The 128,504-nt window shown below is 51.7% G+C and overlaps 2 protein-coding genes across 2 annotated transcripts; both read right to left on the bottom strand.

The window, feature by feature from the left end:
* Positions 1–9,527: 9,527 nt before the first annotated feature.
* SLC6A12 (solute carrier family 6 member 12) lies at positions 9,528–38,753 on the bottom strand. Its single transcript, XM_056117838.1, has 16 exons — positions 38,511–38,753; positions 36,537–36,649; positions 34,626–34,899; positions 25,611–25,745; positions 21,773–21,913; positions 20,572–20,659; positions 19,454–19,586; positions 16,978–17,112; positions 15,843–15,946; positions 15,111–15,235; positions 14,624–14,736; positions 14,091–14,228; positions 13,464–13,566; positions 11,517–11,617; positions 10,961–11,131; positions 9,528–10,697 (listed from the first exon to the last, which is right to left on the bottom strand). Exons 3-16 carry the CDS (start codon positions 34,843–34,845, stop codon positions 10,554–10,556), a joined length of 1,851 nt encoding a protein of 616 aa, XP_055973813.1. The 5' UTR covers positions 34,846–34,899; positions 36,537–36,649; positions 38,511–38,753; the 3' UTR covers positions 9,528–10,553.
* A 6,777-nt stretch (positions 38,754–45,530) lies between these two features.
* SLC6A13 (solute carrier family 6 member 13) lies at positions 45,531–93,737 on the bottom strand. The gene is made up of 14 exons (XM_056117839.1): positions 93,536–93,737; positions 70,768–70,902; positions 66,268–66,408; positions 63,260–63,344; positions 62,306–62,438; positions 60,743–60,877; positions 52,538–52,641; positions 51,340–51,464; positions 49,508–49,620; positions 49,158–49,295; positions 48,535–48,637; positions 47,039–47,139; positions 45,826–45,996; positions 45,531–45,662 (listed from the first exon to the last, which is right to left on the bottom strand). The coding sequence occupies exons 1-14, from the start codon at positions 93,735–93,737 to the stop codon at positions 45,531–45,533; spliced, it is 1,818 nt and encodes a 605-aa protein (XP_055973814.1).
* Positions 93,738–128,504: the final 34,767 nt, after the last annotated feature.

The raw sequence follows: 128,504 nt of genomic DNA, 5'->3' as shown, positions 1-128,504 counted from the left end.
CCACCAGAGCGGCTTCCTCCAGCCCCACGGCTCCTCCCAGCCAACCCCTCTCCCAGTCAGCTCAGTTCCGTAGGAAAAAGTCTCCAGTTCCTAGGCATTTGGCCACTTGTTGTTCCCTTACAATGTTTCTTGATATCCCACATCTTAGAGAGATCTTATATTTGTGTGTGTGTGTGTGTGTGTGTGTGTGTGTGTGTGTTTATGTCTGTGTGTGTGGTGGGGAGAGCGGTGATACCTAACCATATAGAGAGGAATAAGAAAGGGAGTTTTAGAGCAAACATTCCAGAAAAGCAAATTTGAAGAGGTCCAGGTGGGCCCGTGGGCAGGTGAGTAGACAGACTCACAGGAGCGTGGGGTGGATGGTTCGGGAAGGGGTGGGGTTGGGCATAGCTTTGGGAGGCAGAAGCTGGGACGGTGGCCAGCAGGCTGTTTCCAGGTATACAAAATCACTTCCTAGAACTGGGCTGGGCAGACAGGCTAGACAGGAGAGAGCTCTGAGGGCTGCTTGGCGTGCAGAGCCTCGGGTTTGATTCCCAGCACCACTTGGGCCCCTGAGTGCCCCTGAGCACTGCGGGCCTTAAAGCCATCATCCATAGCAAAAAGCCTTAAACCCACAGAAGCCTGTATCACAATTCCAGTTCATTTCTGATAATGTACTCATCAATGAATAATTGTTTGTTGAAGAAATAATAACTTTGGATTCTCTGGGGAAACGTCGTCATGTCTGTGAGAAAGGTTGGGGGTATGGAGTCGGGGGCTCATCTGGAGGCCATGGCAGAGAAGACCCCAGAAGACAGACAACAGCAATACGTAGGTGAGGCCCCTCTCCCCCCAATTCCAGGCAGAGCTCTCCTCTGCCTGATTCCTGGACAGGACAGCCCCAACCCCTCCCCGGCCTGCTCAGCCTGAAGGTATCTCAGCTCTCCTGCTACCCATCACCCCAAACTTAGATCCGGGGTCCAAATGGATCCTTTCTCTTCCTTTCTCTTTGGCGGGGTAGTCACATTCAGCAGTGCTCAGGGGCTACTCCCAGCATGGTGCTTAGAGGGTCTTCCCTGATGGTTGCTTGGGGACATCCACCTGGTGCCAGGGATCAAACCCAGGCCTCTAGCATGCAAAGCATCTGCCCCAGCCTCTTAGTCCATCACCCGAGTGAGATTTGTGGTTTAATGGGACTCCACAGTCCATTACCCTGGTGGTCCCAGGTTGATAACATTCCCCACCTCTGCGTGAACTCCACACATGAGTAAGATTGATTTCTCCTACTGGCAGGGTTAACAGGAAGCTGCCATGGGCCTTGGGGTGCTGCCTCACCCCTGCCTGACCCTGGGTGACATGCTTAATTTATGATCACATTCAGAGAGTTGCCATCCATCAATGGACTCTGGGTGAAATGAACCCGCCACCCCAGCCTCCTGGCATAGTGTGATGCCAACACGAAGGAAGGCATTCCAGATGAACAGTAGGTGGCAGGGGATTCAGAGGAGGGCACAGGCTGGAGCTGGGGCATCAGAGATCTGGGCAGAAGGTTCCCAGAGGGAACAAGCAGCCTTCGCCCATGCTCTTCGTCCTGCCTTGGGAGGGACTCTGCATGTGCCCCCTTTGGCCCTCACCTCATCTACATCCTGCGGCCTTGGGTACTCTTCTGGGCAACTCCAGAGACCTGTCACTTTTATTGTCCCCAACCCCCTGCATCAACTCCCTCAACTCTGAGCCACAGAGAGAGCCATGGTGGTCTTACGGCAGCAGTCCCTGAAGGACAGGTGCACAGAAAAGTTCTCTAGCCTGTGGGGCCAGAGGGATAGGACAGCAGGTAGGAAGTTTGTCTTGCACACAGCCAACCTGGGTTTGATCCCCAAGCATCCCATATGGTCCCCCGCGAGCACCGCAAGGAGTGATTCCTGAGTGCAGAGCCAGGGATAAGCCCTGAGCATAGCTGGTTGTGGTCCAAACACACACACACACACGCATGCGGACACACACACACATGCACGCGCGCGCACGCACACGCACACGCACACACGCGCCCAGTGCCCAACAGGGTGAGAGGGTGAGCAGACACCCAGCCTCAGGTTTGATCCCTGGCACCAGGAGATGGCCTTGGTCAGGCAGGTTGAAGAGTGCCTGGGGTTCCCTCCAGGAGACAGTGAGGCCCAGTCAGAAGCCAGCCCCCTGAAGCCTCAGGCTGAGTCCTTGTCTAGCCCCCTCTCCTTCCCTGGGAAAAGCCCCACACCCCTCTTGGGCTCAGAGCTGCCCCACTGGGAAAATTCCACTCTGGATGAGGCTGGCAGCTGAGAGCACGGGGCTCGCAGATGGGGAGATGAGATGAGAACTTTCTCCCTGCAGGTCTGGGCAGCTTCTTTCCCTGGGGAACCCCCCTAGCCAGCCCCTAGCAAGTCAGTGCTTCCTGCTCCCATGACCCTAAAGAACCTTGAAGCAGGCTCTGGAAAATTTGTGAGAACCAGCATGGGAAGGCAGAGACCAGCCAGGAGTCCCGGCTCTTGTTCCCACATTCCCCAGGCCCTGGACTGACCTGCACCATCCCACCCACCCCCTCTGGAGTCCCCAGGCTTCTTTTCTTCCAGGACAGCTGGACTGAGAATGAGTCTGCTTGTCCCTGTCAGAGGGGGTGCCTGAGTCTCAAAGAGTCAGTTCTGGAAACAGCTGAGTTAGTCCATGGGCTGCCTTTTCTGGATAAGGGTGGGGGGGCTTATCTGTAAAAGGCTACCACCAAAAAAGTTACACAAATGAACAGGAAAGGGGTGCATGTGCCACTGTTGAAGAGGATTGGAAAGGGAGAAAAAGAAGCAAAACAAACAAATGAAGAGGAGTAGAAGGGAACAAGCTTCCTATTATAAAATAAATAGGTCACTATGACAATGATAGTTAGAAATGATCACTCTGGACAAGAACTGAGTGCTGTAAGGAGATAAAGGGACATATATGATGACCTTCCAGTATCTGTACTACAAACCACAATGCCCAAAAGGTGTGTGTGTGTGTGTGTGTGTGTGTGTGAGAGAGAGAGAGAGAGAGAGAGAGAGAGAGAGAGAGAAGTGTCTGTCATAGAGGCAGGTTGTGGGGGAGGGAGGGGGAGGGAAGGAGGGAAACTAGGGACATTGGTGGTGAGAAATGCACATTGGTGAAGGGAGGGGTGTTGGAAAATTGTATGACTGAAACCCAGTCATGAACAATTTTGTAACGATATATCTTATGGTGACTCAATTAGGGACGAAAAGAAAAAAAGGTCCTGGGGACAGATTTTGGCATGGGAACTTAGTGGCATTCACTGCGTTTCGTGCCACTGAATGGTTCATGTGATATGTCTTGTATTATGTCTATCTTACTGCTTTTACTTACTGCTTTTGTCTTTACTGCTGCTTTTACTTATTTTGGGACTTCCAACTTCCAACTGGGCTCTGTTGTGCAGAGCAATCCCAAAAGAAGTAGGAGGGAAGAATAGAGACAAAAGCAGTAAACAATGAAGCAGATGGCGTCTACGTGGGAAATGGGAAGCAGAAGGTAGCTCCAAAAAATGACTAGTAAAATTGACAAACCTGGGCTGAGGCGATAGCTCGAAGGGCTGCGGTGCAAGCCCAACGTTGAAGAGACCCTGCGTTTGACCCCCGACATTGAACGGGCCTCTGAGCCCCTTGACCCCCGACATTGAACGGGCCTCTGAGCCCCCCAGTTATCTCTAGGGCACTACGCAGGAGCCTCCCGCAAAAAATAAAATAAAATAAAATAAAAAGATGACATTGGAAAGAAAAATTACTATAAGCTTGTGAAACAGAAAATTTCTAGATAAAACTGAAACAATTAACTAACACTGGAAAACAAAAACTATGACCCACTGTGACTAAAGTCTTTTCTGGCTATTGAAAGACAGTAAGATGTTTGAGTTTATTCATAGTAGTCACCATAATGTGGATGAAACACAATTGCTTCTAGATGTAGAAAAAGCATCAGTAAAACGAAATACCTACTCTTGCTTTAAAAATAACTATGAGGGACTGGAGCAATAGCACAGCAAGGAGGGCATTTGTCTTGCACGTGGCCGACCTGGGTTCGATCCCTGGCATCCCATATGGTCCCCTGAGCACCGCCAGGAGTCATTCCTGAGTGCAGAGGCAGGAATAACCCCTGAGCATTGCCAGGTGTGATCCAAAAAAGCAAAAAAATAATTAATTAATTAATTAAAAATATAAATAAATAAATAAATGTAAAACACGGGGGCTGGCTTAAGGAGAACCAGTATGAGGCACACCTTAGGCCTGGCTTCAACCCCTCACACCTCCAGCCCCCAACAACAACAACAACAACAGCAACAACTCAGGAACAGGAGAGAAAGGTTTCGCCCGGTAAATAAATGGGAGCGATGAAAAAAATCGACATAGACTAAAGATAAAATTCCTTCCACAACAGGGCAAGCTGAGGCGAGCAGGAGCTGGATAAGGGGCACTGGAGAGACCCGATGGATGGTTTCCAGACCGTCTCGGGGAAAAGCCCGGCAGCCTTGGAAAGGATTGATGCATTGGGAGCCTTGAACTGGCGGGGGAGAGCTTCAATCCTTTCCCACTGACAGGAGGAAAACTTTCGAGTGGTAGCAAGGCCTGTCCCCTGCCCTGCTGGCCACTCTGTCCCCTCCTCTCCTGACCCTCCTCTCGATCACAGACCCTGACTCAGCTGTCCTGGCGGGGGCCTGGGCTGGGCGTGGGCGGTGTCCCGATTCTCCAGATGGCTGGGAGGTCAGAGCACATGTGAGAGCCATGGCACTCACTACAGGACTGACCATGGCTGGTGATAGTGCTGCCACCCCGACTCTGAGACTTCCAGCCCCAAAGCCCAGTCTATGGGGTAGCGGCGAGGGGAAGGGGCTGCCAGGTCCCCGGATCCGGGCCAACAGAACCTCTGGGTGTGGTGGCCTTGGGAGCCTGGCCTGGACTCGCACATAGCAGAAGGGTTGGCAGGAGGCCCCAGGACAGCCAGGCCTCCCCTCTTTGGCCTGAGACAGGCAACCCCCAGAAACTCTGTGTTCAGTTCTCACAGGCCAGCGCACCTCCCCAGAGACACCGGTCGCCTGGCAGTGCTGGTCCTCAGATGAAGCAGTGACAGCGGGAACTTCGAACCCGGCCCCTGCGAGCTGAGCTTTCCCTGCCTGGGCCTTACCCACCCTCTACGTCCTCCCCTGGCCTCTGCTGCTCACGGATGCGCTTCCCACCCCGTCAGTTCCAGTCAGCTCTGTGCTCCCCCAGCAGCTAAGCCCCGCTCGCTGGTTCTCGAGGGAGCAGGAGGCGAGGCCCCGGGTGGAAGGGGCAAGTCAGGCCTTCCCAGAGAGTGGTGAAGGGCACAGGGCCTCGGGAGGGCTGGCAGGCGCCAATGACAGGAGGGTGGGCGTGAAGGGCAAAGGGTCCAGACCCGGGGAATGCCGGAGAGGCCTCCCCTTCCTGGAGTGTGGGGACTCCTGTGACGAGGGGTCACCCCAACTCTCAGAGGGGGTCCATGTGATCTGGTGGCTCCGCCCGGGGCCTATGGTAACATCCATCGCTCTCAAAGTTTCTCCCAAACTAAGCAACTTGACACGAGTCGCTCTACTCTCCCACATGGGGGAGGCCCAGAGTTATGCCAGGTCGGGATCACTGCAAGCCTTGACTCCTGCTATGAGGGTCGTGGGGCGGGGTCTCCCACACCCCGGGAGAGGTCTGGGCCAGAGGTCCAAGTCCCTTCCCTGTGGACCCCTCTCAGGGGCTGCTGAGGTACCCGCCTGGCCTGGCGATCAGTCCCCCCGAGTCAGGGGTCTGAGAGGGCCCGGAGAAGTCCTCTGGGACGTAATGCAAGAGGTCTCTCTGCCTTGTTTCGTGTCCCTGTGGAGTCAGGGCAGGAGTGTGAGATGGCCCCGGGGCATCTTGGCACCTCAGGCCTGGTAGGGGAGGAGTGGGAAGAGGCTGCATGACAGGGTCTGGGAACTCTTGTCCTGTAGCTTAGGACAAGGCGTCAGCATTCCCGGGGATGATAGCTTTTCCTTCCAATCCTCAGCTCCAGACAGAGACTCTGGCCAGAAGTCGAGGTTGGCCTGGCCTGGCCTGGCCCTGGAGGGGGAGGTGAAGAGAGGAGCTGGAGGGGCCCCAGCAGCGCCTAGAGACCCCAAGCCAGAGCCAGGGATGCTGAGGGAGCAGGGCGAGCTCTGAAAGCAGGGGCCAGGCTCACCGGAGAGCGGGGCGGGGGTGCCCTAGTCCCGCGACCTCACAGCCTGACACACAGACCAGCACAGGCCCCTCTTCCGGGCCTGCAACCCCGTTCTCAGGCCCCTCAGCAGCCACAGCTCTCCCTGTGAGGAGCAGGGGCTGGGCACCCCGAAATCCACTCCTCAGCTCCAGTCCAGGGCGACCTCCAGGCGGTGGACAGGGGAGGGGGCTCGCTGGAGTGGGGGGAGCCCACGCTCGGCGGCAGGAGTGTGTCTCTGGGGAAAGGAAGGCGAATGTCGGGAAGGACGGCAAATCCCGCGGGACCAGCCGCCTTGGAGAGCCAGCCCCGCCGGGGTTGGGGAGCGGCTCCGGGGGAGCTGGCGGGAGATTGGGGACCATCCTTATCCCAGAGAGTAGAGGAGCAACAGTCATGTAACAAGGCCTTTGGGGCCCGATGGAGAAGATGCGGACAAGGCACCTGCACGCAACAGCCCCGGGTTTGATCCCCAGCACTGCATGGTTGCCTGGACACCTCCAGGAGTGACCCCTGAGCACAGAAGCAGGAGTAGCCACAGAGTGTGAACAGTCTACCCTCCTCCCTAAAAAAAAAAAAAGAAAAAGAAACAGTGAAAACAAAAAATAGGAAGGCCTTTGCCTAAAATAAAGGGAGAGTGAAGTGGGGTGGGGCTGGAGCGATAGCACAGCGGCAGGGCGTTTGCCTTGCACGCAGCCAACGTGGCCGAGCCGAGTTCCATTCCTCCGCCCCTCTCGGAGAGCCTGGCAAGCTACCAGGAGGATCTCGCCCACACGTAAAGCCTGGCAAGCTACCCGTGACGTACTCGATATGCCAAACACAGTAACAACTGTCACAATGGAGATGTTACTGGGCCCGCTCGAGCAAATCGATGAACAAGGGGAGGACCGTGATACAGTGATATAGAAGTGGGGTGGGGATGATGACTAAGCACAGATTTAGGGGCAGAAGTGGGCCCTAAATCAGACCGCCTGACCTCGTTCTTCGGGGCTTTGGTGTCCACTCTTGCCGTTGCTGGCAGCTGTGGCCTGGCACTACATCTTCCTCTAAAACTAAGCATAGCCAGTGCCTTTCTTAGGAGGGGGACACGCGTGCCTCTGTGTGCGTGTGTGTGTGTGTATGTGTGTGTATGTGTGTGGAGAAGGGGGCCAGAATGATCTGTCAGTGACCCTGCAATGGGAAAATGGAAAAACCCCATAACAAGAACTCTGACCTCTGACCTCCAATTCCAGAGGTCTCCCCAAGTCACTGGCCTTGGGTTTTCCCACCGTGCTGAGCTGGGATCCTGGTTCCTCAGTTCTTCCCCGGAGGGCCCGGGCTGTGAGTTCACCAGGCTTCAAGCAGGACTATGGGAAAGTCAGGGACTTATCAGAGGGAGCCCGTGGCAAGAGGCTGCAGAGAGCCTAAAAGTAGTTGCCTTTAGGGAAACAACCAACCCCCCTGTGGGCCACACGAACCAGACCTGCCAAGGTAGGCCTTTGGCCGCCAGCCGGACACTCCCAGCCTCAGAGATAAGCTGAGAGCACACCTGCTCTCTGTCCCTGGGGCCTGCTCCTCCTTCATAGACACAGGTCACACGTGTGTGCACACGGCTCTACGTGAGAACCATAGTAGTGGCTGTGTGAGTGGGCCTCTTAAGTCCCTGCCTGCCCCAGCCCGCCCTGGCCCACCACTCTGTGTTGTGACCTGGGCAGCCACAGCGGCTGTTCTCGGGGCCTGTCCCCTGGCAGGAACTCAGGTGACCATACGTGGTGCCAGGGATCGAACCCACATGGGTCGTGTGCAAGAAACACTGCAGTGTCACATCTGCATGTTGTCGGACCCCCGCCCAGAGGCCCCGGATGGATGAGGCCACAGAGGGAGGCGCTGCGGCAGACAGCAGTGGCCTGGGCTGGCGGAGAGGCCCGCGAGGCCCGGGAAGTGGGGCAGCAGGGAGTCTGTGCCCGGGGAAGGTGGGAGAGGGCGGAAGGAAGGGACGGTCTGCAGAGACCGGGAGAGTGGCCTTCGTAGTGAGTGGCCTTCGTGGTCGAAAGCGGAGGGGGCTCGTGCCCAAGAGCTGCCAGGAGACAGGCTGCCGTTGCCACGCGGGCCAGCTGTGGGGCTGGCGGGTGGCAGCCGAGAAGCAGAGCTGCCCCAAAGCTAGCCAGCTCCACCGGGTCGTGGGGAGGAGGGTACAGGCAGTATTGGGCTCCCAGAGGGCAAGCCCTTTCCGAGCGCGAGGGCAAAGGAAGGGGCTATGGAGCTAGGGAGGGTGTTTCTTTTGCAGCTGAAGCAAGAAGGGGCTGAGCAGGGCCAAGGGAGGCGGCGCTGCTCCCACTGGACACCAGGGGGCAGCAGAGAGAACCATGCCCCTGGGGAGACACACACACACACACACACACACACACACACACACAGAGAGAGAGAGAGAGAGAGAGAGAGAGAGAGAGAGAGAGTCTCACCAAGGGAAAAATCTAGCGGAAGTATGGTTTCTCTCCATCCCTTTCTCCCAGATCCAATACCAGTCTGTACCTAACAGACTGAAAAGCCCCGCCCCACAGATCTGGGGGTGCCCTGCGTGAGACTCTGTCTTTATTTTTTAGCTCTTGGACCACACCCAGCCTGTGCTCAGGGTTTACTCCTGGCTCTGCACTCAAGGATTACTCCTGGCAGTACTCGGGGTGGGGGGGGGATGGAGTGCCGGGATCAAACCTGGGTTGACCACGTGCAGGGCAAGCACCCGGCATCGCCCTGGCCCAAGACCTGTGGGTTCCAACTCCAGCCCCTGGGCTCTGTGTGCATCTTCCCTTCCCACCCTGTGTGCCCTCCCAGCCCACCCCGTACTTCCTGCTCCCAGCTTCTGCCCCAGGAGAATGCCTAGCCCGAAGAAACTCCAACTCCTCGCTTCCCTCCGGAGCCAAGAACACAGAAGTTGCCCAAGCCCCACCTTACTACCTGGCGGGAAGCCTTTCCCCAGCCAAGGGCAGGATCCCGAGGAATTGGGAAGGGACACAGCAGAGGAAGGTGGACCCAAGGAGCTGAGAAAGGGAGGGAGAGGTGAGAAGGAACAGAGATCGCTCCCTCGCCCCACCTTCCTCTCTGCCATGTCCTTGGTGCTCTCCCAGCCCCCCCCGGGCATCCAGCGGAAAGTCTGATGGAAAGGGCACTTCAGAGGGGTGAGTACGGGCTGGCAGAGAAAACACCAACACGGGGCCCCGATCTGAGGAGAGCTGTCACCTCTTCATCAGAGAGACCTCTTGGCTCTCGGACTCCAGACAGTGGAACTGGACAGAGCGAGACCAGGTGAAGAATGCGAGCACGAGGTGGCCGAGGGTCTACACACGCTTTTAACTAGGCAGAGGGGTGTGGCGGGAAGAACACTGGCCTGACAGGGGGACGGGAGCTGTGGGCAGCTGGGGAAAAAAAGTCACTTCATCTCTTGGGTCCTCCATTTCCTTTTCCGTGAAGCCACGGGGTTAGACAACAGCAGGGTGCAAACGGAGCCTCCTTGGGTCGGGAGCGCCGCGGAGGAACTGTGCATGGGTCAGGGGTCTGTAGTTGATTACCCAGGTCTGCCCTGAGGGTCATTGATTGGCCATGCCTGCCCCGTGTGCCAAAATGGAGAGCCGAGGCAACAGTCATGGATGGGGCACGTCTAGCGGTCATCTCTACGTCTCTTCCGCGCCAGTGACCCCTGGGGAGATGGCTATAGTTCAGAAAGAGGGTGGAAGCAGCACTGAGCTGGGCCCAACTGCAGGAACCGCCGCTGAGAAAGCCCAAGACAAGGAGGCATGGGAAGGCTTAGAAGCCCCCCTTAACCCCACTTCTGTTGTTCCTCTAGTTCCCTCCGTAGGTAATCCAGAGTGTGGGGCCTAGGACGGGACCCCCACACATAGGGAACATCAGATCCAATGGCGGGGGGGCATCCAGTTGTCGCTTCCATCGTGGTGTGTTCCATTCGGGTCTCTTGGTGAGGGCACAGTGTGGGCGCTGGCTGGCACTACCCTCCCAACACACACACCGAGTAAGCTCTTGCAGGAGCCGCCCCTCCTCCCCATTACACAGGGTGCGACTCAACAGTGACTCAAAAGGACACCCTCCTCGAGAAACAGGGCGAGATGTTCCCATTGGAGTCCCTTGACAGCATGGCACGCTCAGCGGGACCTTCTCTGGCCCTCCAGGAGGTGCTGCTCCGGCTGATGGGCGTCTGGCCTCTGTCCGGGCTGCCCAGGTACAGCACGGAGGTGGTCAGCAGTACTGTGGTAGGGGACAGAAGCAAAGGCTGTCCATTGGGGGTAGAGCATGACACTGACTGAGGTCCTGGCCTCAGCCATCACCTGGCTTTTGGCCACATCCTACAGGTGGGTCTCCTTCTCCCCAGTGACCAGTGCCTCCTTGGTGGCGGGGGTTCTGCAGTCTTGGCTGGCGCCACCATCCACACTCAGCTGGGTCTTGGGCTGTGGCAGGCTGGGGTCAGGGGTGATGAGCTGGCGCACGCGCTATGGAGAGAAGAGGAGATAGACAAGACATGACCGCTTCAGCATCTGACCCCACCTTGGTCAGTCGACCCAGAGGATGAGGCTCTGGACTCTGCAACTTCCGGGCATTTCTGAAAATGAAGCCGCTGGTTTGGTCTTCAAAGACCCTGGTGCCTGAGACTCTACTGTGCCAAAGGGCTCTTCCCCTCACCCTGAACTGGGGCCCCTGAAGTCCGGCCCCTCCCGCAGCCTCCCCTAAGGGCTCCCTCCTCCCCAGCTCCTACCTTCTTGAAGGAGCCCCGGGTCCGCAGGAGGCTGATGATGATGAAGAGTGGGACGCAGCCCATGGAGGAGAGAGCCAAGAACCAACCAATGGAGTACCCCCAGGGCGGGTACACGTAGATGTTGTTGTACCGGAGAGGCGTGTACTTGCTCAGGGAGAAGAAGAAAGTGGCCTGGAGAGGGCCAGAGGCAGATCAGAGCATGCCATGGCCCCCCGCCAACCCCTTGGAGACGTGAGTACCCGTCCACGGAGAACAGGGCGTGGATGCAAGGTGATGCGCCAGCTGGGACAGCGTGAGTCACACAGCGTCGCTCCTGTCCTGAGACAGGGAATGGCGCCTGGGAGGGGCGGGGGTGAGGGGGGAGGGGATGACAGAGGAGCCCAGACAGACAGACACACAGACACCCAAGGCCTGGCAACTAGGGTGCTCGATGGAGCAGGAGTCACAACAGATGACAGTGCTGGCCAAGTGAGCAGGATGAGAGGGACCCTGAAGAGAAGGGAAGAGGGACAGGCAGGGGGGATGACAGGAGGAGCCAAGAGCGGGCGGGGGTTACCAGGCAGAGTCCAGGGGTGAGGAAGAGCCAGGAGATCTTCACCAGGGGCCAGGGCCGGTAGCCAATCATGTCCTCGACGTTGTCATAGAAGCGGTTGGCCCCTGCCAGGTACGGGGGGTGCAGGTGAGAATAGAAGGGGTAGTTGGGGCAGGTGGAAGCCTCCCCGGGGCCGTGCTCTCATCGCTGCCCCTTCCCAGGGCCGAGGCCCCCTCTGTGGGGAGGACATGGCCCTCCTGCCTGCCTCACCGAGGGGCTTGTGGGTCTGCCCCGCCAAGCTAGATTCAGGCTCAGGTCGAATCGGCCACACAGCCAAAGAGCTTCAGGTCCTGGCAGCTGTGCCCACCATGCCCCGGGACCAAAGCACAGCAAGGCCCTGGGCACCAGTTGCTCCCAGCGGTGACTGGTCAGGACTGGGTCGTGCTGGGGGGGGGGGCACAGCTAGCATTGACAGCTCTTGTCAGCTCTGTGGACCCCCCACCCCACCCCACCCCATCTGCGCTGGTGCGAGGCAGGCCCCGCTCATCTAGGCACTTCCCCTCCCCCTCCTACCCCCACCCCAGCACTGGGAACCGTCTTCCTGCCAGGAAACACAGTCATTCAAGCCCCTGCTGTGTCTGAGCTGGCTCCCCAGTTCAGAGCCTGACACCCAACCTGCCGGGACCCAGGAAAAGTTGGCGCGACTCGTGCCAACCGTGTCCTCTTCAGCCCTGTTTCCTTCCTGCACCCCCCGTCCTGCCTCTGGTCCCCCAGTCTCATGCTATTGGCCCCCCTCCCCCACCCCACCTAGGCACGATAGCCACCTATAGCCCCCCCTTGGAATATCGGGGGGGGGGACCCAGTTGAAAACTGATATTCTCAGACAAGTGGGACAAGCAGAAGATTCAGTGCTGGAGAGGGACACAAGGAAAGGGTCCCCAGCAGGACATGGGGGCTGCCCACGTGGGGGTGCCGAACCTGCCCGAAGGCCATGGCACTGGCCAGGTCTCCCCCCCTCCCCCGTCCCCGGGCCCTCAGAGCCAGAGCCAGGCAGATGGGACATTCATGTGCTGTGAAATTGGCTTCTCCACTTCCTGCTGTGTGAGCTCAGGCAAGATGCCTCACGTCTCTGGGCCTCACCTTCCCCGAGGAAGGCCAGCAGGTGGACAGTGAGCGTGGGCACAGGCAGCGAACAGCAGGGACACTGCACAACCCTGACGCCACTGTTGTCATCCAGCACAATGACCGTGATCGTGGGCTCTCACGGGCCGGCACCCTGGTGAGTTATCTGGATGCCGAGAGGGTCACGGCTGCTGAGGATGCAGTTCATGGGTGGCAGAACTGGGTTCAGGGCAAGGAAGTGTAGGATGGACTTCAGGAAACCGTGTTTGTTTGGGGGTCACGCCTGGCAGTGCTCAGGGCTTACTCCTGGCTTCGCACTCAGGGATCATTCCGGAGGGGCATCAGGGCCCCATCGGGCTGCGGGGCTCAAACCTGGGGCACATGCAAGGCCAGCGCCCCACGTGCTGTACCCTCGCTCCAGCTCGGGAAGAGGAATGAGGTTCCGACTCATGGGTAGGAGGTTCCTACCAGCAATGCGGTTCCTACCATGCTCCTGCACCTCACTTTCCTCCTTCTCTGCTCCATCCCCCATGACGTAAATGTTCCCAGCAAGGGATCTGTCCCCTTTGGGCAAGCACGCACACACATGCTCACCCTCACATACATATACACTTATACACACTCACACGTGCTCACACATTCATACACTCAAACACACTCATGCACACTCACATGCATACACATTCTCACACTCAACCACGCATACACACACACACACACACACACACACACACACACACACTTCAAAAAGACCCAGCTCAGCAACTCCAAGAGTCCAAGAAGGTGAGAAGCAGCACAGCCCACCTCTGCCCGGGACCACTCCTAGCTGTGGCCTGTCCCCCCACTTACCATACACCCAGCTGATGCAGACCACCTCGAAGACAGCGAGGAACAGCAGGCAGAGGCCGCTGGAGGCGTAATAATCAAACAGCTGGAAGACATACATCCCGCCCTGGAGGGGCAGGGGGCTGGGACCTTGGCTTTGGGGGACACACCCGCTCCCCCCCCACACACACACACAGTGAGAGGAGCACAGCCTTGGGGAGAAGGAGCCTGGCCCTGCCACAGGGCTCCTCCCATGCTGCTCGACACCTGCCAGGACAGGGCCTCCCGTTCTCCAGAAACCCACCCCTCCCTGCTCCCCCCCCGCACCCGCAAGGCGGGATGCTGGCCAACTGGAGACCCTCGGCCCGCTTCCTATCAGGAGGGAGCTCAGGGAGGCAACCAGGGCGGGGAGAGACAGGTGTGTGTGTCCCTGACAGCGTGTTCAGACCACTGAGCTAACTCACCACCACCAGGACACCGCCAGACACTGCCCCCCACCCCCTTTCTGCCGAGACCCGCACGGTGCGCTTCCACTTCTGTGCCATGCCACCTCCTGGCTGCTCCCTGGCACGGGCGGGGCCTGAGCCAGCCCAGCAAGCTTGCTGCCAGGCAGCAAGACAGAAGCATGTGCTCTGGAGGGCGCCCACACACCTCGGTGACCAGCAGGAGTCCGATGAGGTAGCAGATGATGGCGATGGCAAGGATGAGGAGCTCCCGCCGGCCGCTCTGGCGCAGCTGCCTGGGGAACATGTCGGTGGACGCCGTCACCAGACACTCCACACACACAAACTGCGGGCCGGGAGGGCAGGGGTGAGCATCCCACTCACGGGGGCGCAGGGACGGCCAGGGCCACGAGGGGTGTCCCGGGAGGAGGCCAGCCCCGCCCCGGGTCCACCCCCACAGTTCTGGGGCCAGAGCTGAGGTTAGAGAGAGACATTTGGTCTTGGGTTCGGCAGGTGACAGGCTGAAGGGACCATTTTGGGGGGACTTGGGAGCCAGTTAGGGGCCTGGGCAGGTCAAGTCTGGAGAAACAAAACAGGGGCAAGGCCTGAGGTCACCCCCCTCGTAGGACGAGTCCCAGAATGTCGTCAGGGGTCGGGGGAAAGGAAGGAGGGACAGCAAGACAAGCCGCTGGCAAGGCGAGTGACGGGGCAGGCAGGCCAGGCTGGGCCGGGGCGGGTTACCTGACTGTCCAGCCCCAGGAAGATCAGCATGACGAAGAAAAGGCAGGACCACAGCTGCGATAGGGGCATCATTGTCACTGCTTTGGGGAAGGCGATGAAAGCCAGGCCCGGACCTGCCAGTCACATAGCACTATTAGGCCGACTCTGGGCACTCTCTACCCCCACGGAGGAGCCCCACGGCAGGGCACGTGTGTGTGTGTGTGTGTGTGTGTGTGTGTGTGTGTGTGTGTGTGCATGTGCGTGTGTGTGTCTGCAGGGGCAGGTGTAGGGGCTGGGCTCAGGAAAGTGGGGTGCGCCCCTGATCGTCCTGCTTTCCCCAGGCTCTGGGGCACGTGCTGCCCACCCATTCATTCTTCAGACTCTGGCGGGGGGGGGGGGGGGGAGCTCGTCTGTCGACCCGGGTTGACCGGGTTCCCCTCCCCAGCCCTGGAGCTCTGACACTGGACCCTCCCTCCTCCCAGGTCCCGGACAGTCAGGGGGCACCTACCCGACTCGGCCACCTCTGAGATGTGGACCCCCTGCTCGCGGGACATGAAGCCCAGGATGGAGAAGACCACGAAGCCGGCCACAAAGCTGGTGGCGCTGTTCAGGACGCAGAGGGCGATGCAGTCCCTGTGACCAGGCCACGCCCATATGAGAGGGAGAAAAGGGGAGCCAGAAAGCCACCTGGGGGGCCCGAGAGACAGCGTGGGGGGAGGCGCCTGCCTTCCGTGCACCAGCCTGGGTTGTTCCTCTGAGCACCGCCGGGTGCAGCCCTGGACGCCCCCAAACATGGCAGGACCCCCACAGTACCGCCTCTTGGGGCAGTCGCACTGAGCCTCTAGTCCAGTTAACGAACAATCAAGGGGGGGGTCCCCAAGAGCCCCACCCATGCCCTGCCACCTTCCATCCCCAATATATCAGGAAAAGGAATGAAAAGACAAAAAGAGGGCGGAGGAGAGTGGCCGGGAAGGGGAAAGCGGACAGAAGAGACACAGCAGAGGCGGGAGGACGGGCGGGCCCGAGGTCGCACGGCCACCGTGAGGCGAGACAGGAAAGGGAGAGAAGAAAGAAGGGCCACGGGGAGAAGAGCCCCTGGCGCTGACACAGCTCGCCATCCACGTCAGTAAGAACTAAGCCCTGAAGCCCACCTCGAGGGTCCCGGCCTGGGACCCCAGACAGGCAGCAGGGGGTCCCCAAGTCCACCCAAACCCTTCTCCCCCTTCCCCCCAAGGCCTACCTGTAGCAGTTGTTGTGGTACTTGTTATAACTGCCCAGGGCTGTCAGGCAACCCTGGCAGATGGCGAAGGAGAAGAAGATCTGGGTGCCCGCGTCCATCCACACCTTCGGGGACCCCCGAGGAGAGCAGAAGGGGCGTCAGGGGGCGGGGCCCAGGCCTGGTGCAGGGACCACACGGCATCCCGTGTTCCCTCATCACGTCCAGCCCAGCCTCCCCGCCTCTCCCCCCCCCCCCCCCCAGGAGTCAAGTTTCCACCTAGAGACATTTTCTTGCAGGGGAGCTGGGGCTCCCTGCTCCTCACTTCTGTGGGCCCCTGGGAAGCTCCCGGAGTGTGAGATTGGATTCCTCCAAGGAATTTTGAACTCAGCCACGAAGCCTGGTCTGCACTGTGCCCTGCCCTCCCGCAGCCCAACTCTTCGCACTCCCCTCCACCCCCATCTGCTGAGTCAGTCAACAAAAATGTCCCGAGGACCCCTTTGGTGCCAAGTCCTGCTGACTGGTATTTTTTTTGAATGAAGGACTAAATGAACGAACCAATGGATGGTGGGTGGAGGAATATTATGCATGTGTTAAAAATGACACTTACAAATGAATTTAATAACATAGGAAAGTGCTTACAGTATAATTGAAGTAAAAAAGGATATGTCTTTATATAATTATCTCAACTCTGTTAAAACAGACACCCACGCGCCCTCAAGGAGGAAAAAAAAGAGTTGGAATGGAATATCCTGAAATGCTAACGGGTTACAGCTGAGCGGTGGGATGACACAAGCTTTTTTCATTCCGTTTTGGTTATTTTCTCTCCTATCCTCTAATTTTTCTCCTCTGGGCACGGTGGCCACTAAACCAAGAGAAAAGCAGCACGATAGTTTCAAATCTTGTGTCTGGAAGATGTGGTGTGTGGGGGGTGGGCGGGAGGGAAATGGTGGAGGGACCAGGAGATGCCTCCAGGGGCGTGAGCTTCAGCCTTGCATGCTGAAGCCCCGGGTTCGAGCCCTGGTGCCACACAGCCCCCAAAGCATCGCCAGGTATCTCCCTCCCCCTCCCCCAAGCAACCACACCAAAAGAATTACTTTAGTGGCGGGGCTGGGAGTCAGGGAGGGGAGGAGCACACAGCCCCCAGCACAGCCCCTACCTGGGGGTCCTTGAGGCGGAGAAGGTCCGGCTTCAGGTAGTAGATGATGCCCTCGTAGGCGCCGGGCAGCGTGATGCCCCGGATGAGGAGGACTATTAGCATCAGGTAAGGGAAGGTGGCTGTGAAGTACACCACCTGCAGGGGAGCAGGCTGAGGTCAGTCCCGGTGCGGGGGGACACACACGCCAGCCTCTTCGGCGACCCTCTGGCCCCCTCTGGCCCCTCCGGCCCCTTCTGCAGGCGTCTCCTGCACACACAGTCCAGTGTCTGGACCCTCGGAGCCTCCTGGGCGGGGGAGGGCGGGAAGACAGGAAACTTTCCACACCTGCCTCTCACATTCCTGCAGGGCCCGGCTCCCCGTCAGCCCGAGATACACATCAGCAGGCCGGGTGCAGGGAGGCAGCAGGGTACAAGTTTCCAGTCACAACACTGCCAGGCCTATTTTTAAACCTTCTCCCTCCATGCCTGTGCCTGGCTGTTCTCCCCTGCCCCACGGTGAGGGTGGGTCTCCCGGCTGAGCAGGGGAAGGGGCGCAGGCGGAAGCCGGGATCAGGAGGGTCCTGGCCCCTGCTCTCCAGGCTGGAGAAGGGGGCAGCGTGGGGGAGTGGCTGGGGACAACGGGGATGCAGAGAGGGGCCCCCTCTCTGTCCCTGAGCCAGACCCTTGCCCCCACTGCCATGCTCTCTGCATCCCTGTGTTGTCACTGTCATCAGGCTGTTATTCTTATTTTGACCACAATCCAGGAAAGTTGCTTAGGGATAGAGAAGTTGTCCCGGCCGTCTGTCCCAGCGTCCCAGAGCATGACGCAGCCTCGGTCCCAGAGTTTCGAGGGGAGGCGGGGGGAATAATCATCACAGTCAGAACTCTGGCCAGGGGCTGAGAGAGGATTGCCAGTAGGGTGCTTGCCTGGCACACAGCCAGCCTGCATTTGAGCCCTGGCACCACCTGTGACTTCCTGAGCCCCACCAGGAGCGAAGCGCCGAGCACAGCCCAGGGAGGGTCCCCAAGCAGACCGAACCAAAAAGAACTCTCTCTTAGCATTCAAGCTACTACTTCCCATTCTTAGCTTGAACCCCTGTCATGCTGGCAAGCTCACCACTTCAAAGACAGCTCTGTTGGGGAGTTCAGAAACAGTCTTGGCGTATTGTCAAACGCAAAGAGCCCGTCAGAGTAGAGGATCCGAACGTGTCAGACAAACATAGCAGAGACCTTCCAGGGGCAGGGAGATGGAGCCGCAGTGAAGGCTACTGCCAGGCACTGGACCTTGATCTCCAGCACCACATGGTCCTAAGCATTGCCAAGGCAGCCCTGGAGGCCTCCAGCACCTTGGGGGTGACCCGGGAACTGAACAGTGTCACGTCTGTGGGCCCTTGCACTGAAGCCCTGGGCTGGCTGACCAAGAAACACAGGTGTCCACCCCCCCACCCCCCGCTCCCACATACAGACACACACCTGAGCCTCTCAGCACCACTTCAGAGCAGCCCTCCAAATAGAGATACCAAAACACACGGGTATCCTTAAGAAACTAGACTTTCAGACAGCAAAACGTTAACAAGGATCACTGGGCCATGCAGCCCGCCCTATCCTCATGCTGACAACTTAAGCGGTGCTTAGCTTGGACAGGAAGAATTTTTAAATTTTGTTCTGAATTCAGGGCAAAAGGCTCTTAGTTTTCACCTGGCAAAAGCAACAGTGAAATGCCATTGACATTGAAACATTTCATTGGCAGTGAAACATTTCAACAATAACCCCTGTAACCTATTACGATAACCATCCCAAAGTTAATCTTAGCCGGAAATCAGTTGCTTAACCAAATCATGGTGCTTCCAGGCCATTATTTCTCCCTCCTCTCTAAACCTCCCATCTCCTCTAAAGTCCATGTCATCAGCCTTTCACATTCCTGCAGTGCCTGGCTTACACCTTTGCTGCTTTTCAGTTCATCTCAGCCACAAATTTGCAAACTCACGACCCTCCAAGTTTAAGACTTCTGTGTCGATCAAATGGCTCAGTATCTCTTTTCCTCACAACCTCTGCCATAATTCCTAGTGGTTTGAAAATCCACTGAGCAAGCTTTCCACCACTCGTGCCTCTCAATTTCCTGTAAACAAGTCTATCAAAGTCATATGGGAAAGGAAATCCTCTTTCTTTTACTGGAGGGGAGGGAGAAAGGGGGTTGGGTTGGGGGGGCACACCCATAGGCGCTCGGCGCTTCCTCTTGCCTCTGTGCTTGGGAATCATCTCTGGCAGGGCTCTGGGGACCTTATGGGGCTGAGGCACCAAACTCAGGTCGGCCAGAGGCAAAGCAAGTGTCTTGCCCCTGCCCAGCCCCAAGAAATCCTTTCTTTGCAGAAGAGACCCTTGTCTCCAGCTGAACTCTGCCTTCCGTGACTTCTGCTCTAGCTGTGCTGTCGCCTCCAGCCTCTCTTTCCCTCAGTCCCTGTGCACGCTGGGGACCACGGAGAGCCCCAACACCTCACCTTGCCTGTCGTCTTGACCCCCTTCCAGATGCAGAAGTAGCAAAGAATCCAGGCGAGCAAGAGGCACAGCGCCAGCTCCCAGCGCAGGGAGCCCAGATCGTGGATGCCAGAGGTGATGCTCAGAACACGTCTCCTGGGCAGGGGAAGGAAACCACCAGGTGAAAGACTACCGGACACCACTCCCCTGCCAGCCTACCACCACGCACACGCCACCTTCCCTTCCCACCTGGGGGCTGCATGTCCCTGGCTGTTTGCTGATTCCCATTAGTATCTCTGTCTTTCTGTCTTTCTAACTCATACAGACTTCTCCATTCTACAGAGTGAAAGAGGGGAGAGAGAGAGAGAGTGAGCATGTGTGAGAGAGAGAGACTATGAATGAGTCTGTAGGGAGTATATATTTATATATATGAGTATATATTTATATATATGAGTGGCTGAACGTGTGTCAATATATAAAGCTGCTTGCTGCATCTGGGGTCATGAAAATGTGGTGTGTGTATGTGGTGAATGTGTGTTTTGGACAGCTGTGGGCATACATCTCTGTGTGAGAGTGGACAACCGTGGGAGTGAGTTGGGTTTTAGTTAAGTGTGAGGGTGTAAGAGACTTGCATGGGAATGAGGTGGACATATGTGGGCATGGGTGGCTGTGAAGGTGGAAGTAGCCAGGGCAGAGGGTCGATTATGAGAGTGGGTTCCTAGGGCCTAAATCCTTTCCCAAGCTACCCGCACCGAGCATGGCTTTGGGAAGAGAAGTGCACACTGGCATTCCTAAACTGGTCTGGACTATTTCCAGCGCACCTCTGGTGATGTGTGGGGCAGTGAGTCAATGCAAGTTGATGGGGGGTAGGTGTGCAGGTGGGTGTGGGTGTAAGCGTACACGAATAAACAAGCGTGGCTAAGGGGACAGGTGGATCTGGTGTTAAGTGAGCGTGCAGGTGCTAATGTGTTGTTGGATAAGGGTCTGAATGGGTCTGGTAAGTGGGGGGGTCTGAGCGGGGAGTAAGTAATGCTGGGAAGCACGCAGAGAGAGCCTTAAGTGTACACCCCAAGTCCGAGGCTCAGACATCCAAGCCCCCGTGCCGGGGCCCTGGGCTGTGGCAGCAGGGCTCAGCACCTACTCCCAGAATTCTATGACCGGCGAGGTGAAGTTCTCAGCAGAGGCGGCCAAGCTGGCTCCAGACTTGTTCAGAAAGTCCATGCAATGCTCTGTTGGGGACAAGGTTGGGTCCAGACAGTCAAGGACAAGATGACAAGAGGCCCTTCCCCCCCTTTGTCCCCCATCCCCACCCCCAGCCTCCACCTGCAACCTGGGAGGTCTCATTCCCAAGAGCTGCCTTTGGAACACCCCCCCCTCCCCGAGCTGACTTCTCAGAGTGCGTGGGCCAGGCCCCTTCCCGTGTGCCCCACCTTGTTCTTCTTCCAGAGGATCATGTGACTCTCAGCCTCCCCTCAACTTCTGACGCCATCCAGACTCAGTGCACTCTGTCCCCACGTGGATGGCCCACCCCTAAACCATCATCTCTCCCTCCTCTCAACGGACTGAATCTTTGTATGCTCACCTCCCCTTGCTGTCCCCAGGGCCCTTCCTCACCTGTCAGGTCTCAGCTAACACTTCTACCACCCCTCCCTCACACCCCACATATTGTTGCTGTTCTATTTCTTCTACCCATCACAATATGTCACTGTCCCATCAACTTTGTTTCTGGGGCCGGGGAGATCCTACAGGGGCTAGGGTGTGCGTAAGGCATGTTCCCAACCACGTTCAGCCCTCAGCACTACATGGCATCCCAAGAACGACTACATGCGGTCCTGGAGATCCACTAGTATCATCAGGGTGGCCCTTGTGGCCCCCAATATCTCTGTGATGGGCAGGGTGGGGAGCACAGCCTCGTGCCCTAGCACTGAACCACCAAACCCAGTTTACTATGGCCAGAAGCAGCCCTTGGGCCTCCTGAGCACCACTTGAGATACCCCACATACACACATACACACATATACACATTCTGCCACTAGACCCTTGGGAGGGATGGGGCTCACCCTTGGATCTCTTGCACCTGCCATGGTGCTGAGCTCATAGTGGGTGCACAATAAACATTGAACAATAAGCCTGAGTGATGATAACCTCCAGCAGTTTTATGACCCACCCACAGTTCATTGGGTTTGGGGTTCTCCTGTTGGTAGTCCCTCTAGATCCCTCAGAAGGGGGGAGTTGGCACAACTCTAAAACAAGTTCTGGCACACGCACCATCACTGCTCACCATCCCAGCCACCTGAACCCAGCCCGAGGGGCAGGCCCTGTCCCCAGGCTGCAGGAGATACCTGTGTTCCAGTAATTGTTGCAGGTGGTCCAGGGCAGCTGTGAGGTAAAGGAGCTGAACAGGTAGAAGAGAGCCCAGGCAAGGATAATGATGTAGTAGATGTTCAAATAGGCCTCAATGACCACAGACGCCAGGCCGATGCCTTCCAGAGGCGGGAAGGGACAGGGAGAACAAGAGGGTTAGTGTAAGCTGGAGAAAGGGCAGATAGCCACCGCAGTGGGCTCAGTGGGCCTTGATACTTGGGGTTTGTCTGTTGGTACGAGAAGTAATTTCCAGCAGAGTCTTCTGAAAGCAGGTTTACAGAGCACTACCCTATGCATTCTTTGTCATTATGTAACTTTTCTCATACACATTATATGTATAACACATATGATATATGTATTACTTATGATTACATACATATGTGAGAAATTCTCAAAGGTTGATCATTCAAAAGCGAACTATATGGACCCCATAAAACCCACAGCAGGAAGAGCCCCTGAGCACCACCAGGTGTGAACCCCAAACCCGAAAAAGCCACAGAAATCAAGGTCCCTATCTTGGTGATAGGACCTCAGGTTTGAAACTTATCAAGGTCTCTTTTTTCTTTCTCTTTTGTCTGTTGACATGGTTTTTTCAAGACAAACAAAGAGCTAGGGGCAGAAAGAACACAGGAGGGAGTGGAGGAAACTTGGGAAGAATCAGACCGAACAAGTCCAAGAAGGCGTCCTGGAAGAGGGCGGAGCAGCCTGGAGCCGAGCACTGCGCCAGCCCAGAGTGTGGGCCCAGCCTCAGTCTCTGAGCATCATCCTGGAGGAAACCAGTGGCGGGAAGGAGGGAGCAAGGGAAGGCAGCCCGCTGCCAGGGCGGCTGCTGGTCCTGCTGTGGCAGCCAGGGAGGACCAGGAGGAATCCCCCTCGCCCCTCTTTCCTCCCCGACACCCCCTTTATGGCTAGCCCGTGGGTTCTGCACTTAGCTGGGCACGTGCCAGTCCAAGCTCCTGGGCTATTTAAGGAGCAAACGCAGAGTCAAAGGTCAACGCCGACACCACCCCCACAGTCTATATCAGATGAGCCCACCCTGACTGTCCCTGCGGGCCTGGAAAAGGCAGCTGGAGCCAGGTAGGTTGTTCCTGCTTTGGGGGCGCTCTGCGACTCCTCGAGACCGACCTTTCCCCAAAGACTCTGGCAGCAGAGGGGAGAAGGCTGGGGCTGCTGAGGACCGAGGAGCTGGCCGCTGACCACGGCGTATTTAGAGCGTGCACACACAACACCCGTGCAGACACCCAAACACCAAAACAGGCGGTCACTGTTCTGCCGTGGCCGCCAGAACGCGCTGTGCTGCGAAACCCCGAAGGGCATGCGGAAAGTAGACTCTAGACCAAACATGATCGTCACCCATTGCCTCCTTTGCAAACCACAACACCCAATAAGAGAGAGAGAACAAAAGGGAATGCCCTGCCACAGAGGCAGGGTGTGATGGGGAGGATGGGGGGTGGGGGGTGGGAGGGATACTGGGATCCGTGGTGGTGGGAAATGGGCACCGGTGGAGGGATGGGTACTTGATCATTGTATAACTGAAACCCAAGCACAAAAATGTGTAAGTCTGCAACTGTACCTCATGATGTCTCACTATAAAAACAAAAGAAAAGAAAAAAAACACCCTTACCTACCTCCAGGGGCGGGGCAGGCGCTCAGGGGCGGGGCATGGATGGGGCAGGGCTTAGTGTGGGGCGGGGCACAGTGCAGGGGGCGGGGCGAACACAGGGGGCGGAACAGACAGGGGGCGGAACAGGCAGGGGGCGGAACAGGCAGGGGGCTCAGGGGCGGAGCATGACTCAAGAGCGGGGCTTAGTGCGGGGCGGGGCTTAGTGCAAGGGGCGGGGCAAGCGCAGGGGGCGGGGCAGGCACGGGGCTCAGGGGCGGGGCATGGCTCAGGGGCGGGGCTCGGTGCGAGGCGGGGCTTAGTGCAAGGGGCGGGGCGAGTGCAGGGGGCGGGGCGAGCGCAGGGGATGGCCCTGCCTGCAGGCCAAGGTATAGGGTAGCGACAAGGGCCTGGGTGTAAGTTAGGGTGGGTATGAGGGAATACGGCAGTGTTTCCTGTGTCCAAGCTGGGCACAGGCTCCTGGCACGGTGAAAATAGAACAAAGGTGGGGGGCGGGACAGGGGGCGGGAATTTAGGCAGGTCGTTTGTATCCTCATCCATGTGGGCAGGTTACATTCGGTAGCCTGCAAGTTTGTCCAAAATGAGCAGACTTGGGTGGGCCAAATAGCCCTGCTCCCCAGGGATTCATTGTAGGTCCCCAAATAAATCATGCCAGTATAGAAGCACACGCCTTGCCTGAGCCTGATGCTGAGCGTCCAGGCCTAGAAGGGCTAAAAGCCCTGGTGCCTGAACCCCTGAGAGGTCAGCCCTTGCCACTGCTGGGCTCGCTGAGCCCAAGGAATCGAGCACTGCTGGGCACCTTCAGGGGTTTGGAACAGAACCCCCAGGAATTGTGCCTTGGCTGCAGTCACAGAAGAAATGAGCAGGGATTCATTCACGATCAGGATCATCCTGTTATTCGTGGATTGCCTCGAGCAGGCCCCAGTAACGTCTCCTTCGTCCTAGCCCTGAGATTTTTAGAAAAGTGCCATATTCAAGGCCCTTTCAGAGTTAGGAGAATGAGACCCATCATTGTTACTGGTATTTGGCATATTGGGAACGCCACGGGCAGTTTGCCAGACTCTGCCATGTGGGCAGGTTACATTCGGTAGCCTGCAAGTTTGTCCAAAATGAGCAGACTTGGGTGGGCCAAATAGCCCTGCTCCCCAGGGATTCATTGTAGGTCCCCAAATAAATCATCACTGTGCTAGATTCTCTGCCTCACACACCCCGTGCACTGTGCACTGTCCAGGCTTCCAGCCAGCTGGGGACCCAGTGTTGCCCCAGTATGCCCACCTCTGCCTGGAGTTTCAGAGTGAGGCAAGAAATCAAGTCTAATCCTGGGGGTCCTCTGAGGACCTGGAATGAAGAACCCCACCTCTAGTTCACAGGTGCCAAGAACTTTTCCAAGACTATGAGACACCCTCCAGCATCGGGTTTCCTACAGTGGGACCCCCAGAGGACTGGTCCAATGCAGGAAGAGAGTGTTGGGGAAGGACACCCCAAGCTACTCACTCATTACCAGGTTGAGAGAGGGCAGGGCTGTTCTACGAGTCCTAATTATTAAGTCCTAAGAGACCTAATAATTACGTCCTAAGAGCATGAAGTTTCAGCTCAGGGAGTAGGTTCAAATCGTGCACACAGAAAGAGCATTATTGTTGGAGGGACTGATGTGGAAAGGCGTGCAAAGGGCTGACTTGAGCCCTGCCACACAGAAGAGTTTCAGGGATCTTCAACATCGCCGCAGCTGTCACACTCATCACCTACTTTGGAGACCTCTCCGCGGCCGGCTCTGCTCTCGAACCAGGCCACATCTTTGCCATGGAGCTGGCAAAGAGGAAACGCGTCTCCCATGCTCTGCAGCTCGTGCTGCATTTGTAATGTTGTCCTTCTTGTTTTGTGTTTTGGGGCCACTCTCGGTGGTGCTCAGGGCTTACTCCTGGTTCTGTGTTCAGGGATCACTCCTGGCAGTGCTTGGGGGACCACATGGGGTACTGGGGAGCAAACCTGGCTTGGCAAGTGCCTTACCTGCTGTACCCTCTCTGCAGTCCAATTTTGTCCTTTTTAAGGAGGGTCCATCGCCATTCCCCACCCCTTGCCATGGATGTCTGTCTGAAGCCTATTCCCAGGTCCTCTCCAACACAGGCTGCAGGACTGGAAGGAAGGGATGGGTGATCCCGGGCTCCGGGAAGAGCATGATGATGGGGAGTACTCACCCTGAAACAGGGGACAGATCTTCCTCCAGGCTGTGACGCTCCCCTGACTGGTGTACTGGCCCAAGGCCACCTCCAGGAAGAAGAGTGGAATGCCACAGGTGAAGAAGAAGATGAAGTAGGGAATGAAGAAGGCTCCTGCAAAGTAGAGGGAGGTAGAGGCTGAGCCCTCCAGCCCCCAAGGCACCCCCTCCCCAGAGTCCTGGAACCCGCCATCCGGCTTACCCCTTCCCCCCACTTCCCAGGGATCACTCCTGTCTGGGAGCAGGGATGGGCCAAAATTTCCTAGTCTGGGGATGAGAAAGACCTCTGAGAGGAAGGGAGTGAGAATTTAGGTTGAAATCTAAGATGTTCTGCTATTTATTTTCTCAGTGCACTTCACAAATCTCGTAAATTTATTATTTTTGGAACCAAAACATGTGTTCTGCATAATTCAATGTGCTTATTAAGTTATCGAGTTTGTTACATGTTAGACAAAAACAAAAACACCTTAGGGGGGAAAAAACATTTTTCAGGGGCTGGAGAAATATGACAGCTTGCCTCACATGCGGCCAACCTGGATTCAGTCCCTGGCATCCCATATCATCCCCTGAGCACTACTGGGAGTAAATCCTGAGCATCACTGGATGATGACTGGCCACTGGGTGTGTCCCCCAAGCAAAAACAAAGAAAGAAGAAGAAAGTCATTTTCTCTCTGAGTTATTTTCCAGTGGCTTCCTCCCCTCCACCCCCACCCCCCAAGGCCCTGGTCCGAACCGGGTTCCTAGTGGCAAAGGCCATTTCCTGGCTCAGGCAGGTTCCCTGGAACGGGGGTTCGGAAGCCTTGTGGATGGGCTCTATCCTCCAGGGCCCCAAGGGAGGCCACGTCTACAGACAGCCAGGAGGTCCCGTGAGAAGGGAACTGAAGCGGCCGGATGCCCGCAGACACGGCTTCATCACACCGATACAAACCTCGCTTCGAGAAGCCCTCACCAGGCAGCAGCTTTACTGTCAATTGCACACACCTGACCCTTAGCTCTTCCTAGGGGTTGCCAACCTTAAAATCCTCACAGAACAAGCCCCTGTTTGCTGCCCCCACTTGATAGACAAGAGCCACGAGAGCAGCCTGAGGATTCAAAGCCTGAGTCTGCTTTAAGCCGAGATAGTGGAATGACTCTCAAGAGGGAAAGAAAAACATGGGCGACTTCTCCCGTATTCTCACAAGCACACGCACACGTTTGCTGGGCCGAGCTCAGAACTGGCTCTTTAGCACTTGGCAGCCCCTGGAAGATGTGTACTTAAACCTGTCCTCCTGGCTGTGCGCGCCTCCATGGCCTCATACGGCTGCCCGGTATCCACCTTCCGGGTCCCACTTTATGTCAGCGCCCTCGCTGGCTTCTTGAGAAACTCAACTGCGACGAAGGCCATTGGCCCCAGCGCTGGGCAAGTGTGGGGATCTGTTCCTCGTTGGGCATTTTGAGTAGAGGAGTTGCTAGCTCTGAGAGTGCGAGAGTATGATGATTTGTTTGCTCTGTACACATTCTTTTGTGCTTGGAGGGAGGGGCCGGGACCATGACACAAAAAGAGCCATTTCCAGAGAACAGCTTGACTGGCCTTCAGTCCTTCACCCTTTTATGCAACAGGCACCGCCGTTTGTCGCCTGAACTTCTCATTCTCCCCAGTGGAGCCTCATGCTCTAAGCAGTAACTCCCCACTTCCCCCTCTCCCCAGCAGCTAACATCCACCGTTCCTCTGTCTCTGCTACTTAGCCTCTATTAGGTACCCTGGAGGAATGGAGTCAACTGGTACTTGTCCTCTTGGGTCTGGCTGATTTCACTTTTACTGCCTTGGCGATTCATCTGTGCACATTACAGTCAGAATTAGCCTCCTTTGGCAGATGGAGAGAGAGTGCAGTGGGTAGAGTGCTTGCCATGCACACAGCCCCAACTCGGATCGAATCGCCGGCACTCTTTACGGTCCCTGGAGTCAGTCAAGAGATCCCTGAGCACAGCTGGCGAGGCCCAGGCACGAGACTCCTTTGTGACACTAAGTAATCACCCCTGCTATCTCTATGCCACATACCGTTTGTCCATTTCGCCCATGGACAGACATTTGGGTTGCTTCCACCAGTGGTGTAAGAGCAGTTTCCAGAGAGATGAATGACGCCCCCTTCCACAATGCCCTTCCAAACTGCATCCTCACCAGCAGTGCGTGGGAGGCTAGTGTGTCCTGGGCCCCTGGGGAGACACACCCAGGCCAAAACTCACCACTTGGTCCTCAAATCCTTTTTCATTTGGGTTCGCTTGTGTGTCCAGAGCCAAGCTAGAGCAGGAGTAAGCACAGTGCCAATAACTGCAACTGTGGCTTTCAATGGCCGGTTACTGGGAAGATGCTGGGGAGGGGGGTGGGGAATATTTGATAGAAAAGATGCAGATGGGGGATGCCCCATAGGGCATGTTATTGGGGGGGCATGTGACCCACAGAACCTCATGCTCTATCCTTTCTGCTATCTCTGCTTTATTTGTTTGGGGGCCACACTCAGCAGTGCTCAGGACTTACTCCTGGCTCTGTGTTCACACTTGGCGGTGCTTGAAGGACCATCGGCGGTGCTGAGGGTCCATCTGGGGTCAGCTGTGTGCAAGTCAAATGCCTTGACCCTGTGCTATCTCTCTGACTTTCGTCCCTAGCTAGGGCAACCCACCACCCTCACAGGATGAAGGAGGTGGCTTCAGCTTTGTCTGTACAGTGGGGTCTTCTGCACCCTGGAAGTCAGGGAAACCTTGATAGCCTGGTCCTTCCCTAGGCCTGGTCCCCTGTGGACGGGCAGCCTTAGTGGGCAGTGGGTGGAGGTTGGCTGTAGATCAACTCTAGGGGTTTCTTCTGCTCTTGGCCTCCTCCTTGTATTTCCAATGTGCGATTGCTACATCAGACACCGTAACCCTCCAGGGAACTTCTCAGAAGCCTGGCATTGGGCGGTCAACCTGATCCACCAGTCTCCTGACCTCTGCCCAGGCTGTGCATACAGGCAGCAAAACTATGCCCCACAGGGCTCTGTGCAGGGGACCCACGACTTAAGACTTGTTCCGATCTCTTTCCTCTGGGCCTGGTGTGCGGCTGAGTGGTGAATAAGGCTCATGCTCTGTGCCTGTGAGCCTGGGATTTGATCTCCGGCACCAGACATAATAAACAAATAAATAAAATTATATACTTTTTTTTTATCCCTGCCAAGTCCTCTTTCCCAACCTTTACACAAATGATCTGAAAACTCAGAAAATTACCAAAGTATCTTTAGGAGTGAACTATTTCTCCAATCTAACTTAATGTCTCCCCCATTTTTATTTTCAGAACCAAGTTCTCCTTATTAGTTCATTATTAGTTCATTAACCTTTAATTAATGGAGCCATGTAATCCCATCAACGGCCAAGACCCAGAGACTATAAAACCCAGCTCCCGGAAGAGAACAGCGCAGAGTCTCCTGCCCCCGCGCCTGGCTGTCCTCGCCAGGGCCCCTTGGAGGGGAGCAGGTTGAGTTTCCCTCCCCGCCCCGACCAGGGTTCCAGCAGCCGAAGACCTCCAGAACCAGACACCACCATGCTGAGACCACTCTCCACACGCATGAAGGTACCGGCAGAGGAACAAAGGCATGCAGGTCCCGGGGCTGAGATCTCCAAGCCTGCTCGGATTGGGGCTGAGCATCCTCCACCCAGATCCTCCATAATCCAGTAGGCAGGGGTCACACCCACCAACTGGTGCCATTTAATCCCATCAACGGCCAAGCCCCAGAGACTATAAAACCCAGCTCCTGGAAGCACACGGCCACATTTGCGGCCGCACGACATCTTATTATCTCATTCTTACTTTGGACAAAGTGGCTGGCTACTGAATGTAACCTGCCCACATGGCAGAGTCTGGCAAATTACCTGGGGCGTACCCAATATGCCAAATATCAGTAACATTGATGGGTCTCATTCTCCTAACCCTGAAAGAGCCTTGAATATGGCACTTTTTAAATAATCTCAGGGCTAGGACGAAGGAGACGTTACTGGGGCCTGCTGGAGGCAATCGACGAACAACAGGATGGTCGTGATCGTGAACCTTTAATATTTTTATCCTCTCTGCCCATTGTTTTCCTCCAGAACTGCTAATGTCTCTGTCCACATTGAGTGTTGGTCATACTGGAGAGATAGCACTGCGGGAGGGAGCTTGGCTTGCACGGGGTCAGCACAGGTTTGGTTCTCAGCACCCCATATGGTCCCTTGAGACCCAACAGGAGTAAGCCGTGAGAACCACGAGGTTCAGCTTCAAAACCAAAAAAAGAAAAGGAAAGAAGAGAAGAGAAAAGAAAAAGAAACAGAATCTCTTCCTCCACTGAGTTAGCACAATTATAGCCTAAGGAAAGGAAAAAATGACATTTAACATAATCTGTGATGTCATTTTCCTACATAGTTCCATGACTAAATTGTCCAAAACAAAGAAGCTGAGACAGAGAGATACTGCAATAAACTGAGTGCATGGAGGCATGCGTGAAGCGTGAGGTCAGTTTCCAGCACCGCATGGTCCCCTGAGCACCACTGGGAGTAAACCCCGAGCACAGGGCTGGGAATTGCCCCCCAGCACTGTTGGTTGTGGCCTCAAAAACAAAGAAAGCAAAAATAAAGAGTACGAGCATGTTTAACAAAACTTTTTTTTTTTGGCTTTTTGGGTCACCCCCGGCGATGCTCAGGGGTTCCTCCTGGTTCTGCACTCAGGAATTACTCCTGGCAGTGCTCGGGGGACCATATGGGATGCTGGGAATTGAAGCCAGGCCAGCCCCGTGCAAGGAAAATGCCCTACCCACTGTGCTATATATGCTTCAGCCGCCAAACCTTAATAATAATAATAATAATAATAATAAAACACTAGAGAGCTAGATCGGCAGGGAAGGCACTTGCCCTGTGTGCAGTTGACCTGGGTTCAGTTCCCAGCACCCAACATGTTCACCCAAGTCACACCAGGAGTGAATTCTGAGCACTGTGGGTGTGGCCTGAAAGTTTTTTAAAAAAACATGTTTGAGATCATGAATTTCTGAACCTTCACGGCTACCCTTCATAGATCTTAAAGACTAGTAATGGCTGGTTAGAATCCCCTGCTTCATTTAGACTCTGGTGTTAAAAATGCCAGGAGAGATAACATAGCGGGTAGGGCATTTGCCTTGCATGTGACCAACCCAGGTTCGATTCCTCTGCCCCTCTCGGAGGGCCTGGCAAGCTCCCCGTGGCATATTCGATATGCCAAACACAGTCACAACAAGTCTCACAGTGGAGATGTTACTGGTGCCCGCTTGAGCAAATCAATGAACAACAGGAGGACAGTGTTTGGTTTGGTTTGGGTTGGGGCGGGGTGGGAAGTTATAGTGGCCAGTGCTCAGAGGACCATGTGGTATTAGGAATCAAGACCGGGGCTCTAGCATGCATACCCTGGGCTCCAATCCTTTGAGTCATCTCCCCAGCCCTTAATAACTATTAGCATTTGCATACAGAAGAAAAAGTGCATCATAGATGCTCAGGAAATATTTGTTGAATTAGATAGAAATAGCATTTAGGTGGACTTTATAAGTAACAGTGCTCATTATTTATTTCGGTTTGGGGCATACCTGGTGATGCTCAGGAGTCATTCCAGGCTCTGCACTCAGAAATCACTCCTGGCAGTTGCTTGGGGGACACTGGGGTCAAACTGGGGTCAGCCGTGAACAAGGCAAGAATCCTACCTGCTGTACTATCACTCTGGCCCCATCTTTAAAAGGGCATGTTTCTTCTTAGCTTTCTGGAATGTACCTAATACCTAATAAAAATTTCACAAGAGGAATAAAGGTATTATACATACACTTATACATTTAAAGTTATATACTTATTTTCAGTGAGGTAAATAATTTTATTTAGGAAATTTAAGCGAAAGAGAGAGAGAGAGAGAGTCAATACCATAAAGAAAAAATATTTGCACTCCCACAACTGACATGTAGAGGCCTCCAGAATGAAATGTCCCTCTTTAAAGGCAGGAATGAGCCTGACCACAGACTCATAGTACAGCAGGAAAGGGATTTGCCTTGCATGCAGCTGACCTGGGTTTAATCTCTGACTGCCAGGAATGATGCCTAGGCATAGAGCCAAGAGTAAGCCTGAGCACCACTGGATGTGGCAGAAAGAAAGGAAAGGAGGGGAGGGGAGGGGAGGGGAGGGGAGGGGAGGGGAGGGAAGAAGGGAAGTCAAGGGAGCAGGCTTCATGCCCAGTGAATCATTCCCTTAATGTGGAATGGCAGCGTAGATTAGGGGTGGTTCGGGGCCTGCAGGGGCAGGGCAGGGCAGTGGCTGCTGGTGGGGCGTGATGAGACGCTTTAACATCAAGCAGCCACAGCCGCGCCGTTCTGAGGGTGCACCAAAAGCCATTGCACGCTACTCTGCAAGATTGCTCGCCACCTCCCCAACCCCATGCCCTTGCTTGGCTTTGTAACCAGTACTGACGATCAGCATAAAATTGTGAGGGGGTTCTTTTTTTTTTACACTGAAATAATCAGTCCCTGCAATGCAATTTTTTAAATCAAAATGCTTTAATTGCCCCTGTTCAAGTCAGAGCACAGCTGATTTGACATCAAGAGCCAAGCCCTACTAGCTCGCTGATCTCGTTTTCTACCGGCCTTCCTGTGTCTCCTGAGCCCAGCGCTGCCTGCCCGTGCCCTGTGCTCTGCGAATATGCCAAGTGCACTTTCACCCCAGGAACTTTGCACCTGCTGTTTGGTCTCATTGGATGTTCTCCACCCAGTATCCATAAGACACCTCCTTCAAGTCTTGCTCAAAAGCGACCCCTTCAACGAGACATGCCCTGGTGCTCCTATCTCACACTTCAAATCCCTTCCCCGCCACCCTCCACCCCTTGACCCAGTGTTTTCTTCTCCTCCCTCCTACTCTGCTGTTCGTCATTCCACTCGGCACCTTTTGACATACTGTGCTTTTACTTGCTTGTCTGCGACTGTTATCCTTGCTACCCTTCACGTAAGAAATAACACACAGAATTCTTTCCGGACACAGAATACTTTCTTGTTTGCCTTTGGAACAGTTCTTAGCACAAGGTAGGCCCATGATACGTGGATGAGAGAACATATTTGTGAAGCAAAAATTCGCCAAGGGATTAATATCCAAAACATAAAGAACACATACAACTCAACCGACAACAAACCTGCCTTTAAAATGCATGGACGACATGAAAAGGTGTATTCTCCGAAGAAGACAAACAAATCATAGCTCTAAGCACACGAAAACACGTTCTCTGCACTTCCTGTTGGGACAATGCAAGTCAACCACAACGAGGTCTCGCCTCCCCCCTGTTAGAACGGCCTGTCTCGAAGAGATAAGCAACAGGACTAGAGAGACAGACTAGTGGACAAGGCTCTGGCCTTGCAAGCGGCCGGCCTGGGTTCAGTCCTTGGCACCCGTGTGGTCCCCTGAGCACCACCAGGAGTGACTCCTGAGGGCAGAGCCAGGAGCAACCCCTGAGCATTGCCAGGTGTGGCCAAGAAAGCAAACAGAAAAGGCAAGCAGCAAATGCGAGAAAGATGTGCCCACCGTCTTACGGGAATGTACTGCGGGGATTCCTCTGCAACTTTAAAACAGAATTCCCATACAACCCAGCCTCCGAGGCTCTATCTGAAGAACACGAAACACTAAGTGAGAAGTGCCCACCGTATTCATTGCGCGCTGTTTCTAATAGCCCAGGAAACTCCCTGCCCATCCACGGGTCAACAAGATGTGGCAGAACTAAGAGAGGCAAAGCCAGTCAGCTATGAAAAAGATGAAATCTGGCCATTTTTCAACAACACCAGTGGGAATTAACGAGAGGGGAGGAAAACAAAAGTTACATGATTTTGCTCACATCAAGAGAGCAACCAAACAAACAAAACATACTCTTTGATACAGAGATCTTAACGTTGGTTGCCTTGGGGGTTAGGGGGCAGTGGGTCAGGTGTTCAGCAATGGATGGAGACCAGACTCCTTAATCATGATCATAACAGGGTGTCTGCAGATACAGAATTATAATGCTGGGGCTGGAGTGATAGCACAGCGGGGAGGGCATTTGCCTTGCACGCAGCCGACCCGGGTTCGATTCCCAGCATCCCATATGGTCCCCCGAGCACCGCCAGGAGTGATTCCTGAGTGCAAAGCCAGATTTAACCCCTAAGCATTGCTGGGTGTGACCCAAAAAGAAAAAACATATTATAATGCTGTATGTCTGCATCCAAGATGTTCTAGGTCAATATGACTACAATAAAATTTTATTTTAAAAAATATAATCATTTTAGTTGAGTGGATAAATACATTCTACCTACTGACATTTGTTTCAAGTAACAAAGGAGCTTATTAAAAAGTCAGCTTCAGGGCTGGTGAGATAGTACAGGGGAAAAGGCTCTGGCCTCCCATGAAGCAGACCCGAGTTCCGTTCCTGGCACCCCATACGGTCTCTTGAGCCCTGCCAGGAGTGGTCCCTGAGCACTGTCAGGAGTGGTTCCTGAGCGCAGAGCCAGGAGTGAGCCCTGAGCACCGCTGGACATCACTCCACACCAAAATAACAATCAATAAAAATAATTCAAATTTATGGGGCTGGAGCGATTGCACGGTGGGTAGGGCATTTGCCTTGCATGCGGCCCACCCGGGTTCGATCCCCGGCACCCCATGTGGTCCCCCAAACACCGCCAGGAGTAATTCCTGAGTGCATGAGCCAGGAGTAACCCCTGTGCGTCACTGGGTGTGACCCAAAAAGAAAAAAAAATCAGATTTAAAAGTCAGACTCCTCAATGTGGCACATTTCCTCACGTAATGCTCTCTGGACCCCGGGGAGGCACGCCCCCATTCTACAGAGGGGCACACTGAGGTTAACGGAAGAGCTAGAACTCCCCGCCGGTCTCCAGGTCCACTCCAGCCTCCTTCCACTTAACAGACTGCGTCTGGGAAGGCCCTGAGCGGCTGTCGGGACACAGCTCTCCCCACCAGGCCTACCTCAAAGTGAACTCACCACCTCCGTTTTTGTAGCAGAGATAGGGAAACCGCCAGACATTGCCCAGCCCAATGATCTCCCCGGCCACTGACAGCACAAACTCCATCTTGTTGGTCCACTGGCCCCGGTCCTTCACCTGCTCCTGGCCTTCCCGGTGCGACTTCTCTCCCTCCTCGGGGACCCAGGAGACCACGGGAAGCCCATCCTCGGGGACTGCCACTTTGCCGTCCATGGCCATGTCCCGGGTGGAGAGGCGGCAGCGCTGGGCAGGGGCAGGAGGACGAGGCCCAGCCTGGAGGGAGGAGAGGGAGTGAGCACCACCGCCCCACGCGTGACGCCTTCTCCGGCCACATCGCCCTTCTGCCAGAAAAGCATTTCCGTATTCCAAATTGCTGGGAAGGTGCTTCGGATCACCACACTCCTGATTTTCTCCCCCAGTTCTCCATGACGTTTACGCCTGGGTCTCATGACACCCAAAGCTCATCTTTGTGTGCCCACTTCGCAGATGGAAAGACCAAAGACGCCCTCACAGGAGTAGACTGGGGTAAAACCCCAAACCTGCGACCTTTCATTTCAAGTTTTGTTTTTTTTCAGTCAACCACCAACCCCACTGGCCTATGTGCCCAGCTTCTCTATCGAAAAGGATCCAAAGATCGGAAGGTCAAAGGGCAGGCATGATCCCGGCTACTGCCTCGTCTGCTCCGGGCAGCTGTGTGCTCACTCCCGCGCCAGGGCAATCGATCCCCTCAGAGTAAACATGGGAGCCAGCTAGCTCTGGGCATCTGATTGGGAGGAAAGAAGAAGGTGGACCTGGGGCCCAGAGAGTCTCTTAAAAGGGAGGCCTACCCGCCGCTGCCCGTCACCCCAGGTCGCTGCCCTTCCAGACTCTCTCTCTGCCCCTCCACGCCCCCAAGAGTCCTGAACTCCCTCAAGTTCTAGAAAAATGTCTCTGCTTCATCCTCGCCTCGCATCTGTTGGCCGGCTGCCAGGAGACACCTTGCTGCTCTGTGCTGTCTGTCAGGGTGGAATCTGTGTGCCTCCACCTTCCCACCCCACTCCCTGCCCCCAGCCCCCTTGAGGCCACCCCCACGTTGTTTCCCCGGGCACCTGAGGGGAGTCGGGAAGGCCAGGAGCTCCCGGGGTTCTAGGCTTCTCCGAAGCCCGAGAGAAACACAAGGGATTCTTTTCATGAAAAGAAGAGTCTGTGTTTACTTGTTGGTCCTTTCAGCCCAGGCAACAGCCCAAGCCCAAGTGAGCTAGAAAAAGGCGCGGCAGGAGCCACTTGAGGTTATGGAAAGTTTTGAAGGTGACTCGGAGGGTGCAGGTTATCCCCGGAACGGGCAAGCATGGCGGAGTGAAATTCTGGCCTGGGGACCTGTGTCGAGGGTCCCACTGCCAACTCGGGCCCGTGGGGAAGAGGAGGGGAGAGGCACCCAGAGGGCGGGTCACAGCCTCGAGCCTCAGGCGTAAGGAGTGGGGGCAGGGGCGAGGCGAGAGAAGGGGCGAGGGCGCCAGGTTGAGACCCAACGGGACTCTTGGGCAGATGCCCCAGGCTGGGCGAACAGCGGAGTCGGACCCCAAGGGAAATGCTGGTGGACGCTGCCACTGGCTTGGGAGGGGCAGCTGGAAGGATCCTGATTCCTAATCCAAGAGATGAGCGAACAACAGAGCAATGAATGAACGAGCTCCAGACCTGGGATAAAAAGGCAGCAGAGCGGAAACCCCGGCTCGAGTCCAGGACTCGCTGTGGGTAACGCGAAAGTTCACACTGGGGCCCGCACTAGGCGCAAAGCGCGATCGACACGACAGAATGTCCCTGGTGAAACGGAACACCTTGCTCTGAAGGAACCCGTTTCGTAAACGAGGCGAAGCAGGGCTGGGTGGCGGGGCGGGAGAGGAGCAGGTGTGTGATGATTCGGGTCCACTCACCTACACTCTCAGCTCTTCCAACAACACACGTGCCGTGCAGCGAGATCTCAGGCCAAACACAACTCCTGGGAAGAGGGCGGGCGTGGGGGTGGGGGAGGTGGGAGTTAGTCTTCCTGGAAGAGAAAAAAAACGGCTTTGACTCAGGTGGGTGCTGCGAAGGTGTGGAGGGATCGAAACCAAATAGGCAGAAGGCGGAAGATAAGGAGAAGGGCTGGCTGCGGTGGAGACCCCGGGCACCCCAGAGAAGAGGGTCCCCAAGGGAGGCTCTCTCAGCAGCCCCAGCCCCGAGGCCACTATTCCGGGGCCCTGCTGTGCTCATGGGTGAGGGGAAAGGATGAATGAGAAAAAAGCGACTAGGAGAGCTGGGCGGGTGTGATGGACTGAGCCCAGAGGCCAGCCTCAGCCCCAAACTGACACCGAGTGGACAGCTTGGGGTTCGTTTCCACTTTTCTTTCAACAGCAACAACAGTTCCTGGGAGGAGTGGACTCTGCCGGTAACAATGAGAAACGGGAATGGCAGACTGAGACTCAGGGCATGTGAGCCGGGGTGGGCCCTGTGCCACGGCAGGCACTGAAGTGGAAACGAGCTCGTGAGTGCCGCAGGAAAGACAGGGCTAGACTCAGGGCAGCGAGCCCAGAGCCCCGGGACCGGGCACAAACCCCACGGAGCTCTTCTTCGGAGGTGGCTTTTGGGCTGGCATCCCATGACGCCCATGGGCCACCAGTGGCTTATGTGCAGGGTTGTTTTCGGTGGTCAAACAGTGCTGGGAACCAACCCCGTGCCACCTTCATGCAAAACACGCTCACCAGTCATTGAGGTCTCTCTGTGCCCACGGCAGGGTGTGTGCGGGGGGGGGGGGGGGGGAGGGGCGTAGAAATCTGAAATGATGGCATACCCCCCTCCTTGGGCGCACACGCCTAGGAATAGTCAGACAGCAGCGTTTGACCCCAGCCTAGCTGATTCCAGGGGACGCCCCCTTCTCCCCAGGGTGCACAGGGCTCAGCCACTTGGCCTGTGCTGGGCCAGGCAGGGGACCATGGGATGGACCATCCCTTGGGGCCGTCCCGATGCCAAGCTCCAAGTGGCCCATCGAGGAAATCCTCAAGAGGCTCGCCTGCCGTGGGCCGTTTCCAGAAGCCAACCTGAAGCCGGAGGCGGCCAGGTGCAGACCGTCCAGAAAGGCGCCCCCCACCCCCATGCTGCAGGGTCCAGCTCAGTCCCGACCGGCGCCCCAGTCCAGCCGGGCCTAGGAATGTGCTGCACGGGTTGGGGGCGGGGCCCAGGGACGCACAGGCTTCAGCCCACACCCACATACCAGGTCCCTTCCACACATGCTCACAGGTGCCGTTCCCGTCACGTCCCTTTGCACACACATACCTGTGCTCAAGGCACCAAAACCTGCCCCCCCCTTCCACTCTTCACACCCCAGAGTCGGCCGGGCTCAGCTGGGGGCCGTCTGCACCTCCCACCACTGCCTCCCTGCCGGCAGGCGCATGCCCTCCTCCCCCCACCCTACGCAGAGCCCGCAGAGCCGGGCGGGCAGCTTCGATCTGGGCATACAGGCTCCTGGCTCCCGGTGCCGGCTGCTGGCTGGGGAGGAAGGGCGGGCAGAAGCCCCTGCCCCCACCCGCTAGGGGCAGCCCGGACTTCTCCCTCTGCCTTCCTTGCCACTCCCCTAGGCGCTGTCTGAGTCCCCCCTCCACTAGGCCCTCACTCGTCTTTCCCTCTCCCTGGAGTAGCCCCCAATGTGCCTTCCTGTTCCCCGGGCAGGGGTGACCCAGGGGGTGACCCTGATGTCGGCAGAGGGAAGGGGCGTCGGTGACACTCCTCGCTCTGAGAGCCTCAGACTTCAGCCTTTTCCCAGCCCAGATGACTGAGCCACAGACCTAGGATTCCTTCGGCAGAGCCTCCCCGGCCTGGGGGGCTGATCTCGAAGCCCTGGAGACAGACCCAGCCCTCTGCTTCCTGCTCACCTCGTCCTGGTCTGGCTCCTGTGCTCAGCTCAGTTCCATGCCTCAGGTCCCTCGGAGAGTTCCAGAAAAGCGGCTCACCAGAATGCAGAGGGCGCGAGAGAGACAGGGAGAGAGAGAGAGAGGGAGAAAGGGGAGGACCTGAAAGGGAAAGTAGGGTCCACCTTCCCTTCTCCGGTGGCTCCCAGCTCAGAATCCCATTTGCACGGAGTCCTGGAACTCCCGGAGGACAGAAAATAACTCTGTGTGTGTGTGTGTGTGTGTGTGTGTGTGTGTGTACTTGTGTGTGTGTGTGTGTGTGTGTGCGCGCTTGTGTGTGCTTGCGCCAGTGAATTGGGAAGTGCAGGGGCAGAGAAATACCACGAGCCACAGGAGGGACGGAGGCCAAAAGTTTGTGAACCAGGATTACAACATCCAACCTCAGGAAGTCGCGTCCTCTGCCCCCCGGCCCACCCCCCTCCCGCCCACAGAGCACCCCTCCTGCCTCCCTCCCCGTGAGCGCTGGCCCAGCACAGCCCTCTGAGTCTCCGCCTCACGTGCCACCTCCTCCCCGTCCCCTCCCCTCCAGGCCCCTTCCCCTTCTCCCCTCTCACCTTGCCCCCTCCGGAAGAAAGGAGGGGATGTCCAGTGCTCAGAGCCCTTTCTTAGGAAGCCTGGGGTGGGAGCCGCCCCCTCTGGGCTGGAAGCAGAAGCTCGGGAGGGGAGTTGGCCCCGGGCACGGGAGGAGGGTGAATCACGAGCTGGAGTTTTCCACCCGGTACCTGCCCCTGTGGTTTCAAGGCAGCACCCTGAAGCGCCCCTTTGGCTTGGGATTTTCCTGGGCACAGCTGCCCCAGGGTGGACCACTCGGGAAGATAATCCAGAAAGGACCCCCATGTGCTGTGGCCCAGAGGCCCTCGGTATTTACCAGCCCCTGTCAACCCAGCACAGACCTGAGCCTCAGTTTCCCTATTTGTAAGAGTTGCGGGGCTGGAGACAAAACTGCAGGTGGTCTGGGTTAGGGTGCGCGTCTAAGGAGAGCCCCGGGTGTTGGTTGTGGGGGGCAGGGGACAAGGTAGCAGGGGCTGGGGTGTCTCGTGAGGCAGTGGAACGTATGCTGGGGTGGGGGTGGGGAGGTGTCTGGGAGAACTGGAGAACAGGCCTTGATGCAGGACCCCTGGTGCTCCGTGGGAGGCACCCCCGGCCCTGAGTCAGGAGTAGCCCCTGAGCTGGTGACCTCTTGGCCCAAAGGCACAGGAACCGTTTCTTGGCAGCCTGCATGGTGCATTGGTATTTGTTTAATAAATAGGTGTGCCCCTGCTGCGTGCCCGGGAGAGCTGCTCCAGCCGCAGATCCTCGCCACTGTCCCAGGGCCAGGCCCGGGCTGCAGGGCGCGGGTCCCACAGGACCCTCCTTTCAGGCTCCCTTCCAGACAATGAGGATGCTTCTCCAGCCCCAGGTGGTAGCGAGGGAGGGAGATGGTGGGGAGAATGGGAAATTCCCTTTGTCCCCACTTCCCCTTCGCACCACTTCCCTGCAGGCTGGGAGGACGGAGTGAGACTCTCGGGCTGTACTTTTCCATGAAGCACCCCCACTCAGCGGCTCTCAGGCCCCTCGCCACCTCTCTTCTGGGAATTCTCACCACCAAGGCTCGGTTCTCAGACCTTTTGCCTCGGTGACACCACAAGCAGGGCTAGGGGGCAGCTCTGGCAGAGGGGATTTGGCCCCTTCATGGCCCCTGCGGAAGCCACATGCTGGCTTCGCCTGGGCTCTGCTGGTTCAGGGCATTTAGCCTGCTGCATCTGCCCTCTCTCTGCTCGCCAGGGTCACCATGTGTCAACCATGCTGCTAATTGCACTGGGGACCCCAAAGTCCAGGAGGGACCCTAGTTCCAGGACCATATAGCCTCCCTCTCTGGGAGGGGGGGTAAGAGGGAGGAGAAGGGGCTGGATGGAGTTCCTCGCCCTTTGTTCGTTCCAACTTTGGTTTGTGTCTTTCTGCGAGGACTTAGGAACACCCAAGATCCAGTCGTGTTCCCCCTCTCCTTCAACTTGGAGGGGAACAGCTGCCTTGTTTGACCCTGACATTCCCTTTCGACTTTCCGTACTTCAACCCTAGAAGCTTCCAACTCGTATTGGATATTCAGATCAATTGGTAAACTCCTGGTATGCAGAGTTCCCATCTTTCCAAAGTTAAATATCCTGATTTGGAAAATTGGCATAAGACAACACTGCTCTCTTCCCCGGGGAAGGGTTCAGAGATGAGGCGAAAGGTAGTTCAATGAATCCATCGCCTTGGTGTGGTGAGAACCACTGAATCCTAAAACATGTTCTCATGCCCTTGCCGCCATATGCTCTAAGAAAGACTGGCGTGGCATCTACTCCCTGCGCATCAAAGTCGGATGAGCTCTTTCCATGGTAACCAATTTAGTCTCACAATATGTATCCTTGAAAGGTAGAGACTGAGACTGGATTTATAGGTAAGGAAATCCAGGCAAATAGAAAGAGATTAAGAGAGGTGTGCTGGGAGCCGCACTCCACCAAATAATGGAGCTGTGCTTTGAATCGGAGCCTCTTGGCTCTAAATAAAAGATCTTGCAGGAGACTCTTTCCCATGGTAACTCTCTGTTCCTTCCAACATTTCACATAACATTGTCCAGGAGAAAGTAATCCAAGGGATGGTTTGGGAAGGTGAGGTAGCTACATTGATGGATGGATGGGTGGTTGGTTGGTTTGGAATGAATGAATAGATGGTGAGTGAAAAGATGGATAGATAATGAGTGGATGGATGGTTTGGGGTGGGTGGAGAGATGGTTTAGGATGAGTGAACAGATAGAGAAAAGATAAATGGATGGTTTGGGATAGACGGAAGCTGGACGAATAGATGAGGAGATCATAAGTGCATGGCTGGTTTGGGATGGACAGTGAATGAATGGGTAGGGAAATGGGTGGATAGGTGGAGGAATGGGACTTGGGATCCCACTCTTTCTTTTCCTCTGAGAACATTGATTTTGCAGAGCCAGGGGGCAGATTTAGGTTCTGCTTTTAGTGAAAGTTACTGCCTTGCTAAGCAGAACCCTCAGGCCACAAGATGCTGCCTTTGTTTCACTCCTAACAACCATAGTTAGCTCCTTAAACATGTGGCCTTCTTTCCGGAGCCTTCAACCTGCAGCCAGGACTGAGGAAGCTGGAGGGTACAGACATGCGTCCGAGAGTCTCCGTAGTGGGGGTGGGGCATGAGGGGCTGCTGGAGCCTCAGGAGATGGAACACATTTGCTTGACTCTGTCCCATTCCAACACCCTCCACTGAACTCCGCCCACACCATGATGTGCATGCCACCATTCCAATGGATAGAGGCGCAAACAAAGGACCAGAGGACACACTGCTGGTGAGTGAGGAAGGTTAGGAGCCAAGCCAGCGCTGCAGGCTTCCATCAAGAGGTATGCCTGGCTACCGCGGTATCTCAGAGCTGGAGCCCATTTATTGGGGGTCATGAGGGACAATACATGGGTGCAAGGGACCGGATCTAAGACCCCTGAGGTATAAAGACAGCCTGGTGGGCATGGTGTCCAACCAACTGCACCCTTGTCCAGCTGCAAGGGTATCCCTGCTCTTTTTCCTGTGCTCTGTGCTCTTCTTCAACAAGCATTTGCCCGGGAATCTCCCAGCATGCCTTCCTTGCTCTTCTTCTCTTCTTCTTCTTCTTCTTCTTTTCTTCTTCTTCTTCTTCTTCTTCTTCTTCTTCTTCTTCTTCTTCTTCTTCTTCTTCTTCTTCTTCTTCTTCTTCTCCTTCTCCTTCTTCTCCTTCTCCTCCTTCTCCTTCTCCTTCTGCTTCTTCTTCCTTCTCCTCCTCCTTCTCCTTCTTTCTTCTTTCTCCTTCTCCTTCTCCTTCTTCATTTCTTCTTCTTCCTTCTTCTCCTTCTCCTCCTTCCCCTTCTTTCTCCTTGTTCTCCTTCTCCTTCCTTCTCCTTTTCCTTCTTCTCCTCCTTTCCTCCTCCTCCTCCTCTCCTCCTCCTCCTCCTCCTCCTCCTCTCCTCCTCCTCCTCTCCTCCTCCTCCTCCTCCTCTTGTTGTTGTTCTTGTTTTGAGCCATACCTAGCAGTGCTCAGGGCATCCTTGTGGCTCTGTGCTCAGAGGTCAGTCCTGGTGAAGCCCAGAGGACACTCTGGGCTCCCGGGGATCAAACCCTGGTGGGCCACGCGCAAGGCAAGAGCCCTTCCCGCTGGGCTCCGGCTGGGGACCCTGCTTCCACGTGGTCTGCCAGAACTGCAGGATTCGGGACGATCCCGGCGTGCGGGCCTGGAGAGCCGCAGAACTCGGAGCAACCTCCTCCCACGCCCCCACACCTCAGTCGCTGGGCTGAGGCCAAAGGCAGCTAATCCTGCTCCACTTCCCTGCCCAGGGACTCGTCTCTCACACCTCTGCCTGCCAGGGCCCCGGGGCGGCGGGCAGCTCCCTGGAAGCCGCGGCGCCCGCCCGCTCAGCCGGTCCAACGACCCCCCGGCGCGGGCACCCCTGAGTCTGAGGGGCTCCCGCGCATCACCTCCTGGGCGCCGCGGTGACGGCGCTCCCTGCGCGGGAGGATGCGGGCGCCCAGGTGCGCGCACCCAGACAAGCCCAGAGCCCCGGTCGGGTCGGGCGAGGAGCCCCGGCCCGGCCCGGCCCGGCCCCGCAGCGCATTCCAGCCCTCACGCAGCGGCGAACCCGGTGCCAAGCTGCTGCCTTCCGGAGCCGCCCCGGCCCTGCCCGGCCCAGCAGGCCGGCTGCCCGGAGCCGGTGGGCGGGCAGAGACAGAGCCCCCGGGAAGCGCGCGGCCGCCCAGCCTGCGGGGCCACGTGCGTCCCACCCGCACTCAGCCTTCCCGCCCGCTTCTCTTCTCCTTGGTAGCATCAGTCACCTTTTGTCTTTTTGTTTGTCCGTCCGCGGCCACACCCAGCGGTGCTGGGGCTGACTCCTGGCTCTGTGCTCAGAGATGACTCCCGGGGGGCTGGGGAGACCACAGGGGTGTCCCACCCACTGCACTAGCACTCCAGACCCTCCATTTGTCATTTCTAACGTGCGGGCCAGAGAGGTAGTACAGCGGGTAGGGCGCTTGCTTCGCACAGGACCAACCCAGGGTCTATTCCTGCGCCCCATCAGGAGGGATTCCTCAGCACAGAGCCAAAAGTCAGCCAGAGTGCCACCGGGTGTGGCCCAGAAAACAAACACCAACAAAACATACCTACCGTGGGTCCTTCTGTGCCATGAACACAGCACAGCACCCCCACGGAAAGTTCTGGAAATGGTGTCAGCTGGATGGACAGGCAGAGGGCAGGGGTGTGCTGCTCTAGACTTAGGGCTCTTGTCTCAGGACTGTGGTGGAGCCTGGCACCCCTGGGGAAATGCCCAAGCGAGTCCAGAAAACAGCAGCCTGAGTCAGGGCCCCGGTCTGCAAACACTTGCCTTGCTAATTTATCCTGGAAACAAGCACAGGTGGGCAGGTGGGTTTCGGTGGTTCCCAGCAGCCAGCTGGAAGCAAACCAAAACAAGACCAGGGAAACAGGAGCATGGGAGCCTCGGGCTGTTCCTCTGAGGGGTCCTGTCGCCTCCCAGGGCCGTCGCCCAGGCAGCTGCAGAAACTTCCGCCCATTCAGGGCACTAGAAGGTGCGTGTTCCCTTATACACACTCGCTCACACTCATGCAGACACTCATACTCACTCATGCATGCTCACACTCACGTGCTCACACACACACACATTCACACACGCTCTCATCCATGTACACACACATGCTCAGACACACACATCACACATGCTCGCATACAGGCAGACACATGCTCGTGAATATATGCCCCCTCAAACACACTCACACACGTGAACACTCACGCGTGTTCACACGCACACACTCTCACGTGTAAATGCGCATGCTCACGCACATACTACAGACACATGCTCACTGTCACGCACATGCTCACACGTTCTCACATGCAGACACACACATACACGCGCACTCGCTCAGACAGGTGTAAGCCCCTGTCCCGCCCCCGCCCAGAGCCATTGGCGAGCTCCCCGGGGGTCCCAGCCAAGCCTGCTGGGTCAGGCTGTGCCTTGCTCCCCTTGCAGAAGAAACCTCAGGGCCCCGACAGATAGCCGAGCTGGGCCTGGCAGCAGTGCCAGGTCAGTGCCACCCCCTCGTGGCCACCCTGGTGGTTGGTCTCCAGCCCTGATCAGCGGAGGAAGCAACACTGAGTGGCACTAAGGAGGCGGGTCCCTCTGCTGGCTGAGTCGGGGGAACGGTCTTCCAGGGCCGTGGCACTTGCGCCTCCTCCTGGCGCCGGCGCCTGGCACCCTACTGGTTTAGCAAACTTGAGAAACGGATGCCAACTAGGACCACGTCCTCCTGCCTCCGCGGAGCTGGGCTTGTGCCTCCTTCCCCGCCCTTGCCACCGCACAGAGCTGATGGAGGGACGGGGCATGCAGGGAGCCGGACAGTCTATGATGGGGGTCTCACTGGCACTGCCCACCTGTCCCCTCTGCTGGGGGCCGCCAGGAGACCTCAGCAGGGGAAGGAGAGCCAGAGGCTGCCCCAACGGACTTTCTTCATTTTTCTTTCTTGCCTTCGGAGCCACGCCCAGCAGCAGAGCTCGAGGTTCACTTCTGCAGGTGGGACCACATGGGGTGCCAGGGATGGAACCCAGGTCAGCCGTGTGCAAGGCAAGCACCCTGTCCCCACGGTAAAGGCAGGAGAGCAGAAACCAGGCGCACGTGTTCATCGTGGGCAGGAGGAATGCAGATTTAATGGGATGGAAATTCCGGGGGCCAGAGCCCATGCCCACCCCCAAGGCCCCCGTCAGCCAGGACGTGCCCAACGCCGGCACTTCAAACTAGCATGGCTTGGGGGTAGGAAGACCACCAGTCCGAAGGAAGGATTCCCCAATCGCCCCTTTTAATTGGACTTCGCCTGGGTGTGTGTCGTGGGGGAGAGAAAAGCTTCTGGAAGCTGCCCCGCCAGCCTCTTTGCAGCTGTTCCTTCCCGCCATCCCCAGCCAGGCCCCCCCAGATGCCCCTAGCAGTGTGACTCCAGCTCGGTGAGTCGGAGGAGGGAGCTCCTGGGTGAGACGGGCGCGCAGGGCTCCGCTCCGGGGCTCAGCTCCCGCTGTGGCAGATCCTCTGCTGGGCACACGAGCTGGCGCAGTCTCTGCGGGGAGAGGGGCACCTGAGCACATGCCCCTGGCACCCCCTCCAGCTGCCACGCAGCCGTCACCGCCGGTGTCGTGGAGGCCCAGCCCCGCCCGAGACTTGAGAGCCCCTCTCTCCCCGCCCCGGCCCCGGTCCGCTCTCCCCCTCTCTCCCACCCGTACCTCTCGGAAGGGGCCCTTGAGGGTGCTGAGTTTGTAGGCGCTCCAGGCCGGGATGCAGACCATGGAGGAGAGAGCCAGGAGCCAGCCCAGGGCATCACCCCACCAGGGGTACGTGTACTTCTTGTTATAGGTCAGGGGGGTGTATTTGATCAGGGAGAAGAGGAAGGTGGCCTGCGAGAGGGGGGAGCATGGAGCCGCTGGTCACACAGGGACCCGGCACCCTCACCAGCCCCTCACAAGAGCTGGCAGCAGTAACTCCGCCCCTCCCCCCCACCAGCCTGGCTTTGCCTTCGGCCTCCCTGCATCAGTCTCCTGCCGCCCAGTCCCGCAGACCACTGTGGGGGACAGTGCCGCTGCAGACCCTCGCTCTGGGCCCGCCTCACAGGGTTGGTCCCCAGTCGGGACGGGAAGGGATGAGGTGCCTGCTGGTGCTAAACCAGCCACACCCTCGAGAGGGACCGTGCCACTTGCCCCGCCCCCACCCCCGGCTTCTGAGCAACCCTGGACTGGAAGCCTGGGTGAGCCCTGACTTGGTGGAGGAAACAGCATCGCCGGCCTGAGGCCCGGGAGCCAGAGCCCAGTTGCCCGGCCTTCGGTCCTCAAGGCCACATGCTCGGGCAAGGTGCCGACTCTCGTGTGGAAAATGAATATCAAGGAAATTTTCTGCCTGCGAGTCCTTGGGAATGGGCCAGATCCTGCTGTCAGGATTGAGGCGCCTCCTGGCACGACTCTGAAGAGCCCCACGCACTCGAGTCTCGGGCTTGTCTGCAGCCCTCGTCCACTCCCATTGTGACTGTAGGTCAAGTAGACCCACAGCACTGGGACTCAGTTTGTCTTTCTGTGAAGTGGAAAGGCAGATTCTAATTGCCATCCTTTTCCGGGATTCAGAAGGATGAGGGAAACGCTAAAACATCAATCCTGCGAGAAATCCCCGTGGGCTGTGCCTCCCCCCACCTCAGGCTTTTTTTTTCTTTTTTTCAGTTTTTGGGCCACACCTGGCAATGCTCAAGAATTTCTCCTGGTAGTAATATGGGGTGCCAGGGATCAAATCCAGGTCAGTTGTGTGCAAGGCAAATGCCCTACTTACTACGCCCTCTCTCGAGCCCCAGCCTTTGGGCCCCTTCTACAAGTCCCTCTAAGGCCACTTTATCCTTCCTTCCAGCCCTGTCTGTCTGTTCTTACACTTGGCTTCCGCTCTGGAAGCTTCTCTTACTGTGCACACAGCTGGTGTGAGGAAGAGCCAACAATATTTGATAAGAGGCCACGGCCGGTATCCGATCATATCTTCAATATTGTCATAGAAGCGCCCAGCTCCTATCATGAGGAAAAGAAAAGAAGAAAAGAACATTAATTAGCACCCCATGAGTCAGGATGGGCACCAGGCAGACCATCAACAGAAGGTGTGTTGGCTGTCTTTTCTTTTAAATATATATATATATATATATATATATATATAAATTCCATTTCTGCTTTTGTTTTGCGGCAGGAGAACCCACATCCAGTGGTCCTCAGGGCTTACTCCTGGCTCTGTACTCAAGGATCACTCTTGTTGGAGCTCAGGTAACTGTATGGGGTGTCGGGGATCAAACCTGGGTAGCTCGTGTGCAAGGCCCGTGCCCTACCAGCTGTATTATTGCTTTAGCCCCACTGGTTGTCTCTTTAAATCAAAAGACTCTTGTCTGACATCAACACCCCTGGACAGAACCTGGAAGGGCTCAAGGTAATCATCACATCCCAATTCTCAAGTTGATCCCAGACTGAGGCTTGGCTCCATAGGACCCGGGGCCCTCCTGGGGTGGGGCTAGTACGGTCTAACCAGGAGGGGACTGGTGGGGGTTGGATGGGATGACCCTTGAAGAAATTGAGAATTCTGGAGATATCTGAGAGACTGAAGAATCAGGGCGGGGGGGGGGGGGGATGGCAGGTTTCCAGAAAAAGAAAAGGCAGAGTAAAACCATAATGCACAAAAGGAAAAGGAGAGAGAGAGAGTGAGAAGGAGAGTGCCTGCCATAGAAGGAGGCAGGCTGGGGGTGGGGGTGGGGTTTTTGGGGAGGGTGGGAGGGAAATGGGATATTGGTGGTGGGAAATGCACACTGGTGGAGGGATGGGCGCGGGATCATTCTGTGACTGAAATACAATCATGAACAGCTTTGTAATGGCCTAAAATTTCAAATAAAAATTTTTTTAAAGTAATGTGAATTTCGGGCTGGAGCAATAGCACAGCGGGTAGGGCGTCTGCCTTGCACGCAGCCAACATGGCCGACCCGAGTTCGATTCCTCCACCCCTCTCGGAGAGCCCGGCAAGCTGCCGAGAGTATTCGATATGCCAGACACAGTAACAACAAAGTCTCCAATGGAGACGTTACTGGGCCCGCTCGAGCAAATCGATGATCAACGGGAGGGCCTTTTAATGTGGATTTCATGCCCATTTCAATCAGCTTAATCAGTGGCTGAATTTATAGCAGTACAAGAAGAAGAAAAAAAGAAGAGGAGGAGGAGGAGGAGGAGAAGCAGAAGGAGAAGAAGAGGAAGAGGAAGAAGAGGAAGAAGAAGAAGAAGAAGAAGAAGAAGAAGAAGAAGAAGAAGAAGAAGAAGAAGAAGAAGAAGAAGAAGAAGAAGAAGAAGAAGAAGAAGGAAGAAGAGGCTGAGTAATGAGCGTGTGTCTTTGTCAGAGGGCTCTGGGAAGGAGGAGTCCTGGGACAGACTCACCGTAGACCCAGGCCACACAGAGGGACTCGAAGATGGCCACGAACAGGAGGCACATGCCACTGGCTGCGTAGTAGTCAAAGAGCTGGAACACATACATGCCGCCCTGGGCGGGGGAGACCAAGAGCCTTACTCCAAGGCGACAGGCTCAGCCCCTGCCCGCTGGCCTCAGCACCCTCGGGAGGGGCCAGAGGGACCCAAAGAGGAAGGGGCCGCTTGCAAGCTGCCAGGGCCCCCGGGCCTGAGCCAGAGCTCGCTCGACCCCAGCTCAGGGTAGAAGGGGAAGCGGAGGGACAGCGGCTGTCGGATGACCCCTGGCAGAGTTCGGGGCCGGAAGTTCAGGACCGCGGCTGTGCTGGGACCCCACCGAGCAGGGCCGGCTCCCTGCTCCCAGGGGGCCTGGCCCGGGACGTCACCGCTCCCCGGGCTGGCTTTGAAGCTGCTCCCTGCAGCTTGGGCCTCTGCCATCTTTCCTAATCCAAGGCTTCCGGCCCACCAGGCGGCCACATCCCGTCTTGCCAGGGGGTCCAGATGCTCTCCCCACCTCCCCGGGGAGGGAGGCAGCACCGTAGGCCAGGGACAGGTGCTTGCCAGGGGTCGGGGCAAGGTGTCCCCGTGCCCCTCACCTCTGTGAGCATGATGAGCCCCAGGAGGAAGGAGACGACCGACACGCCCAGGATGAGCAGCTCCCGCCGGTTCTTCTTGCGGAACACGCGGGGATACATGTCCACCAGCGCCGTCACCAGACTCTCGACACACACAAACTGGGTGCGAGCACCCCAGATGAGTCCTGCCGCCAGCCAGGCCACTTCCCTTCCCCCCGGGTCCCCGCCCCCTTGCGAGTGAGATCTGCCCCAGCCCCCCAGCCAGGAACGGAGCTTTCTATCGCCACCAGATCGCCGATCGCCTGAGGGGCCCTGGGGTGTGAACTCAAGGCTCTCCCCAGCTCTCGCGTGCCCCACGCTCTCCCCCATACCTGACTGTCCAGTCCCAGGAGGACGACCATGAAGAAGAAGCAGCAGGCCCAGAACGGAGAGAAGGGCAGCATCACCACGGCCCGGGGGTAGGCGATGAAAGCCAGGCCAGGGCCTACGCGAGGGCAGAGGGCACACGGCATGTCCTGGCCAGCTGCCAGGTCACCGAGGCACCGGAGCTGGGGGAGACTTCACCCCGCGTCACCACGGTCACTGCCGGCCTCACCCAAATCGCCACCTGGCGCCCAGATTCCCAGGACACCAGCCCCTGTACACTCAGTGGCAGCGACGGCACTTAGAGGCCACGGGGATAAAGAACTCTGGGACAGGGAAGTCGGCCGCTCTCTGCATGCTGGTGAGTTCCACCGCACCCTCAGGTCTCACTGTCCGGATCTATTGGCCCAAACCGGAGGCTTCAAACGCCTAAAGACTCAGCGATGGGAACGACCGCGGAGATAATACATGGATGAGGCACTTGCCTTATGTAGTGCTGACCCAGGTTCCATCCCTGGCACCGCACAGGGCCCCCTGAGCACAAAGCCAGGAGTAAGCTCTGAGCACAGGTAGGTGTGCCCACCTTGCCCGCAGGGGGAAAGACGGTGCCCGTGCAGGGAAACTAGCCCAGAGACATAGTCCATGGCTGGAGATGCTTGCCTGGCACACAGCCAACACTGACTTGAACCCCAGGATCACCTATCGTCCCCTGAGTATGCCCAGGGGTGACCTGTGAGCACAGAACCAGAATCCCTGAGCACTCCAGGGTGCGGCTCAAATCTACAATAAAAAAAGGGGGGGGGGACTCCACAGGTTCACAGAAACTGATCACTGAACTGTACTTCATTTTAGGGGGAGGGGACTTCCCAAGGAGTGCTCAGGAGGTCTGAGGGTCCCGCCGGCAGTGCTCAGCCAACTGGACTGTGCATTTCATGCAAATGCCCAAGAATGCAGTGCTCCTAGGGCCCTGCACTCCTGGGGATACCGAGGTCACCCAGCAACGTTTGAGGGGCCAGGTGGTGCCAAGGCTGAGTGCGTGAGAGGTGGGAGCCCTAACCACTTGTACCACCTCTGGTCCCTAAGACACACTTTCCACAGCAAATGAAACAGGGGCCAAAGAGGTGGCTCAACGGGCTGAGCACACACTCTGCATGTGAGAGGCTGAGGGTCTGTTCCCAGCATTGCGCCATCCCCTGATGTCAGAGTGACCCCCTCGCTGAGGGTAACCCCTGGGTAATGCCAGGTGTAGTTAAAAGATCGGAAAAGAGAAAAATTGACTTTTAAAAAAGAAAATAAGTAAACAACATGAATAAAACGAGGCAAGGGTGTACATAGCAGAGCAACAATTCTGTCTTACAAAGGAACGAGAGGGAGTCACGGCGTGTGTGCAGGTTCGCGTGCACGTGTATGTCTCTTCATATGTGACCTTATCGCACTGGTGTTTGAGCCACGCCTGCCTATGCTTGGGGCTTACTCCTCTGCGCTCGGGGGTCAGTCCCGGCTGTGCTGGGAGGTGCCAGGGATCGAACCCAGATCCGCCACATGCAAGGCGCATGTATTATCTCACTGTATTGTCTCTCCATCCCCAAGAACTTTTCCTGAAAGGAGAGGCCTGAGCCGTCACTCTTTGTTGCCTCCAGGCTGAGGAAGAGCTGGAAGCCCAGGGCACGTAGGGAAGTGCTCAGTCCCCCCTGGACACTCCTTCCCAGGACAGGGCACGTGGACAGGGGACCACAGCTCAGCCGTGGTGGGGGTGACAATAGGACCATCTGGTGAGTGCCGGTTCCCGCAGGGCATCCAGAAGCCCCTGCCTGCCTGCGCCTCCTCCCAGAGCACCCACCTGACTCGGCCACCTCAGAGATGGGCACCCCCTGCTCCCGAGACATGAAGCCCAGGATGGAGAAGATGGCAAAGCCGGCCACAAAGCTGGTGCCGCTGTTGAGGAAGCAGAGGGCCATGCAGTCCCTGCGGAAGGGGTGGGAAGAGGAGGATCAGAAAGGGGCCACCCGTCTCTCTGACCCTCAGGGAGCTCAGCCCCGCCCACAAACAGGCAGCAGAGCTGACAGAACAAAGCACCTTCAAAGGGTGGGACTGCTCCATCCATCCACAGAGCACGAGGCTCTGGACCAGGCACATGGACCTAGTGCACAAGCTTTGCATGCAGGAGGCCCAGGCTTGATTCCTGGCACCACATGGTCCCCCAAAAGATCCTGAGTACCACCAGGTGTGGGCTCCTCTTTCTCTCCCTCCCCAAAAATAAAGTTAATGAGACCCTCCCCCCCAAAAAAAAAGAAAACATGACTGTTAGGCTGGAGTGATAACACAGCGGGAAGGGCTCTCGCCTTGCACGGGGCCAACCAGGTTCCATCCCCAGCACCCCACTGGCTCTGTGAGCCCCACCAGGAGGGATCTCTGAGCGCAGATGCAGGAGGAAACCCTGAGCTCTGCCGGATGGGGCCCCCAAATCCAAGAAAATGGAAACCGTGACTCTCAACTCGACAGACTGCCCGTGAGCCTGTCCTGCTGCCCCCAGCATCCCGGCCACACTCAGCCTGGGGCTCTGCCATCTGGACCCCATTCCACCGGGCAGTGGAGGAGCTCAGGGAAACTCCCCAGCAGCAGGCACTGTGGAATCCTCTAAATTTGGTTTTCAAGTGGCGGCCAGGGCTGCTTTCAGCTCATAGGAGGCACGAGCTTCAGTTCTGCAAGGCACCGAGACCCCGTCAAGGTTGTGCTTCCTGGGACAAAAAATGAAAAAGCAGGAAGCCAGAAGGTGGGGTCCCTGGGGCCCCGGCTTTGAGGTGAGCCAGTGGGGCCAGCCCTTAGCAAAAGAGCTTTGCCCGCCAAACACAACTTCCTGCTGTGGGGGGCTCCTCTCCGTGCTCGGGAAGCCCAGGGGTATTGGAAAACAGGGTGAAGACAAGGCGGTGGGGTGGGGAAATCTCCGGGGCCGGGGCACCCTCCCCGTCACGAGCGGCCTAGCGGAGCTGGAGGAACAGCGGGGAAGGCAGCTGAAGCTCAGACCCGCGCCCAGTCACCTGTAGCAGTTGTTGTGGTACTTGTTGTAGCTGCCCAGGGCCGTGAGGCACCCGAGACAGATGGCAAAGGAGAAGAAGATCTGGGTGCCCGCGTCCATCCACACCTACACAGGGCAGAGAGCAGAAAGCTGCACCCCAGGGACACCCAGCCGGTGGTCTCAAGGAGACATGGCGGGGCCAGGGCCGTGTGCTACAGGCATTCGAGGTTCTGGGTCGGCGCCTACAGGCTCTGTGAGGGAGGGGGCACCCCAGAGCCAAGTGCCACTTTTTTTTCTTTTTTGGGTCACACTCAGCGATGCTCAGGGGTTACTCCTGGCTCTGCGCTCAGGAATTACTCCTGGCGGTGCTCAGGGGACCATACGGGATGCTGGGAATCGAACCCGGGTCAGCCGTGTGCGAGGCCGGGTCGGCCCTACCCGCTGCGCTGTCGATCCAGCCCCACTGTGTGCCACTTTGACAGCACCTTTCTCTACTGGAAACACGGCCCGGGACGCCGTGGGGAAGGGACCCAGACACAGCTCTCTGAGAAGGGACCCTTCTCTTGACGCCCTGGAAGCATGGAGCTCCAGCCCTGTGGCTTCCCCCACGTCTGCAAAACAGGAAGCAGACCCGCAGCTCAGCAGCAGGCCAGAGACGCGAGTGTGTGACGGGCTTTGTACTCCTCGGGGGGGTGGGGAGATGCGGAGTGGCTCTCCCACTGAACACAGGGGATGGAGGGGCTGTTATTATCTCAGCTGGCTGGCCCAGCCTCCCTGTTGTGATTCAGCTCTCCCAGCTAGAATAACAGCCCCTCGAGAAGGAACATCAAGGCGAACCGGAGTGAGGCCATCCAGCAGGGCGATGGGAGGTGGGGTCCCAAGGCGACTGACCCTCCCGGCACCCCTGCCTGCAGAGGACGTGAGCACCACGAGGATCCTCTAGCTCTGAACATGGACGTCACCAAGCAGGTGGCCTAGCACTGCTGTGTTCTCTGTCCTTTGTCCTTTGCACAAGCCCCTGCTCTCCTTTCATGGATATCAGCCCCCACCCACCCCCCGCCCATCTCTGGCCTTGAGCTCTGTGTTCTCTCTGATGCTCTGCCCGTGACACTGTTGGGGTGCGCATGACAGAACTCGGCATCAGGGACTCATCCAGTGTGGGGACACACTCCATTTCAGCTTCTGCTTCAGCAGGCATGAGGGGGAAATGATGAACAAAAAGGGGGAGACTGTCTCTAGCTGCGTGGCTCTTCGGCTCACGGTGAATCCCCTCCCCAAAGATTTTGCCAAGGCAGAGTCACCAGCAGGGAGAGATCAGAGCAAAGGGTCACAGGAATGTCCCCATGAGGCAGGCCAGCAAGGAAATTGCACCCAAGGTTGCACCAGAGAGAGGCCTTGGGCAATCCTTTTTCTCCTTCAAGATATTCCATATGGGGGGGGGGGGCTGGAGTGATAGTATAGTGGGGAGGGTGTTTGCCTTGCGCATGGCTGACCCAGGTTCGATTGCCAGCATCCCATATGGTCCCCTGAGCACCGCTAATTTCTGAGTGCAGAGCCAGGAGGAACCCCTGAGCATCGCTGGGTGTGACCCAAAAGGCAAAAAAAGATATTCCATATCTGGGAATGCCTTATAAGTCAAAGAAAACCTAGCAAATATTAAAGCTCATGAAATCACTACTGAAATCGTCAGGATTATTAAAAACAGAACAAACCAGTAACACACTTTACACTACACACCTAGCCACCATCCTGGGGCCGAAGAATTGGGACGGCAGGTAGTATGCTTGCCTTGCACATAGCTGATTCAGGCTCAGTTCCTGGCACCCCCTATGGTCCTCCAAGTCCTGCCAGGTGTGATCCCTGAGTGTGGAGCCAGGGGTAAACCCTGAGCACCACCAAACGTGGTCCAAAAAGAAAAAAAAAAAGATTATTCTGGGTTGGAGATATACAGTCCAGCAGGTGGGGCGCTTGCCTTGCATGTGGCCAAGCTGGGTTCAATCTCCAGCAGCCCATGTGGTCCCCCAAGCCCACCAGAAGTGCTCAACCCCCCTCCAGTACAGCACCAGGCATGAGCTCTGAGCATCACTGGCTGTGGCCCCGAAACAAAACAAAAAATCAAATAAACGAAAGTTCCATTTTCTTTTCCAGTCCTTTGGCGTACTGATAGTGGGAGATTGTCCTCTCCAGTGACCTTAGCCTCAGGGCCACTTTCTGCTCTCTCAGCCTCCTCGCTCATGGGTGAATTTGCTGCTCTGAGAACAGGGCCAGCAGCCTGGGAGCTGCTTGGACGGGGACCTCGCCCCGAAATGTGGGGCTTCCTGCATTCCTCCAGGAAACAGGTTGGGGTGGGGGTGGGGGGTGGCGGTCTCTTCCTGGCTGTTACGGAGGCAACAGTGAGAACCTGTGTGCATCTGGGCCGTGGTCCTGCAGTGTGCAGGGTACAGCCTGACCCACAGTGACCAGAGAAACTGTCAGGGACCCACAAAGATGCCCACAGAGTTCCATGAACTTGGGCTTGGGTAGCAACGATCAGAAAAAGCGTGACTTGGCCGATTCCCTGGCCGAGGGGGAGGCGAAGACCGAGATGGGCAGAGGATCCAGGAGAGCAGAGGGAAGCCGGCAGCAGGGCTGAGACGCAGGGCCAGGGGCCATGGTAGCCTCTCTGACCAAAGCTCCTCGCGGAGGGCTCGGCAGGCCAGTTCCCTGAACAGCTGCCACCTGAGGGGCCTGCTGGGATGGGGTGTGGGGCGGGGCAGAGGGGCTGGAGGAGGAAGAGCACGCTGTGCGTTCCCTCCAGGGCAGCGCGTTCTCGGCCCCTTCAGGAGCTGCGGTTTCTGGAACAAAGGTCCCGTGTATCTTTGGCGGAGACAGAAGATTAACCACAAGCAAAACAAACGTACACAACTTCAAGGGGTATGGGCGGAAAAGAGACCTCAGGGTGGGGAATGGAGGAAAAGGAAGGACCCCCGAAGCAAGATGTTTTCAGGGTAGAGTGCAACCCCAAGAAGCATGAGTACTTCCCATGGGTAGGAGGACAAACGTGTGTCATGGAAGAGCCTGGGGTCTGGGGTCCAGCTGACTTGGGTCCAATTCCTAACTCTGCTGGTGAGTAGCTGTGTGATCTTAGGCAAGTCACCCGGCCCCTTCTGGGATGATTCTAGAATATTATAAAAAGCAGTTCCTAACACTCTCAAATAATTTGCATTCTTTGGGAAATGTCTATATATTGGGACTCCGGGAGCAGAATCCAAAAGCTACTTGGGCTAAAATCCAAGTTTCCTCACATGCTAGTTGTGTGGTTTGAAGCACTTTTCTTAAGTTTTCTAAGATTCTATTTCTCAGCCTACAAAATAAAGCTAACTCCCTAATTGACAGGGGCCAGGTGAGGATTCCGCTGGTTATGCATGCCCTTGGTAACTTGCCTGGCAAAGGACTCAAAATAACTGTGTGAGTGTTGCATCCACTTGTTGCATTTCATATATATATAAGAAATATATATGTTTTGGGGGGCACACCTGGTGATGCTCAGGGGTTACTCATGGCTCTGCACTCAGAGATCACTACGGTACCATATATGCGCTACGGTACCATATATGGGAGGCCAGGGAACAAACCTGCGTAGGCCACCTGCAAGGCAAACACCCTCCCCACTGTGATATCGCTCCGGCCTCTGTTGCATTATTTTTAAAAAGCAAGTTCTGGACTCAAGGAACTAGCTCTGGGAGCTGGAGCATGTGCTTCATGTGCAGGGACTCTGGGTTCTCCCTCTAGTACAGCAACATCCCGCGGGAGCAACCCCCAAGCACTGAGCCCGGAATAGACCAAAGCAAACTGCCTTTCAGCAGTAAGGACTGGAACCAGATTTCAGTGTATGATACAAAAATGAAAAGACTCCTTCTAGGAGCTGGAGAGACAGTATCATAGCTAAGGTGCTTAAATGACATGCAATCAATTGTGGTTAGGTGCAGCCCTGGGGGCCCCCAAGAACCCCTGGTGTGACCCCAGCCCCGAGTGCCCAAGCAATGCTGCATCCTTGGGCCTTTGCATTATTGGCCTAGTTGGCCAAGTATCGCCAAGAAGGCCCCTGGACCTCCTCCTGGGCATTGCTTGGAAGCCCAACACTCCTGAAAAGCCACCAAAACAAGACTCAGGTCCATCAATATCCCCAACCTCTTCCCCAAATAGCTCATCATAGACATTTAAAGGTTCCAAAAGCCTTCAAACGCCCCTGCCTCCGTCCTCCTCCTCTGATAGGCCTGTCAGAGTTGGGTTGAGCAAAGGGTCAGGGCAAGGACAAGAAATAAGAGGCCAGACAGAGGACATGCAGCTGTCCCCACCACATCCCTGGGGTCCTAAGTATCCCGGGGTCTGTCCCCATGGGAAACAAATGAGCCCTGGGACCCCACCCCGCCCCCATCCCAGGGTGAGAGGAGCACGCAGCATGGGCACACAGCGTTGTGTCCTTGTGTCTGCCACTCCCAGCCCGGGACTTGGCAGAGAAGGAGGGTGTGGGTGTGGGGTATGGGCCAGCAGCAGCTTTGCACCTCTCTGAGGCACCAGGAGAATGCCAGCTGGGCAGGATGACACTCCCTGGGGAGCATCAGCTACATTCAGTCAGGCCCCCTGCGGGCGACTGCCCTGTTCTTTGACAACAAAGGCCCAGCTTCTGCTGCAGCTGCAGGCAGCTGAAAAAAAAAAAGGCAGCTCAGAAGCCCAGGCCCAAGCCTGGCTCTCCAAACAACTCCCTCTGGGGGACACTGGAACACTGGGAAGACTCCTGCTCCCTGCAGAGCCCACAGCGGGCAGGTGGACAGACAGTCTCCTGGAGTCACTCCCTGCAGTGACTACCCAGGCTCAGGACTATGGCCCATTAACACTCGCAGGTGTAGGCTATCTGATCCGCTCTCTTCATATTTGCTGGAGACTGTCATTGAACAAACTCTGCACTGGCGCCAGCCTGGGCACGGAGCAGTTGCTCAACAAGTTGCTTCTGAGCTACACTCAGCAGTGCTCAGAGGCGACTTGTAGCTCCGTGTTTGGGGATTCTGCCAGCAGTGCTCAGGGGACTGTGGGGTGCAAGGAGTCAAATCCGGGTCTCCGACGTGCAAAGCCCATGCTCCTGCTCTTTAAGCATCTCCTGGATCCTCAATAAGTACAAGAAAAACATTATTTTGGTCTGGGGGCCACACCTGCTAGTGCTCAGGGCTTACCACTGGCCATAAAATAAACAACAAATGTGAGAAGAGAGAGGCTTGGCTTTCAAGACCTCATCTAGAACGTGGGATGTGTCACTGTCATTCAATCCCGCTTTCCAAGATGCACGTGTGAAGATGGAGAATTCTTTAAAAATGGTTTTTGGGTCTGGAGCAAGGCTCTTGCCTTGCACGCTGCCTACTGGATTCAGTCCCCGGCATCCCATATGGCCCCTGAGCACCTCCAGGAGTGATCACTGAGTGCAGAGGCAGGAGTAAGCCCTGAGCCTTGCAACAACAATTTCTTTTTCCTCTGGGGCAGGAGAGACAGCACAGGGGTAAGGCCTTGCACACGGCTGACCCCGGCTCAATCCCTGGTACCACACACGGTTCCCCAAGCACCACTGGAAGTGATCCCTGAACACAGAGTCAGGGGGAAGCTCTGGACACCAACAGGTGTACCCCCCAAACCAAATAAGGGCTTTTGTGCATTAATTTTTATTCGAGCTGAGAGACCATGGGGACAGTCATGTGAGAGTGTGCGGTATCGGCGTGCAAAGCTACACCACCACACCCCTGAAGTGCCCATGATCCTCTCCCTCCCACCTGGACCTCCAGTGAAGATGGAAAGTTCTCCAAGCTCTATCCATCTTTCCCTCACCTATGTATGGGGACACGTTGCTGATTGCTCTGCTGAGACTACGGGTTGGGAGAAACAACACCAGGGACATAACAACTACGCACTACTTATTAGCTGGTTAAGACAAGCCAGGATTGGGGCTGGAGCGATAGCACAGCGGGGAGGGCGTTTACCTTGCACACGGAGGACCCCGGTGTGATTCCCAGCATCCCACATGGTCCCCCGAGCATCCCCAGGAGTAATTCCTGAGTGCAAAGCCAGGGGTAACCCCTGTGCATCGCCAAATGTGACCCAAAAAAGAAAAAAAAGAGAAAGAAGAAGAAGAGGACAAGCCAGGATTGACCAGAGGCGCCCTCGGTCTCTTCCAGGTCTCTTCCAGAGACGCTCCTGCCGCTCTCCATCGCCCCCTCCCCTGCTCCTCTCCCAGCCTGATCTGCCCACACGGGCCAACTTCCACCCTGGCTCGAGCCCCAGGCTGCCCTCTCCCACTGAGGGAACCATCTAGACTCTCCACTGGCTTTCAAAGCCTCCTCAATTCCGCTGCCCCGCGCCACCTCATGCGTGCTACCTGCTCACACCACAGCTCTTTGATCCCAGAGAAGCCAAAGAACATTCTGTTCACAGAACAGAAAAAAAAAAAGAAAGACACTTGGCTTAGCTTGCCCTGATGCCCCGCTCTGCTCACAGTGGGTGGCGCCAGCTTCGAGTTCCTCTGGTTTGTGGCTCTGTTTGGCTCCACAGCCTGATAGCTGCCTCCAGGGCAGAGTGGGGTGGCAGCGGCCTGCATCTCTCTCAGGCCTGGGGATGTTGGAGCCATCCCAGAGGGCCAGGCTATCTGCACAGCTCCTCGGAGGGGGCTGGAAGCAGCACGCAGGGTGCGCAGAGCCAGGGGTGAGCAGGCCGAGTCAGCTTTGGGGTCAGCCCAGACCCTGCGCAAGGGGAGCTATTGCCTCTGTGCTGCTCTCCCAGGGGAGAGAGTTTCGCTCCCTCTTCTCTGCCCCCAGGACATCCCCCCCACAAGGTCCAGGCATTGTTTGTTTACTTGGGAGCCACCCCTGGCAGTGTTCAGGGCTTACTCCTGCCTCTGCACTCAGGGGTCGCTCCTGGTGGGGCCTCAGGGGACTGTGTGAGGAGCTGGGATCAAACTGGCCTGCCCTACCTGCTTTGCTGTCACCCCGGCCCCAGAGGGACATATTTTTAAGTGCTGGGGGCAGGAGAGATGATCCGGGGTTAGAGTGCTTGCCTCGCCTAGCACACTGCTGACCCCAGTTCAATCTCTCTGGCATCTCCAGGAGTGACCCCTGAGCTGCCAGGCGTGGCCCCAAAACCCAAAGAGAAAGGAAATGTTTGACGAGGCATCCGGTCTCGAGCCTTCCCCGCATGGATCCTCACGTGCTCTCTCCTGGAGGCCCCTTCCTCCACGCAGCGCCAAGGTGCCAGCTCTCAATTGGGCTCAGCACTCCCGGGGAGATGAGTTTGGGGCAGGCAGAGCATGCGGCTGGGTACTGTTCTCAGGGTCCTGGCGTGGCGCCTACCCATGGTCTCTGTGGCCGCCACTTGTTCGGACTTTGGCAGCTTTCAAAAGGGCTGCCAAGCTGGAGCTGGCGTACGGGCAGAGGTGGCCTCTTACTTTAGGTCCTTCCCAAGAAGCCCACTGGTCAGCAAGAGATGCCTCCCCTTCCCTGCTCCAATCAACCAGGACCTCTGGACAAGACAGAAAACTCAACAGCAGAGGCTGGGCCCTGAGGCCAGGACTAGGCCACAGGGTTGGAAGGAAGGGTCAGAGGGGGCTGGTGGAGGGGACGATATAGAGGGGAGCTAGGGTGATAGCACAGCGGGCAGGGTGCTTGCCTTACACATGTCCAGTCTGGGTTCGATCTCCAGCACCCCATATGGGTCCCCTGAGTCCCGCCAGGAGTCCTCCCTGAACATGGAGCTAGGGTTAAACCCGGAGCACTGCTGGGTGTGACCCAAAAAGAAGAAAGGGAGAGAGACAATCACGCACACACATACATACACACTCACACTCACACAGAGACAGAGACAGGCAGACACACACACATACAGAGAGAGAGAGAGAGAGAGAGAGAGAGAGAGAGAGAGAGAGAGAGAGAGAGAGAGAAGCCTCATCTGATACAAGAGCAAACACATGCCCAAAGGGCTAGGGTGGAGAGCGCGGAGGAGGGGACCCAGGCCCGAGGAAGGCCTTTATCACGTCCTTGCAGCCCAGGAGGAATGTCGCCGTGGCCAGAAGTCCCCTCTCCTGCAGCCATAGAGCCAAGCGGGGATCACGGGCAGCTGAGAATGGCCGTCGGGAGACCCGTCCCCCAGGAAAGCCTTCCCGGAGCAGGGCTCTCCAGGCAGAGTGAGCAGACCCTTGCATTCGGCTTCTTACCTGGGGGTCCCACAGGCGCGTGAGGTTGGGGTACAGGTAAAACTGGATTCCTTGGGCTGCCCCGGGCAACGTCACCCCCCGGATCAACAGGACCACTAGCATGAGGTAAGGAAACGTGGCCGTGAAGTAAACCACCTGGATGGGGGCAGAGGAGAGATGAGGGGAGAGTTGGGAAGCTGGCACTCCCACCCCGCAGGGGACTGGGGGCCGCCTCCCCCCGGCGTGCGCTTCCTTCTTCCCTCTGCAGTAGCACCCTCTCCTTTCAGGACACGGCCCTGGCCAACCCCTGTGGACCCCACAGCGAGCGAGCTGGAGAGACAGTGCAGAGGCCAAGGCACTTGCCCGGCATGCAACCGGCCCAGGCTCTGTCCCTGGCGCCGCAGAGGGTCCTGCAAGCTCCACCAGGCGTCATTCCTGAGCTCAGAGCAGGAGGAAGCCCTGAGTACCTCTGGGAGCCCCACAAACAAAACAAGCACCAGACCCCTGAGCTATCTGTCGAGTAGCTGACCGAGCTTAAGCAGCCACACCAGCAGTGCGGGAACTTCTGGCGAGGTGGCCACGCGCAGTCCCTGCCCTCACGGGGCCCCGGGCTTAGCTAAACCTCAGTGCCAGGTGAGACGGAGCCGTGTCACAGGACTCCTCGGTACGAGTCTCCAGGGTGCAGCAAGTTCTGGCACACCTCATACGTTTCTAATTTTGTTTTCTACTTTTACATTTTAATTCTCTGTAGTTGGTTTTGGGGCGGGGGGCACATCTGGCAGTGTTCAGGGCTTAGTCCTGGCTCTGTGCTCAGGGTTCACTTCGAGTGGTGCTCCGGGGGCCATGTGTGTGCCGGGAATCAAGTTGAAGGCAGCCATGTGCACGGCAAAGTGGCTTAAACCCTGTATTATCCCTCTGGCCCCAGCACCTCGGACACCTCTTTTTAGTTTCTTTGTTTGGGGGGGGGGGCACAGTCAGTGTTGCTCAGGGCTTACTCCTGGCTTTGTACTCAGGGATCACTCCGGTGGTACTCAGGGATGGAACCCGGGTCGGCTGCAAACAAGGCAAGTGCCTGACCCACTATACCATCTCCCCAGCCCCTCACACACTCTCCAGTACCCCCTAACTTCTCAGATCGGAGGACAATCATTTTGAACTATGTGGACTTCTTTCAAAACCCTTCTTTCAAAGACCTCGTCTATGAAATTGGATTGACTTAATATCCTAGGTCTTTCAGAACTGCTCACACCTGGTGTACATTCCAAGAGCAGATTTCTCCAGAAGCGTTCTAGTGTTTTCTCTTTCCTCTCCTCCCCCCTTCTCTTCTTCCCTCACCCCCTCCATCCTACTTATTTTAATTTCCCCCAAACACCAGGCATACATAGGACAGCAAGAAAGAAGCCCCCGTGTTTCTTCTGAGGTCCTTTTCTATTCTTTGTAACTAGCTCAGATACAACGTGGGCGATTCTGGGGGGGCCCACAGTGTACAGTGAGTCCCCAGGCACACACACTGTACATGCGCACACAGACGAGAGAGAGCAGGGCACCCCGGGCTGGGCGGAGCCGAAACACTCCCTCTCGGACCTTGCCCGTGGACTTGACCCCCTTCCAGATGCAGAAGTAGCAGAGAATCCAGGCCAGCAGGAGGCATAGCACCAGCTCCCAGCGCAGGCTCCCCAGGTGCTGGATACCCGCAGAGATCTTCAGGACCCGCCTCCTGGGGAGAGAAGGTGAGCCCAGCTCCACTCGTGCCGACCTCCCCGGGTGGCCGGCATGGCTCAAGCAGCAGAGCCAGGCCTTGGGCTCCTGTCCAGAGACTGGTCAGCCCTCTTGCTCTCCCATCCCGGAGGCTCTCACTGGCTCTCCCGGAGGTGGGGGTGGTTTGAAGGAAGCAAACATAAGCCCTTCCCCAGAGACGAGGCTCGGGGAGGTCAAGGCGCAAACACCATGCAACTTCTAGAGGCTTCAAGACGAGGGAGCATTTTCTTTCTTTTTTTTTTTTTTCTTTTTGGGTCACACCCGGTGATGCACAGGGGTTACTCCTGGCTCTGCACTCAGGAATTACTCCTGGCGGTGCTCAGGGGACCACATGGGATGCTGGGAATCAAATCCGGGTCGGCCGCATGTAAGGCAAATGCCCTACCGGCTGTGCTATCACTCCAGCCCCCGAGGGAGCACTTTCTAAATGAGTCTCACTGTCTGGGGAGCAGCAAACGGGAGGCTCGGCCCAGCAGCTGGGGAGAGGGGGGACCGTTAGGCGTGTGGGTCTCCCCCAGGGGCTGGTGACTTGGAGAAGGAAGGCCAGACACAGGCTGAGATGAGTTGTGAAACGCTTATCTCGGAAACCAGTTCTATGGTAACCACAAATGCAGACACAACAGGAAAAGTACCCTCTTGGATGTCTAAGGCCCACCCCCTACCCCCACCAGAGAAGGAAACCAAATTCTCTCCTGCCTCTCCGTTGAGAAGCCAAACTGTGTCCATGCGGCCCCTGCGTCCTTCTTGCCAACACAGAGCCCAGGCCGGGGCCTCACTTACTCCCAGAACTCAATGACAGGCGAGGTGGCATTCTCTGACGTCACGTTCAAGGAGCCATTGGTCCTCTGGAACTCCACACAGTGTTCTGGCCACAGGCCCCATGACAGGGAGACAGAGGGAGATCGTTAGCCAACCCCAGCCTGCCCGAGAATGGGGTGAAACTAGGTTGAGAGACATCTGGAAGGAAGTTTGTGCTCCCAACACACCCCACAATGACCCCGGCAAGCTCCCTCCCCACCCCCACACCCCTAAGTAGGTTTGGAAACTGTTTGGATACAGGGCTCTGAATCAGAGATTAATCCTGCTGATGCTTGGAGGACCACCTGGGGTGTTGGAGCTTGAATCCAGATCAGCCACAAGCAAGGCAAGCACCCTACCCATTGTACTCTTGCTCTGACTCTGATGCACGTTCTTTTTTTCCTTTTGGCTTTTGGGCCACACCTGGCAATGCTTTTGGCTTTGGGGTTACTCCTGGCTCTGCACTCAATTATCACTCCTGATGGTGCTCAGGGGACCATAAGGAATGCCTGGGCTAGAACTCAAGTCAGCCACGTGTGAAGCAAGCACCTGACCCACTGTACTATGGTTCTGGCCTGGGATGCAGATTCTTACGAGGGCATGATCACATGCTCTTAGAAAGAGATTTAACTTGCTTTCTGCTTTAGAGTACAGAGCTTCCTTGGGCCAGAGAGATATAGTGGGTAGGGCAATTAATTGTCTTTTGTGTGGTTGACCCTGGTTGAAATCCCCAGCATCACAAATGGTTCCCAGAATACCACCAGGGGTCACTCCCGAGAACAGAGCCAGGAATAGCCCCACAAAACCATTGGGTGTGGCCCAACCTCCCTTCCCTCCCCACCAAAAAAAAAAAGAAACAAAAACAAAGGTACAGGTCTCTCTTGATATTACGTGGGGCTATGTCTGACAAAAGCATCCTAAACCCAAAACCCTGAAGTCTATTCTAGTGAATAAAGCTAAGTGTGCTTGCTAGGCCAGTCCCTGCTCAGCTCAACCATCCCTCCCAAAGCCTCCCCTATCATAAAGTTTTGACGAGCTCATGTGGACTGGACACTGGATTGAATGCAGAAAAGCCTATAGAACCTGCCAGAAGCTGCGTGTCCCCCTCCTCCCAGCATCAGGAGAGGCGCCGTACCGCGGACCATGAACCAAGAGCAGATCAAAACTCAAAAGTCAAAGTACTTTTCTAGAGGGAGGAGGAGGGTTCCCAAGCAGAGTTCAGGAGCCAGGGGCCACTGGCTATGAAATGCAGCCAACTGGGCAGGACGGTTCAAGCAAGGCTGGGGGCCACCAGGGCTACCCTCTTCGATGCTCATGGGGCTTTGTAGTAACAGGGATGGGACTCGTGCATACAAGGATGCACCCCTGGCCCCTGAACTAGCTTCCTCACCCTGCGGGACTTTTCTACTGCTTTTGCATCACTTTCACGCACCATGAAGTCAACAGACCATGCATCAGCCAGAGACACAGAAATAATACTAGGGAATCATTCTGTATAAAGCCACGACCCTTGCAGATTACTAAGATTACTGTCCTCCGGGGAAGTAATATAGCAGTGTCTAAGAGCACAGGAAGGAGAGAAGGAGAGAAGGAAGGAAGGAAGGAAGGAAGGAAGGAAGGAAGGAAGGAAGGAAGAGAGGGAGGGAGGGAGGGAGGGAGGGAGGAAGAAGAGAGGGAGGGAGGGAAGGAGGGAGGGAGGGAGGGAGGGATGGAGGGAGGGAGGGAAAAAGGGAAAGAGGGATAGAGGGAGGGAGGGAGGGAGGGAGGGAGGGGTCATGGAAGGGAAGAGGAAGAAGGTGAAAGGGAAAGAAGGAAAATGAGGGAGGAAGGAGGAAAGTAAGAAAATTCGTTGGGAAGGAGCGAAGGAAAAAATATACCATAAAGAAGATATTGCAGGCTTTAAAAGTTGCCATCCAAAAGGGGGGGGAGAGAGAGAGAGAGAGAGAGAGAGAGAGAGAGAGAGAGAGAGAGAGAGAGAGAGAGAGAGAGGTGTCTGCCATAGAGACAGACTGGGGGTGTGTTGGAAGGATATTGGTGGTGGGAAATGTACATTGCTGAAGAGATGGGTGTTGTAACATTGTATGACTGAAACCCAATCATGGACAACGTTGTAACTGTTTATCTCACCCGATTTTATTTATTTATTTAAAAAACCAACCTGTCGTTTTGAATGCTTCTGGCGGAGCCAGCCCTGAGCTAGATTCAGAGTTTCTCAGTATTGTGCCACCTTTTCTGTCTGTCCTCACGATCCCGCTGAGCCCGTATCTCACTGCTTTCGGCTTCCATCCGACTCATTTAGGTTCAGGAGTTCTACTTTTGTTGGTAGCTCCTCTTGCCTTCGAAACCCAGGAGAGGGGCTGGAGCAACAGCACAGCAGGCAGGGCGTTTGCTTTGCATGTGGCCAAGCCAGGTTCAATCCCAGGCACCCATACGGTTCCCTAAGTCCCACCAGGAGTGATCCCTGGGTGTAGAGCTAGGAGTAATCCCTGAGCATCACCAGGTGTGTGGCCAAAACAAAACAAAAAAGAAACCCAGGAGAAAATAAATCGCTGCCATCAAATATATTGATGCCATCTAAAACCGCTTATTCCCTGCTTAACTCCAGGTAGTTATAAGTGGAAAAGACCTAAAATAGCAGGGGGAAAATCACGAGAAGCAAATAATTGCGCAAATAACACATGTGAGACTAGCTGTGTCAACTGGAAATTAAAAACTAGCTAAAGTACCTCAAAAGAAGGCAGTTCTGCTTACATAATGCATGAATTCATAATCTAGGAATTGAATCCAAGTATTTCTTTAGGGAAGTACAGAGGCTCAGATGGGGGGGGGGTGTTTTTACTTTTCCATTGGATTTCGGCTCTTATCTTTGATATAGGAGCTACCTGGAAGAATTCAGGAGTGTCCCAGCTCGGGACCCGCAGTTTGGGGGGTTGGGATATGCCCACTCGGGGCTAATGGCGAGGTCACGGGCTCCTTAGAGAAGAACTTACCTGTATTCCAGTCGTGGCGGCAGCTCCCCCATGGAAGGTCGATGGTGAAGCTGCTGAGGAGGTAGAAGAGCGCCCAGGCCAGGACAATGATGTAGTATATGTTGAGGAGAATGACGATGACCTGGGAGGCATAGCCGATGCCTGCAGGGAGAAACTGCAGAGTGGGCTGGGCGCCATGCACGGCTTTCTGACCTGCTAAACTTCACACTTAAAAGTGGAGTAATGGGGCTGGAGTGATAGCACAGCGGTTAGGGCGTTTGCCTTGCATCCGGCCGACCTGGGTTCGATTTCCAGCATCCCATATGGTCCCCCGAGCACCACCAGGAGTGATTCCTGAGTGCAGAGCCAGGAGTAACCCCTGTGCATCGTCGGGTGTGACCCAACGAACAAAAAAAATGAAAAAAAAGTGAAGTCATGCCCAGAAATTTCACTTTTGGGTATCTACCCCCCAGGACAGGTAAAACACTCCTTCCAAAGGACGTCTGCAGATCACTATTCATTGCAGCACTCTGCCATCGATTAGATTTTGAATTAGCTTAGATGTCCAACAACAGATCAGTAGATCATGAAGATGTGGGGTATATACACACGGAATACCACGCAGCTGAGAGGAATGATGAAATCATGCAATTTGCTGCAACATGGATGGAATTGGAAGATATTGTGTTAAATGAAGTCAGCCCGAAGAAGAAGACAAGCACAGGCTGATATCACTGACACGAGATATTTAGAATCACTGGATGAGGAAATGCAATGGTTTAAGGGGGAGATGCCTAGACCACCCTTGGCCCAGAGTACAGGGAGGAGACGGAAAGAAATAGAGTGAAGAGGAAGGGGAGAAGAAAGAGGCAAGAAGCAGTGGAGGCAGGGGCCAAGGAGAGCCAGGTATATTGGTGTTGTTAAGGAATGACAGAGATGAATATCCAAACCCCAGAGTCAACAACACTAAAATTGCGAGACCCAAATTTTAATAAGCCAATTTAAGGGTGCCTATGAAGAGGGAAGACTGGGGCCGGGGATTAGGGTCTTAATACCCTCTCTTAATAGAGGGAATCTGGGAACACTGTGGAGGGAAGTTGACACTGGTGCTGGGATTGGTGATGGAACATTATATGTCAAAAAAAAAAACCCAGCTATGAATAACTGTGTTGCTTTAATACAATACAATGGTGCTTAATGTAATAATAATATTTTGGAAAAAATAAAATAAAATTTAAAAATAAAAGTGGATCACAGACTGCATCAGGGTCTTAAATCAAACAGTGCTGACATCAGCTCCTGCCTGTCCTTCCTCCCTATGCCTGGAGTTGCTACCCTGCCCCAGCAGGAGAGAGGGGCTTTCCCCCCAGTGCTTGGCTGCAACCCCAGCTTCCATGGCCTTTCATCTTTGCTAGGCTCCAAATGTCCTGTGATTCAAAGTTATTTTTAAGATGTGCAAGACCCATGCCAAGATTCCAACAGTTAATGATCCCTGGAGTTGGTCTGCTATGGGTCCGAACTATAAAACACATGGGAAGAGCCCCAAGAGACCATTCGCAGAAGACTATACTTCGGATGTGTTCATCCTCGCTCATAACTGTAGTGTAGGAAATGAAGCTAACGTGAGGTGCCATTCTGCATCGCCCAGTGTTCCAACTCGGTGACTTCCAAACTTGTCCATTATTAGAGTTCCCAGTGGATGCTTTTTATTTTATTTTATTTTGGTGGGTGATACACCCCGCTGTTCTCAGGGATCACTCCTGAAGGCTCCCAGGGGACCATAGAAGATGCTGCAAGTGAATCAGGTCAACTGCATGCCAACCTTATCCTCGATATTATCTCTCCAGCCCTATGATTCAGTGATCTTAACCCTGAGAATTTGTAGCAAAGAAATAATAACTCCCAAGTGGGGAAAGGTTCTCTATCTTAACAAATACATCACGACGAATCACGACCATCCTGTTATTCGTCGATTGCCTCGAGCAGGCCCCAGTAACGTCTCCTTCATCCTAGCCCTGAGATTTTTAAGAAAGTGCTATATTCAAGGCTCTTTAGGAGAATGAGACCCATCATTGTTACTGGTATTTGGCATATTGGGTACGCCACGGGGAGTTTGCCAGACTCTGCCATGTGGGCAGGTTACATTCGGTAGCCTGCCAGTTTGTCCAAAGTAGGAATGAGATAATAAGATGTCATAATAAGATGTTGCACAGCCACAAATGCGGACGCGCAGTTCCGGGAGCTGGTTTTTATAGTCTCTGAGTCTTGGCCACTGATGGGATTACACGGCGCCAGGGGACCAGTTGGTGGGTGTGACCCCCACCTACTGGAATTCGGAGGATCTGGGTGGAGGATACTCAGCCCCAATCCGAGATTGGAGATCTCAGCCCTAGGCGGGACCCGCTTGCCTTTGTTCCTCTGCTGGTACCTTCAGGTGTGCGGAGAGTGGTCTCAGCATGGTGGTGGCTGGTCCTGGAGGTCTTCGGCTGCCGGAGCCCTGGTCGGGGTGCTCCCGCTCAACCCGCTCAACCCGCTCCCCTCCAAGGGGCCCCGGCGAGGACAGTCAGGCACTGTCAATCATACCAAATACATATGGTAGCAGAATATGAAAGTTTTTTTATAAGTAATGGAAACTTTAAAAACTCCAAATAGAGAAGTGTTATGTAAATCATGGTGGATCTGCTTGACGTAAGTGAATGAGATTAGATTGTTGGTTTAAAAAAAGGAAAATAATAAGCTGGAGAGATAGTACAGTGGGTAAGGCCTTGTACACGGCCAATCTGGGTTCAATCCCCATCAACCTATGTGCTAGCCCAAACACTGCCAAGAGTCATTTCTGAGCATAGAGGCAGGAGTAAGCCCTGAGCATTGCCAGGTATGGCCCAAAAAACTTAAAAAAGAAAGGAAGGAAGGAAGGAAGGAAGGAAGGAAGGAAGGAAGATAGCACTAACTGTGTGTATTTCATTTTAGTGACAAGTAAACTCTATAAAGAGAGGGTAGCATGGGCCTGAGAGATAGGACAGCAGTGGGGTGCTTGCTTTACATGAGAATGACCCAGGTTCCATCCTTAGCACCCCATATGATCCCCTGAGCACCCCCAATGTAGAGTGATCCCTGAGTGCAGAATCAGGAGTAATCCCTAAGCAAAGCTGGATGTAGCCGAGAGAGAGAGAGAGAGAGAGAGAGAGAGAGAGAGAGAGAGAGAGAATAATATAATGGAATAAAACCCTCTAGCCTGGAAAACAGCTCCAGCACTCTTCAACGGGTGGAGAGTATGAGGGACTCTAATAGTGCTGTTCATGAAAAGGAGTAGACTGTTGATTCAGGATATATGTGGATGGATTCGTGTACTGTGTGAAAAAGGCCACCTCTGGAATGGAGTGATAGTCCAGTGGGCAGAGCACGTGACTTGCATACAGCCTTTCAATCCCTACCATCTCATGTGGTCCCTCAAGTCCCATCAGAGGGATCCCTGAGTGCAGAGCCAGGAGTAAGCCCTGAGCACCACTGGTTGTGGCCCCCAACAAAACAAAACAAACCACAAATGAACAAAGTCCTTCTCAATCCTGTGGTTGGATTTCCTTATCTAATATTCTCAAAAACAACAGTGCTCAAGAGCAGGGTAGGGACTTCCCAGAGGTTAGGGGTGGGGCAAGAGCAATGATAGAGGGCGTGAGGAAGGTCTTTGTGAAGACAAGACAGTCTTGATGCAGTGGTGGTCACACAAACCCACAAAGTGATGAGATTTGGGAGACACCCATAAATGCAAATGAGGGTGCGGATAACTGGTGAAATCTGAATAGACCTGTGGAGAGTACCGATGCTCTGTTTCAGGCTTTGGTCCTGTTCTGTGGTTGTGTGAAATGCCAACACTGGGGCCAACTAGGTCAACAGTAAACGCATTTGCAATTTTCTGTGACTATGCAATTATTTCCAAATAAAAAACAAGCGAAAATCCCATCAGGTATTTCATCAAGGGAGGAAGACTGAAATAAATCGTCCTGAATTGGCACAGAGAGATAGTTCAGAGAATTCAGTGGGCTGAAGCATGTGCTTTGCATGTAGGAAGCCTGGTGCCACCACCAGGAATGACCCTTGATCACCAAGCCAGGAGTGGCCTCTGAGCACTGCTGGGAATAGTCCCCAAACAAAACAAAAAGCAACACCCTAAATCTGAAATGACTGTTATGTCAAGATGGTGGAGGTAGCATTATCTTCTCCTCTTTTAAGATATTTTATTATTACCTGTTTTGAAAAATACAAAATGATTATTATACATTTTAAAACATATATAGGTGCGATAACTTTGTACTTTACCTGTTTAATCTCATCCATACCCTCTCCTTCATTTTTGCATGATCATCCCAACATTAGGCCCACGGTGAAGGGTTTAATCTTAAGACCCAGAGTCTTGATTCACTCAGCGCTTCTGTGAACTCCCTTCCCCCACCCGCAATCATTCCAAATAAGACCTGTGACCACGAGTGCCGAGAACCTGGCATCTGTCACAGTGCTACTCACCCTCAAAGATGGGGCAGATTTTCCTCCAGGCTGTGACGCCCCCCTGGCTGGTGTACTGACCCAGTGCTGTCTCCAGGAGGAAGACGGGAATGCCACAGGTGAAGAGGAAGATGAGGTAGGGGATGAAAAAAGCACCTGTGGGTGAGAAAGAGGCTGTCCGTTACCTGGCTTGTGTTCGTCTCCAGGTACCACCCAACTGTTAATCAGAATCCTGGGCTGGGGAGCTTAAGCACAGGGGACCCGGCTAGAAGTCAGAAGCCATGGCAGAGATGGGGTCATCAAGTTGCTTAGGACCTAACAAGTCCTTAACTTTTTGTCACTATCAAGTTTCCATCTCTCTCTACCACTGTTTGTCCTGCATCAACCAACAATCATGGCCTAGGCAACACATGACATGTGGCGGGAAGAAGGGATTTAGTTCACTGAATACTGAGTATTCAGAAGCATCATCCGTAGTTCACAATTCTTTTCAAGAAAGTGACTGTTCTTTCTTTCTTTCTACCTTTATTTTTGGGGTCACACCCAGTGGTGCTCAGGGTTTGCTTCTAGCTCTGCACTCAGGGATCACCCCAGACAGGATCCAAGGGACAATGTGGGGCCTGGGAGATCGATCTTAGGTCTGCCACAGCAAGGCAAGCACCCTGCCCACTCCAGCCTGGAAGTGATGGTTCTTAATTACAGACTTTCAGCCAAATAAGACACTTAATAATGGTCTCTGACACTGTTTCCATACTCATGGCTGAGACCAGTCTCAGCTGAAGCCAGTAATGTTGATATTTTCTCCCACAAAGACCTTTAGACCTTTATCTACTGGTAAAGTGGATGAGATACCTAGTTCACAAAACAGAGTATGAGAGAGAGAGAGAGAGAGAGAGAGAGAGAGAATTATACAGTAAGAAAAGTCCAGAAGTATGCAGAGGACTCCCTTCAAGCTTTTCAACTGAGTACTGGTCAGCATATACATGTAAGGAAAACTACCCCAGGTAAGGGAAATAATCGTTCCAAATGCTTAAGCAGTGATTCAGTTCACACAGGCCGGGAAGAGGACCCTCCCCCCCCCCCCCCCCCCCCCCCCCCGCCAGACTAGATCATTGCAGGACTCCCTGGACACAGGTAGAGAAGGCATTCCTCAGCACCGAAGGATGATTAATCCTGCTTGAATTTGACTCCATTTCTGCCTAATGAATCTTCAAAGCAAAATCCCCAGAGGCTGGAGAGATAATACAGTGGATAGGGCACTTGCCTTGCATTCTGCCAACCCAGGTTCAATTGCCATCACCTCGCACGGTTCCCCGAGCCCCACCAGGAGTAACCCCTGAGTGCAGAGCCATGACCCCTGATCATGGCAAAATGCCCCTCACCCCAACCCCTCACCAAAATTTTTTAAAAAATCCAAATCCCAAGATTAAACTACTTCCCTGACTATGGCGGGGGGTGGAGATCAGTATTATTTACAAAAAATACATATATCCAGGCTGGAGCGATAGCACAGCAGTAGGGCGTTTGCCTTGCACGCAGCCAACTTGGCTGACCTGAGTTCGATTCCTCCCCACCTCTTGGAGAGCCTGGCAAGCTACCAAGAGTATCTCACCCGCATGGCAAAGCTTGGCAAGCTCCCCGTGATGTATTCGATATGCAAAACACAACGGAGACAGTGCTGGGCCCGCTCAAGCAAATCGATCAACAATGGGAGGACAGTGCTACAGTGCTACATATATCCAGCAGCCAAAAAGGTAAAAATCACCATGCTTGATATCCTATCAGTAATGGTATGTAAACCACAGTGCAAAAGAGGAAAGAAGAAAACACTGCTGCCATTGAGGCAGACTGGGGGTTGGGGTGGGGAGTTTGGGGGGGGAGCGAAAGGAAAGTTGGGGACAGTGGGGGAAGGGAGGGCGAGTCTGGCACATTGTACACCTGAAGCCCATCTATGGATAACTTGGTAACATTGCCATTTATGGAGACTTGAAAAAGTCACAGTGCTTCCCAAGAATGGTAGAGATAAGGACCAGGAGGTTTGCTCCATGGCTGGGAAGCTGGCCTCACACTGGAGGGAAAGGCAGCTCAGATAGAGACGGGAGCACCAAGTAAAGTGTGGTTGGAGGACTCGCTTGGGATAGGAGATGTGGGCTGAAAGTAGACTATAGTCCGAACACAATGGCCACTCAATATCTCTATTGCAAACCACAACACCCAAAAGGAGAGGGAGAACAGAAGGGAATGCCCTGCCACAGAGGCGGGCTGGGGGGTGGGGTGGGGAATGGGGTGGGGAGTTGGGAGGGATACCAGAACCATTGGTGGTGGAGAATGGGCACGGGTGGAGGGATGGACACTCGAGCATTGCATGACTGAAACACAAGCATGAAAGTTTGTAAGTCTGTAACTGTACCTCACAGTGATTCACTAATAAAAAAAATCTAAATAAATAAATAAAATAAATGAAATAAAAAATTCACAGTGCTTGGCATCAAAAGTCGTAGGAGGGGCCAGAGAGCTGGACGAACCGAGAGTATGCTTTGCGTGTGCGGGCCCTATTCTCTCCCTGGCACCCCAAGCAACACAGAGTGACCAGGAATGATCCCCCAAGCATCCCCTGAGCACTATAGGGTACAGCTCTCCACTGGGGGGGTCGGGGTGGGGCAGCGGGTGGGATTATAATAGGAAAGAAAAAAAGGAAAATATTACTCAGAATGATTACTCAGAATGATCAGCCAAATCATAATTATGACCCCATAACTTACACATTTAAAATAAGCATGTGAGGACCTTAAGGTAGTTGTATGTATCTAAAAGGTTAGGGACATGAACATATTTGAATAATACCGAAATGAAACCTTTAGAAATGAAAAACGCTGGAGGGGAGGTCACACTTGTGGTACTGGAACATTAAATGCTTGAAACAACTGTGTCTAATGAATGTAAGTCACAGTGTTTCTAATAAAAATGAATTAAAAAAAAAGAAATGAAAACTTGACAGTAGGAGATGTAGGAGATGAAAGACACTGGATGGAATTGAAGACAGAGCTCAATGGCAAAACACTTGCCTTACAAATGTGAAGCTTTGAATTCAGTCTCCAGTACTGCAAAAGGAAAAAGAAATCTAAATGAAAAGACACTAAACCTATTAAGGCAGATTAGATATTGTGAAAGAAAAAAATGATGAGACTTGAGGAAGTATAAATTATCCAAAATAAAACAGGAGGAGAAAAAATAATTTTTTAAAGAAACTGGTATCTTTGAGTTACATGGCAGTCTTAAGGAGCCTAATATAATTTTAACTAAAATCTCTAAAGAAAAGAGGAGCGAAAGGAAAAAAAATTCAGCTGAAAAATCTTCAAATTTGATTCATGGTAAAAAGGTAAAGGTAAAGGCCCTCCCGTTGATCGTCGATTTGCTCGAGCGGGCCCAGTAACGTCTCCATTGGAGACTTTGTTGTTACTGTGTCTGGCATATCGAATACTCTCGGTAGCTTGCCGGGCTCTCCGAGAGGGGCGGAGGAATCGAACTCGGGTCGGCCATGTTGGCCGCTTGTAAGGCGAACGCCCTACTGCTGTGCTATCACTCCTCAGTGAGCCACCTAAATTACAAAACATCGAGAATAACTGGGATATGATATGTACTTAGAGAACCCTAAAACATCTACCAAGAAACTCTGAGAAACAATAGACTTGTATAGTAAAGTTGCAGGCTATAAAATCAATACCCAAAAGTCCGTGGCTTTCCTACACGCAAATAGTGAAAGAGAAGAAAGTGACATGAAGAAAACAATCCCGTTCACAATTGCGCTCCAGAAAATCAAGTACCTAGGAATCAGCTTAACTAAGGAAGTAAAGGACCTGTACAAAGAAAACTACAAAACGCTACTTCAGGAAATAAAAGAGGACATGAGGAAATGGAAAGATATCCCCTGCTCATGGGTCGGGAGACTTAACATTGTCAAAATGGCAATACTTCCCAAAGCATTGTACAAATTCAATGCAATCCCTGTAAGGATACCCATGACATTCTTCAAAGAAATGGAGCAAACACTCCTGAAATTCATATGAAACAATAAGCCCCCACGAATAGCTAAAACAATTCTTGGGAAAAAGAAAATGGGAGGAATCAATCTCCCTAACTTCAAACTCTACTACAAAGCAGTAATAATTGAAACAGCATGGTACTGAAACAAAGGCAGAGTTGCAGACCAATGGAACAGGGTTGAATACACTGACATCTTCCCTCAATCATATGATCATCTAATCTTTGATAAAGGTGCAAGAAATGTGGAAAGCCTCTTTAACAAATTGTGCTGGCAAAACTGGACGGCTACATGCAAAAAAATGGGCTCAGAGCTCTGCCTAACACCATGTACAAAAATAAGATCAAAATGGATTAAAGGGAGCAACATTGGACCAGAAACCATAAGGTATATTGAAGACAAAGTCGGCAAAACTCTCCATGACATTGAAGCTAATGGTATCTTCAAAGATGTCACGCTGCTGGCCAAGCAAGTGAAAACAGAGATAGATAAATGGGACTATCTTAAACTAAGAAGCTTCTGCACCTCAAAAGAAACAGTGACCAAAATACAAAGACAGTCTACAGAATGGGAAAGGATATTCGCCGAAAACACATCTGACAAGGGGTTGATATCAAGGATATATAAAGTACTGGTTGAACGCCACAAGAAGAAAACATCCAACCTCATAAAAAAAAAAGGGCAATGAAATGAACAGAAACTTTCTCAAAGAAGAAATCCGAATGGCAAAAAGGCACATGAGAAAATGCTCTATATCATTAATCATCAGGGAGATGCAGATCAAAACCATAATGAGATACCATTTCACACCTCAGAGACTGGCCCACATTCAAAAGAACAAAAGCAACCAATGCTGGCATGGATGTGGCGAGAAAGGGACACTCCTTCACTGTTGGTGGGAATGCCGACTGGTTCAGCCCTTTTGGAAAACAGTATGGACGATTCTCCAAAAATTATAAATTGAGTTCCTATTTGACCCAGCAATACCACTCCTGGGAATATATCCCAGAGAGGCAAAAATGTATAGTTGAAGTGACATCTGCACTTGTTTGTTCATTGCAGCACTCTTTACAATAGCTAGAATCTGGAAAAAACCTGAGTGCCCAAGAACAGATGACTGGTTAAAGAAACTTTGGTACATCTACACAATGGAGTACTACGTAGCTGTTAGAAAAGATGAAGTCATGAAATTTACATACAAGTGGTACTACATGGAAAGTATCATGTTAAGCGAAATGAGTCAGAAAGAGCAGGATAGACACAGAAAGATTGCATTCATCTCGGGAACATAAAGTAATGAAATGGAAATGGGAGACTAACACCCAAGAGTGGCCGAGACTAGTACCAGGAATTTTGCTCCATGACTTGGAGGCCAGGCACACGTGCTAGGGGAAAAGGGAGCTCAGATAGAGAAGGGAGCACCAAATAAAGGGTGTTGGGACGATCCTCCCAGGATGGGAAAAGCATGCTGAAAGTAGACTATAGACCAAACATGATTGCCACTCAATGCCAGTCTTGCAAACCACAGAACCCAAAAGGAGAGAGAGAAAACTAAAGGGAATGCCCTGCCACAGAGGCAGGGTGGGATGGGGGGATGGGGGTGGGAAGGATACTGGGACCCGTGGTGGTGGAAAATGGGCACTGGTGGAGGGATGGGTACTTGATCATTGTACAACTGAAACCCAAGCACAAAAATTTGTAAGTCTAAAAAAAGAAATAAAAATAAAATAAAAAATAAAATTTGTATTGAAATTGCACAAGAACTAAAATCTTTTCAAAAGAAGAGCTTAGCTCTATCTGATTTATCACTTGATCACTTGATCACTTGACATCCTGTTACTCATCCATTTGCTTGAGCAGGCACCAGTAATGTCTTCATTTGTCCCTGTTGAGTACTAGTGTTGCCCAATGGCATCTGCCCATTCTAGGAACACGAAAGCCTCAAACCGAATGTTCAGGGTCTTGAAAAGAAGTCTAACCATCTCATAGGTTGGTGGCCATGCAATCTTTTGATGTCCCATGGAATCCAGTTGATAATGGCTCTAGTCCAGCTGACGTCTCCAAATCTCATTACGTGTCCAGCCCATCTGATTTCTGACACCTTGGCAAACAAGACAGCATCCCTGATTCTTGATTGTCGATGGAGATTGGAACTCTGGATTCTTTCTCTCACTTTAGTGAAGCGTGATTGATACTCCAAGCATAGCTCTTTCAATTCCTCTTTGGGAGACCCAAATAGCATTCTCATTCTGTTTTTGTAGGGCCCAGTTCTCTGAGGCGTATGTTAATGCAGGAAGAACAGTGGAATCAAAGAGACGTGCCTGGAGCCAGAGGTGCTTCATCTATTTCTTCAACACTCTTCGACACTCTTGAAGGCGTTCCAAGCTACTCTCTTCCTCCTGCGCAACTCAGGTGCCAGATCATTCATCATGTTGACTTCTCGATCTAGGTACACATAACTGTTGCATTCACAGATGTTCATTTCGTTGATAGCGAATGGAATGTCAGGAACAAGACTGTTTCTCATAAACATTGTCTTCGTGAGATTCAGCTGTAGTCCGACCTTTCCACACTCACGGTCGAAATCGGCCAGCATTTGTGCCACTTGGCTCATGTTCGGTGTCATCAGCAAAGCAGAGGTGCTGTCGTTGACAACTGTCTTCACTCCCCTTCCTTCCCATTCCAGTCATCATATGACATTCTTGAGGGTGGCACTGAAGAGTTTTGGTGAAATGGTATTGCCCTGCCGAACCCCTCTCTTGACATGGATGATCACTTCCTTGTAGAATGGTGAGATTCTGGTAGTGAATCTGTAATACAGCTCATGGAAGATCCTGATGTATTGAGTCTGAATGCCCTCTTTGGCTAGGGCTTCAATGACCACTTCAGTCTCAACAGAATCAAAGGCCTCCTTTAAATCAATGAATATTAGACAGAGCGGCATCTTAACTCCCAAGAAACCTCAATGAGCTTGGTTGTCATGTGGATGTGGTCAATTGTGTTGAATCCTTTTTGGAACCTGACTTGCTCATATGGTTGTCCTTCATCTAGTGTTCTACCAATCCTATTCAGGATGACTCGAGGGAACAGCTTGTAGACGACAGACAACAGGCAGATCGGTCGATAGTTGCCAATGTTGTGGACGTCTCCCTTCTTGTATAGTAGTACAGTCCTGCTGGTTTTCCATTGGAACGGAACCTTACATTCAGACAGGTAGTATGTGAAGAGCAGAGCCAGCGTATTGATGAGTACTGATGGCAGGTTCTTCAGGTGTTCGGATCTGACCTTGTCTGGGCCAGGTGCTGTTCGCTTCTTTACCGACAAAATGGCATGTTGGATTTCGGAAGGGAGAACGTTGGGAACGACATATCCATCCTGCGGAATTTGGTATGTGGGCACATGGATGTGGCTATCAAAGAGATCCGAGTAGAAGTCATGGATAATCTCCATTGCTGTTCTGGAAGATGTGATAGATCCACCAGGACGTTGGAGGGCAGTCATCTTGGTCTTGTAGTTGGTGAAGGACAGGCGGGCATTATGAATGCTTTTCCTGACTTCTGCCACATCTGCCAGCACTGCTGCTCTTCTCTCTTTGAGGTCTTCCTTTATCGCATCTCTGCACTGCTTTGTGAGCTTGGACATTTGCTTGCGGTTGCCTGAGACTTGCACCAAGCCACATTGGCAAATGAGCTCAAGAGTTTTCGAAGACAGGCGTCTTTCTGTGGCTATCTCTTCCTCGGCATTTCTTGCACGATCATGGAGGTGCCGAACCAGTCTATCATATTCTTCGTCAATGTTGTCAACGATGGAATCTTCCCATGTTGCCGCAATAGTGCCAAAGAGCTCCCAGTTGGTGTTTGTTCTGGGAGTTCTCTTTTTAAACTTTGCATCCCTTTCTCCCCGCTCTGTGAAGTAGAATTTTGCACGAAGGAGATGGTGATCCTGTTTGGAATTTTGGGACAACAGCGACATCGGTCAGGCAAAACCGTCAATTGAATATGATGTGGTCAATTTCATTGTGGAATGGTCCACCGGGAGACTCCCATGTCCAGCGTTTAGATTTGGCCTTCTGGAACTATGAGTTACCATGGATGGTCTTAGTCGACATGATGAACTCAGATTTATTTATTTACCTGATTTATACTTTGTTATAATTACATAGTAATTAAAACAACATGGTATTGGTATCAAAATAAACAACAGGTCAATAGAAAAAAATAAACTCTAGAAATAGGCCCATGTATAGGAATAACTGTTATTTGACAGAGGGAAAAAGCAGTTCATTGGCAAAATAGTGGTCTTTTTAAACCACTCTTCTTGAACAAGTGTATTTCCACACATATTAAAATAAGAACTTCAATATTGATAACAATTAAGCAAACTGGGTTATATAAACCTTGATGCATAATCAAGAGCTTTCAGAACACATTTGGGATCTTGGTTTAAGCTAAGATTTCACTTATGTGAATAAAATATCTAATTTATAAAAGAATAAAATATCTAATTTATAAAAGAATATTTGATAAACGGGGCTTCATTAAAGTGAAAGAGCTGATATTCAAAAAAACCACAAGAAAAATAAAATTATATTTTCTTATGAGAAAAAAATACTTAAAAAATTTTTACCTGTTAAAATATTTATGTCCAGAATATGTAAATGTTTCATAATTTAACCATAAGAAAACAATTCTTTTCTCAATTTCAAAAGATTTAAACAGACTTATGACCCCTCAAAAGATAATGAGGGGGCTGGAGCGATAGCACAGTGGGTAGGGCATTTGCCTTGTATGTGGCCGACCCGGGTTCAATTCCCAGCATCCCATATGGTCCCCTGAGCACTGCCAGGAGTAATTCCTGAGTGCATGAGCCAGGAGTAACTCCTGTGCATCTCCAGGTGTGACCCAGAAAGCAAAAAAAAAAAAAAAAAAAAAGATAATGAGTAACAAATAAACACATGAAAAAAATGCCCAACATTATTGCTTATTGGAGAAGTAGAAATTTAAATAAAACTGAGATCAAGAAAAATAAAGACAATCAAATAGAAAGCAAGAAGAATACTGTCCTTATTTGAGACTACATATTATATGTTAAAAAACCCCAAGATTCTAAAAAAAAAAACCTATTAGAAATAACAAAGAAACTCAGTGCAGTTGTAAGATAGACAATCAATATACAAGAAAACCAATACATAGGGTTTTTTAAAAATATATACACTAGAGGTATCAGAAAAGGGATTAAGAAAACAATTATAGAAATTTTATAAAAATTGCATCAAACAGAATTAATTGCAAGGAGGAAAAAACGTCTGTCTCTGAGAATTTATATACATTAAAGAAAGGAAATGAGGATCAAAGTATATAAAGAAACTTTGTGATTATGGACTTGATGAATTTCAGTTGTTAAAATGTTCATGCTATACAATTTGCAGATTCAATGCAATTTTTATTGAAATTTCAAGGAATTTTTCACATAAATAAACAATCCTACAATTTCCCACAATTATAAAAGAGTCCAAACACCTAAACAAATATTGAAAAATGAAAACAAAGCTAAAGGCACTACTATTCCTGGATTCAAACTAGGTTGCAAAGCTGGAGAGATAGTAAAGGACTTAAGGCATTTGCCTTGCCTTGTAGCTGACCCTGGTCCAAGCACTTGCACCACATAGAGTCTCCCACTCTTGGCCAGAGATGCAAGGAAAAGCTCCTGAGCACTTCTCGGTGTGAGCCTCTCTACCTCCAAAAACTATATTGCAAAGCTATAGTGATCAAGGGGCTGGAGTGATAGCACAGCGGTAGGGCGTTTGCCTTGCACGCAGCCAACATGGCCGACCCGAGTTCGATTCCCCCGCCCCTCTCGGAGAGCCCGGCAAGCTACCGAGAGTATCTCGCCCAGCAGAGCCTGGCAAGCCACCCGTGATGTATTCGATATGCCAAACACAGTAACAACAAAGTCTCCAATGGGGACATTACTGGGTCTGCTCGAGCAAATCGATGAACAATGGGAGGACAGTGACAGTGAGAGTAACAGTGATCAAAGAGATATAGTGTGAAATAAATACAGAGTCAATGGAATACAATAGCACAGCGGTAGGGCATTTGCCTTGCATGCAGCCAACACGGCCTACCCGAGTTTGATTCCTCTGCCCCTCTCGGAGAGCCCGGCAAGCTACCGAGAGTATCTCACCCGCACGGCAGAGCCTGGCAAGCTACCCGTGATGTATTCGATACGCCAAACACAGTAACAAGTCTCACAATGTTACTGGGTCTGCTCAAGCAAATCGATAAACAACAGAAGGACAGTGACAGTGACAGGAATAGAATAAAGAGTCAAAAAATTATAACAAAGAAACTAAGAATATACCATGGGAAAGGTCAGTTTCTACAGTAAATGATCTTGAAGAAACTCAACAGGCACAAGCAAAACATTGAAACTGTACTGCTATCCTACCTAAACCATATGCAAAATTTGACTCCAAGTGAATTAAAGATTTAAATGTAAGACATAAAAACACAAAACTCATGAAAGAAAACATAGCTGGCAAGTTCTTTGACATCATCATTTAAAAGAATATATTTTTAAATAACACTAAAAGCAAAGACACCAAAAGCAAAAATAAACTAGTGTTGGTACATTGAACTAAAAAACTTTTACACAACAACAATGAAAAAACCAACAAAGTTAAATCAGTCTCCTGAATGGGATAAAATATTTACCAAAGGTATATCTGATAAGAAGTTAGTATCCTGTTAGTACAGCCGGGAGGGCATTTGCCTTGCATGTGGCCGACCTGAGTTCAATCTCCAGCATCTTATAGGGTCCCCCAAGCATTGCCAGGAATAATTTCTGAGTGCAGAGCCAGGAGTAACCCCAGACTATTGCTGTGTGTGACACAAAAAGAAAAAAAACGTTAAAAAAATAGAGATACCATACAAACTAACAATTCCACTTCTGTTTATCTAGTCAAAGAAAACAAAAGCACAAATTCAAAAAATATATATATAAGCATCCTCATGTTTGTTGCAGTACCATTTACCTGCCATAACCTAAGAATCTATTGATGGTTGCATGAATAGAGCTCATTGTGATGTGTGTGTGTGTGTGTGTGTGTGTGTGGTGAAATGGAACTCAATCAGAAGAGGAAGTTTTGAATTTGTGACAATATGGATGGAGTTATAGAATCAGAGAATAGAGAGGAGTATGCCAGAAGCAGGAGAGAGGAATGGTGAAATGGGTGAGTCAAAAGGCGCAAATGTCCTTTACCAGTATAAGCCGAGTCCTTGGAGGATGTGATGTACAATAAGGCACCTACAATCAGTCAGAGAGCATAGCATGTAGGGCGCTTGCCATGCACACGGATGGCCCAGGTTGAACCCCCGCACCATAATTGACCCTCAGCCCCAATAGGAGTGAGTCCTGTGTGCGGGCTGACTCTCCAATCCTGTGTTCTCCTCCACATATATCTCACTTGCTTGTCTCTGTGTTCCTTTGCTATCTGTATTCTCTGTTAAACACACTTTCCTTCTTTCTCTCTCACATCTTTCTAAGTAAATTTCAGTCGAAACTACCTTGCTTAACTATTAAAAAAAAAAAAAGAAACCTGAGCACATCTAGGTGTTGCCAAAAAAACCTATATTATATATATACATATATATTTATAGACTGCATAGGTATATTATATATATCTGGACTCAGGAGTAAACTCCATCAGGCTGAGTGTTCTAGCCCCAGTGTCATGTGTATTTGAAAGCTCCTAAGAGAAGACTTCATTTTATTTTATGTTTTTTACTAAAAGAGTAGACTTTAAAATTTCTCATCAGAAGCAAAGAAATTGTAACTGTATGTAGTGATGGTTGTTAACTTGATTTTTTTGTGGTGAATATTTCAATCTATATACAAATATCAGGGCCAGAGTGACAGTATAGCAGGGAAGGAACTTTCCTTGCATGTTGTTAACCTGGGTTCAATCCCCAGCATCCCCTGTGGTCTCTGGAACACTGCCAGGAGTGATTTCTAAGTGCAAAGCCTGGAATAAGCCCTGAGCATTGCCAGGTATGGCCCAACCCTCCACCCCAAAATAATAAAAATCTATATAAATATCCCACATTGTACACCTGACATAATCTATGTTGATTGTATCTCCATTTTAAAAATGTTAAAGAGACACACCAATTAGAAAAGTTAAAATTCAAAAGACTAACCAAGTATTGGAGACGATGTGGAAAATGTGACACTCTCCCACATGGCTGGCAGGAATGTCAAATGGTACAACCATTTTTGAAAGAGTTTGGCAGTTACTTAAAAAGTTAAAGTTCAACTACCATGAAATCCAGTCATTCCCTCCTAGATATTTGCCCAAGAGAAATGAAGCCCATGTTTATACAAATACTTGTACACAAATGTTCTTTGCAGTTTTATCTGTAAAGGAAAACCCTGAAGTCAATCCAAAAGCCCATCAACAAGAGAATAAACAAATCATGGCATATTCTTATCATCAAATCCTACTCGGGAGCAGGTAAGTAGAATAACAAGAAATGAGCTGACGCATGAGAAATACGCATGCGTCTCCAAATAATTGTTCAGAAGGAAAGCAGCAAGATAAAGAGAAGTAGCTATGGCATGATTTTACTTATATCAAAGTCTAGGAAATGCAAACTAAGACATAAAGGTCTGTGAAACGAACAACCCCAAGTGTTGACGGATAGCTGCCTGGATAAAGAAGCTGTGATGTATGTCAAAGGAAAAATTATTCGTCCACTAGAAAGAAGGATCACCGTGGGCTAGATATGCTTGAAACCTTACTATAAATAGCTTGTAAATCATGGGGCCTTAACAACAAGCAAATGTTTTAAAGAAGGTAGTTCCATATTCTGCAGCAATGTTCCCAGTATCCCTCCTGCCCACGCCACTCCAACCCTCTCCCTGAATCTATGGCAGACAATTTCCTTCTGATTCTCTCTCTACTTTCGGGCATTATGGTTTGCAATACAGATACTGAGAGACCATTACGTTTGGTCCTTTATTTTCAGCATACATCTCCCAACCTGAGCGATCCCTCCAACCATTATTGACTTAGTGGTTCCCTTCTCTATCCCAGCTGCCTTCTCCCCTGCTCATGAGGCAGGCTTTCAGTGGTGGAGCAATCTTCCTGGCCCTTGTCGCTACTGTCCTTGGGTGTTAGTGTCATATTATATTATTTTATATTCCACAGATGAGTGTAGTCATTCTATATCTGTCCCTCTCTTTCCTTTTTTTCCCCCTTTTTGGTCTCAACTGCAGTTCATTCCAATCTCATCTTCGTTCTCCTCTCTATCCCTCTCTTTCTGACTCTAAAGTGAGTAACTTCTTTTCATTGTTGTTTTTGGTTTGGGGACCACACCCGTGGTGTTCAGGGCTTACTCCTGGCTCTGCATGCAGAAATCACACCTGGCGGAGCTCAGGGGACCATATGGGATGCCAAAGAGCACTGAGTGCAAGGCGAGCATCTCCCTGCTATACTAGATCAGTCCAGCTCCTACAATGAGTAACAGTCTGGGACTCGAGGGACAGTGCTGGACTTGTGCAGGATGCTGAAAGAGTAGATCTGAAATGTCATCATTACACAGAAAAAGTTGATGTGAGGGATGAAAGTGATAAAGAGCATGTTGTACAAGTCATCTTATAATGTTTGTGTGCATCAAATTACCACGTGTGGCTTACCCAACAAAACAAACAAACACTGTCCTCCCGTTGTTCATCGATTTGCTCGAGCAGGCCCAGTAACGTGTCCATTGTGAGACTTATTGCTACTGTGTTTGGCATATTGAATACGTCACGGGTAGCTTGCCAGGTAGCTTGCCGGGTTCTCCGAGAGGGGTGGAGGAATCGATCTCGGCTCGGCCGGGCTGGCTGCATGCAAGACAAACGCCCTACCACTGTGCTATCGCTCCAGCCCCAAAGAGATTATACGGTCACGATCCTCCCGTTGTTCATCGATTTGCTCGAGCAGGCCCAGTAACGTGTCCATTGTGACACTTGTTACTGTGTTTGGCATATTGAATACGTCACGGGTAGTTTGCCAGGTAGCTTGCCGGGTTCTCCGAGAGGGGTGGGGCAATCGATCCCGGCTCGGCCGGGCTGGCTGCATGCAAGACAAACGCCCTACCACTGTGCTATCGCTCCAGCCCCAAAGAGATTATACGGTCACGGTCCTCCCGTTGTTCATCGATTTGCTCGAGCAGGCCCAGTAACGTCTCCATTGTGACACTTGTTACTGTGTTTGGCATATCGAATAGGTCACGGGGAGCTTGCCAGGCTTTGACGTGCGGGCAAGATGCTCTCGGTAGCTTGCCGGGCTCTCCGAGAGGGGCGGAGGAATCAAAGTCAGGTCGGCCATATTGGCTGCGTGCAAGGCAAACGCCCTACCGCTGTGCTATCGCTCCAGCCCAAGGAGATTATATGTTCATCATTACAGTTGGAAATGTATTTGGAAAAAATCAGATCTGTGATTGCACTGCTTTGTATCGGGCTAGAGCAGCCAGGGCCAGAGGATAGGAGAAAATTTGGGAGGGGGATGGATATATTCATTTTCCTGTTTATGACAATGGTTTCATGTACAGATACACACACACACACACACATATACACACACGTTTCAAAACTGCCAAGTGAGAATCCAAGGATAATTCAGTGGCCCGAGCACCTGCCTTGCCAGTATAAAGCCATGAAATAGATCCACAGTGAAGCCCAGATGCAAGTACCAGAAGTTCTGTTGTTTGGGATACCTGGCACAGCAGAGCGTGTGACCTATGACACACCCCAGCCAGATGCATGCAAGCAATACAACTGGGGTATGCGAACCCCAGCAAGAGTAAGAAACATGTACGTGAGCATCGTGCTTGACGCCCCACCCCCCGCTGTCATTGCTCGCCAGAGCACACTTGACTTGGAGTCATTGCAGTAAGAACAAAGGGAGTGAGGGGAAGTCCACTGCTTTCTGCTTCATCAAAAAACGCACCCTTCGAGTATGCACTCTAGTCGGGGAGTTTATCAGGGACATGGGCTGTTTCCAGGTCAGCTCTGACAGGTAAAACTGCAAAGAACCTTGATTTAAAAAACTTTAAACTGAATAGAAAATTTGACCCAGAGAGACAGCACAGGAGTTAAGGTGCTTGTCTTGCATGCAACTGAGCTGGGTTTGAATTTCCCAGTCCTACACCTGGGCCCCTCAGGGGTCACTCCTGAGCACAGAGCCAGGTCACTCCTGAGTGGTGCTGGATGTGAAGGCCTCACACACACACACTTACCATAAAAATAAAATGAACTTTAAAAACCCCAACGTCTGGGGCTGGAGCAATAGTACAGTGGGTAGGTAGGGCGTTTGCCTTGCACGCGGCCGACCCAAGTTCGAATCCCAGCATCCCATATGGTCCCCTGAGCACCGCCAGGAGTAATTCCTGAGTGCATGAGCCAGGAGTAACCCCTGTGCATTGCCGGGTGTGACCCAAAAAAGCCAAAAAAAAAAAAAAGTTCATAGAAAATACGGTGTTCCAGCCCCCCACCCACAGATCTCTGCTGTGTAACCTACACCACTTTGCTCAAGCATGAGGGAGGCACTTAGCTGCCCCAGACTGAGACATTGAGGTTGCCCACACTTTTGCCTACTAAGTTCATCGTCATCAAAACCTGGGCAAGAGGACGTGAGACTCTGAAGCTGGCCTGAGCCGGAAACAGCATCTCCCGCGGCCCTGCTCAGACCCTGCTCCCAGCTGTATGCAGGCCCGGTTCTTTCCCAATTCCCTGAGCCAATGTTTAACTCCCGAGCGAGCTCAGTGCCTCCTCTGTCCCTGCCAGGGTCACCTGCCACAGTGGCCAAGGTCCATGCTCAACTGGCCCTAAAAGTGAGCACAGGGTGACGGGGTGCTGGACTGGGAAGTCCCGTGGGACCGCTGCCTCTTCCCCATGCAAGTCCCCATCCACATCACCAGCACCGAAGGAGCTGTGACCCTGGGGTTTCGGGGATGGCTTACACTGACCTGCACCCCAGATTCTAAACACATCCCCGTGAGAAGGAGAAACCATGTACCCCGCTCAGAGAGGAACCAATCATTCCCCAATGATACACTTTCCCAGGTGATAAAATTTCCCAGGTGATAAATTTGGGGGTTCAGAAGGACCTCCCAAGCAGTGCTCAGCCCACTCCTGTTGCCCAGCCTGGGTGGTTCAGTGCTCTGGCTAGTGATGGGCTGCAGCTCGCTCATGGTGCTGGAGACCACCAGGGTTGCGCCCAACGGTGCAGGGACCATGCAGTGCTCGGCATTAAACTTAGGGCCTCGAACCAGCCAGGCAAGCCCTCCCGTCCTCAGAGCTACAAGCCCCTTCTGCCCTAATTTTTTTTTTTACGACGTCAGCTGATGCCATGAGAAGAGCTATAGGCAGGAATGAGCATGAATCTCACAGCCCCTGGACTGAGCCACTGAGGAAAAGTGGTAACACGCCGCCATGCGCTGCAGCAAGCCTCGTCCCTGTTCTCTAGCAACGCACTCTCCTTTCTCTCGCTCTTTAGCGTCTTAGCTCCTCCGGGATGCCAGAATCTGCCATGCAAAGAAGGTGGCAGGAGAAGGGTGGAGGCGGCTTCCCCAAGACAGACAAAGAACACGCGCCTGCTGTGGCGGGTCCGTGAAGGGGCTTCAAGAAGTGCCACCACCCCACCACCACCCCCTCCCACGCTCCCAGGCTCTCAAGGCTTCGGGAGTTTGTCTTGAGGGGCACTCCAGGCCAGAGGGGCGGGCGGGGCTAAGGGGCTGCCTCGCACCAGGCTCATCCCATTCAGTTCCCCACCCCAAGCAGGGTCTCCCGAGCAACGGGAGGACAGGGCTACAGTACTATTTTCGTGAAGTCGTTCACAATAGTAGGAGATAAGAGAAAGTCCTGAGCATTTCTGGGTGTGATTCCCCCTGGCGGAAAAGAAGGCACCCCAGGCAGAATCTCCTGCCCCCATGCCAGGCTGTCTTCACTGGGCCCCTCAGAGCGGGGCGGGTTGAGTGTCCTTCCCCGTCCTGAGCAGAATCCGGGTAGCCGAAAACCTCCAGAACCAGCCACAGCCATGCTCAAGGCCACTCTCCACACACTCGGACAAGCCTCATGCAAGAAGGAACCGGCAGAGGAACCCAGGTATGCGGGACCCGTGGCTGAGATCTCCAAGCCTGCTCGGATCGGGACTGGGCCTCCTCCACCCAGATCCCCACTTTTCCAGTAGCTTGGCAGTCACACCCACAAGCTGCCCCCGGCACCCTGTAAGATCCGGAGACTATAAAATAAAACTCCCGGAAGAGAGCGATGCAGTACTTCCTGGAGCAAATGTGGCCTCGTGACATCTTATACTCTAGCCCACTGACGTAACTAAAGCAGCACACATGTGTTTGGTTTCAACATACGTGCTTGTATTCTCTTATACACGGGCATAATGAACGAATTCCAGAATGAAATACAACAGCCTTCACACACTTCCCTCTTATTGTGGTGGGAAGATGCTCACGGGTGGGGTGGGCGTTTGAATATTACCTGTAATGAACTATTGTGAACTGCATCATGAAAATAGCCCTGTAGCACTGTCCTCCTCCCGTTGTTCATCAATTTGCTCAAGCAGGCACCAGGAACACCTCACAACAAATTGTGAGACTTGTTGTTACTGTTTTTGGCATGAAAATAAAATGTATAAAAATGGCAAAAAAGATAATAATAAAGGATACAGTTCAGTGGTTTATAGTAAAAAAAAAAAAGGCACCCCAGCTTTTTTAACTCCATGGTGCTAGTCACAGGAGTTTCCTGAGAGTGGGGCCTGAGGGTCATTCAGTTCTCTTCCTGCCTATCTCCTCTACTGTCGCTCCCAAGAGTCTCAAGCCGTCAGGGTTCTGATTCTTCCCCCACAATCCATGTGTCTCCCTGCTTCTCCTTCACCTCCTGCTCCTGCTCCTCCTCCTCTTCCTCCACCGCCATTAACTCCTCTCCTCCTCTTCCCCAATCCTTCCCCATCTCCACTTCTTCTTCTTTCTTCTTTTTACTTTTTTGGGGGGGAGCACACCCAGTAGTGCTCAGGGCTTACTCCTGGCTTTGTGCTCAGAGATCTCTTGTGATGAGGCAATGAGCTGGACTGGAGTGATAGTACAGTGAACAGGGCATTTGCACTGTATGTGGCCTACCTGGGTTTTATCTTCAGCATCCCCTCTGGTACCCCGAGCACCGGCAGGAGTGATTCCTGAGTGCCGAGCCAGGAGTACGCTGTGAGCATCTCCAGGTATATTCCACCCCCCCAAAAAAAATAAAAGAAAAGAAAAGCCCTGAGCTGTCCTCCCTTCCCGACCCCCTACAGTTTGCATTTCTGAGCCATTCAGCTGTGCACATCTGGGTGCATCCTCGCCTGGCATCTCCAGGTCCTCCAGATGTGGAGGAACCCAGGCTTCAAGCTGCCAGGCCCAGAGTGCTGGAGAGGGGTGGGCCAAGTTCTGATAGCTGGGGCTGGAGATCAGGGGGGACAAGGGTTTGGAGTGGGGTCAGGGAGAAGGAGCCTGTGTCCTCGCACAGGTGGGGTCCGGCAGGCATTCTGGGCCTGGCACCAACTGGAGACTCCAAGCCCAAAGCTATCTGCCCTGGGCATCAGCAACCTGGACTTAGAAAGGGCAAGTCAGATGCTTGGCCAATGCCCTGCCCTTGTCGGGGCCGAGATGGCAGGCGAGAGATTTGCGTTCACTCCTGGCACTCGTGCTGAATGGCCAGGTTGTCCCCGTGCTGGGCAACTCTGAGCTGGACACTCAGGACCATTATTAGGAGGCAGGTGGGAGAGGGGACAATTGGCCATGGGAACTGGACAGCAGGGAAAGAGGAACGAAGGTGGGTGGGCACCCCTCCTGCCAATCTCCCTGAATAGTATATTCATTGTTTCTAATTTCTTCTTAATTGTATTCTGGTTTTTGATGTGTTTCTTTAGACCACACTCCTTCCCTGGGGTCCAATTCTTGACTTGTTCTGTCCTAGACCAGCTTCCACCCTCTCCTTGCTCTGGAACTCACTTCAAGTTGGGTGGACCCAATGTCTATACTGGAAAGAACTGGGCAGGGGACAGGCAAGAGCTCTGGGTTAGAGCACTGGTACACATGGTCCCCCGAGCATGGCTGGGAGCCAGCCCTGAGCACAAAGAACTGTTGGGAAGGGATCAGTTTAAAATTTAAAAAAACTCCCACAAAAACTGAGACGATAGAAAGATAGTATAGAGGGCTGGGGCAATAGCACAGAGGGGAGGGCGTTTGCCTTGTACACGGCCAACACGGGCTTGATCCCCAGCATCCCATCTCCGTGCACTGTCAGGAGTAATTTCTGAGTGCAGAGTCAGGAGGAACCCCGAGCATCACGGTGTGTGACCCAAACAAACAAACAAACAAAAAAAGATAAGAAAGATAGTATAGAATTAAAGTACTTGCCTTGCAATCAACCACTTCTAGCCAACCCTGGTTTGATCCCTGGTACCACACATGGCCCCCTGAGCACCACCAAGGATTACTTCTAAACACAGAGCCAGGAGTAGCCCCTGAGCACCACTGTGTGTGGCCCATACCCCCCCAAAAAACAACTGAAATGAATCATAGAGCACAAAACACACATATAATCACACACACACATAACCAGTAAATTTTTTTCCTTTGGTTTGGAGCTTTGGAACTTTTTCCTCCATGATGTTTCCACCAAACAAATAATCTCTGGTTTGTCCTACTCCCTGTTTCTACCATACACACACACACACACACACACACACACACACACACACCAGAGGCTGTTTAAAATCTATGGCATCTGCAGGCTGGAGAAATAGTAGAGAAAGTATTGCATTGCCTTGCACACCGCTGATCTGGGTTCAAATCCCCTGCATTGCAAAAGATCCCCTGAACACCATCAGGATTGATCCCTGAGCACCCCTGGAAATGGTCCCAAAACAAAAATAAAATGCAAATATAAGCTATGGCATTGAAGGGTCTAGAGAAACGTACCCTACAGGACCCCAGTATCTTTCTCCAAAGCATTTTCAAAACAGTCTTTCCTTGGAATTGGAGAGCTAGTACAGTGGGTAGGATACTTGCCTTGTAGGCAACCGACCTCCCTTGCACCCGCCTCCAAGCCCTGCCAGGATGAGCACAGAGCCAGGAATAAGACCTGAGCACGTCCAGGTGTGGCTCCCAAACAAAACAAAACAAACAAACAAACAAACCAGTCCTGTCCTCCCTGGGAATCCATGCCCTTATCTGAGCACTCTAGGCTGAAATAAAACCACTCCTCCAGGAGCAAAGGGACCAGACCCACTTCAAGGCTCATTCTCCTTGCACTCCTTTTCCCAGCGAAGGGTCCCATCACAAAGGAGCATCACTCCCCTCGACAATGAAACAAGATTTGACCACGGAAAACACCCTAAGCCAGAAAAATAGGCATGTCTCGCCTCCTTTAAGAGGTGCTGTTGGGGCTGGAGCCATAGCACAGCAGGTAGGACATTTGCCTTGCATGTGGCCGATGCTGGGTTCGATTCCCAGCATCCCATACGGTCCCCCGAGCACCTCTAGGAGTAATTCCTGAGTGCAGAGCCAGGAGTGACCCCTGTGCATCGCTGGGTGTGACCCAAAAAGAAAAAAGAAGAGGTGCCGCATGGCAGCCAGGCCCCCACGCCCTGTCAGGAAACTTCCCGCTGATTGGGCTGATGGCCTGGGCTACATGGCCTCCACGATCCTCAGGGTCAGGCTGAACGGCAAGCTCTGGGCGGGGCTGGGAGAGCCCCCGGACCTACCTCTCTCTAGCCTGGAACTCAGTTTCCAGCTCGGGCACTGGCCGAGACAGAGCCATGCGCAGAGCTGTCCCACACCCTGGAGGGCCAGAGAGGCAGGGGGAGCCTTCCTGCAACCTCCCCACCCCGGGCTGCCTGCTCGTTCCCGTCAACTATCACCCAATTCCACAGAGGCTTGGGAAAGGCTGCCCCTTCCTAATCCCTCAGCCACATGAGGTGCTAAGCTGGTCACCAGGTTCCAGACAGAGCTCTGATGCCCTCACCCCCCAGCTCCTTCACCCCTTCCCTGAAGGGAGGATTCCCAGGGCAGTTCCGCAACCAGCCTGGGGAGTGGGCAGAGCTAAGTTAGCAGTGGGACAATGTCCCTCCTTCGTTCCCCAGGCGTGGGAGCCAAGTCCTGTCATCGCAGGCTGTTGGCCACCTCCCCCATCCGCCTCTTCCCACCCTTCTGGAAAAAGTCCAGGTCACTTCCAACTGTGGGGCCAGTCCCCAGTTACTGCAACCTGAGATGCCACCTGGGTCAGCTCTGAGCAGGTCCCTCACCGTGCCACATCTCCACCCTGTGCCCTGCACCTTCCCCCCAGACCCTCAGGACAGGGAGTCAGATGCCTGTGGAGGCTCCGACTCCCCTGCAAATAGTCACATCTTGGGTTGGAACCATAGTAGAGCGGGGAGGGCATCTCCTTTGCACGAGGCTAACCCAAGTTCTATCCCCGGTACCCATATGGTCTCCTGAGTCTGCCAGGAGTGAGCCCTGAGCAGTGCCAGGTGTGCACCGCCCCCCCCCCAAAAAAAAATCTTGCATTAAGATACTTCCCAGCCTGGAACCCATGAAAGAATTTCCCCATAGACTGGAGAGATAATACAGAGGTTAAGGTAGAAGTTAAGGTGCTTGTTTTGCCAGCAGCTGGCCCCGCAATTTGATCCCCAGCACCACATAGGATCCCCTAAGCACCAACAGGAGTAAATCCTGAGCACCACCAAGTATAACCCAAACCCTCAGCGCCCTAAAAAAAAACAACCACTCCTCTCCACCTTTACCTTGGCCACATTCTTCTGCCCACTCCAGCCGAGGCTGCCGACTCAGGGTCTCCAGCCCCGAAGAGCAACCTGTGAACCCGACCTGGTCAGACCCTTCAGGAGCTGGTACAGCCCTCTGGGACTCCACAGAGCCTGGGAGTCCCTGAACATAAGTGGAGGGGCAACAACATCCAGTGTTGGGGCAGCAGGGTGAAACCCCAGGAAATTTCTAGAAAAGAGAGTTTGTGCTCAGGGCTAGAGACATAGTACAACGGAAAGGGCATTTGCCATGCATGCAGCTGACCCAGGTTCGATTCCCAGCATCCCAAATGATCCCCTGAATCTGATAAGAGTGATCCTGGAGTGCAGAGCCAGGAGGAAGCTCTGAGCACCACTAGGTACGTCCTCCACCTAAAAAAAGAGGTTTTGCTGCATATATGCAGCCTCTCTTCGATTCCAGCCAGGGACTGGGGTCAAGAAAGGGAGCCCAGAGCCCAAGGTACGAGTTCTTAAGACCAGAGCGTCAGCTGCATGAGCTGCAGAACTCCCCTCCATTAACCTCTTTCCACCCATCCTCTCTAAAGCTGACACCCACCCTAAGAAGCAGCTGTGACTTCCCTGGGGACTGACGCCACATACCCAAGATTACACAGAGAGTAAATTGTGGCCCCCAAGTCCCAGGTCCCATCCGATGTGGCTCTAAGCTGCCAATCACAAGTCTATATGCCGTGCTCCAGCAGAAAGTGCCCTGGGCACTGGACATATCTGCCTAGGTCTGTTCCCTGCAGTGTCCTTAATGACTTTTAGGGGAACTTCCATTCCCAGCATCTTTTGCATCCCCGGGACTCCCCAAGGGGCAGGACAGTGGGTGCAGGGTGCAGCCACCCTCCTTCCAGGCCAGGGTGGCATAGCACAATGGCTCTCACCTCCCCCGTTTTTGTAGCAGAGATAGGGAAACCTCCAGACGTTGCCCAGGCCGATGATCTCCCCGGCCACAGACAGCACAAACTCCATCTTGTTGTTCCAGTGCTCCCGTTCCAGTGTGCCATCTTCTTCCGCCTTTTCCATGACTGGGAACGCTGGTTTTGTCTCTCCATTACTGGCTGTGCCCGAGACCCTGCTATCCATCCCACCTGGAAAACAGAAGGGGCTCTGTTATAGTGGGGAGCTCTGGGGGTGGGGGGAACCTTCCACTGCAGTTCCTGAGGGAACAGATGCTCCCAGGAGTTGGTTCATGCTTTCTTGTCCATAGATCAAGTCTTTCCGAGAAGCCCTCGCCGACAAGGTTGAATAAAAGATGCAGAGAATCTAGATTTGCAGGGAATAGAGGTGCTTTTCCTGCTTGAGGAAAGGAGCAGGGCCCTGGGGTACAGGGACAACCTGTAGGCTGGGGTGGCACATTCTCCCAACCACCTGATGACCAGTCTTGCCCGTGCTAGGACAATTCATTTTCTCTCGGAGGCAGAGGACCGCTGAGAGGAAGAGGGTTCCAGAGGTCCCCAAAGCTATGGGTTTCCCTTGCTGGGATTCAAGTTGAAGGAAGCGGGCGGGCAAAGATTTGACGGGGAGCGTGTTCACTGCTTACAGCAGCAAGAAATGAAAAAGAATCTAAATGACCCAAATGGTAAATAGGAGACTGGAGAAACAGCACAGTGGGTAGGTCAGTTGCCTTGCGTGCGGCCAACCTGGATTTGATCTCTGGAACCCCAAATGGTCCTCCAAGCCTGCCAGGAGTGATTCTTGAGCACAGAGCCAGGAGTAAGCCCTGAGCACCACTGGGTGTGGCCCAGGAACAAAACAAAAAGCTTAAAAAAAAAACCACCAAAATGTAAAATAGGTGAATAAATAATGGCCCACACATGCAAAGGACCTCTATGTACTCACTAAAAGTTGTGTTGTAGGGGTCAGGGAGAGAGCCCAAGGACTAAAGTGCAGGCCAGGCATGCAGGAGGCCTGGGGTTGACCCCCAATACCATAGGGGTCCCTGAGCAGCGCTGATAGACACAGTCCCGGGGCTCCCCAGCACTGCTGGGCCCGAGCAGCACCACACTGCCAGCCTGAGTATTAAAAATCAAATTCGGCTTGGAAATGATCCCTCTGGACAAGTGGGAGCTGAAAGGGAGTAAAGTGATAAGCTCGATATCCTTTCAGCAACAGTATTGCAAACCACAGGGCCTATAAGGAAAATAAGGAGAGAGAGAGAGAGAGAGAGAGAGAGAGAGAGGTGTCCGCCGTGGAGGCAGGTTGCAGGGGCAGGGGGTGCAGAGTGGGCTGCGCGGGGAGGAACCGGGGACATCGGTGGAAGGAAGTAGATACTGGTGAAGGTGAGGGTTGGGTGTTGGAAGATTGTATGACTGAAACTCAATCATGAACAACTTTTCGACTGTGAACTTCGTGGTGATTCAATTAAAAAATAAATAAAATGAAATAAATTATTTTATTGTTAAAAGTCAAATCCCATTGGTTGTGCATCACCAGGAGTGGCCTCCAGGTTCCCTGAATACAACCTGGCCCCTTCCAAAGAAAATAACCAACTTGTGTTGCAGATAAAAAGTAATAAAATGAAAAGGTCCTCACAACATGTACATGAAAATCATGGTAAAACCGCACATACAACATGAGCACATTCGAAAATTACTTTCTAAAGTATTTAAATGTATTGAAAGCTTAGAATATGCACCCAAATTTTCCCCTTACAGTGACTGGATTATAGGAACTAAATTCCACTCTTTTTCCTACATACTTATTTAGGAGTATATTTTTATAAGGTGAAAAAAAAAAGACACTTTTGGGGGCTGGAGTGATAGCACAGCAGGTAGGGCGTTTGCCTTGCACGCGGCCAACCCGGGTTCGAATCCCAGCATCCCATATGGTCCCCTGAGCACCACCAGGAGTAATTTCTGAGTGTAGGGCCAGGAGTAACCCCTGAGCATTGCCGGGTGTGACCCAAAAAGAAAAAAAAAGAGACACTTTAACTTTTGGGGGGAGGGGTTGTTGGGCCACACCGGACAGTGCTCAGAGCTCACTCCAGCTCTGTGTTCAGTAATCACCCCTGGAAGGGCTCAGGAACATTGGGGGTCAAACCTGTATCAGCTGCATATAAGGCAAGTGTCCTACTGCCTAAACTACCTCTCTAGTCCCACCTCCCCTACCCAACCCCCAATATCTTAAAGAATAAGAGATGCAGAGTGGAACCAGAAGCTCTTTTCTTTGCTCCATCTCTCAAATCAACATGAGAGAAACTTTTTCTCTGGCGAGGTGACACACAGAGGAATCTGGGACTCCAGGTAAGTTAAACAAGAAACCACGGCACACAACATGTCCCTCTCAGGAATTCCTTGCTGGTTAAGGACATGATGACTTCCCTTTATTGGGCAACTCTTCTAGGCCAAGCACATCACACGCGTAGACTTCCTAGAATGCCCACAGCACCCCCTGGGAGAAAAGCAACACTCTCTCCACTTTATGAGTGAGGAAAAGGTGCTCTGATACCTCCCACAAGGTGACAGTCCGTAGGGCAAGCAAATGACATCGTCGGGATTTAGACCCACGCTCCCCCTGCTCTTCGATTCTATTGGCTGCCCATATTTATCATCGCGTCTGGTAGGATCCTCTTTACCGACTCTCCTCAGGCTGTCGGCAGGAATCTTCTCAGTGGGACCCCAACTCTCCCGGAGCTCTGCCTTCTCCCTTGGATACTTGAGGGATTTGGAAAGCCAGAAGGTCAAGGAACGGGAGGGTTCTTTGTGTCTTGGATACTTTAGGAAATAGGTCACCCAAAATGGGAGAATTCTAGGGAGAATGCCAAGCAACTGGTTACCCAGATGCCTCTGTCCTTTTGAAGATGTGGCTGAACCCCTTAAGCCTTTCTGGGCCTCCTGGAGCATCAAACTTTTCCAGTGACAGAACATCACCCACCTTCACTTTTTCATCCTCCCTGAAACAGTGGCCCTTCCCAGGGACCCTTCAGCTCACAGGTATGCTTGTAGAGTCAGACAAGTTGGGGTTTCTCACTCCCTGTCCTGAAGAATGTTGGCTAATGGCTCTCAGCCTCAACTTTCTCATCTGTGAAAGGGAGAACGCTCTGGTACTCAAACAAGCTGGTAGACAGACACTAGGAGTTAGACATGGAAGCACTTAGAAGGACAACAGACACTCACCTTTTAATTTCCTTCCTAGCCCATCCAAGCTTTTATGTTCTTTCAGTCTTTCTAGCTCGTCTCATTTAACAGAGGAGAAAGTGGTTACGTTCTTGGAATTAACCCAAACGTCTTTTGCTCTTGGTTCTCTTTCTCCAGATCACATTGTGCCTCTGACCCACCACCACTAAGGTTTCAGAAAGACAAGCACGGAGCAGGAAAACCTCAGATCGATCGTCTACGACCAAAGGGTCCCCAAATTCCTTGATTCTGAGTCCTGTGACTGACCCCAACCTCTCTCAGAAACAAGGGGGGAGAGAGAGAGAGAGAGAGAGAGAGAGAGAGAGAGAGAGAGAGAGAGAGAGAAGTTAAAACTTACCAACCTGAGAGAAGTTGCCAGAGGTGCCGTGGGGGAAGAAAAGGATCCTCTAAGGGAAGGGAAAGGTGCTGGCTATTTAAAGAGTGGTTCAACTCCTTGGCTCTCCTGTAATTCTAAACTTGGCCCAGCCCACATTCTCTCCTTCCGCCTCCCCCAGGCTCCCCTCCCCTCGGGCACCAGACAGCCCCGCACACTTGAGCGGTTCCGCAGCCCGGAGGGGGAGCCGGGAGCCGGTGCACCGGTTAGGCAGCTGCTGGGGAGCTTGGGGGGCTCTTGCTCTTGGAGGCCTCGGGAGTCCCGCCTGCTCCCCACTTTCTTCAGACCAACAAGGCTACACCACCCATCTGGAAGAGGTAGTTTTAGGTGGGGAGGGGAGACCTTAAAGCTTGTTCTCTGGAAGGGACAGTGATTTCAAATAGACACGGATACCAAGACTCAGAGAGTCAGAAAACCTTTTAAACATACACACATACACACATACTCACACACGTAGACACACAACACACACATGCACACCCTACACTTGCATGCATACTCATAAACATACACACATACACATATGTACACACACACATATGTACACACACAATATACACATGTATGCTCACACATACACACAATCACATACACACATAATTCACACATACACACATGATTCACACACATATACACTCGCATGTGCTCACACGTACACACACTAGTACACATATACACTCATACATACACATATACATGCACACACTCACACACACATTCACATACACCCCAAGATTTACTGGGAAAAGTCCAGACCGCTCGTTTGTTCCCTAAATGGTTAATAGTAGTTACCGTTGGACAGTGGGTCGAGGGGTCAGGAGATGATCTAAGGGACTTTGCCCAGCTCTGCATTTCATCTTCCTTATTGTGTAAGTTTTTCAGTAATGGGCCAGGATTAACTTGTTCATAATTTTTTTTTAACAAGAGAGTAAGAAAGTGCCAAGGTTTCAAGCAAGCCCCGAAGCAGCCTTGTGTGAGGGGATCAGGGGGGGCTCGGGGAGCGAGCCTCCAGCTCTGCTGTGAGGCTGGAGCAGCCATGGGAGTGCGGTGGAGAGAGAAAAGACCCTTTTACTCAGGAGCCAGAGCCACAGCACAGCGGGGAGGGCATTGGTCTTGCACGAGGCGGATCTGGGTTCACTCTCGGCATCCCATATGGCGCCCCTGAGCCCACCAGCAGTAATTCCAGAGTGCAGAGCCAAGAGAATCTCTTGAGCAACGCAGAAAGAAAGAAAGAAAGAAAGAAAGAAAGAAAGAAAGAAAGAAAGGAAGGAAGGAAGGAAGGAAGGAAGGAAGGAAGAGAGAGAGAGAGAAAGAAAAAGAAAGAAAGAAAGAAAGAAAGAAAGAAAGAAAGAAAGAAAGAAAGAAAGGAAGGAAGAAAGAAAGGAAGAAAGAAAGAAAGAAGGAAAGAAAGAAGGAAGGAAAAAGAAACCTTCTTCCACGCAGCAGGGCCACTTGTGTTTTGGCTGAGAGCGGTTGGGCACAGGCGTGCGGAGCCATTGAAACCAGGGCTGTGGTCCTGTCCTGCTTCGGTCCTTCTCCAGCCATGCCCTGGAGCCAAGGATCCCACACCTGAAAGTCGTCTGTTCCCTCTACTAAAAGGGAAGAAGACCAGAGACAGGTGTCAAGACCTTTGCCTTGCATGAGATCCCCCGCACCACTGGGAGTGACCCCCCACTCCCAGCACCAGCTGCTGTCATCCCACACTCCCAACAATGACAACAACGACTGTAGCAGCACTGTGGCACTGTCCTCCCATTGTTCATTGATTTCCTCAAGCAGGCACCAATAACGCCTCCATTGTGAGACTTGTTACTGTGTTTGGCATATCGAATATGCCATGGGGAGCTTGCCAGGCTTTGCCGTGTGGGTGGGATACTCTCAGTAGCTTGCTGGGCTCTCTGAGAGGGACAGAGGAATCGAACCCAGGTCGGCCACGTACAAGGCAAACGCCCTACCCACTGTGCTATCTATTGCTCCAGCACAACAACAAACAAACAAAACAAACACTGTCCTCCCGTTGTTCATTGATTTGCTCAAGTGGGCCCAGTAATGTCTCCATTTTTTGAGACTTGTTACTGTGTTTGGCATATTGAATAAGTCACGGGAGCTTGCCAGGCTTTGCCATGAGGGCGAGATACTCTTGGTAGCTTGCCGGGCTCTTCAAGAGGGGCGGAGGAATCGAACTCGGGTCGGCCATGTTGGCCGCTTGTAAGGCGAACGCCCTACTGCTGTGCTATCACTCCAGCCCAAGAACAACAACAAAAATTTTTTAAATATAAGTCTAATAAGGAAAAGGGAGCGAGTATCCCTTACCTGTGAAGGTTGTGTGCGCATTGGGAGGCCATCGGGACCAACAGGAATTCTGACACGAAGCAAGCCCTCACCCTGTAGCAAAGATTTAGTGTTTTATAGATAAGTGTTTTGCTGGGAGCCAGAGAGATGGTAGCAGCACATAGGATGCTTGCCTTGCAGCCCCTGCCCCCACTGGACTGGATCCTCAGGACCCCCATGGTCCTCCATACCCAGCAAGAGTGACCCCTGGGTGCCGAGTATAAGCCCTGAGCATTACCTGGTGTGGTCCCCAAAACAAAAACAACAACAAATTATATGTAGTGAGCAGGTAAGTTGGGGGAGGCAGCGGGATTGAGAGCCCTCCCACCACTCCATCCGCACGCTCACCCCACCTCCAACACCCCTCCAGCAGAACTGCACTCTGGCGTGAGTCAGGGCAGCTGCGCTGGAGGCAGGAAAAAATGCACTGGTCAAGGAGAAGCAGCACAATGCATGGTGAAGGTGTCTCCGGAACCTTCTGAGCTTCAGCAGCCATTCTCCCTCCCCATCAGCTGTTTGATGGAACTGTATAAAGCAAGAGACCCCAGAAACCCCTCCCAAAGAGTTGCAAGCACATACCTTCAAAGCTATGACTGTTTGCTTCTGTTTTTTTACATAGCCCTGAGCGGTCATTTCTGATCGTTGCTGCTGGAGGTTTCCACATCTTATGTCAACTGAGGGGGCGCGACTCAGAGCCTCAGGAAGGAAATCTGCCGTTTTCTCTCTCTCTCTCTCCCCGATATCAGCCCCAGAACGCCTAGGAGAGCCAGGACTGACGAGAGCACTGTGAGTCCCTACACAGCTCGGAGGTTCACACCCTGCAGCCCCGCAAGGCAGCCGTCGAGCTGCACCTGACCTTCACAGTGTGGGAGATGATCCCTGTCCCTCGTCCTCTTGGGGAGCCGTGGACTTGGGCTGGTGCTCTTCACAGGAAAGAAAGGTCAGTCCTGGACCTTACCCAGGCTTTTCGGGTCTGTGGCATTGCCCTCGCAGAAAAGAACTTCAGGAGGAGAGAAATAAACTGTGAAGTAAAATGCTTTTATTTAGAGATATAAGGAAGCAGAGAGAGAGAGACAGAGAGAGAGAAAGAGAGAGAGAGAGAGAGAGAGAGAGAGAGAGAGAGAGAGAGAGAGAAATGCACTCAGAGGGGATGTGGGCTTCTCCAGAGGCAGGGAGACCTGAGGGTGCACGTCCCTGGGGGGAGATGCGGGTCACTCCCAGAATGCTGAGGCACGTCATTAGGCTTCTCAAAGGGGAGATGTGGGCGGCATGTGAGCTGGAACCATGGGCCCAGCAGCCCACACACTCTTCCTTTGTCCAAGTTAGCTTTTCTGCACTTTTCCCAAACTGCCCCCCTGGGGGGGGGGGTCTCTACCTAGTTAAGGGCACTTTGCTATGGCATTGTAAAGGAGAAGAGTTTAAGACTTTTTTTTTTTTTGCTTTTTGGGTCACACCCGGTGATGCACAGGGGTTACTCCTGGATTTACACTCAGGAATTACTTCTGGCAGTAAGTTATTACTTCAGGGGACCATACAGGATGCTGGGGATCGAACCCGGGTCAGCCGCGTGCAAGGCAAATGCCCTCCCTGCTGTACTATCTCTCCAGCCTGAGTTTGAGAGTTTTGATGGCCCATCTTCATGTCGCTATTGCGGTCCTCTGTCCCTGCTGGAGTTTCTATCAGGAGGGGGTCCAGCCTTCTCTGGGCCTGAGCGGGCACTAGCTGAAGTCATTTTAGACCTCAGTTCCTGTGTCCATAAAGGGCATGCTGACAACAGGGCTAGTGACAGAGGAACTTCTTCAAATCCAGTCCCAAGAACTCATTGGGGCTCCCGTTCTGTTTCACAATGATTTATAACTTAAGCTATTGAGCAGTGAAAATCTAAGCTTTTCCTTGAGGGGATGCACACCCAGCAGTGCTCAGGGGACTCTTTGTGGTGCTGAGAATCCAATTGGGGTGGGCCACATTGGTGGCAATCCCCTTCACCCCTGTAGCATCTCTCCAGCTTTAGAAAAATCTAAACTTGTCATCAGAAATTACCAAGACAGACTAAGGAGAGAGCACAACGGGCTGAGTTCAAGCGTTGAGTGTTTGATCCGCAACACCACATGGTGTCCCAAGCACCACTCAAAAGAATGCTCAAGCCCCGAGCCAGGAATACCCTGAGCACCTCGAGGCATGGCCCAAACCACTAAAAAAAAAAAAAAAAAGAAAAAAGAAATGACCAGATAAGGCATTTACTGAGGACTCAAATTCTGTGTTCCAGGAATACAGAATACAGCCTTTGGCCAAGTGGAACAGCCCCTCCTACATGCTTACACAGGCCAAAAGTTTCCTAGAAAGTCGGGGTGTCATCGGGATCGTGCTGAGCAGGTATTGACTTCCTGTTCTTGTATTGGGGAATATTTGGCTTCACTGGTTGACAGCTTTTGCTTAAACTTGTGTTCTATTTTGAGGGGGATTTTCCGGGGGTGGGGGGGATGAGGGGCGTGGGCACGCCCAGCAATACTCTGGGGTCACTCCTGGCTCTGCACTCAGGAATGACTCCTGAGGGACCACACAGGATGCCAGGGATCCAGCCCAGGTCACGAGGTGCAAGGTCAGTGCCCTCCCTGCTGAACTACCGTTCCATGCCCTGTTTTCATTTTTAAATGTAGGCATGTGATTTATAAATTCGCTGATATAATGTTTCGGGCACACAAGGTTGCTGCATCACCACAAGCTGTAAGCCTCCATCCACCACTGTCTCTAGCCCTGCTCTCTGCTCCCCCAACTCCCCCAGCTCGGCTGTGCTGGCAGATGCTGAGTCTGCTCTCATTGGCCACTACATAGCTCCTTACTGTCTTTCTTTCTTTCTTTCTTTCTTTCTTTCTTTCTTTCTTTCTTTCTTTCTTTCTTCCTTCCTTCCTTCCTTCCTTCCTTCCTTCCTTCCTTTCTTCTTTTCTTCCTTTCTTCCTTTCTCTCTTTCTATTGACTCACCTTGAGAGACACAGTTACAAAACTCTTCATGGTTTGTTCATTCAACTCATTCAATGTTCCAACACCCTTCCCTCCACCAGTGTGTATTCCCCAGCACCAATGTCCCCAGTCTGCCTCTGTGGCAGACGGCGGACGCTTGTCTTCCTTTTTCCTTATATTCCACACTTGAGTGAGATCCTTCATTTTTGTCTATCGCCCTTTGGCTCACTTCACTCTGCCCTCCAGTTTCATCCCTGCAACATAAGCTTTGACGTGACCGCGCCATCTGCTCATTTTTTTTTTTTTTGCTTTTGGGTCACACCCGGCGATGCACAGGGGTTATTCCTGGCTCATGCACTCAGGAATTACTCCTGGCAGTGCTCGGGGGACCATATGGGATGCTGGGAATCGAACTCAGGCCGGCTGTGTGCAAGGCAAACACCCTACCCGCTGTGCCCCCCATCTGCCCATTTTAATGTCTCTCTCACACCTCTCCAAATCTCTATCCTCAATCTCTTGTCCTGTATAAAATGGGGGTGGATGCAGTAGGAAGTATTTTATCCTGTGAAGCCTCACTGACGTTTGAAACTATAACTTTGAGGATGAGAGGTGGGGACAGGCCCTCCCTGCTGTCTGTCTGGGGGTGACAGGTTCCGAAAGGACAGGCCTGCACACCTGTGCTTGTCATTTTCCTTTGATCTCCCTGGGGTAGGGTCAAAAAACCTAAAGGAGGTAATAAACACTAGGATCCACAGTCCAGAGTTCTAAGTCGGGGCTGGAGAGATGGCACAGAGGGTGGGGCATTTGCTTTGCACCTGGCTGACCCAGGTTCCATCCCTGGAACCGTATCAGGTCCCCCGAGCTCTGCCAGACATGATCCCTAAGCACAGAGCCAGGAGTAATCCCTCCTGGTGTGGCCCAAACTTCATCCACACCCTCCCCGCCAAAAAAAGAGAGCTGGAGCAATAGGCCATGTGCCTTGGCACATGACTGACCCAATTTCACGTGGTCCCCTGATGACTGCCAGGACTCATCCCTGAGTGTAGAGCCAAGAGTAAGCCCTGAACACCACCGGATGTGGCCCCCAAAACAAGACAGAAGTTTGAACTCAAGAAACTACAGTTGTTTAAGACTCACTTGAAATTGTTAGGAAAACATAGCGGTTATGCTCCTCAAACCGGATGCATGTAGCAAAGTGAGTCCCAGGGTCAGCAGTCCTAGGAGAGCACGGCATCCCTCAGACTGACACTGGGCACACTTAAATTCCCAGAAGGCATAGTACACGCATGCACCAGTTGTTTCGTTTTTTAATTTTGACTAGGCATAGAGCAAGGGCAAATAAATGCTGAAAGGAGCGTGAATATTTGAGCAAGTTCAGTTTCAACATGAATGCATAGGTTGGTGGAGGAAGTGGGTTCCTCTCCCTGGAGAACTTTAAATTAACAGGCCTGGTTCCGTTTAACCACAGGGGTGAGGGATTGTTGACCTTGCTGATCTCCTTTCAACAATCACACTGAAAGAAAGAAAAAAAAACAAAAGAGCAAGTGAAATAAACTAAAATGCAAACCATGGTATGCTAAGACTAGAATGATTTTAGCAACAAAAGAAATAATGATAGTATGAGATTGTGACCCACAGAATAAAATCCATTCATATGTTCATGCTAATCCAAATAAATTAAACAAATACACGGGGAAGAAAGAGCAGCTCTTCTGCCCAGAAGTGTTTTAATCAGTAAATATGTAAGGCAAAAGAAAAAACAGAGACCATTAGCCCCAAACCACTGTAATAATTATAGTTGAGATTTAGCAATGGCAGCTAAAATTAGTGGGTAAGAGTCTAAAGAGGAGCAATTTAGATCAGTTCAAAGTGTCTCCCCAAGACACAGATTCAAGAAACTAGAAAGGAAAAGATCACTGTTTCCAGCCTAGAAGCATAGTACAGGTATTTGTAGGTAGGGTATTTGACTTGCATATGACCAAACCGGGTTTGATCCCTGGCATCCCAGATGGTGCCCCAAACACGGACAGGAGTAATTTATGAGTGCAGAGCTAGGAGTAAGCCATGAACACTCCCAGGCCAATAAAAGAATCTCTTTCACAGTAGAGAAACCACAGCACATGATGGGAATGTGACCGAGTACTTGCCTTGCATGTGTGAGACTGGGCTCAATCCCTGGCACTGCCAAGAAAGAAGAAAAATCATTCCTGGGGCCTGATGTGTGCAGAAAGTGGGTAAAGGACTTCATACTACAGGGCTTCAAGTTCTTGCCTTGCATGTGAAGCTGGCCCCAGTTTGACTCCCAGCACCACATTGAGTCGCCTGAGCTCTGCCAGGAGTGATCCTGAGCACAGAGCCAGGAGTAAGCCCTGAGCACCGCTGAGTATGGTCCCAGAACTCCCCTGCCCATGCCAATCATTCCAGTCATAGCACAGGAATTAAGGTGCTTGCCCTGCATGTGGCCAACTCTGGTTCCATCTCCAGCACCACATGTGGTCCCCCAGCCCTGCCAGGAGTGGTCCCTGTGCATCAGAGTAGGAGCAGTCTCTGAGTTCAGTGGGACATGTGCCTCCCCCCATACACACATGCAAACCTACTTCATGAGCAACATGGGGTGATATACAAAAACGGACACAGAATGTCTGTGGTATTGTTATCAAAAATGCATCTCTAAGTTGAGAAATCATGAGACAAATCAGAAGTGAAGTATATTGGATCAAAAAAAAAAGCACTGTTCAAAAGCATCAAATTCATGGAAGACTGAGGAGAATTTTAGAACATAGAATAGTAACAATTAAATGCTCCGTGGGATGCTAGTAGAAAAAATGAATATTGGTGTAAAGATGGGTGAAATTTGAGTAAGGCCTTTCGGGATTTTGGAGAGTATGTTTTTTGTTTGGGGGCTATATCTGGTAATGCTCAAGGGTTTCCTCCTTGCTCTGTGATCAGGCATTACTCCTGGGGTGCTCAGGGAACGTGTAGGATGCTGGGAATTGATCCAGAGTCCAAAAGGCAAGGCAAGAGCCCTGTCCACTGTGCTATCACTCCACCCCCTGAGTAAGACCCTTTATCTCACTTACGAGTATGGTACCCATGTTCCTGTGCTGATTCTGACAACAGCTGATATACTGGTAAAGGATATTGGAAAACTCTCTGGAATATAGAAAAACAACAACAAAGCAGAATGGTGAAAGAAACCTACTATTTTTATAATTTTTCTGTAAGTCTAAAATTTACCAAGTTTTGGGGGCTGGAGCAATAGCACAGTGGGTAGGGCATTTGCCTTGCACGTGGTCAACCGAGGTTCGATTCCCAGCATCCCATATGGTCCCCTGAGCACCGCCAGGAGTAATTTCTTTTTTTTTTTTTCCTGTCACTGTCACTGTCCTCCCGTTGTTCATCGATTTGCTCGAGCAGGCCCAGTAACATTGTGAGATTTGTTGTTACTGTGTTTGGCATATCGAATACATCACAGGTAGCTTGCCAGGCTCTCCGAGATAATTTTATTTTTTTTATTTTTTTTTTCAGGAGTAATTTCTGAGTGCAGTGCCAGGAGTAACCCCTGTGTATTGTCAGGTGTTACTCAAAAAGCAAACAAACAAAAACTAAAATTTACAAGTTTTTTTTTCTTCTCCCCATAGGGCACCTATGTGGAGGAACATGTGGTAGCAGGGGTCAAACTCAGGGCCTTGCACATCCCATGGGGGCTACCACTTCGCCTACCTACCAGGCCCCTACAGGTGTTCTGTTGGTCATGATTAAGAGTTTTCTCCCTCAGGCTGCTGGAATAGAGAAGGGATCGCTAAGAAAAAGATGGCTGGAGGAATCGGTCGGGATGGGAGATGTGTGCAGAAAGTGGATAAAGGACCAAACATGATAACCTCTCAGTGTCTGTATTGCAAACCATAATGCCCAAAAGTGGAGAGAGATTATGGCGAATCATGTCTGCCATGGAGGCAGGGGGAGGGTGGGAAAGAGTGGGTACACCGGGGACATTGGTGGTGAGGAATGTGCACTGATGGAGGGGTGGGTGTTTGATCATCGTGTGATTGTAACCCAAACATGAAAGCTTGTAACTATCTCACGGTGATTCAATAAAATAAAATTAAAAATAAATAAATAAAAGTTTTCTCCCTCTTACAGTCCAAGCACTTGAGCCTGCCATACAAGTTCTGGTGGGGAGGAGGGTTTTTTTTTATTTTTTTTTTTACTATTAAGACGCTATTACTTACAAAGCTGTTCACAATAGAGTTGTTCCAGGCATACAGTGTTCCAACACCAATTCTATCACCAGTGTCCCCCCTCCCTCCACCAATATCCCCAGGTTTCCTCTCATCCCGCACCTGCCCCCTTGGTAGGCACATATCAGATTTATTTCGTGTTGCTTGCTCCAATAAAATTGAAAGGAATGGCAAATAAAACCATCAGGAAATAAATCAAACTATAGGATGAAGAGAACAGGGAATGAAAACCTTGACCAATCTCTGGCTGTTCAGACACGCTTTCCAAATCCTCCCCAACTGTTCCATACCCTGTGTGTTACCACTAGCTCCAGCCCTTGCTGACCACCCTCGCAAATAAACGCTGGTGACCGTTAGGTTGTTTCTGTTGAACAGTTAGTCCCTCCTTGTGGTTCTCATATTAGTTCCCATGCAGGAGTCCGTGTGTTCCAGCGGCAGGAGCAGGGAGAGATAGGGAGACGGATGGGCCAAACTCGCACCGGTGCTCAGGACTCAGGAGTGACCCCTGGTGGCACCAGGGTCAGCCAAATGCAAGGGAGCCTTCCGTCCTAGATGTTAGCCCCTTACCAGGAAATGGTCACCTGTACCAACTCTATTCCCAGGGACACAGCACAGCTGAGACTCAAGCCAGCCCCAAGCCAGGCGTGGGGCTCCCCTGTGGAAGCGAGTAGGGTGGGAGGCAGAGTTGGAAAGTCACGTGGCTCACGAGGCGTTGGAGCAAAATGAACGCCCTGGGAACCCACGCAGGTGCTCATAAGCTGAGATGCTCCACCAACAAATCAGGAGCCTCCGAGCCTTCCCTAGAAAGTGACTCTTAACACAGTGCGTGAGAACCGGCTCCAGGGCAAGCAGCTAACTCACATGAGCACAGGCCTCTCCGGCCCTGGGCCTCGAGGGAATCCCGATTACACATTTCTCCCGCACTCCCGAGCACAGCGGGGCCGGTCTGTGATCCCCAAACACAGTGTTTGGTGATCCCCAAACACTGTCCAAGAGTGGCCCCGGACTGCACAGGCATTGCTGGGAATGGCCCTATGATGACCTCTGAATACTTCCATAGACCTATAAAACTATAGGTGGCTACATGAACTACCTATGCATACACAAAATCATCACACATATAAATGGGCAGTCTGAATCCACCAGAGATGCTCATCAAGTATCCCTGGAGTGGGGCTGGAGCAATAGCACAGCGGGTAGGGCATTTGCCATGCACACGGCTGACCTGGGTACGATTCCCAGCACCCCAAATGGCCCCCAAGCACCACCAGGAGTAATTCCTGAGTGCAGAGCCAGGAGTAATCCCTGTGCATCGTCGGGTGTGACCCAAAAAGAAAAAAAAAGTATCTCTGGAGGCCCAGATCTTCGCTATCATCATCATCATCATCATTATTGCTAGTTTGGGGGCCATACCCAGTGGTGTTCACTCAGGGACAACTCATGGTCCCTGGTAGTTCTCAGAGGACTATGTGGTGCCAATGGTTGAACCTAGGCTTCCAGCATACAGCGCTTGTACTCAGTCCAGTAGCTTTCTTACGGCCCTTCTCTACATTTGAGGGGGTGGTGGAGGGGTGCTCTCAGGTCTTACTCCCATCACTCCCGAGAGGGCACAGGGAACATACGGGGTGCCAGGAAAAAACCTGGATCGACCACGCGCCAGGAAAGCACCCTATCTGCTGTACTGCCTCTTTATGCTTTTTTAATACATATAAATACTATGATGCCCACGGATCCTGTTCCTCACAGGGAGGGCCCAATGCAGGGCGGATTTGAGAGCTTCATCTGAGGGGCCACCACCATGCCACATCTAAGTGAGACTCTAGCTTAAGTCTTGAGAAAGCAAGAACCTGTGATGACTCAACCCACTTCCAAAGAGAAGGGTCACGAACCCTGTTCCAAATCACACCAGCCTCAGCAGCTAAGGAGCTTTCCTTACACCCTGGGAAACGTTTCAGTGTTTTTAATTGTTCTGGTTTGGGAATCGCACCTGGTGTTGAACGGGGCATGCCCAGCTGCTCCCACCCTCTAAGGCAGCTCCCCAGTCTCCATCTGAGAAACGTTCCATATATGACTGGGCTGTTGCGATAGCTCAGTGCGCTGAATGCATGCTTTGACTGAGGACCCCGGTTTCAATCCCCAGCTTTATGCTGTCCACCTAGCACTGCTGGAAGTAAGCCCCTGTGTATTGCCAGGTGCAGTCCCCCCAGTGTCCAAAATAAGTAACTCACGGGCAGGGGCAATAATACAGTGCGTCGGGCATTTGCCTTGCACCTGATTGATCAGGGCTCCATCTCTGACATCCCAGTGATTTTTGGATACAGAGCCAAGAGTAACACCTGTGCATCACATTGCAGTGGATGGCCCCAAAACAAACCCAAGAAATCAGATAGAAATTCAGGGCCGGAGCAATAGTTCAATAGGTAACGAGCTGACCTTGACATGGCTGACCTGAGTTCGATCCTCGACATCCCACATGGTTCCCTGAACCCACTGGGCGTGATCCTTGAGAGTCAGAAGTAAACCCTGAGCACTGCTGGGTATGACCCAAAGAACAAAAATAATTTTTTAATTAAGAAAAATAAAATGACTGATGCTCAGCATCCAAGCCAGGAGATCTTGATTTCCTGGTCTCGAGGATGGCTTGGACATGGAGCTGCTTGTCTCTTCGTTTTGTTTTTCTCGGTGCCCTGGACGACTTGAGCAGCAGCTAGAGTTGCCATCTCCAGAGACTCTAATTGCCCATTCCTCCAGGAAGATGCACTACAACTGGTCTCATCGTTGAAACTCTCTTTTGAAAGTCACCCTTGGCCTTTTCCTTTCCAAGATAAATAATCACCAACCCTTTCATCTTCCCCATGAGTTCCCCTTTCTTCCCCCCACCCACTGTTTTCATTGCTCTCTCTGGAGGCCATGCAGGGTCTTCCCTTCCTTGTGTGACTGGAGCATCCGAAACTTCCTCCGGGCTCCTGCTGTGGCCTGGCTGGTGGTGTGTTTGCTTCTCTAATGGGCCTGCATTGCTGACTGGATTCTTCCTTTCTACACACGGGGTGTTCCAGTGTGGAGAAACTCAACCACACCCTCACAGATGAGGAGGCTGGAGTCCACGGAAGAAGGGACAGTTGAACGGGGCTGTGACCTTCCAGAGTTCTGCAAGGTGACTAGTGGAGGGGGAAATGGCCTCCAACAAAAGGGCAAGCTTGGAAAATGAAAGAGGAAATTTCAGTCGATTGGGAAAGAAAGGAATCGCTTGGAAGACAGAGCTCTAAAAGTCGGTCCTTGCTACAATTCCAATGCAGCCATATGAGCTTGGACAATCCAGTTCATCTTTCTAAGTCTCCATCTGGGGGGCGTCACATCTGGCGATGCTTGAGGGCTATTCCTGGTTCACTCAGGAATTATTCCTCATGGTGCGCAGGGGACCCTGGGATGCCGGGGATGGATGTGTGTGCGAGGCAGTGTCCTATGCGAATCAATGTGTGTGCAAGGCAAGTGTCCTACGCACTGTACATCACTCCAGCCTACTCTAAGCCTCCATTTTTCATATGCAATGCTCTTCTTGCTCTCCGTTGCTAGCTTTGAGGAAATAAATGACTCTGTTGACAAAGCTCATGAACCAAAGAAATGAAGATGAGTTCTGGATGTCAACCAGCCAAGTAATGGCCGTTCCCCATCCAACTCCAGAAGGAACTGAAGGCACCCACACCCACATCAGCTGAAGGGGCTCACCCACAGAGACGGCAACCTTGATATCCCCTTGCTCCCATTGTGAGGGAATGAATGTGTTTTTTGGGGGGTTTTGTTTTGTTTTGCTTTTTGGGACACACCTGGAGATGCACTGGGCTTACTCCTGGCTTTGCATTCAGGAGTTACTCTTTACGGTGCTCAGAGGACCATATGGGATGCTGGGAATCGAACCCGGGTCGGCCGTGTGTGAGGCAAATGTCCTCCCTGCTGTACTATTGCTCCAGCCCCAGGGAACGAATGTGTTTTAAGCTGCCAAATGGGTATTAATAATGGTACACAGAGATGAATAATGGGTGCAATGAACGTAGTGAATATCCGTGCACATGTAAAGTTATGTTTGCCAAAGGAGGCCTGCAGGTGACTATTCACACTCAAACAGAGATGTGAGGCCAGGTGGGAGTGCTCTGAATGGCGAGTAGAAGTTCTCTAAGAAACTTAAGATTGGAGAGACGGTACAGCAGGTGCAGTGCCTGCTTTGCGTGCGACAGACCCAGGTTCAACACCCAGTACCCCACAGGGTTGTCCACCCCCCACGCAGTCCCTCCAGGAGTGATTCCTAAGTGCAGAGCCAGGAGTAAGCCCTGAACACTGCCAGGCAAGGTCCAAAACATCAAAAACAGAAAGCGACATAAGAGGAGCCAGAGAGGGGCTGGAGTGATAGCACAGCGGGTAGGGCATTTGCCTTGCACGCAGCCAACCTGGGTTCGCTTCCCAGCATCCCATATGGTCCCCCGAGCACTGCCAGGAGTAATTCCTGAGTGCATGAGCCAGAAGTAATCCCTGTGCATCATTGGGTGTGACCCAAAAAGCAAAAAAAAAAAAAAAAAGCAAAAGAGACCACTTAGTGGGTGGGATAGTTGACCCCAGTTAACTGGAGTAGAACTCCTTTGCACTTAAATGCCTGTCTCTCTGACTCTGTGCCCACTCACGCCGAGACCCGAAAACCCGGGTACAACATTTGGTGGCTTGTCCTCTGGGATCTCGCATAAACATACACAGACCTTAGAACAGTACGGAGTTTTCCTAAAAGAAAAAAAAAATCCACTGTCGCTCAGGGGCGGTCTCCTGGAGACTCAGGCCTGAGTGGAGGAACTCAGGAGTGGTCTTGTCTAGATGGAGGCCTGGGACTCAGGGGCGGTCTCCTTGAGACTGAGTTAAAGGGGATCTGACGACGGTCAGACATTTACTGGGGCTCTGACTCCACTAGTTGCACTGGAGGTTCAACAAGAGCCGAGTGTGAAGGGAGACGTCCCTGACACTCCCGGGACTGCGAGGCCTACATGGACTCCGTTCGGTAGGTACTCAGGACAGTCTCGTGTGCAGAACTGGCATTTTTCAGTGTTTGTTTGTCATTTCCGTGTCTGATTTTGTGGATGTCTGGTGTGGTGTGTCTTAGTGTGACTCCGCTTTTGACTCCCCTGGTGCTTGATTTCATTATGGGTCAGACTCAGTCTACTCCACTTTCCCTAGTGACGGACCATTTCAGCAATTTCAGGTCCAAGGGCAGCAACCTGTCAGTTAGAGGTGAGGAGAGGTAAACTGATAACGCTTTGTTCTACAGAATGGCCAGCCTTCAACATTAGCTGGCTAGCAGAAGGTACTTTTGATCTGGAGACCATTCTGAAAAGTTAAAAGTCAAGTTTTCTTTCCAGCACTGGGAAGATACCTGGACCCAACCCCTTACGTCCTGGTCTGGTAGGAACTGGTTGAGAGACCCCTGCCTGGTTAAAAACAAGAGTGTTGTGAAACAATACAGAGATAAAATTGGGCTATTTAGTTTAATAACAGAGGTGTACAAGCCATCATAACAAAGTTTCCTCATGTTTTCAAGTGTTTTCTTATGCTGCTCTCTAAAAGTCAGTGAATACCAATGGTCTCCTTCTGGTCTAAAAGCATACGTGAACTGTGAAATTGTTAAAGTATCTGGTGTAAAAATCTTATGATTTAAGATAATTAAGGACTTTTAAAATTAAAAAGCCAAATGCTTCATAAAAAAAAAGAAAGAAAGAAAAAAAATGATGGTTTAAGGATTTTCTTATGCTAGTGTGTAAATGCATATATTTGTACTTGTACTGGATTATCAGAATGTGAGTAGAAATTATTGCGGTACGTGAAAACAAGTTTAAAGAATAATGGGTTAAAAATGTGAGTTTCTAAAGTTATAAAATTGGTGGTAAAAATGTTATCCTGTCAGAGTTTAAAGATATCAGGCTTTTTTTTTTTTTGCTGGAATTTCAGACCAGCTTCAGGTCTTCTTGCTGAAGGAAAAAAAGTGAGTAATTTTTAAAAACCAAGTGAATCCAAGCAGCTAAAAACTGCCCTTCTGGCTTTAGTGACCTTGAGGCAAGTGAGAGCTGAGAATGGAGATGTATCACAGTGTCAAGCTGATTCAGGTCTCGAAGATAGGAAGTTAATACCTAAGCGCTGACAGTTTGGAATGCTTTTTCAACAGGGAATATCCAGGAAACAGAATATGTATTTGTGGCAAAAAGGAATTTGAAGTTTAAAACATTCTGATAGAAGAGTTTTGTCTCAAGAATTATGAAAGGAAGTAGGAGATAAAACAGAAAACTAGAAGGAGCGATAGCACCGCAGGTAGGGCATTTGCCTTGCATGCGACTGACCCTGCCGACCCGAGTTCGATTCCTCCGCCCCTCTCGGAGAGCCCAGCAAGCTACCGAGAGTATCTTGCCCACACAGCAAAGCCCGGCAAGCTCCCTGTGACATATTCGATATGCCAAACACAGTAATAACAAGTCTCACAATGGAGACGTTACCGGGCCTGCTCAAGCAAATCTATGAACAGTGGAAGGACAGTGCTACAGTGCTACTAAGAAAAATATAGATAGTCTAAAACTTTAGACTTGAGAACGTCATGCGATGACTGGAATGGGAAGGAATGGGAGTGAAGATAGATGGTCAGCAACTACACCACCTCCACTTTGCTGATGACATCATTCTAATAACACCAAACATTAGCCAAGGGGCACAAATGCTGACTTCGACCGTGATTGTGGAAAGGTCGGACTACAGCTGAATCTAACAAAGACAATGTTTATGAGAAACGGTCTCGTCCCTGACGTTCCATTCACTCTCAATGGGACGAACATCTCCAAATGCAACAGTTTTGTGTACCTAGGTCGAGAAGTCAACATGACGAATGACCTGGCACCTGAGTTGCGCAGGAGGAAAAGAGCGGCTTGGAATGCCTTCGAGATAGTCGAAGAACTAGCTAAGAGGACGAAGAATCTCTGGCTCTGAGCACACTCTTCGATTCCACTGTTCTTCCTGCATTAACATATGCCTCAGAGACCTGGGTCCTACGAAAACGATGAGAACGCGATTCAGGTCTCCCAAAGAGGAATCAAAAGAGCTATGCTTGGAGTATCACGCTTCACTCAGATGAGAGGTAGAATCTGGAGTTCCAACCTCCTTCGACGGTCAAGAATCAGGGACACTGTCTTGGTTTGCCAAGGCGTCGAAAATCAGATGGGCTGGACATGTAATGAGATCTGGAGATGACCGCTGGACTAGAGTCGTTACTGACTCACGGGATGTCAAAAGACCGCATGGCCGCCCACCTACCAGATGGTCAGACTTCTTCGTCAAGACCCTGAACGATCGGTTTGAGGCTCTTCGTGTTCCTAGAATGAACAGACACCACTGGGCTACACTAGCACGTGACAGGGACAAATGGAGACGTTACTGGCGCCCGCTCGAGCAAATCAATGATTAACGGGAAGTCAAGTGATCAAGTGATCAAGTCTAAAACTTTACTCCCTTTCTCTATACTTTTGTGATTTTCAAGGATTGTTTAAAAATACAAGCTTAAACTGCATATGTGATTATTTGAGTTGTGTACTGGAAAGAAAACAAAAATTGAGGTTAGAGTCATTTAAAAAAATAAGATAAAATACAAAATGCAGTCCACTGTTAGTGATGAAGTGGGCAAAGATTGAATATGTAGGTAAATGAAATATATGAATCTTGTGAGTATTTTAACTAGAATTCAGACTCCTATGCTATAAGATCTTTAATTATGAACCTTTTGAATATCTATAGGACTAATGGAATGCTTTTATTTTTTAATTTATTTTTTAGTTAATTTATTTATTGAATCGCCGTGAGAAAAGTTACAAAGCTTTCAGGTATAAGTCTCAGCCATACAATGATCAAACACCCATCCCTTCACCAGTGCATATTTTCCACCACCAAGAACCCCAATATACCCCCCATCCCACCTCTCCCGATGCCTGTGAGGCAGATGATTTCTACTTAACTCTCTCTCTCTCTCTCTCTACTTTGATTGCATTTATTATTTCAACAAAAGGTGCACCATTATTATTTGGAATTTTCCCCCAACTGTCAGACCTGCTGAAAAGGCATTGTGAAATAATTTGTTTTCTATTGCTGGTTATGAAGACCATATGATGTCGCACAGCCGCGAAATTTTGGATTTCTGATATTTTACTAATGAAGTCTGGAGGGATTTCTGCCAAAAGCCATATAGTTACGAGATTGGTTTGTGTGCCGCTACGGCCACGTGCTCGTGGGGGCAACTCTCTGCCTTGGTGGGGAGGGAAGGATGCGCTGGTTCCGCCCCCTGAAGTAATGCTTTTAAAAGAGTACTACAGACTGCAGCTTAGTCATGGTAATTGAGCCAATGATTAGCAACTTGGTTCCAAATTTCTTGGTAGATCAAACTATATTAAGTTCAGGAAAAATAAGGTTAAAACCTGTGAGATGTGACTATAAGGAAGGAATATGTGTACATTTTAAGTAAAAAGGATGATAGATGGAGATATCATTAGTGGGAAAAAGGAAAGGAATCCTATTAAAGTGAAACTGGTTTTGAAGAAAGGTTACAGGACAAAATGAACAAGGAATGTGTAGAAGGCTTGAGAATGTAAAAAAATATGTAGGTTTGAGGTTTAAGGAAAGAAACTGTAATCAAACTATATTGTTATAAGAAACTCTAAATTATATGTAGAATTATTCTAGTATCCAGACTCCTGTTACATTGCTCTTAGGTAATTGAAAATCAAGGCTTTCAATTTGGAACTAAATAAGTTAGATATGATGTTGTTAAACTGTATATTCCATCTTTACAGAACATAATGCTTCTTTTGACTAGGACCCATAGCAAATGGGTAGATCTCATTGTGAGTAAGGTAGATGTTTGCTTTTCTCTCCTTGGTGCCATGAAGCATTAAGGCACTATGTTTATTTGCATAAACCTAGACAAAAGCCTTTCCTCCCTTCAATAGGGTCTCCCCCTGGTGCAGACAGGAAAACCAGCGGTGGGACCCCAAAAGCCCTCTTCCAGGGAAGGAGTCAGAGGATTGGTCTAAATGACAGGAGCAGATACTTAACAGTTGCTGTTTCAAGTACCCTACAAACCTCAGGGAGACCCTAAAGGCAGGCCGGCCCTAGGAAGGAACGGACGTTTTCTGTGCCGTGGAAAGTGAGGAAGGTGGAAATCTTCAATGACTGACTCAGCCTGAACCCCACCCTCAGTGTCAAAAACAGGAGGTCGGGATCTCTCCAAGCCCTGAAGAAGGAAAGGATGGACTCCTGACTGCCAGGACACTCCTACGGAGGGTAAGAGGCCAGAGGCCACATCCAGAGTTTGACCTGAAGACTCTGCCTGAAGCTCATCGTGGGACTGAGCTCCACATCTTATGGCTGAGACCGGGGTAGCCCTGACGTGAGGTAAAGCATTAAATGCCATTGTTGGTGTGTCTCCTGATTTGTCTTTGATCAGTCCCTAGGACTTCTCAGTAAATAACAGGGTGCCACAAAAAGAGAGTTCTCCAATCTTCCTGTGTTTTTGCAAAAGAACAAGCCAGGTTTGTTAAGCTGTCTGGCAAATTTTAAATGGAGGAGGAGAGAAAACCATGTTTCTGTAATTTGCCTCTTTTGTGAGAATCAGATTCTAGTTCTACAAAGGTGATTGAATAATTGGGTGATTCAGAAAGTAAGCTATCTAGTCTATGAAGAAACTTAGGCCTAGTCAAAACGTGATGTGCGTAAAGTAACAAAATAGGAAACTAACACCCAAGAATGGCCGAGATTAGTACCAGGAATTCTACTCCATGACTTGGAGGCCAACCACACATACTAGGGAAAAGGGAGCTCAGATAAAGAGGGGGACACCAAATAAAGGTGTTGGGAGTACCCTCCCAGAATGGGAGAAGCATGAAAGTAGACTATAGACCAAACACGATTGCCACTCAATGTTTCTTTTGCAAACCACAACACCCAAACGAGAGAGAGAACAGAGGGGAATGCCCTGCCACAGAGCCAGAGTGGGATGGGGGGGATGGGGGGTGGGAGGGATACTGGGATGCATGGTGGTGGGAAGTGGGCACTGGTGGAGGGATGGTATTTGATCATTATATAATTGAAACCCAAGCACAAAAATGTGTAAGTCTGCAACTGTACCTCATGATGTCTCACTATTAAAAAAAGTTTTTTAATAAAAAAAAAAAACGTGATGTGTGGCCTGTCATGGCTGCAGTATGGCTCTAGGTCTGGCTACTGGGTACCTAATAGCATTTAAAAATACAGGCTAAATAAGAAAAGTATTATGAAAAATTGTGGAGGTATCTTATTATCCTGTAGAGGAAAAAGTCATCCTAAGCTAGTAAGGAAAACTATGAATGACAAAATTTAAAAAGTGAAGTTTAGAGCCTGGAGCAATAGTACAGCGGGTAGGGCATTTGCCTTGCACATGGCTGACCCGGGTTTGATTCCCAGCATCTTCCATGGTCCCCCCAAGCACTGCCAGGAGTAATTCCTGAGTGCATGAGTCAGGAGTAACCCCTGTGCATCGCCGGGTGTGACCCGAAAAGCAAAAACAAACAATAAAAAGTAAAGTTTAAGGGTAAAGGAGATTCCCTTGCAAGATGCTGGCCCATTTTGATCTCTGACACCACATATGGTCCCCTGAACACTGCCAAGAACTAGCCTGAAGACTGGTGATTGTGTCCCCAAATATGAAACATAAAGCAGGGGAGAGCTAAGTTTATATTCCATTTTAAAGTTCTACAAAGAAAAAAACGGTAAAAGATAAAAAAAAAAAAAGTTCACAAAACAATATACTCAGTATGCATGACCCTAAAATTAGTAAGATTTCATCAATGCAATACTATGTAGCCATTTAAAAACAATATAAATCCCCATTTATTTTCATATAAAAATTCTCTCATTAAGCAAAGGGGGAGGAGTGAAAGCAACGGTACAGTTGATAGGGCACTTGCCTTGTATACAGTCAACCCCAGTTCAATTCACAGCACACCCTGTGGTCCTCCAAGCCTACCAGGAGAGACCCTTAAATGCAGAGCCAGGAATAAGCCCTGAGGACACCAGGTGTGCCTCCCTCACCCCTGCCAGAAAGCTAAAAAGGGAAGCAAATTTTTAAAAAGTACATAGAGCATGACTTCATTTATGTGGAGGTATATAGATTTGTGCATATGCATTCATCATAATGGATAGGCAGGGACTGGCGAGATCGCACAGCAGGGAGAGCTCTTGCCTTACATGAAGCTGACTTGGGTTTTTAGCCCTGGCATCCCATCTGGTCCCCTAAGGATCGTCAGGACTGATGCCTGAGCATAGAGCCAGGAATAAGCCCTGAGCACTGCTGGATGCGACCATCCCCCCTCCAACACACACACACACACACACACACACACACACACACATGCACACACACAAAGCACAACCAACTCTCTGAAAGTCAATTTAGTTAAAAACAATTTTGTGGCCACACCCTACTGTAGTTGGCAACATTTAGGTAAAGCACCTTATCCCCCGTACTATCCTTCAGGCTCAGGCTGTTAATATTTTAAAGAAGGAAATGTAGACTATAGATGTTTTAAAATAGCCTAGGGAGGCAACTTTGAATATGATAATGAAAGGTATAAAGAAAAAATAACAGAAGTGTATTCTATTTCATGGAATAGTCTATTTAAAGTTCCGTTTAATAGAAGAGTCTGTTTCAAGTTTCATTATTAAATTGTCTTATACTACTAATGGTTACACACACTGGCATAGGAGGGAGGCATAAAATACGTACAATATCTTTAGTAGACACAGTTCTTTTAATGCATCTAGAACCATAGTTCTCAACAACCCAAGCTGTACTATTAAAAATCCTGGGACAGTCAGAGAACTAGTAGAAGAGTAAGGCACTTGCCTTGGACATGACCAACCTAGGTTTGATCCCCAGTACCACATATGGTCCTCAAACACTGCTAGGGATGACCCCTGAGCACAGAGTAGATCCTAAGTAGATCCTAGAGTAACCAGGCGGGGTATGGTTCCCAAACAATAAGACACATTTTAAATCACCTAGACTTTTTTTGTTTTTACTTTTGTTTTCACTCTAATGCTATGGCACTGGGAGAGACCACATGCCTTGAATGAGTGAAGTGCTCAGGTTTGATCCCCAGCCTGGTGGAGAAGCAGTGAACAACTCTACTACTTGTGTCTAGAAAAGCAAACCTGTCGAGATAGTGTTGGGACCCAGAAACAGAAGTAACTTTGAGTGAGCACAAAATTTCCTTTTCAGGGAGGCAGGCCATGGGATGGGAGGAACCTGGTGACATTGGTGGAAGGTGGTTGACACTGGTGTGGGATTGAGGTTGGAATACTGTATGTGTGGAACTCAACTATGAGTAACTGTGTAAATCAGGATACCTTAATATTATTGTTCCTTTTGGGGTAAAGATGTAAAGGGTGTCCAATCCTGCTGAATTTTTCTTGGACTAGTTGTACAAATTTAATACCAGAGTATTAGAAAATAAATGTTTATCTATATATGGAAGGGCTGGAGCGATAGCACAGCGAGTAGGGCATTTGCCTTGCAAGAGGCCAACATGGCTGACCTGAGTCCGATTCCTCCGCCCCTCTCGGAGAGCCCGGCAAGCTACCGAGAGTATTGACCACACAGCAAAGCCTGGCAAGATGCCCGTGACGTGTTTGATATGCCAAACACAGTAACAGTTGTCACAATGGAGACGTTATTGCGCCCGCTTGAGCAAATCGATGAACAACGGGAGGACAATGACAGTGACAGTGATAGATGGAAATGGCTCTAAGTGGCATGGCTATAAATTCTAGAGTAACATGGATAGACTGAGGGTATATATTTTTCTTTTCCTTTTTTGATTTGGGAATCACAGCTGATGGTGCCCAGGGCTTATTCTGACTCTGCACTCCGGGAATCCCTCCTGGAGGGGCTCAGGGAACCATATGGGGTGCCGGGAATTAAAACCAGATCAGCTGTGTGCAAGGCAAGTGCCCTGTCTATTGTACTATCTCTTCGGCCCCCCGAAGCTCTATGCATGGGATTGGAGCCAGGAACTTCAGGGCGGGTGGGGAGGAGATGACAAGGAGAAGGTGTCTAGTAGGATTAACATGATGAAATGAATGTTTTAGACATTGGCCTCATGAAGACTTTGTATTCTTGGTTTCTCCGGGGTCAGCCCAGCTCAGGGTGGGTAATTTTTTTACTTCCTGAGAGTCTACTCTCTTCTCTCTTAAGTGAATTAAAATGTTTTCTTATGCTTACCTTTATTAAGAGTATCCCACCCCCACGGCAGAGCCTGGCAAGCTCCCTGTGGCATATTCGATATACCAAAAACAGTAACAAGTCTCACAATGGAGACGTTACTGGGCCCGCTCGAGCAAATCGATGAACAACGGGAGGACAGTGCTACAGTGCTACCTTTATTTATTTATATGCAGGAAAAAATTGGGTAGAGAGAGTGCCAGGGTTAAAGCACAATGGTTAGCATGCATCTGATCTGATTCCATCCCCAGTACCACATGATCCTGGTACAACCTCAAATCCATCTCCAAGCACTGCTGGATGTGGCCCGGTGGACCCTCCAAGCATGAAGACAGTGGCCCTGGTGGCCGTGAGCATTGCAGGGTGTGAGCAGCACTGTTAGTACAGAAGAGGATTTATTTCTGAGTTCATGGTTATTGTATGAAAAATTTGCCACAAAACTCAGAAGTTTAAGACATTGAGTTTAGAGGCTGGAGTGATAGCACCGCGGGCAGGGCGTTTGCCTTGCACGCGGCCGACCCGGGTTCGATTCCCAGCATCCCATATGGTACCCCGAGCACCGCCAGGAGTAATTCCTGAGTGCATGATCCAGGAGTAAGCCCTGAGCATCGATGGGTGTGACCCAAAGAGAAAAAAAATGAGTTTATTGTATAGTTGTAGTAGCTGGGCCTGGGTCCCCTCCTGGTGTCCGGGCCACTCCCCTCACCTGTGTGCCATGTCCCTTGAGGTCATCTTGTGTACAATATCCTAAGCTATGTCCCGCACCATGTATTTGCATCCAGTGCACAATGACATGGTCTTGTTCCCTAAGCTGTGCTCTACTCACTGTCCACGTTCCTAGTCTGAAATCCGCAGCTGGTATCCTGTCACCTGTGTCACCTTGCTGGGGCCTGATGCTCTGCGGCCTCTCTAGGACTGGCTCCCTTTGTCCCAGCTTTCCCTAGTCTCTGCTGAGGTGGCCTGGCCGCGGGCATCCTACCCCCAGTCAGGCTCCTTATCATCCATTTTAATTGGATATATTTTTGGTGAGCTAGATCGAAAATGACCAGCTGGATTCACTCGCTGACCCAACTATCCACCCTTCCACTCACACTGTATCATTACCACATCCTTTGGCTCTTTCATTGAACTACCAACCCAGGTGGCCACATTGCTAGAAGTCGCCCCTGGGTGCCCCCTGGGCACTGCTTGGATACCCTCACAGTCAAAAAAAGAGATAGGGTTAATAAAAAGGGTTGTTTCTGAGGGGTGGAGCAACAATACAGTAGGCAGGGCATTTGCTTTGAACGTCTGACCTGGGTTTGATTCCCTGAGCCTTCCAGGAGAGAGCCCTGAGCACAGAGCCAAGAGTAAGTCCTGAACACTGCCAGGCGTGTTCCCAAAACAAACAAACAAAAAAACAAACAAAAAATTCTGAAATGATCCTAAATCACACCCACCACCTGGCCCCCTGGCGCCGTGTAATCCCATCAGCAGCCAAGACTCAGAGACCATAAAATCCAGATCCCGGACGAGAACAGTGCAGTCTTTTGCCCCCGTGCCTGGGTGTCCCTCGCCGGGACCCCTTGGAGGGGAGCGGGTCGAGCTTTCCTCCCCGCCCCGACCAGGGCTCCGGCAGCCGAAGACCTCCAGGACCAGCCACCACCATGCTGAGACCACTCTCCGCACACATGAAGGTACTGGCAGAGGGACAAAGCCACGCGGGTTCCGGGGCCGAGACCTCCAAGCCTACTCGAATTGGAGTTGAGCATCTTCCACCCAGATCCTCCAAATTCCAGTAGGCGGGGGTCACACCCACCACCTGGCCCCCTGGCGCCGTGTAATCCCATCAGTGGCCAAGACTCAGAGACCATAAAATCCAGATCCCGGAACCGCACGGCCGCGAATGACATCTTATCAGAACTTTTCTTTATGACATCTTATTATCTCATTCCTACTTTGGACAAACTTGCAGGCTATCGAATGTAGCCTGCCCACAGGGCAGAGTCTGGCAAACTCCCCGTGGCGTACCAAATATGCCAAATACCACTAACAATGATGGGTCTCATTCTCCTAAAGAGCCGTGAATATAATCTCAGGGCTAGGATGAAAGAGACGTTACTGGGGCCTGCTCGAGGCAATCGACGATTAACAGGATGATGAAATGAAAATGAAATGATCCTAAATCTGGGTAATCTTTTCTGGGGGATGAGAGGGGGCATCGGGTGACGCAGGTGTTATTCCTGGCTCTACACTTAGGAATCACTTCTGGCAGTGCTTGGGGGACCATATGGGATGATGGGATTGAACCCAGGTTGACCAAGTGCAAGGCAAGTGCCCAACCCACAGTACTATCTCTCCAACTCCAAATCTGGGTAATCTTCATTCTTTTCTTTTTCCTTTTTTTTTTAAATTGGGCTGGAGTGATAGCACAGCAGGTAGGGTGCTTGCCTTGCACGCAGCCGACCGGGATTCGATTCCTCCGCCCCTCTCAGAGAGCCCGGCAAGCTACCGAGAGTATCCCACCCGTACGGCAGAGCCTAGCAAGCTCCCCGTGACGTATTCGATATGCCAAAAACAGTAACAAGTCTCACAATGGAGACATTACTGGTGCCCGCTGGAGCAAATTGATGAACAACGGGAGGACAGTGCTACAGTGCCTTTTTTCAATTGAATAACTGTGAGATAGAGCCTTACCAAGTTGTTCATGGTTAGGTTTCAGTCATACACTGTTCCAACACCCATCCCCTTCACCAGTGCACATTTCCCAGCACCAGTGTTCCCAATTCCCCCCATCGCCCCCACCCCACCCCCAGTCTGCCTCAGTGGAACTTCTCCTTCTCTCTCTCTCTTTTCCTCTCTCTCTCACTGCGGTTTGCAATACAAATACTGAAAAGTCGTCGTGCATATCCCTTTACCTACTTTCAACACTCTTGAAAAGTCCAGCGTGGTCATTCCCAACTATTACTGTCCTTCTGGCCCCTTCTCTATCTCCCCTCCCCTCCACACACACTGGTGGTAGATTCTGGAAACAACCTGACTGCCTGAGAACGAACGAATTGGATAAAGAAGCTATGGTACATCTGCACCGTAGAACACTACACAGTGGTTAGGAAAAATGAAGTCATGAAATTGAAATCTGATTAGAGATGGATGGCCATGGAGCATATCATGCTGAGTGAAATGACCAGACGGAGAGGGACAGATGCAGAAGGATGCATTCATTTGTGGGACATAAAAAACACACAGTAGAAAACTGACACCCCAGGCCAGGGAGATCTTCATTCTTTAAGGTGACTTTCTCTTGAAGCCTGTGGGGCCTTCATTGACCTTAACTCCATCTGGGAAGTGACACAAAGTGACGAGAGCCTGCTATAGGCATTTTGGAGAAAACTCACCTTCACTGAGAAGATTCTAAAGTTACATTCTGGTGATAGATCTGTGATTCTCTAAAATTACTAAAACTCACTGACTTATACATGAAAACAAGCAAATTGACAGGTCAGCCCTACCTTACCTGTGGCTGACTCCAGCTGGATCAATGGCACCACCAGGGGACACTCCTGGGAAGATCCAGGAACCATCCCTAACAGTCATCCTTCTAGTGTGGCCTCTGTCCTCCCCCAGATAAATGAGTGAATTGCATGGCAGTGTGTCTTAACAAAGCTATTTTTTAAGTGCTGGTGTTTAGGCTGTATTTCCAGGCACCATCTAGATTATTCGTATGCGCCATGAAAGTGTGAAGCTTCCGTGGCCCTGCCACTCACATGGGGCCAGTCAGCTGACTGATGTCATGGGTAGAGAAAGAGCTTTATTTTGTTTGTTTGGGGGCCATGCTCAGGGGTTACTCCTGGCTCAGCATTCAGTGATCACTCCTGGCTTGGGGGGACCATATGGGATGCTGGGGAACCCAGGTCGGCCACATGCAAGGCCATCGCTGTACCCCATTGTATGAGAGCTCTGGCCCCCGAGAAAGACCTTTATTAAGAAACAAGCTAGCAGGTTGGAAAATGGAGGACTCACATTCGGGAAACAATCTTGTCTGCCATGTCTCAAGAAGGATCTCGTATAGGAAAGAACAGGACAGCCTATTTCTAGACAAGGCATGTAGCTAACTGGGGGTGTCAGGGTGACTGACAGATCTGTTGTGGCGAGACCTCTGCATGCAGCCATGAATCTGCTCTGTAAATCTAAAGAATTCTGATGAACAGGTGGCCCTATACACTGTCAGGGTTCCTTGTAACATGGAACATTCCTAAAATTCTTAAGGACTCAAGCTTAGCGCTTGCTGCTTTAAAATAATGAGTCCAGTTTTTGGGGGGGTGGGGGGAAGGGGTAAGGTACATTCAGTGGTGCTTGGGGGTCTCTGCTAGCAGTGTTCAGGAGACTATGGGGACAGAGAGAGATCTCAGGCTTCCTGCATACAAAGTTTGTTCTCAGCCTGTTGAGCTCTCTCTTCAGACACTAAGTCCAGCACTTCAGTTCTCAGGGCCCAAAACAACCAACTAAGTGATATGATATCACTTGATAAAATTACATTCTGTTTGCCAAGACTGGACTCGAGACAGCGAACAGACCACTTTTGGTTTCTACTACACATCTACATTGTACAAAGAGAGCACTAGTCATATTCACTGTGAACCCTACACTGTTGGGTCACCATGACATGCGGCCCTCCCTCTAGAAGTGCAGCTTGAGTACCTTCTTAAGCTGGAATATGTGGGAGTTTGTTCGGAGAAATGCAGTGAATTTGAATCTGAAGAAACTCTAAATCTTAGTGCATAAGAACAAACTGAAGATTGAGGATGACGGTGGGGAGGTAGAGATCATGGTTTCCCTCAAATCTTGAAAGGCTGCCACTGAAGGCAACTAAACTTATCTTTCATATCCTCAAAAGGATCAGCCTTGACATAAAAGACTACAAGGAAGATAGATCTCAGTTCTTTAGCATAAGAATATAATTCTTTAGAGTAATAGCTTTATAATAATCATTTCAGAAATTGTGCCCCGGAAAATGCAGTGACTGTCATACAGTCTAGTGGTTCTCCACCGTTAGCATGCTTCCAGCCATCTGGAAGGCTTTGTTACACTACATGCTGTTGGCCCCAACCCATTTTTGATTCAGATGTCTGGGGTTGTGTCCAAGAATATCCATGTCTAACAAATTCCCTGGGGCAGTTGTTGCTACTGGTGCCAGAGCGCACTTTTTGATGCCAGAACCCAGGTTTAACCCGAATGCCGTTGGAGCACAAAGACACGGTCGCATCATCAGGAGGAAACCACCACGACCGCTCGGGGATGTCTGCTCTATGAAGGGTCTAGTTCTAGTGCAGAGAGAAAGAAAGGCCCTGGCTTCATGGAATTTCTAAGCAAATACAGCACATACTGAGAAACTCCTGAAAGGACGGAAAGGAACAATAGCAAATGTGAAGAGAAAAAACAAAAGGGCCTCTGAAGAGGCAGCACTGAAGGTGACAGCTTAAAGATCGAGTGAGCAGGAACAGCCGGGAGAACTCTGGGCAACGTAGGAAAATCCCGTGTCTGCTGCAGTGAATGAGGGTGCGTGGGAAAAAGGTGATGAGGGACTGAGCTGACATTTCCCAAAACAGAATGAGGGGAAGAAAAGAGAGGGATCTAAAAGACCCAGTGACCACCTGATCATTTACAGAAGGAGCAATCAGAAAGAACTCAGGACGAGTCACAGAACTGAGGCTTGGGCAACTAGCTATTCTTCTGGGCAAAGGACTAAGGAAACGAGACGCTTGTTTCTTTGACACAATGAGTTGAAGAAAGTAAAACAAATACACCTGGTGATTAAACAGCAAAACAAGTAAGGATAGGCAAGTTTTGCAGATGCACAAAACATTTTCATGAAATAGAAAATAGACAAGGGAATTTAGATGATACATAGAAGACATTTTTAGGGGGGGGTCATCAGAACAAGAAACCAATTCAAAAGAAGCTGGAGAGGAGTTAAACCAGCAAGCAGAGAAGCAATAGGTAAAGGGCCTTACACGTGGCTGATCCCAGTTCAACCTCCAGTACCACAGTCAGGAGTGGCCCCCGAGCACAGAGCGAGGAAAAATTCCTTACCCCTTAGCAGTAGGAGTAAATGTGGTCCTCCCGTTTCCTCAAAATTAGGAAAAAGTAGTGAGCCAGAAAATAATGGAGTATTTTCAAGGAGTAGGCAGTAGCTCAAATGCAGTAGAAGCCAGGAAAAACCTGGTATGTCCAATAGATGGGCTGGAGTGATAGCACAGCGGTAGGGCGTTTGCCTTGCACGCAGCCAACATGGCTGACCTGAGTTCGATTCTTCCGCCCTCTCGGAGAGCCCGGCAAGCTACCGAGAGTATCTCGCCCGCACGGAAGAGCCTGGCAAGCCACCCGTGATGTATTCGATGTGCCGAACACAGTAACAACAAAGTCTCCAATGAAGACGTTACTGGGCCCGCTCGAGCAAATCGATGAACAACGGGAGGACCGTGACCGTCCAATAGATGGACTTAGCCATAAGAAGCTAGTCGAATTTCAATTTAGGGTTGGAGAGATAATACAGGGCAAGTCAAGGCTCTTGCCTTGCACATGGCCAACCCAGGTTCATATCCTGGCCCCATGATTGTCCCCTGAGCACCTCTAGGATTGAGTCCTGTGCACAGAGCCCAGGTTTACTCCAAACAAAACTAACCAAAAGCAAAAACAAACAAACAACAACAACAACAAAAAAAACACCTCAAGAAACCAGAAAAAAAGAAAAAAAAATCTTAGTGGAATGTTGAGGGCAGAATCCAGATTACAATGGACTGAAGTGTGATTTGGAAATGAAGTTGAGAAAACAAGTAGGGCTTGGCTACAAAGAGAACAGTGCAGAAAGGAGATGGGTTCAAGGGCCAACATTAATGGAGAGTTTAGCATGTTGGTATGCTAAATCAAAGGAGACAACAGAAGACCATAGGACTGATGGCAGTGGATTTTTTCCCCCCAAAATAAAACAGAAATTAATCTTGGAGATTTTCACACTTCTCAATGAAAGAAAATCATTGACTATAAATGATTGAATACTGCCAACTCAATCTTCTGATCCTACATTGAACAGCTACAGAATATGCGTTCTTTCCAAGTGCCCAAGGTTTTCAAGGCTTACGGTGGGTTCTCATTTGTTCTCAGATATAATCATAACATTGGTCAGAGGGCACCTCTAGTGAGACAGACGAGGATACAGATGGCATAAGTGACTAGGGAAGTTTAGAGCTCCCATTTGCTTCAATGTCCTCAGAGTAAAGAGGCCTTTGCAGAGGGAAGGATGTGTGTTTGGCAAGAGAAATACGAAAAGACCTTTGAGGGAGTTTGCTGCACCACTGGCAATGCCAAACTGCCTGGAGCCTATCAAGTTGAGTCCATCTGTGGTGTTACCAGGCCAACGGCCTAAAATCTGTAAGACATGATAGCAAGGAAGTACCTTTAAGAGACTCAGGGACAGATTCATGGGGAAACAACAGAGCACGAGTATTAGCTCATGAATTCTATGCATTTTAAGGAAAGAGAAAGGGGGTGAAACAAACAAAAACTGAGATTGGATGGAAAAAGGGATGAGGAATTAGAAGTCTTAAGCACAAATAAACGGAGTGATCAAAGGTCTTTAGAAAGAACAGTAGTATTAACAGGATCATAGAACTTCACATTCTCTAACTTACGCTATAGAACCTAAAGATAACTCTGGAATTGGTTCGCTAAATGGCGTGAAAGTGATCGCCGGTGGTGCAGGTCAGAAACCTGTCAACCATGACCAGTGATACCACCCAAAATGAGGACAGAGCTGGGGACTGAGAAGCCCATGAACAAAGTTCTCAAAGAGAGAAAAGAGTAACCAGACATGACAGTAACGAGGACAAATGGTACAGCTGAATTACAGAAGCCTCAAAGGCCATCAGGAACACAGAGGGAATAGCTGCCGGATTCCACGCAGTCACGCTTTGTATTAGTAAGGTGAGAGAATGAGTCATTTCCAGTTGAAAATGACTGAGATAGGTTCGAGTTAAAGGAAGCTGTACATTTTTAAAGAAGTAGGGAAATGAGCCTCCATAATGCAAATAATTAGCAACAAAAAGTGGTAAGAAAATTATTTTGGGTTACCACGTAAAGATAGGGGAGTATGGGACCTAGAGAGGCTTCTATTTTAGACGGCAGCAACGAATTGAAGGTATAAAGTGAATTAAACCAGGTTCAATGTCCCAATTAGTATACTCTGGAAGGTTCCTAGGACAACTCAGCCGCACTGGGCTTTGTGCAAGACTCAATATGCATGAATTACTGTTTGGGTTTCAAAAAGATTTCTAGGGACAATCTTGTTTAGTTGCTCAAGAAAGCTTAGTTTCAGAGGGCAGCAGGGTGAGGCGAGAAAGACTAAAGCAAGCCGCCAATGCGAATGGCTTACAAGTTTCAGCAAGCAGAGCCCAGGGTGCCTAAGCGCGGGGGGGTGGGGGGGGGGGGGCAATGACCAAGGCCAAAAGGCAG

This window comes from Sorex fumeus, unplaced genomic scaffold, assembly GCF_029834395.1.
Source record: "Sorex fumeus unplaced genomic scaffold, SorFum_2.1 ptg000036l, whole genome shotgun sequence".
Classification (NCBI taxonomy): domain Eukaryota; kingdom Metazoa; phylum Chordata; class Mammalia; order Eulipotyphla; family Soricidae; genus Sorex; species Sorex fumeus.
The sequence above is the reverse complement of the archived record's forward strand: the minus strand, read 5'-3'. Positions and strand labels throughout refer to the sequence as shown.

Bases quoted from the DNA above. Each gene is read 5' to 3' on its own strand.
- SLC6A12 (XM_056117838.1), bottom strand. From the start codon at position 34,845: ATGGCCATGGACGGCAAAGTGGCAGTCCCCGAGGATGGGCTTCCCGTG. The intron at 20,660-21,772 runs GTATCTCCTGCA...TGTCCCCAACAG, and splicing joins CAACAATTACTGGAACACAG to AGCATTGCATGGACTTTCTG. The intron at 11,132-11,516 runs GTAACCCCCGCC...GGCCCTCTCCAG, and splicing joins TCACCCCTGGACTCTGCCTG to GCCACTTTCTTCTTCTCCCT.
- SLC6A13 (XM_056117839.1), bottom strand. From the start codon at position 93,737: ATGGATAGCAGGGTCTCGGGCACAGCCAGTAATGGAGAGACAAAACCA. The intron at 63,345-66,267 runs GTAAGTTCTTCT...GCCTGTGGCCAG, and splicing joins CCGCCACGACTGGAATACAG to AACACTGTGTGGAGTTCCAG. The intron at 47,140-48,534 runs GTGAGTCTGTCC...TCCTCATGATAG, and splicing joins CTGTGTGGCCTGGGTCTACG to GAGCTGGGCGCTTCTATGAC.